The following is a 135,911-nucleotide window of genomic DNA, read 5'->3' as shown; positions in this document are numbered from 1 at the left end:
ACTGCATTCCGAACTCGGTATGGGTCCTTCGAATACTTGGTAATGCCCTTTGGGCTCACGAATGCTCCTTCCGCGTTTCAATTCTTCATGAACGAGATCTTTCACGACATGGTGGACGTTTGCGTGGTAATTTACTTGGACGACATCCTGATCTACTCAGACGATGAAGTATCCCATGTCGAACACGTCAGGAAGGTCCTTGAACGACTACGGGCGAACCACCTCCATGCAAAGCCGGAAAAATGCGCGTTCCATGTCGACACTGTCGAGTACTTGGGAGTGATCATATCACCATTGGGAGTATCCATGGATCCAGAGAAAGTAAAGGCGGTAATGGACTGGCCAAAACCAAGGACAGTCAAGGAGCTCCAGGCGTTCCTCGGATTCGCAAACTTCTATAGGAGGTTCATAGACAACTACTCGGGAATCACCAAGGTGTTCACGAAGCTCCTACGAAAAGATTCAGTGTGGAACTGGACCCCACAGTGTAATAGTGCCTTCGAACTTCTGAAGTCAGCATTCTCCGAAGCCCCGGTTCTAGGACATTACAATCCGGACCTACCGGTAGTCCTCGAATGCGATGCCTCCGACTTGGCTATAGCAGGGATCCTATCACAGCTGGATCCTGAAACGGGGGAGATACATCCTATCGCCTTCCATGCACGATCAATGATCTCCGCGGAACTAAACTACGACATATACGATAAGGAGCTCCTAGCTATCGTGGACTGCTTCAAACAATGGAGGGCGTACTGCGAAGGATCCCGACACCAGATCCAAGTATACTCAGACCATAACAATCTCCAGTACTTCACCACTACGAAGCAGTTAACAGCACGACAAGCCCGGTGGGCAGAGCTCCTTTCAGGATACGATTTTGTCATCAACTATCGCCCAGGGAGGTTGGGAGCCAAGCCGGACGCACTCACTCGCAGATCAGACGTGTACCCAAAGAAGGGAGCCTCAAGGGACCAGGCCTTAGCAGGGAGGGAAAGGATACTCATACCTCCAGAACGACTGAACGCTATCATCCTTATGAACGAGGACCTTCTAGTGAATCGAGTAAGGGAAGCTCCAAAAGACACGACTATAATTGAAGCACTGAGGAGGATTGCACGCAACGAGGAGGAATCTCTCGTTTGGGAGGATGGGCTGATAAAGAGGGGAGGTCGTATATACGTCCCAGACGTTGGGACTCTAAGAAAGGAGGTCCTACAGTCGTACCACGACCATAAACTGAGGGGACACCCGGGGGAGAAACGCACCAAGAAGCTCGTAAATCAACTGTTTTTCTGGAAAGGGCTGTCTAAAGACGTGAATTACTACGTACGGAGCTGCCACCCGTGTCTGAGAGCCAAAGCCAGTCGCTCCAAACCCTACGGGAACCTCCGTCCACTACCAATTGGTCAACGACCTTGGTCCTCAATCTCCTTGGACCATATCACCCAGCTCCCAGCCACAGCAGGCCCAGAGAAATACGATGCCATTCTCGTAGTAGTCTGCCGACTCACCAAACAGGCCATATATGTTCCTTGTCATACGACAAATAACGCGGAGGACTTTGCTAACCTATTCATAACGCACGTCTTCTCAAAGCATGGGATGCCCTCCGATATAACCTCGGACCGAGGCTCCCTATTCGTGTCTCAGTTCTGGAGGGAGCTTTGCAGAGTGTTAGGGATCGAGTCTCGCCTATCCACAGCATATCACCCCCAAACAGATGGGCAAACGGAACGTGTAAACCAGTCGGTAGAGGCATACCTCCGAATTTACTGCGCCTACGACCAAGATGATTGGGACCTCCTGCTCCCCATAGCTGAGTTCGTGTACAATAACACCCCCAACACCACGACAGGTGTCTCACCCTTCTTTGCCAACAAAGGATATCACCCGAAGTTGTCAATTACGTTGGAACGGGTACAGGGAGCGGAGGTCAACGAGTACGCCTCAAACCTCAAGGAACTACATACATACCTCCAGGAACGAATTCGAACAGCTAACGAGGGATATATGAAGTATGCGAACCAAAAACGTCAGGAGGCCCCGGACTGGAAGGAGGGCGATCAAGTTTGGCTGAATATGGAGAATGTCAAAACTAGGCGACCCATGAAAAAACTGGATCACAAATGGACGGGACCGTACTCGATACTCTCGCAAGTAGGGAGTCATGCCTACCGGTTGGACCTCCCGGGAGACCTCCACAAGATCCACAACGTGTTCCACGTGGATAGACTGAAGTCCCACTTCCACGACAAGTTCAAAAGACAGAACTCCCCACCCCCTCCAATCTTCGTAAAAGGCGAATCGGAACACTTCGTGGAGAGCATCCTAGACTCTAGACCCGTTAAAGGGAAGTCGGAGGAGGTGGAATACCTGGTTAAATGGGAGGGTTACGATGATGACTTCAACTCGTGGGTGGGATGGAGAGGAATGGTAGGCTCACTGGAACTTGTAAAGCAGTGGCACGGCACGCACAACCGAAAGCGGAAACCAAGGAGGGACCAATGGGAATTACTGGAGAAGCAAGCAAAGGATGACAGAGGGGAAGGAACGGCATCACCAGGGAGCACAGGAAGTGAGAGCGGAGAGGAGGAGGGAGAGAGACGGAGGAGCACGAACTAACGATTAACGGACAACACAACACGACGAACAAATTATGATCTCCTCATTTCCTTTTCCAAACTTCATTTCATATTATCCTTCATTACTCACTTAGCGCGCTACCCACAAACCACATCGAATGCCTATCAGTCTATATTCAAGAAACGGACGATACATTCAAGAAATGGACTACGCGACGCTAAGCAAAACATACGAAAACCAACAGCCAAAAAATTAATAAAAAAATCGTACAGCAGACTACAATACGGGACTAGACCCCTCGCTTTTAACCGACACATCGCCCCGCACCCTAGCTTCATACTCCTCATGGGACTCATAAAGATCCTCGCCATCATCATCCATCATTGTGAGGTCGATGACGTTGGGAACGACAGGGACGGAAAGAAGGGGAACGGGGGATGAAGGAGAACGAGAATCAGGAAGGAAAAGGGGAGCCCCTGAACCTTCCTCAGGACGATCCCTGCCACCCTCCTCCGCGGGTGTGGAGGCGTTCCGACGAACAGCAGGGCCCACTGTCCCTTCCACCTCCACACTTCCCTTGGGAACACTCTCGTTGTTTCCTCCCGCTGGAACCGAATCTGTCGAAAGGGAAGGACCGCTCCCAACGTCAGGAAGCTCCGTCGGAGAAGGAAACGAGTACCGGGGACCTGGGGTGTCAATCATATCGCGAATATAATTGGCGATGAGATGCTCCCAGAAGACCATAATGGAATCCATAGCAGGGATGGCGGGGAGGTGATCGGAGGTAGGGGAAGGCGAAATCGGGATGGGATGACCAAAGGAGAAGAATCTCCTATGAAGAGGAGGTTCCAAGGAACCAGGACGAGCATCTACATATCCGGCGTGTTGGGCGGCGGTAAGAAAGGCGTCGTGAGAAGGGAAACGCGAATGAGTCAACATCTCCTGGTATAAACCTTCAACCCGGTCCGCCGCGTTGGAATAGTAATACAGAAGACTGCTCGTCGAACGAAGATGTAATTCGCCGTGGACGAAGCGAGCCTGGGACAAGTAATCCAAAACGAAGTTGATAACGGAGGCAAGACGGTCGGGAGTGTGATGAAGACCGCGGTACAGGAGGAGGGTGATGGCCTCCAGGAGACCCCCTACGTACCGGTTATGGTAATGGAGCAAGTTGGCAGGATCAGATCGGTAGAGTCGATGGGCGAAAGTGGCCAACCGACGAACTAACGCCTCCGAGGCATCAAGCTTCCGTTGCAACTCTGAAAGGGAGGGCAGTTCAACCTCGTACAGACCCTCATCTTCGGGGTACTGTCTAATCAAACCTTCCGCAACATGAGCCCTATTCCGATACTGGCAAACCAACTCCTCTAACTCCTCCAGACGATCTCGTTGACGCAGGGCACGAGCATTAGCAGCGTCAAGATCCGAGTAAGCTTCGAAGGAGCGATTGCTGGCATCATCGACTTGCTTACGGAGCTCCCCGAGTTCCTCCTTTTGACGCTTCGCCACCTCCCTGTAGGCATCCGACCCAGCATAAGCAATACGAAAACGAGTTAAAAGGTCCTGAAAAGGGACGACGAGTCAGATCAGTGAGAAGGAAACAAACGAGAACGAAACATGCCTCAGAAGAGGGCTCAGGCAATTCTGCTTCGAGAGCCTGAAATTGAGACAGAACTCGTTGGTACTCAGCACGGTCTGCCGCCACCTCCTCCAACGACCGACGACTAGATTCAAGCTCCTGGCTCCGAAGATCCAACGAGGAAGAGGTGTCGCGGAGGAGGGCGGTCAAGGTCGAAACCTGACCCCGGGACTGTGTAAGGAGCGCTCGGAGCTCCTCTACCTCCATCTTCAAACGATCATTCTCCACCCTTAGAGCGGAAGAAGCTTGGGAACGAGGATAGGGGCGCAAAGGCTCCCGGGTACGCTGAAGAGGCATAAGGTTCAATCAGAAGAAAAAAGGGAAGGAAAAGTAAACTGACCTGCTGAACAGGGGGGGTTTTTATTCTGCTCCTGGAAAAATCCTCCACCTCACTTGGAGGCACGAACTGCTCAAACGAACCAACCTGCGGAACGCGATGAAGGATCTCGGCGGAGCCCTGCGATCGAGATTGGGGTACAGCCGACCCATGGGAATCTTCAGGGACGAGGTGCCCTACTCCCGGCAAATTGGGATTCTCCGAATCGGGAACGTGAGGAGGACGGAGGACGAGGACCACACGACGGTAATCCGAACCTCCCTCGACTCGAGGAACCGGAGGTGCGGTGGGGGACAGCCTATCCACAGCCTGTTCCGGACGTCGACGCTTGGGGGTAGAACCAAGATCCACCCTGATAGGTCGTTTGCGCTTTTTCGTAACTGGAGCACGAGGCAGGAGAGAGGAACCGTCAGCTAACGGGGAGGTACGAGGAACCGACGTCGATGGTCCAGGAATCAACGGTTGGCGCTGACGAAACTCCCGAAGCTCCTGACGATCAAGCTCACGCTGATCCTGATCATCCAAGGGATTCAATTCAAGGAGTGCACTGGTCGAGTTAGTGCTTTGTTCAACGCGATCGTAAAGGACCCGCCACTGCTCAGTCGGGAGGGAGTAGCGGGTGCGCTGACCCGGGTCTCCATGGACCTCCAGAAAACGACGAGCGAAAGCCAAGTCGCGAGAGCACTTACGAGAAAAGTATCGAAAGCGCGCTAATCGTCCAAGGACACACGGCTTTTTATCATCGCAGTTGCTACACCGAGCAAGATGGGGAACAAGCGAGCAACTGCCTTCCTTTTTACCTCGAACGCAAGTGGGACACGGCAGACCCGCAGCAGCCAAGGTAGACCACAGCGGATCGTCGACGATATAACGTGCAAGTGAGACCCCCACACCGAAGACAGACTTGAAAAGAGATAGCTGGCCAAGGGAGGGTTCCTCCACACTACTTACGATTTCGTCCACATCAGAGTTGCGTTGATTTGGGGAGGAGGGAGGTACGCCAAGAGCATCGGAAACCGCGGCAGAGGTAGAAGCGTGAGGCGCAGTCATGGCAGTCGAGTTTTACTCGGGTGATGACAGGCAGGAGGATAAAGAAGGCGGACGGGGAGGGGAAAACGAACTTATAAACGAAAAAAGTTCGATCACGTGAAAGCCACATGATATTTCGAAGTGAAACCTCCTCGGAGGCTCGGAGGAGTAAAAGGGGGGGTAATGTCATGCCCTGCCCCAAAAGCTCCCCTAGTCACTCTCCTAGACATCCCAGAACAGCGTATCAGCTCCCTTACACCTCCCAAATAACCTCCCACAAACCTCCATGAACCACGGAACCCTAACTAACCTCCCCACCAACGCTAACCTCCATCTGAAGCGGCAGCTCCGCGATTCGCGTACGCCGCCGGACAATCCCCTATCAATTTAGCCTCATGGGTTCCGCACTTCACGCCAACCCCATTAGATGCTCGTTTATTACAATGTCCCGTTACTATTCAGCCCACCTATATAAGTATCCTCTGTAACATAAACGTCCCTAGCTTGGTATATTTTGAACACACACCCTTTTGCATAGGTCCAGTCCCTGTCCCTTTGTACCTGCTAACCATACGGATTTCTCTTTACTCTCTGTTTCTCTACCTCTGTTTCTCTCTACTTCTGTCTATTGTCTCTCTGATCGTCTGTACGATCGAATATACGCTTTTACTTCAAGTCTAAGCCTTCCGAGTGAGTCCCCGAGCTCCCTCGAACATTACTAAAGCTCCCCAACGCCTACCCGCTTGGTGAGCTACTCTTCCCCAAACCTCCCAGAGCTCCCTAGCTACTTCGTAAGCTTCGGGACCTCGATCTAGGTAACGTCGAACTACGTATTGCTTCTCCGTTACCACCTCCCACACTCGAGGACGACCATCCTCCAACCTAGTCCCCAGGGACCTACCCTCCCTGGCATATCCCTTCTCGGGAGCTTACACCCTCGAGACCCCGTTGCATAAACTACCTACTCGACTCTATATTGACGTTCTAGCGAGTACAACTCCTACTACGCAATATCTTACGGTCCCGCACTCGTCCCGAACCTCCCTACGCATTAGGGACCTCCCTGGACCTCCTAGGAACCCCTCAAGGGTCACCATCTCGTCGTTCCAACCACTACTAGGTCCTTCCCGTCCTCGGTCGCGGTTCTCGTAGCTCCCTTCGAGCTCCAGCCTGCTCCTAGCACGCTACAACATAAACCCCCACATACCAAAACCTACCCTAAGACCTATTTTGACCCAGGTCTTACAGTACTTCAAGGCGATGAGCCTAAAGACTAGAGAGAGACAAGAGATCAGAGATGGTCTAAGTCAATCTAAGATGATAATTAAACTGAGGAACTACCTATGGATTGGCGCATCAGAGCAGAGCGCCAGACTAACTACTAGGAGTTATACGTGTAGTACCTGCAGGGTAGAGAATAAAACAATAAGGAGAGACTCGGATGAATGGGTATGTGTAGCGAGAAAGAACAATAAGAACAAGATTACAATAACTGGTGGATCTCGAAGTACCAAGCGGCGGAGCAGGGCACTGAGGCATAGACTTGACTAATTTCTCACTCATTCTTTTAAGGTCTTGATTCTTGATTCTCAATTTGACAAGTCTGTTAAGATCATGTACACCGTGTAACCGTGCCAAAGCCACAAGGTGTCTAAGTGCGGAAGACGAGTGGGACAGTAGTGAAGTTATTAACAACACCGCCGTTACGCCGTTAGTCCCCGGAGATCGAGAGTAGAGAAGGGAGGAACTGAGAAGCAGCCAAGTCGGAGCGGCGGTATCGCCAGTAACGAGGAGCGAGCCAGAGGACGTCTAGTCCTAAGGTAGCGTAGAGAGTACTTCAAGGCATTGAGCCTGAAGACTTAGAGAGCACAGAGTGGAAGAGGGAATCTAAGTCGATCTAAGTTGATAATTAAACTGAGGAACTACAGTAGCGTACAGGCAGTATTTATATCTACGGAACGGCGCATCGGTGCGGAGCGCTAGACTAACTACTAGGAGCTATACGAGTAGTACCTGCAGGGTAGAGTAAAAGACAATAAGGAGAGACTAGAACGAAAGAGTAAAAGACAATAATGAGAGACTAGAACGAAAGGATATGTGTAGCGAGAAAGAACAATAGGAGAGAGATTACAATAAAGAGCAGATCTTCGGAGTACCGAGCGGCGGAATGGAGGCCCGCAGCATGGACTTGACAGTATCCCCCTCTTAGGCTTGAGCCCTCGAAAGCCATTAATACCGGGAGTTGGTTAGTCACCAAAGAAAATTTTTAAAGGCCGTCAGCATCGGGAATTTGACCCATCAGTCAGCAGGAAAATTTTGAAAGCCGTTAGTACCGGGAATTGGCGCAGTTCACCGTACACCCAGTACAATTCGAAGAAAAATTTTCGCTGGTCCGTGCGCAGTTTTGCCGTATAAAAGGTCCAGAGTTTCGCCGATAAGACCCAAGTTCCCAAAAAACTTCTAAGTCAACCATGTCCACTAGTCGCACCACCACCATTACTACCAACCCTTCGACCGCCGGTCCTTCGAGGTCGCGCCCTGTCCCGCCCCCGCCCATTGACCTTACCGCCCACGAGGAGGAGGATCTGGAGGATGAGGATGAGGATGAGATTATCCGGAGGGCGCAGGCACGCGTGGAGAGAGTGAGGGCGCGGAAAGCGGCGAAGAAGGCCGCGGAAGAAAAGGCCGCAAGAGCAGCAGCGGCTCAAGAGAAAGCTGCGAAGGAGGCGCGGGAGCGAGCCCGACGGGCGCAACAACAGGAGGAGGAGGTTACTGAGAGGAGGAGGCTGTTGGCCGCGGCGGCGACAGCTCGAAGTCAGAGGGGGACCTCCCCAAGTGAGGTATCGGTTTCGCCGCGGAGGCCCGTGGTGGAAATTTCGAAGAAGAGCAAGGGAAAAGGCAAGGCCAAGGCCCAGGTGCGTACTTCTTTTTCTACAACCAGGTAATTGTCTGACCTGCTCCTGCTAGCCCGTGGACGAAGACCCGGACGACGGCGACGACGACGACGACGAGAAGGAACCCTGCGAACGGTGCAGGACCAAGAAGATCTCTTGCCAGATGCAGGCTGGCAAGAGAAGTTCCATCATTTGTAAACCCTGCCACGATGCGAAAGTACGGTGTTCGTACTCCGGACGGTGATATGACCCATTTTTATTTGAGTCTATAATGCAGTAATTATGCATTTTCAACTGTAAAGTACTATCAGTGATGCTGAGACTGAACAGTACATTGTATTCAGAGAAAACACACAGAACTACACAGTGATTGCATCTGAATGACACTTAAGTGGGTCTTCGTAGCATAATACAGTTGTATTTCCAAATAATAAAGCTCTAATACTAAAACCCACACTTGTGTTTGACTTGGACTGTGACAATATCTGCAGGATTAAAGTGTTCCGAGCTTCATCTTTGTATGACATTGCAATAGAGCTGAATGATTAGATTAAAAGATAACAATACTCCGGACCTCTGGAGTTAATTCCGAGAATATCAGAAATGATTTAGCATATGTCCCTCATCCGGAAAGCCTTCCGAGGTACAGCATGATTTCCATCAAAGGTAGCACATGGTACAACAGGTCCACATGCTACTCCGAGATGCAGCATGATTTCCATCAAAATCAGCACATGCTACAAGAATTCCACATGCTACAATGATTGATATCAGTTGTCAAGGGTTGTTTTGAGGATATATAAGGAGGGTGCTGGCCTCTAAATAAGAAGAAGCACTTTCCCCCCCCACTTCTGAGAGGATTTGGTTGGTTGGTTAGTAGCTTCTGGCTGTAGTGACAAGTGCACTTTAAACAAAGATGATACAGTGTTAACTTTCACTTTAAACAAGTTAGAGTTTAAGAAAGATAGAAAGAAAGAAAGTTCAAAGTCACAGATTACCATTATGCTTCAGAGTTAATAGCAGTCAGAGTGCTGTGAGTAGTGCACACTCTTTCTGTGGATTGTACTTGTAGTGTATAATACAAATCAGAGGTTTTGTTCAGTTCAGATAAAGTCAAAGAAAGATTTAGCATGCCCGAGTTTGATAGAATCTCGAGAAGAAAAACTATTCAACCTCAACATTATACCCACATGATGTAGATATTTGTGGAGTTGCAGTGTGATCTTGCTTTTTCAATGATAAATCCCCTTGAACTTAGTGTTTGATGATGGTTTGTGTTGGTGTTGGTGTGAGTGTTAAAGCTTGCATTAGCATTTTATGCATAGCCCAGAGTCAGCATATCATATGGAGCCCACCGCGAGGGGGTTTCAAAGCAGAAAATACTTGCACTTTGCATTATCTTCATCCAAAAAGCAATGACAAGTTCACTCCGGACTTGTTTAAATATTGCACATCACATTGGTCCATGTAGATTGGCACTTTGAGCAATGCTTCAGATATTGCATTTGAGCTGAACTATACATCTGGTTCAACCTGTGCATTGGCTGTTGTTAATGAATTACTCAAGCTCCAATCAACTTGTACATGTCCACCATATCCAAAATAACTACTTTGGAAAATAAAACACTAGGCATAGTTAAATGCTTCGAACTCCTTGCCCTTCAAAACCCCCTGCTGGGGCCCCTCTATTGCACAGAATGGTCAACTGCATACTACTGTTGCAGTCATGTCTTGAAATTATTCCATACTACACTCAGTATTGAAAAGTCTTCAACCAAAGACACCAAAAACATTGGAAAAGTCCTTGATTTGAAAAGAACAAAAACATAAAGAAAATCCATCAAAGCACAAAAACACTCAGAAAAAGCAACAAAGCTCAAAGATATTGATTTCACTTGTACTTTTCTCTTTGATTCTTGACTGCTTCAACAGCATCAAGTGTTGTAACATTATGAAACATTGTTATAGCTTCAACAGCTTTTGTATACCAAAGAATAGGATTCTGTACTTTGATCATGCAGAGGTTGAAGTATGCATTATTTATTTGAGAAAACTAGATTCAGAGAAGAACCTCAATGTTTAAAGCTTAGCAAGTAGAGAATGAAATTGGAGAAGCTATGGGATTTGTCCCTTGCTTTTACAGTACATTATGCAGGAAATGAATGCTTCTATATCCCAAAGGATTTAATTCTGCACATTGACCAAGCACAAGTTAAATTATGCTATATTTATTTGCATGCAAGATATAGAGTTGATTCTTGAAGTTTAATGCTTGGAAAGTCCAGAATGAAATCAGGTGAACTTCCGAGTTCAGAAGTAGTTGAAGAGATTATGGGATCTGACCCTTAGTTTCACAACATGCATTCCAGAAAACAAATCTCGGAAATCATGTCAAGGAAATGACAAGCTAGTTTTAATGCAACTTGACAAAAAGAAGAAAGAAGAAATGAATGTTGGACTCTGTTTTGTATGGTTCATTATTCAAGAAAAGAAGTTAATCTGGAGACACAGAAAAGCTTATGGTTCAAAAGAGGCCTTGATTAGAAAACTACAAATGAAGTCAGTGGTTGTTATCTTGAAAATCAGTTTGAGTACATAACTTGAATAGACAAGAAACTTGAACCTCGGGAATTCAAAATCTCTTTGAATTGAATATTCAACAAGTCTCATGATTGTTGATGCTTTCTTTGATAAAGCAACACCACTTCTAGTTCAAGGAATGATTAGATATTGAATAGAGTTTATGAATAATGAGATTGATATGGGAATTGAATTTGAAGTAAGTTGGTCTTGAATTCATGAACTTCATAAGATGTATTGAAGAAATGTATACTGAATACATGTGTACAAGAGTGAAAATGAAAAGAATGACTTGTTGCAAGTCCTGAAATGAAGATTTGAGAATTGAGACACAAGAGGAGAACTTCTCATCAATTATTGGTTGAAGTTCAAAGTTATAGACACAATCCTACTTGGCAATGAAAAACAACAGTACAGTGTTAAGTTGGGAACTGTTCACAGCAAAGGCTTGAGAAGGTGCATGAATCATAGTCTTGTTTATAAATTTGTTACATTCTATCTGATATCAAAGTCAGCATAGTTTGTATCTATACAACTTTGAAAGTGAATGAACATGGAAATCATGCTGTAGATATTTAACAAATATCCGAATTTGATGGTCCTGTATAATAGAAAAGAATTCAGTCAAGACATTGAAGCATTGTCCCATTTTCTGAAACAATTTGAATGGAACCTCTGGCAAGACATTATTGCATTTGCTGCAAATGAAATGTTGGAAACCCACAAAACATTGGTTCTATTGCTTGTCATATTTTTGTTTCCATAATATTTGGTCTATAGAAAAGCATCAATACTTGTGATTTTGGACAAGTATACATGGAACATCGAGCTTATGATTGTAGTAGGAAACTCTGAAAAGTGTCCATTCAGATTTCTTGAAGAGAATATCATGAATATAAATTCACTATGTTGTGGATGTTTGACAGAACAGTCATTGTATTTGAAGCCTTAGGACTCTGCATAATAAAGAAGAGTCCGGACCTAACGAGACAATAAAACATTGAGAAAGAATAGTTTCATGTCTTTGAAACAAAAAGCTTGAATGGAAACAACTTTGTGTGTATTGTAGCTCACAGAGACTTGGTTTTGTTGTCTGTTATATTCTTGATTGTTCTGCCAGTGGAGAAAAGATTTGAAGGTTTGATTTCAATTCTTGGTCAAAGTTTGAAGTTATAACCAAGTACTGAATGATTTCTCAAGAATGAAAATCGACAATATACTGTTAAGTTGTAAATTGTTACAGCAATACCTTGAAAAGGCTTGTAGGAGATGATGATCCTGTTGACAAGTGTGTTACATTCTATTTGATATCAGAGTCAGCATAGTTTGTACTTATGCAACTTTTGAGTGGAATTAAACATTGGAACCCAAATTGTAAATGTTCAACAGAATAATTGTTGTATCCAAACTTTAATGGTTCAGCATGATAAAGAAGATCTTGGTCTTAATCAGACAATAATCTTGTGAAGTGAACAAATTGTCTCTGAGAAGATTTGAATGGAAACAACAGAATGTTCATTGGAAATGAAGTGGAAGAAAAATCACAAGAACAGTAGTATATATATGTTGTTTGTCATATTCTTGTGTGCAGAATGATCTGTGTATAGAAAGCATTGATTGAATGACTTTGATGTTGGACAAGTACACATGGAACATCATTGAACTTACGATTGTTGAACCTGTTCAGATTGATTCAGATAAATATCATGAACATGAATCAGGTTTACCTTACCAAAGCATAAGAAAGTAGAACTCCTCTGAGAAGAACCCCTTCAAAACCAAAGGTTATTGTAGCTTGAAAATGGAATGAACACAGAATTAAAGAACTAGAACTTGGCAATGAAGAGCACAGCCATATGTAATTCAAACTTGGCTGTTCCAAAAATGTAAGATAGTAGTGTTTGAAACACTCAGCTCAAGAACAAGAAGAAAAAGCAGGAGCAAAGTTTAGCAACTTGGTTTCAGAAATCATGTTCAATTGTACTGACTCAGATACACAATCAACAGTATAATCATGTTAATGTCCAGACAAGTGAAGAACTTATTGCATTGTAGTTCTGTTGCTGTCAAACTTTCAGAGATTTACAGTCTCCATTGATAGTTTGATCACAGTAAACAAATCCAGAAAACTGAATTCTGAGAGTGAAGTGTTGTACAGTGCAGAAGCAGCTTAAGTGCTCAATGTCATTACTCTGAATTGAAGCTGCAAGTGCATAAGCAATCAACTGTCACATACATTCAAATTCAAAGTTAAGAAGGACTTGAAGAAAGTCAATTATTTGCTGATGTCTTGTATTCATGAACTTGAGCTAAACCATTGAAAAGAATGTCTTGTAATAAAGAATGAATAGTCCATTGTTTAACTAGTGTCAAACAATGAGCTGGAAAGACAGTATTTTGAGCACAAGATTGAATATAAAATCCAGGTCAAAAGTTGAAAAGTAAAAACTTCGAGATGAGAATAATCTTAAGTGGAAGTTATACTCTAAAAGAAACATGAACAGAAATATGTAGCTTGAAATTGAAAAATATAATATGGAGCAATCCTTGAAAGCATAGTAGGACTTTGAAAGCACAATTCAGATTGTCACAATAAGTACCAGTAGCTTGAGCTATTGAACAATTTGGATAGATGTCATTTGCAAAGAAAGTCTGTTAATGTTAAAAGTAGCAGTTTGCCTGAATAAGAAGATAAGCACTGAAGCTTGTCAGAACTGAATAAAGTACTTATGAGTTGAAGCTGGTGCAATAACTGATAGTTATGCATGATTTGAAAGCTTCTGATATATAGAAAAAGATTGACAGTTGAAAGCTAGATAATAAGCAATGAGTAAACAGTATGTTGTGCTAAAATGTCTTGAAGCTTGCAGTAAAATGCAGAGGCTGAACTTGCAGGATTTAACAACAGCAGAGAAAATGAGTTCAACTTGACACTTGTTATTCCATGTATTGTACAAGCTCAGTATTGAAATAGTTGAAAGTCAAAGCCCCAGAACCTGTATAGCTCAGTGAACTGAGGACAGTTCATATTAAGAAAAGGGGGGATGATATGACCCATTTTTATTTGAGTCTATAATGCAGTAATTATGCATTTTCAACTGTAAAGTACTATCAGTGATGCTGAGACTGAACAGTACATTGTATTCAGAGAAAACACACAGAACTACACAGTGATTGCATCTGAATGACACTTAAGTGGGTCTTCGTAGCATAATACAGTTGTATTTCCAAATAATAAAGCTCTAATACTAAAACCCACACTTGTGTTTGACTTGGACTGTGACAATATCTGCAGGATTAAAGTGTTCCGAGCTTCATCTTTGTATGACATTGCAATAGAGCTGAATGATTAGATTAAAAGATAACAATACTCCGGACCTCTGGAGTTAATTCCGAGAATATCAGAAATGATTTAGCATATGTCCCTCATCCGGAAAGCCTTCCGAGGTACAGCATGATTTCCATCAAAGGTAGCACATGGTACAACAGGTCCACATGCTACTCCGAGATGCAGCATGATTTCCATCAAAATCAGCACATGCTACAAGAATTCCACATGCTACAATGATTGATATCAGTTGTCAAGGGTTGTTTTGAGGATATATAAGGAGGGTGCTGGCCTCTAAATAAGAAGAAGCACTTTCCCCCCCCACTTCTGAGAGGATTTGGTTGGTTGGTTAGTAGCTTCTGGCTGTAGTGACAAGTGCACTTTAAACAAAGATGATACAGTGTTAACTTTCACTTTAAACAAGTTAGAGTTTAAGAAAGATAGAAAGAAAGAAAGTTCAAAGTCACAGATTACCATTATGCTTCAGAGTTAATAGCAGTCAGAGTGCTGTGAGTAGTGCACACTCTTTCTGTGGATTGTACTTGTAGTGTATAATACAAATCAGAGGTTTTGTTCAGTTCAGATAAAGTCAAAGAAAGATTTAGCATGCCCGAGTTTGATAGAATCTCGAGAAGAAAAACTATTCAACCTCAACATTATACCCACATGATGTAGATATTTGTGGAGTTGCAGTGTGATCTTGCTTTTTCAATGATAAACCCCCTTGAACTTAGTGTTTGATGATGGTTTGTGTTGGTGTTGGTGTGAGTGTTAAAGCTTGCATTAGCATTTTATGCATAGCCCAGAGTCAGCATATCAACGGCCGTCGACTGTGAAGCGAGAGGGTGGTTCCAACCCGACCGGCGAGCGCCTGGCTGTCTTGGAGAGCCAGGTGGCTCAACTACTAGCGGACAACCGACAACTTCGGGATGGGCAGGTGAAGGCCAACACCTACCATCGACACATGAACCGGAAGCTGGATTGGCTAGTAACAGATGCCGCGAGGAGGAGGAGAACACCCCCGGAAATGCCGCAGGCCGGACCGTCGGAATTGCCGAAGAAGCGGAGAAGGGTAATGGACAGCGATGAAGAAGAAGATCGCGAGAGAGAGAAAGAGGTGGAGGAAATGGGAATGGAGGAAGATGGGGAAGGAGATGAAGAAGAGATGGTGGAGGAGGAACCGGCGCCGGCTAAGGCGCAGTCGGAGAAGGGGAAGGAAAGGGCGGAGTAGAGTATCTACGGACATCGGACATCGGCCCTTCGGCCCTCTTCTTGTAATCTTCTTGTAACCCTGCCCTCGTTGTATCGTTTTGTTTCTTGGACTTGTATATAAAAAAATATCGACGCAATTTTTTGAGATTGAGAAGCGAACGGGCCGCGAAGCGGCGTAAGAAGTAAATTAGTTTAGTATAAGTAGTGTAAGTGTAAATGGAAGCTAAATGAAAACTGTGATTAAAGGAACTATAATAAGCAAATAAGAGAGAGAGGTAAACACTCAATTTACTATCATCGTGTTTACCCTCTAAACACACGAAGTAAACTTCGGCGGAGCACGGCGGAAGCGGGGAAAGGAATAAAATGATTTTGTGTGATCAAGGTCCAGGTTTCAAAGGGTATCGAGCATGGAATGCGGGTACCAGTTCATCAGCATGTAATTCATCAGCAGCTACCCAGGAGAATTCATCGTCGGTACCTTCATAACCGGCCCACCGAATGTAATAACGTAGAGGACAACATTTGTACCTTCTGTCCAGCTTGGAGTCGAGGATTTCGGCAACGTTGTACTCCTCTTCACCATCAACTTCAATTGGAGGTGGAGGAGATTGAGTACGATTTGGGAATGGATTCGGCGTAACCGGCTCCAGCTGTGAGACGTGGAAAACCGGATGAATTCGGCGAAGGTAGTCTGGGAGCTTGAGCTCGTAAGACAAAGTACCAGGTCGACTGATGACCTTGAAAGGACCAAGATATTTTTCTGAGAATTTTTCAGTAGGACGAGTAGAACGAATGTGCTTAGCAAGAACAAAAACTTCGGAGCCGATCGGGAACTCCGGGTGCGAGATTCTTTTCCTGTCAGCTTGTTCCTTGTAACGAGATTGAGCTAGAAGGATTTCCTCTCGAAGGAAGACGTGGAGTTCATCGAGATTGACGACGAAGTCTCTGGCTAGATCAGACTTCATGTCGACCTCGGGCCGAACGGTGATGTTTGGGTGGTATCCTTTGTTAGCACAGAATGGAGTAATACCAGTGGAAGCATTGGGAGCGTTGTTATAGGCGAACTCGGCGATCGGAAGTAAAGGCGACCAGTCATCTTGTTGGTAGGAACAATAGATCCTGATGTACTGTTCGAGAGTCTGATTGACACGCTCAGTTTGCCCATCGGCTTCCGGATGGTATCCAGAGGTATAGTGAAGTTCCATGGAGAGCGCTTTACCGAGAGCCTGGAAGAACGCCGAAACAAATTCGGAACCACAATCGGAAGTAACATGATTAGGAACACCATGCTTAGAGAAGACGTGAATAACAAAAAGCTCAGCTAGTTGTTCGGAAGTAATGGTGTCGTGAGTTGGAATAAATATAGCTTGTTTGGAAGATCAATCCACAACGACTAGGATAGCTGTATAGCCATTCGACATTGGCAGTTGCTCAATGAAGTCCATGGAGATGGAATCCCATGGTCGAACCGGAACCGGCAGAGGTTTCAACAAGCCGTAAGGCCGATGACGGCGGGGCTTATTGCGACCACAGATAGTGCAAGAGGTAACGTAGTCACGAACAAAGTCTCTGACCTTGGGCCAGGTGTATTGACGACGTACAGCTTCTAGAGTGCGGTTCTGGCCGAAATGGCCGGAGAGTGGATGATCATGGAAATAACGAAGGACTTGAAGGCGAAGGTCGCCGTGATTCGGAACATAAATACGGTCGTCAAGGCGTAGTAGCTTGTCACTACCTAAGCTCCAACGTTCATTGGAAGGATCTTTTGCAAGTTCCAAACCAACAACGGAGCTCGGGTCGGCGGGAAGGGCGAGGATGATGGCTTGGTGTAGGGCTTCGATATCCATGATAATCGAGGCTCGTAAAACCGGGCCTTCCAAGAAGGTAGCTCAAAGAGACGCAGTGAGTTGTTCGTTAGTAAAGATAGGACGGAAGTTGTGAGGGTTCACTTGGGCGTAGCCGATATCCCCCTCTTTAGGGTAGACGTCCCAGCGTCTAGTTATCGAATCAGGTTTCTCGCCGAGTTTCCCCGGCCGGAAGCGAATGACCATATTAAATTGATGCAAAAATTCTGACCATCGGACCTGTCGGCGTGTAAGAACCTTGGTAGTAGAGAAATACTCAAGATTCTTGTGATCAGTGACGACGTCCACCGGATCACCCGAACCTTCCAGATAATGACGCCAAGCTTTAAAGGCCTCGAAGATGGCCAGTAGCTCTTTGTCGTGTGTATCGTAGTTGAGTTCCGCCGCATGAAGCGTTCTGGAAAGGAAGGCTAGAGGATGAATTTCACCGTCAGCATATTGGATGGAAAGAATAGCCGCAATGGCGTAATCAGAAGCGTCGGTCTCCACGATAAGTGGGCGATTCGGCTCCCAATGGGCCAGTATCGGCGCAGAAGTAAAAGCGATTTTGAGGTTTTCGAAGGCCTCTTGACAGCTGCTGTCCCAGATCCAGGGAGCGCCTTTTCGGGTAAGCCGAGTCATCGGCACAACGATATCGCTATAATTATAAATAAAACGACGATAGAAATTTGCGAAACCCAAGAAGGACTGAATGTCCTTAACCTTCCTCGGGACCGGCCACTCTAGAACTGTCTGAACTTTCTCCTTGGACATAGTTAATCCGTCAGGAGAAAGAATATAACCCAAATACTCAACAGTATCCATATTGAATTCACACTTCTCAGGGTTGGCATAAAGCCGATGTTTCCGTAATCGCCGAAGAACCTCCTTGACGTGTTCTCGGTGTTCTTTTGGCATATCAGAGTAGATCAGAATATCGTCAAGATAGATGATGACACAAAGATTGAGCATGTCAGAGAAGATGTCATTAACAAACCGCTGGAAAGCCGCAGGGGCGTTCGTAAGGCCGAACGGCATAACCTTCCATTCGTAGGAGCCGTAGCGGGTCCGAAAGGTGGTCTTCCATTCATCACCTTCAGTGATTCTGACCAGATGATAAGCGTGAGCGAGATCCAATTTGGTGTATATTTTAGCTCTTTTCGGAGCGTCGAGAAGATCTGATATGAGTGGGAGAGGGTAATGATCCTTTTTGGTGGTACGATTGAGTCCACGGAAATCGACGCAAAGGTGAAGTTTGCCGTCTTTCTTCGGAACAAAAAGGACCGGAGCGCCGTGAGGAGAGGATGATGGGGTGATGGCACCAGTAGCCAGCTGTTTGTCAATAAAGTCTTTAAGGGCAACTAACTCCTTTTCAGACAAAGGATAAATGTGGCCGAGAGGCGGCAAAGCGCCTTCTTCCAAGTCAATCTTCAGGTCGTAGGGTCTGTGTTCAGGTAATGAATCTGCAGCAATCTCGTTGAAGACGTCTGCAAACTCAGCATACTCTTCTGGGATAGAATGATGGAGTGGAGGGACAGTAGGAGTGGTGGAGGAGCGGCCGGCGGCGCGGGCCGCGACCTCTGAGTGGATAGCACGAAGAAGGATGGGTTCCATACCAGCATCCTTGCAAGCCCTATTAAAGACTGCAGCACTGACAAGTGCAATGTCGACCTCAGGAGTTTCCAGTTGAGCAGCGAATTGAGAGACCGTAGGATAGGAATAGATGGGTTCAAAGCGGAATTTAGACGAGAGGAGCTTAGCCCGTAACGTCCGAGAGCGGGAACGAGAGCGAGAGCGAGGTGAGTCCCCAGGAGGGGTCTCCAGAATTGTCGGTGAAACCGACGGCGAAGGTTCCGGTAGCGGAACAGCAACCTTTGCAACAACGGGGTTGATGGCAGAAGGCACAGACGTCTGTGGAGAATCAAAGTGTGAAGTGTTACGGAACGTAATGTTTCGAGATGCCCAGTCAATCAACGGATTGTAGCGGGATAAGAAACTGTAACCTAATACTGCTTTACAAGATGAATCTAAGTGAGTAACATAAAAGGGTAATAGGAGCAGCTTGCCAGTGTCATAAAGTACGCAGCCCCTATCATTTTCCCTTTCTCACCGTCTCGACGCCTTTACTTGTACAATACATCATCCCATCGCTGTCAATCTCCATCGATTACTGATCTATCTATTACTGATCCACCTGACCCACCTTCTCTTTCTATCGGCTTCCGCCTCCTTCCTTGCCCCTGAACTGTACAGTATTACATCGTTGTTTCTCGCAGACTAGATTATGTATATATAGCCAACCCTCCACAGCCTGGTCCCTTATCTTGACCTCTCTGTCATTATCTGGGACCAGGTATGTGCTTACTTATTATTACCTATGACTACGATACTCAATATATCTCTGTCATTATCTGGGACCAGTTCGCCTCCGCTCCGCTTAGTCGCTCCGCCTCACTCACCTGCTTAGTCGCTCCGCCTCTCTGCCTGGCTTAATCACCCCGCTTCCTGCTCCGCTAGTCACTCCGCCTCTGCCGCTTCGTGACATTAGGTCAAGATCCATTACTGCACTGACAGCCTACCGATAAGGTTGTCCTTGCAGGATCCGTAGACACCACGTCTTCCCCAGTCCCGCCCGATTCTGAAACACCTGCTGCCAGTATAGACTGCTCCGCACTCCCGCACGCACTTGACCCCAGAGACCAAGCTCACGCCCACAACAACAACGATACTTGGCGCGATTGCCAGTCTCAACCTTGCCCCAACGCCCTTTCGAACTCGATCCGAGAGCCACTCACTGTGAGCAATATAACCTTCCTGCCAATTCCCCAACCCCGATTGCCTACTCCCATCATGTCAACTCCTGTCCCGCCTGCCCCAAATACCTCTGCTGAGGATCTCATGGCTCAGCTCATCAGACAAGTAGCCAGCCTTGCTACAGCGATGGAGGAACGCTCATCATCCAAGTCAAGCATGAACAAACCTGAGGTCTTCAAGGGTAAAGATGGTGCTGAAGCTCGTCGCTTCATGGCTCAGTTCCAAAATTGGGCGTCAGAACAACCGGATCTCGCCAAGAGCCAAGTTAAACTTATCAAGTCCGCCCTGGGCTTCTTCACAGAAAGTGCTGGAGATTGGGCAACTCCCCATCTGTTACACTTCAGTGCAGAGAATCCCCCTTTCGGAGGAAACTGGGATACGTTCTTGAAGGAATTTAGCCAGCGGTTTGAACCAATGGACCCAGGTATGGAAGCCCGTAGCGAGATCAAGAACCTCAGACAAAGTAAAGGGCAGACAGTTGCAGAATTTGCCCAGAAGTTCAAGGATATCGGAGATCGGACTGAAATGTCTGATATTGATTTACGGGAACGCTTCTTCACCGCCTTACTTCCGGAGATCCGACAACACCTTATTATCGTAAACATCGCCCAAGGAATCGCTCCGACTTTGAAAGAGGCAATCAAACGAGCCATATCGGTGGATGTCTACCTGCATGATCCCACCATGACCGGCCGAAACACCGGACACGCTCCCGCACACACCGCTCACATTACCCCTGCCGACCCTCACGCCATGGACATTGATGCTACTCATACCAACACTGGGAATAGCAGGGAGGCCTTCCTTGCCCGTATGCGCGGACGATGTTTTGGTTGTGGAGCTCAAGGCCATGTTAAGCAGAATTGCCCACACAAGGAGACTACCTGCCGATACTGTGGACGCCGGGGACACCTAGAATCCGTCTGTCAGGACAAGTTCATGGGACTTAGTCGCGACCGTGGCCGACGCCAACAGCCTCGCCGTCAGCAGATCTCAGCCACGGCGGCACCATTTACCTTATTCCCAAACGAATCAGTTCAGATTGCCGCCTCAATCCCAACACCTGTCGCTGGACCTGCTACACCGAGCCCCGCTAATCAGGACTTCTCCACCCAAATTGGACAAATAAGGGAATTGTTGGACCGTGCTAATGCCATGTCTCCTCCGTCCTCTGGTTTTCAGCAGGGTTTTTAAAGAGGGTACCCGCTCCGGCTGCACCGAGAGTACCCCATAATCAGTTTACTATGTTCGCTACCTCTTCGTATGACTCGCTCCCATCATGTACAATATCATCTATTTGGGAATTAAATTCCAGCTCCCCACATTTCCGAATTCATGCGAAACTGAGAGGAAGGAACCATAGTATAACAACCGCAGCCATGGTAGACTGTGGAGCTACCGCCCTGTTTTTAAACCAAGACTTTGCCACCAGAAATCACGTAACCTGCGCACCCCTCCATAAACCAATCGATGTATTCAATATTGATGGTACACCTAACCGAGCCGGGCGAATCACCCACTTTGCACGCTTAGCACTCACAGTGGATAACCAGGAGCGATGGATGGATTTCCTGATCACAAACTTAGGAGGAGAGGATATTATTCTCGGACTCCCCTGGTTACGGAAGGTAAATCCAGAGATTGACTGGGAGAAGGGACGACTTTCAGTAAAGCCACCCCGGGTACATATAGAGGAAGTAGAAGATGAGCAGACTTCACACCCTCACCTAGTGGCGTCTACAACCGATAGTCCAATCCAGGAACTCCTGAACAAAGGATCCCAACGTGAACCCAATCACACTGGGGCAGACCTAGAGGAGAATGAAGTCATAACAGCAACGGAGGAATCCCCAATACACCGAATACGAGCCAATCACAAAACGCGTCGGGCATGGGTGAAAGCGGGGATATTGGAAGAACAAACAGAGGAAGTATGGTGCTCAGCAGGGTTCACTTATTCTCAACAACTAGCAGAGGAGGCTAACCGCGATAAACCCATTAAAACCTTTGAGGAGATGGTTCCTGAGCAGTACCGAGACTTCAAGAAGGTTTTCTCCGAATCTGCTTCTGAGCGGTTACCTGCCCATCAGCCCTGGGATCACGCTATCGATCTTGTACCCGGAGCACCAGCAACCATGCGGACAAAGATCTACCCAATGTCCTTGAACGAGCAGGAGGAACTCGACCGCTTTCTAGAAGAAAACCTACGGAAAGGCTACATCGTTCCCTCAAAGTCACCCATCTCATCTCCAGTCTTCTTCGTCAAGAAGAAGGATGGGAAACTCCGTTTCGTACAGGACTACCGGAAACTGAATGAGTATACTGTGAAGAACCGATACCCTCTCCCATTAGTTGCTGATATCATTAGCCGGCTTCAGGGAGCGCGATATTTCACCAAGTTTGACGTTCGCTGGGGCTACAATAATGTGCGGATTAAGAAGGGGCATGAATGGAAAGGCGCATTTGCAACAACTCGGGGCTTGTTCGAGCCTAAGGTTATGTTCTTCGGTCTCACGAATTCCCCTGCCACATTCCAAGCACTTATGAATGCGATATTTGCTGATCTCATTGCAGCTGGCAAGGTGGCAGTCTACCTAGACGACATCCTCATATTCAGTAACGACCTCAAGGAACACCGACAAGTGGTACGGGAAGTATTAATGCGACTAGAAAAGCACGACCTCTATTTGCGCCCAGAGAAGTGTGAATTTGAACAGCAACAGATCGAATACCTGGGACTTATCATTTCAGAAGGGGAGGTGAGAATGGATCCGGTCAAAGTAGCGGCTGTTCGTGACTGGCCAGTCCCTACCAACCTCCGGGAACTGCGAGGATTTTTGGGGTTTGCAAACTTCTACCGGCGCTTTATCCGAAATTTTGCAAGAATAGCTCGACCTTTGAATGACCTAACCAAGAAGGATACCAGCTTTAACTGGACTGGTACACAACAGGAGGCATTTGACACCCTTCGAGAGGCCTTCATCTCCGCACCAATCCTTGCTCTATGGGCGCCAGATCGGCCCACTCGAATTGAGGTAGACGCATCAGGCTTTGCTACGGGAGGCGCCCTCATGCAGAAGCAAGACGATGGTCAGTGGCACCCGGTAGCCTTCAGATCGGCATCCATGCAGCCAGCAGAACGGAACTATGAAATATATGATCGGGAGATGCTTGCCATCATTGAAGCATTGAAGGACTGGAGGAATTTCCTGGAAGGACTTCCACAACCATTCGACATTATCACCGATCACTCCAACCTTGAATTCTGGCGCACAGCACAAGACCTTACCCGTCGACAAGCCCGATGGGCCCTATACCTATCACGGTTTGATTTTCATATGATCCACCGTCCTGGCCGAGTAAACACCCAAGCTGATGCTCTTTCTCGTATGGCAGTACATCATGTATCAGATAGCGATGACAATCAGCAACAGACCGTCCTTAAACCTGGCCACTTCACCAAAATCGCCGCTTCAATCCTACGGAACCCCCTAGAGGATCGTATTCGGAAAGCCTCAGAACGGGAAGCACAAGTACTGGAAGGTCTGGAAACAGTCAAGAAGCACGGGTTACAACGCTTGGCCAATGGGATAGCTGAATGGGAGGAGGACAACGGGTTGGTCTATTACCGGGGCCGGGTATATGTACCAGCAGACAACAATCTACGCACCGAGGTACTCCGTCAATGCCATGATCATCCAACTGCTGGACATCCCGGATTACATGGGACACTTGACCTGGTCAGCACCCACTTCTGGTGGCCGACACTGCGTTCTTTTGTGGAGAAATACGTTGAGGGATGCGAGATTTGCGCCCGCAAGAAGATCCAACGGCACCCACGAGCTGTGACTCAACCACTGGATGTACCATCCGGCCTATGGGAAGAGGTAGGGGTCGACCTGATAACACAATTGCCTAACTCCCAGGGATATGACGCAGTCTTGGTCTGTACAGACCTGTATGGAAAACAAATCCATGCTATTCCTTGCACCAGCTCCATTACAGCCGAAGGTGTCGCCGATATCTATTACCGAGAAATCTTCCGTCTCCATGGTCTTCCCCTCCACTTCAAATCCGACCGCGGACCTCAGTTCGCAGCTAAACTCATGCGATCCCTCCTCGCTAGACTGGGAATTAAATCAGATCTAACCTCCGGATATCGTCCTCAGTCCAATGGCCAAACTGAACGCGCAAATCAGGAAGTGGAAAAATACATCCGCCTCTATGTGGGACGACGACAAGATGACTGGGCAGAACACCTCCCCATGGCGGAGTTTGTGATTAACTCGCGGACTCACTCGGCCCTAGGCATGTCCCCATTCGAGTTAACCTACGGATACCTTCCCCTGTTCAATATCCCGGTTGGTCAACGCAGCGGCATTCCAGCGGTGGATGACCGCATACGGATTCTCCGAGAAGCGCGACAGGATGCTGGAGCTGCCTTACATCTAGGAAAGAAGCAACAAAAGGAGGGATACGAACGTGGGAAGCGAAAAGTGCATCAATTCAAAGTTGGGGACCTAGTTTGGCTAAGTGCGGAGGACATTAACCTGCAGCTATCCAGTGAAAAACTAGGAGACCGACAGCTAGGACCTTACCGTATTCTGGAGAAAGTCGGACCTCTGGATTACCGCCTTGGCCTTCCCTTGTCATTAGACCGCCTTCATCCTGTCTTTCATGTCGACAAACTATATCCATGGAAAGGTAACCCCATCAATGGCGAAATACCAACACCACCAGAGCCGGTGTACTTAGAAGATGAAGATGAACCGGAATATGAAGTGGAGGAGATCTTGGACAGTCGGGTACGATGGAAGAAGTTGGAATATCTAGTAAAATGGAAAGGTTACGATGCAGGACACAACTCTTGGGAACCCGCACCCAACCTCAGCCGGGCACCAAAAATTGTTCGGGCCTTTCACAAAAAACATCCGACAGCGGCAAAACCTTGACCATCGAGGGCAATGGTCATAAGGAGGGGGGTAATGTCATAAAGTACGCAGCCCCTATCATTTTCCCTTTCTCACCGTCTCGACGCCTTTACTTGTACAATACATCATCCCATCGCTGTCAATCTCCATCGATTACTGATCTATCTATTACTGATCCACCTGACCCACCTTCTCTTTCTATCGGCTTCCGCCTCCTTCCTTGCCCCTGAACTGTACAGTATTACATCGTTGTTTCTCGCAGACTAGATTATGTATATATAGCCAACCCTCCACAGCCTGGTCCCTTATCTTGACCTCTCTGTCATTATCTGGGACCAGGTATGTGCTTACTTATTATTACCTATGACTACGATACTCAATATATCTCTGTCATTATCTGGGACCAGTTCGCCTCCGCTCCGCTTAGTCGCTCCGCCTCACTCACCTGCTTAGTCGCTCCGCCTCTCTGCCTGGCTTAATCACCCCGCTTCCTGCTCCGCTAGTCACTCCGCCTCTGCCGCTTCGTGACAGCCAGAAGGGAACCGAATGGCGATATTCGCCATATCGGTAATGGGTTTAGAAGATAATGAACCATCAAAGAGACGAAGATTAACAGGAGAAATTTTGGTCGTAGGAATAGAATTTTGAGAAACATAACGAGTATCAATGAAAGAGTCAGTAGAACCAGAATCAACAAGAGTAGGAAATTTAAGAAGAGCAGAGATAGGTTCGGCCGGCGCGGCCGAATCGGATAAAGGAAATTCAGTAGTCAATGATATTACAAGAGATCGTTCAATAGAAGAAAGAGCGGACGCGTTGAGATATAACTCCCCAGGTGAGGTACGAACCTGATCAACGCAGCTCCCGTTTCGTACCGGGGAACAAGAGCTGCGGACTAGTTTTCCGATTCCTCTTCAACAACCTCAATGGTTGCTTCGGGGGTTTCTTCAACCTCAGCAGCGCGGCCCTTCGACTCTCGGGCCTTTTGCTTATTGCAGTCAGCAATCTGATGCTTACCACCGCAGAAGAGACAAAGATTGTTCTTCATCCTTCTTTCCCGTTCAGAGGGAAGTACCTTACCATCTGCTCCTAGATGGTAAAACGCGGGGCGCTGACCGCCGGATTGGCCGGAATTCGAAGAGTTCTGGGGCTTACCATTGTTATTAGGCTTACCACCAGAGAAAGTTTTAGGCTTCGGCGTAAACGGCGCCGAAGAGCCAAATGGCTGAGAGTTGTTTTGCTGGTTAGGAGAACCAGTAAGTCCGAGGAACCCTTCTTCGGGTTCCGAGCAATGAAAGGCTTACCTGCCTCACGCTTCCTAGTTTCCTCGCGTTTCCAATAACGGTTGTCAATACGAAGAACTTCCTGACAATAATCGGCGAGCGTCGCCGGCTCGGGCAAATGCGCCATTTCGTCCTTGATGCGCTCAGCTAAGCCTCGTCCATAAGCCCATTTCAGGGCAGCAGAATCCCAGTTGGTACTAGCAGCCAGGGTGTTGAACCGGATGTTGTATTTCCGGATGTTCTTGGTTTCTGTAAGACCTGGGTCAAAATGGGTCTTAGGGTAGGTTTGGTATATGAAGTTTTATGTTGTAGCGTGCTAGGAGCAGGCTGGAGCTCGAAGGGAGCTACGAGAACCGCGACCGAGGATGGGAATGACCTAGTAGTGCCTGGAACGACGAGATGATGACCCTTGAGGGGGTTCCTAGGAGGTCCAGGGAGGTCCCTAAGGCGTAGGGAGGTTAAGGAAGAGTGCGGGACCGTACGGTATTGCGTAGTAGGAGTTGTACTCGCTAGAACGTCAATATAGGATCGAGTAGGTCGTGTATGCAACTGGGTCTCGAGAGTGTAAGCTCCCGAGAAGGGATATGTCAGGGAGGGTAGGTCCCTGGGGGCTGAGCTTGAGGATGGACGTCCTCGAGTGTGGGAGGTGGTAACGGAGAAGCAATACGTAGTCCGACGTGAGGGGTAGCTTCGACGTTACCTAGATCGAGGTCCCGAAGCTTACGAAGTAGCTAGGGAGCTCTGGGAGGTTTGGGGAAGGGTAGCTCACCAAGACGGGTAGGCGTTGGGGAGCTTTAGTAATGTTCGAGGGAGCTCGGGGACTCACTCGGAAGGCTTAGACTTGAAGTGAAAGCGTATATTCGATCGTATAGATGATCAGAGAGACAATAGCCAGAAGTAGAGAGAAACAGAGGTAGAGAAACAGAGAGTAAAGAGAAATCCGTATGGTTAGCAGGTACAAAGGGACAGGGACTGGACCTATGCAAAAGGGTGTGTGTTCAAAATATACCAAGCTGGGGCTTCGGGACGTATCAGAGCTACTTAAATAGGTACAGGAAGTGATCAAGGGAACATCAGGGGCCATGAGGCGTGTAATCGAGATTAGTATCTTAATGGGGTAGGTGTAGGAGGGTTTCGACGCGTGTCGGGGGAGGTTTAGGAGCTGTCTTGGATAGGTACAGGCGTGGATCTGGGGAGGTACGGGCGTGGATCGGTACTGAGGGGTGAGAGTGTTTGGCTGATACTGGGGCTGTCCTGGTCGTCACCATTAAGAGGGCTGTGGATAATGGTCGAGGCATGACAGTTTCCTTCATCTTAAGATTATCGAGAGAATCTTCGGCCTCGCCTTGCGCATCGTAAACGCTGAAATTGTCCTGTAGCTCCTTTACAAGGGCCTTGAAGGACGACGTCCAGGCCGGCAGCGAGTCGAGATCCGGGTCGAGGATATCAGGGACAAACCATTCTTTGGCTGACCCACTGAGATAGGAAAGAGTATAATTCACCTTCCATTGGTTGGTGAAGTACTTTGGATGGTCATTGAAGACCAGGGCGAGATTGACGAAGAACGTCTTGAGTTTTCGGGGGTCCGAACCGTCGAATACCTCTGGCTCCTTGACCTTGCTCTTGGATTCAGAGCTGTCAGAGGGACAACCGAGTGCGGCGAGAACGGTACCGAGGGTTTCAATGAGGGTTTCAATGGAACCCTTGAATCCCGAGAGAAGTTGCAACATAGCACGTTGCTCGTTGGGGATGTCAGGAGAGATTGGGGAATGAGGTCCACCAGGTCCACCAGGTCCACCAGGACCACCAGGACCGCCGGAACCGCCAGGTCCACTGGGGTCACCAGGTTCACCACGCGGTAAACCGCCGGAGTCGTCATCCAGATCGTCATGATTGTTGTCCGCACCCGGATCGTTGGGGTCGACAGGAGGGTCTTGATCGTCGTGATCACCAGTATCCAAATCGAAATGAGGAGGTGGGTCACGAGGAGATTCAGAAGCAGCACGACATTGGGGTTGTTTCCCAGTACGACGGGCTATGGCTTGGAGGATGGGAGACTCAATTCAAGTAGTAGACCGGCCCCGAGCCGGAGCAACCACAGGGGGTTGTCCACGGCAAGGGGTCAAGACTTGGACAGGTTGTCCGTCACCGGTGTACAAAGTGCTGTACTCAAATTGTTGTTCTTCTTCCATGGCTTCAGGAAGAGTCGACATAGTAGGGACAGTAGCTGGACCGAAACCGCGATTACGGCGACATGGTTGACCAATGGCAGAGATAGAGTCGGAGAAAGGGGCAAATGATTGGGCTGTAGTGAAGAAAGTATTTTCTTCGGAGTTAGCTCTAGATTGAGCTTGGGTTTTCGGAGGCATAAAAAATGATATGTCAGTACGACATTAACAGATTGAGTTTAATTATACTGTTAAGATCATGTACACTGTGTAACCGTACCAAGGCCACAAGGTCTCTAAGTGCGGAAGATGAGTGGGACAGTAGTGAAGTTATTAACAACACCGCCGTTACGCCGTTAGTCCCCGGAGATCGAGAGTATAGAGAGAGGAGCTAAGTAGCAGCCAAGTCGGAGCGGCAGTATCGCCAATGACGAGGAGCGGACCAGAGGACGTTCAAGTCCTAAGGTCGAGTAGAATGTACTTCAAGGTGTTGAGCCTGAAGACTTAGAGAAGAGCTAAGTTGAGAAGGGAGATCTAAGTTGATCTAAGTTGATAATTAAACTGAGGAACTACAGTAGCGTACAGGCAGTATTTATATGTACGGAACGGTGCAGCAGTGCGGAGCGCCAGACTAACCACTAGGAGCTATACGAGTAGTACCTGCAGGGTAGAATAAAAGACAATAAGGAGAGACTAGAATGAAAGGGTATGTGTAGCGAGAAAGAACAATAAGAAGAGATTACAATAAAGGTGGATCTTCGGAATACCAAGCGGCGGAAGGGAGGCCCGAGGCATGGACTTGACACTTGATGTGAATTGTTCCTCCATCTGAAGTGTTGAAAACACAAATAGTTTTAATAACTCTTACTCATCTATCTGAATCTCTTGTAACACCATACCAATGTGACACATTTCATCAGCTTCAGGGCCAAGGTTTCAAATCTATGAAACATGGATATTTAGCTTATAATCCAACAGCAGTTGAAAGTGTTTCCCAGTAAGTATTTGCAAAACCTGTATGTTTACCAGAGTAAGGATATTACATAGAAAGTGCAGTCCAGTGCCCAAAGCACTCAGAGCAGAATTTTCAACTTACTCCAAGTGCTTTGGCTGCTGGGAAGCACTCTCAGTTCCTTTCAGAGCTTGTCAAGCCCATGCCTCGGTGCCCTGCTCCACCACTTGGTATTCTAAGATCTGCCATTTATTGTAATCTCATCCTTATTGTTCTTTCTTGCTACACATTCCCATTCATCCTAGTCTCTTCTTATTGTCTTATTCTCTACCCTGCAGGTACTATATGTATAGCCCTAGTAGCTAGTCTGGCGCTCCGCCCCAATACACCAATTAGTAGGTATAAATACTGCCTGTACTATACTGTAGTTCCTCAGATCATCTTAGATCACCCTAAATCTTCTTCTCTTGTCCTCTAAGTCTTTAGGCTTGTTGCCTTGAAGTTCTCCTCACTCTATCCTCAGGACTGATAAGTTCTTTGGTTCACTCCTCATTGTCAGCATTACTGCCACTCCGATTTGACTGCTTCTGGCTCTCTCCTTCTTTACTCTCGATTTCCAGAGACTAGCGGTGTAACGGCAGTGTTGTTAATATCTTCACTACTGTCCTATTTGACCTTCCACTCCTAGACACCTTGTGGCCTCTGGCATGGCTTCCTGGTGTACATGATCTTAACAAAGCTGAAAAACCAGGTTTTGCAGATGATAAAAGCACCCAGAACAAACTGCTGGGATCTATTGTCAGACATCAGTTAAATATTCTACCTTTGAAGATTTCTTCCTCAATGTGTTAAAGATATTGTGTGGCATATTATTGATGATTGAGGCTGGTTGTCATGCCCTGTCCCTAAAACTCCCTTTCTCAAACCTCCCAGACATCCCAGAACTGCTTTGCAGGCACATCAGTTCCTCCGCTCCTCCTAAATAACCCCCCATGAACCTTCCATGAATGATGGAACCCTAGCCAACCTCCTGACCAAAACTAACCTCCAACTGAAGCAACAGCATCGAGACTCGCATATGCTATCAGACGATTCCCTATCAATTTAGCCTCATGGACTCCACACTTCACACCATCCCCATTAGATGCTTGTTTATTAGTCTCCTTACCTATTCATCCCACCTATATAAGTACCCTCGTAGTGTAAACATCCCCAGCTTGGTATATTTTGAATACACACCCTTTACATAGGTCCAGTCCCTGTCCCTTTGTACCTGCTACCTATACGGAATTCTCTTTACCCTCTGTTTCTCTATCTCAGTTTCTCTACTTCTATTTCTCGTATCAACAATCATCTAAATGATCCAATATATGCTTTTACTTCATGTCTAAGCAACCCAAGTGAGTCTTCAACCTCTCCCTCAACCAATACTAAAGCTTCCCAAATGTTTATTGTTTCAGTGAGCCAACCTCCCCCAAACCTCCTCAAGCTCCCTAATTGCTTCACGATCCCTGGGACCTTGATCTAGGTAACATTGAAGCTTCCTCTTATGCCCAACTATGTGCCGCTTCTCTGTTACTGCCTCCACTGCTTGAGGACACCAACCGCTACTCTCCACTTCCTGGGACCTCCTTCCTGGGCTCACACTCTATTGGGAGCTCTCACGTCTGAAGCTCACACTATATACTAGCTATAATGATCCTACATTGATGTTCCTAGCTACTACAATTTATACTACTCAATACTTCTATGTCTCCTAACTTCTGGTTATTGTCCTAGGGACCTCCCTGGACCTTCTAGGAACCCCCTCAAGGGTCATGTCTCGCACTTACAACTATTACTAGGTCATTCCTGTCCTTGGTCGCACTTCCCGTAGCTCCCTTTAAGCTCCAGCTTTCTCCTAGCATGCTACAACATAAACCTCTCATGACTGTGTCTGTCACAACTGTACATAGAAGTATAGTATATGCAATTTGAGTCAAGTGCAAGCCATCAATAGTATGAAAATGAAAGCAGTCAACAAACAGAATTTTATTATAGGCCTTATAAGGCCTTATACTATGGTGTTCAATGTGCACAAAAAATAAAAACCCCTCTTAGAGGTCAAGTATCCTATACGATGAGCGAAACAGAAAGAAAGCCTCAGTGTCGAACCAAAATGGCAGTAACAGCTGATATTTGTACCTATACGATGAGCGAAACAGAAAGAAAGCTACCTAGCTAGTAAGTATCAATATGTGTAGGTACAAATAAGAGAAACTCACCCTCAGTGTCATGAAGTATGTAGCCCCTATCATTTTCCTTTTCTCACCGTCTCGACGCCCTTACTTGTACGATTACATCACTGTCAAATCCCATCGATTACTGACCCACCTGATCCCCATCATCGATTACTGATCCACCTGTTACCCTTCTCCTTCTACTGGCTTCCGCCACCTTCCTTGTTCCTAAACTGTACAGTATTACATCGTCATTTCTCGCAGATCGGATTATGTATATAAAGCCAACCCCTCACAGCCTGGTCCCTCATCTTGACATCTCTGTCATTATCTGGGACCAGGTATGTGCTTACTTATTGTTACCTATGACTACGATACTCAATATATCTCTGTCATTATCTGGGACCAGTTTGCCTCCGCTCTGCTTAGTCGCTCCGCCTCACCGCCTTGCTTAGTCGCTCCGCCTCACCGCCTTGCTTAGTCGCTCCGCCTCACCGCCTTGCTTAGTCGCTCCGCCTCACCGCCTTGCTTAGTCGCTCCGCCTCATCGCCTTGCTTAGTCACTCCGCCTCTGCCGCTTCGTGACATTAGGTCAAGATCCATTACTGCACTGACAGCCTACCGATAAGGTTGTCCTTGCAGGGTCTATAGACACCACGTCTTCCCCAGTTCCGCCCGACTCTGAAACACCTGTTGCCAGTATAGACTGCTCCGCACTCCCGCACGCACTTGACCCCAGAGACCAAGCTCACGCCCATAACAACAACGATACTTGGCGCGATTGCCAGTCTCAACCTTGCCCCAACGCCCTTCCGAACTCAATCCGAGAGCCACTCACTGTGAGCAATATCACCTTCTTGCCAATTCCCCAACCCCGATTGCCTACTCCTATCATGTCGACTCCTATTCCGCCTGCCACACCAGCCCCACCCGCCTCTGCAGAAGATCTCATGACTCAGCTGATTAAACAAGTAGCCAATCTTGCTACAGCCATGGAGGAACACTCATCCTCCAAGTCCAGCATGAACAAACCCGAGGTATTCAAGGGAAAAGATAGCGCTGAAGCGCGTCGCTTCATGGCTCAGTTCCAGAACTGGGCATCGGAACAACCTGATCTCACCAAGAGTCAGGCAAAGCTTATCAAGTCAGCCCTAGGGTTCTTCACTGAAAGTGCAGGTGACTGGGCAACCCCGCATTTGCTACATTTCAATGCGGAACATCCCCCCTTTGGAGGAAATTGGGAGGAGTTCCTGAAAGAGTTTGGTCAACGCTTTGAGTCAGTAGACCCGGGTATGGAAGCTCGCAGCGAGATCAAAAATCTCAAACAAAGTAAAGGTCAGACAGTCGCGGAATTTGCTCAGAAGTTCAAGGATATTGGGGATCGGACTGGAATGTCTGACATTGATTTACGAGAACGCTTCTTCACTGCCCTACTTCCGGAGATCCAACAAAATCTCATCATTGTAAACATCGCCCAAGGACTTGCTCCGACTTTGAAGGAGGCAATCAAACGAGCCATATCAGTGGACGTCTACATGCATGATCCCACCATGACTGGCCGGAACTCTGGACACACTCCCACACATGCTGCTCACACTACCCCTGCTGACCCCCACGCTATGGACATTGATGCAACCCACACTAGTAATGGGAATACTAGGGAGGCATTCCTAGCTCGCATGCGAGGACGATGCTTCGGCTGTGGAGCCCAAGGTCATGTCAAGCAAAACTGCCCACACCGAGAAACTACCTGCCGTTACTGTGGACGCCGAGGACATCTGGAAGCAGTCTGCCAAGACAAGTTCATGGGACTCGGACGAGACCGAGGCCGACGCCAGCAGATATCCGCTACGGGACCCATACCATTCTCCCTATTCCCAAATGAATCCGTCCAGATTGCTTCCTCGACCCCAACATCTGCCCCTGCAACGGTACCTGCTACTCCGAGCCCCCCTAACCAGGACTTTTCTAACCAGATTGGTCAAATAAGGGAATTACTCGATCGTGCTAACGCTATGTCTTCCTCGTCCTCTGGCTTTCAACAGGGTTTTTAAAGAGGGTACCCGCCTCGGCTGCACCGAGAGTACCCCGTAATCAGTTTGTTATGTTCGCTACTTCTTCGTATGACTCGCACCCATCATGTACAATATCGTCGATCCGGGAATTAAACTCCACTTCCCCACATTTCCGAATTCATGCGAGACTAAGAGGAAGGAATCATAGTATAACAACTGCAGCCATGGTAGACTGTGGAGCTACTGCCCTGTTTTTGAACCAAGACTTTGCCACCCGGAACCATGTAAGATGTGCACCCCTTCATAAACCAATCGACATCTTTAATATCGATGGAACACCTAACCGAGCGGGACGGATAACCCATTTTGCACGCCTAGCACTCACAGTGGATAATCAAGAGCAGTGGATGGACTTTCTGATCACCAACCTAGGGGGCGAAGACGTCATCCTTGGACTCCCCTGGCTACGGAAGGTAAATCCGGAGATCGATTGGGAGAAAGGACGACTTTCAGTAAAACCCCCTCGAGTAGCTATAGAAGAAGTCCCAGACGAGGAGATCTCATACTCTCATCGAGCCGCCGCTAACACAGAAAGCCCAATCCCTGAACTCCCGAACCCGGAACCTCCCACCGAACCCACTCAGATTGAGGTACCACTGGAAGCGACCCTTGAAGAGAGCAAATCAGCAGTGGTGGAAGAACCGCCAATACACCGAATCCGAGCCAATCATAAAACTCGCCGGGCATGGGTAAAAGCAGGAATCCTAGAGGAACAGACTGAGGAAGTCTGGTGCGCTGCAGGATTCACTTACTCCCAGCAGCTAGCAGAGGAAGCCAACCGAGACAAACCCGTTAAAACCTTTGAAGAAATGGTCCCTGAGCAGTACCGTGATTTTAAAAAGGTTTTCTCAGAATCTGCCTCCGAACGATTACCTGCCCACCAACCTTGGGACCATGCAATTGATCTCATACCTGGAGCACCGGCGACCATGCGCACCAAGATTTACCCCATGTCCCTAAATGAGCAGGAGGAGTTGGATCGCTTCTTGGAAGAGAATCTGCGGAAAGGCTACATTGTTCCCTCCAAATCACCCATCTCGTCCCCAGTCTTCTTTGTGAAGAAGAAGGATGGGAAACTCCGTTTTGTACAGGATTACCGGAAACTGAATGAGTACACAGTGAAGAACCGCTACCCCCTCCCATTGGTGGCTGACATAATTAGTCGGCTTCAAGGGGCTCGATATTTCACCAAGTTTGATGTACGCTGGGGCTATAACAATGTCAGAATCAAGAAAGGCCATGAATGGAAAGGGGCCTTTGCAACCACACGAGGGCTGTTCGAGCCTAAGGTTATGTTCTTTGGTCTCACCAACTCCCCTGCAACGTTTCAAGCACTTATGAATGCCATATTTGCAGACCTCATTGCAGCTGGAAAGGTAGCAGTTTACCTAGACGATATCCTCATCTTTAGCAGTGATCTTCAGGAGCATCGACGAGTGGTACGGGAAGTACTAATCCGGTTGGAGAAGCATGATCTATACCTACGACCGGAGAAGTGTGAATTCAAACAACAACAGATTGAATATCTAGGCCTCATTATATCAGAAGGGGAGGTGAGGATGGACCCGGTAAAGGTAGCTGCAGTTCGCGACTGGCCAGCCCCCACTAACCTTCGAGAGCTACGAGGGTTCCTTGGATTTGCTAACTTCTACCGACGCTTTATCCGGAACTTTGCAAGGATAGCCAGGCCCCTGAACGACCTCACTCGGAAAAATATATCCTTTACCTGGATGGACACCCAGCAACAAGCATTTGATACTCTCCGAGAGGCCTTCATCTCTGCACCCATCCTAGCCCTATGGACACCGGACAGACCAACCCGAATCGAGGTAGACGCTTCAGGCTTCGCTACCGGCGGTGCCCTCATGCAGAAGCAAGATGATGGCCAATGGCACCCCGTCGCCTTCAGATCAGCCTCTATGCAACCAGCAGAACGAAACTATGAGATCTACGACCGGGAAATGCTAGCCATCATAGAAGCGTTGAAGGACTGGAGGAACTTCTTGGAGGGACTACCCCAGCCATTTGACATCATCACCGATCACTCTAACCTCGAATTTTGGCGCACAGCTCAAGACCTCACCCGCCGCCAAGCTCGCTGGGCTCTATACCTTTCACGGTTTGACTTCCACATGATCCACCGCCCTGGTAGAATAAACACTCAGGCTGATGCTCTTTCCCGTATGGCAGCGCACCAGGTACTAGACAATGAGGATAATCGACAGCAGACAGTCCTTAAGCCCAACCATTTCACCAAAATTGCAGCTTCTATCCTACGGAACCCCTTAGAGGATCGCATCCGGAAGGCCTCACAGCGGGAAGCACAGGTATTGGAAGGTCTCAAAACGGTCAAAGAGCACGGACTACAGCGCTTGGCCAATGGAATCGCCGAATGGGAGGAGGACAACGGTCTGGTCTACTACCGAGGACGAGTGTACGTGCGAGCAGACAATGATCTGCGCACCGAAGTACTACGTCAATGTCATGACCATCCCACTGCTGGACACCCTGGGCTCCACGGAACACTCGATCTAGTTAGCACCCATTTCTGGTGGCCAACACTGCGCTCCTTTGTGGAGAAGTACGTAGAGGGATGCAAGACGTGCGCACGCAAAAAAATCCAAAGACACCCACGAGCTGTAACTCAACCATTAGACGTACCCTTGGGTCTATGGGAAGAGGTAGGGGTGGACCTGATAACGCAACTACCTAACTCCCAAGGATACGACGCAGTCCTAGTCTGCACAGACCTCTATGGGAAACAAATTCATGCCCTCCCATGTACCAGCTCCATCACTGCAGAAGGGGTTGCTGACATCTACTACAAAGAAATCTTCCGTCTTCATGGGCTCCCTCTTCACTTCAAGTCTGACCGTGGACCCCAGTTTGCAGCCAAACTCATGTGATCCCTACTTGCCAGACTGGGAATAAAATCAGATCTTACTTCCGGGTATCGCCCGCAGTCTAATGGTCAAACTGAACGCGCCAACCAAGAAGTAGAAAAATACATTCAACTCTATGTAGGTCGCTGGCAGGATGACTGGGCAGAGCACCTTCCAATGGCTGAATTCGTAATCAACTCACGAACCCATTCTGCATTAGGCATGTCCCCATTTGAGCTAACCTACGGATATCTCCCCTTGTTCAACATCCCAGTTGGACAACGCAGTGGGATTCCAGCTGTAGATGACCGCATACGGATACTCCGAGAAGCCCGACAGGACGCAGGGGCCGCCTTGCACTTAGGAAAAAAGCAGCAGAAAGAGGGATACGAACGAGGAAAACGGAAAGCCCACCAGTTCAAAGTCGGAGATTTTGTCTGGCTCAGTGCGGAAGACATCAACCTCCAACTGTCCAGGGAGAAGCTAGGAGATCGACAGCTCGGACCCTACCGAATCTTGGAGAAGATTGGACCCCTGGACTACCGCCTTGACCTCCCTATCTCCCTTGACCGCATTCATCCTGTGTTCCATGTTGACAAACTCTACCCCTGGAAAGGTAACACTATCAATGGAGAAATACCACCACCACCAGAGCCGGTCTACCTAGAGGATGAAGACGAGCCGGAGTATGAAGTAGAGGAAATCCTGGATAGTCGGGTCCGGTGGAAGAGGTTGGAATACCTGGTAAAGTGGAAGGGATACGACGCAGGGCATAACTCCTGGGAACCAGCGCCCAACCTGAGCCGGGCTCCAAAAATTGTTCGTGCCTTCCACAAGAAGCACCCCACAGCAGCAAAAGCTTGACCATTGAGGGCAATGGTCATAAGAAGGGGGGTAATGTCATGAAGTATGTAGCCCCTATCATTTTCCTTTTCTCACCGTCTCGACGCCCTTACTTGTACGATTACATCACTGTCAAATCCCATCGATTACTGACCCACCTGATCCCCATCATCGATTACTGATCCACCTGTTACCCTTCTCCTTCTACTGGCTTCCGCCACCTTCCTTGTTCCTAAACTGTACAGTATTACATCGTCATTTCTCGCAGATCGGATTATGTATATAAAGCCAACCCCTCACAGCCTGGTCCCTCATCTTGACCTCTCTGTCATTATCTGGGACCAGGTATGTGCTTACTTATTGTTACCTATGACTACGATACTCAATATATCTCTGTCATTATCTGGGACCAGTTTGCCTCCGCTCTGCTTAGTCGCTCCGCCTCACCGCCTTGCTTAGTCGCTCCGCCTCATCGCCTTGCTTAGTCACTCCGCTTCCCTGCTCCGCTAGTCACTCCGCCTCTGCCGCTTCGTGACACTCAGTGTCAAACCAAAATGGCAGTAACAGCTGAGGGTGGCGAACGTGTGAAAAATACTGTAAATAAGGAGTGTCACGTGAATCCGGAGTGAATCGGCAACCATAGGGAAGGTACCTCCCAACACACCCCCACCGATGAAAGAAGGAAGGAGTAATATCAAAGTTCGTCAGGAAGAGGAATTAGTCCAAGAGAACGCGAGTGTTTGTAATGTAAATCAGTCGGTAAAGACTTGGTGAAAATGTCGGCAATCATGTCAAGCGATGAACACCAAATCGTTGTGATAGAATCGTCTTCTATATGAGAGCGGATGAAGTGATAACGAATGTCAATATGTTTGGAGCGGTTGGAAACAGAACGAGAATTTGCAATGTCTATTGAAGAGCGATTATGAGATATAAGTGGAAAAGGATGAGTAATTGGAAGTTTAATGAGAGATGTGAATACTCGAATCCAGAGGAGTTCTTTAAGAACGTGTGTCATTCCCATATATTCAGCTTCGGTTGACAAAAGTGCAATACTCTTTTGTTTTGAGGCCGACCATGCAACTAAGCCCCCAAATAAAAAGATTCCGAAACCCAAAATTGATTTTCGGTCAATTGAATTGCTTCCCCAGTCAGCGTCAGAGAGAGCCATCATATCGGAATTAATTCCAAGGGTCTTGATGAGATCGTGGCAGTGTACACCCCCATACTGACGTGCCCATGATCGCGTCTTCGCGAGGTATCGGAGTGTTCCCTTGGCTGCAATGAGATGTCGTGGTGAAGGTTTGGAATTAAACTGTGCAAGGAACATGACGGAGTATGCAATATCTGGTCGTGTGCAAAGAGCTAGGAATAATAAACATCTAACGAGAGCTTGATAAATCTTTGTTAACGATTCAGAATCGACGTCATCGTATATTGAGGGATTTAAGTCAGATCCATCGAATTTGTATCGGAGTGGTAATTCATGTGAGACGCATTCCGTCAGTCCATATTGTTCCAGTAATTCTGCAACATAAGTCTCCTGGGATAGCCATAATAGGTGCTGTTCTCGGTTTCGATAGATTCGAATTCCTAGAAATGTGGAGGTTGGACCTAAATCAACAACTTTAAACCGTAAATTGATCTTGTTAATAAACCATGAGTATAGGTCTGAGGAATTTGTGGAAACTAAACCATTGTCGACATGTACTGGAATGAACATAACTAGTAGGTCACCATTTTTCGGCATCTGAATGGATTCATCAGGAGGGGTTGTCCATCTTCCAATGAATACAGCATTATCACATTCGCAACGTGAAAAACCAAGATTTTCTAGTGCGTTACACAATGTCGAATACCATGCAGCCAACGCTTGGTGAAGTCCATATAGCGCGCGCCGTAAGCGATAAACCGCAGATGGTTGATTTTGTATAGGTCGTCCTGGAATCTGTTTAACGTAGATTTCTTCCATTAAGGGCACGTTTAGGAATGCCTGTTTAACGTCAAAGGAAAAAAGTTCTAGGTCCATGTGCGCTGTCCACGCCATAACGATTCGATACAAAACCATTCGGGTAATGGGGGCGTGAACATTACCGTAATCCTCAGGTCGCTGTGTAAAACCTTGTGCAACTAGTCGTGCCTTTTTTGTCCCATTGAGCTTGAGATCATAAACCATCTTTAGGCCAATGGGAAATTCTAGAAGCCAATCTTGAGCGTCGGGTTGTAGTAGCATTTCCCGCCGTGTCAAAGGTGGTTTTTTCAGATCGAAGGTTCTTGGTTTCGAAGTTGTGCTGGGTTTGGTTGGAATAGGATTCAAAGGTCTGGGAATATTAGCTAGCGCCGCGAAGAATATGTCAGTGTCGTCTTCCAGACAGGTCAAATTGTCTTCGGTTATTTGACATGCTAACGAGCATCCTGTAATGTCGTTGTTGATTTGGATTGTGTGGTTCGGTAGTAATCCATCGTTAACACGTCGTTCCGCAATTAATTCGTCACGTTTTCTAATTCTATCCCTCCATTCTTTTCCTCGTTCGGTGAGTTTGACAGTACAGCAAGGACGTGGTCCGTGTGGAGGATCTGGGTGTGGCGTCAATGGTGTAGTTGACAGGGAATCCAGATGTGGAGTAGTTGATAGAGGAGTCTTTTCGGGAGGTTTTGAGGATTTCGGTCCATTTAGAGGTCCGAATTGTGATTCATTGAAGACGACTTGATCTGAGAAATGATCTTTGCCTTTAGTATCTCGTACTCTCCAACCTATACGATTATCCTCATATCCTATAAAGATCCCTTCTATCATTTTGTCCCCAAACTTCAAACGAATGTCCTCCGAGACTTGGATCCAACATTGACACCCCCATACCTGAAGATGTGAGAGATTCGGAGTCTTGTGGTGAACCATTTCGTATGGAGTTTTATTGTTTGGAAGTGTCTTCGTTGGAAGGCAGAAACGGATATACAGAGCAGTGCGAACTGCGTCTTCCCAAAATTGTAAGGGTAGTCCAGCATGTACCAACATCATCATAGCATCATTTTCGATGATTTGTACCCATCGTTCGGCTTTTCCGTTTTGTTGGTGAGAATACGCAGCAGTTTTCTGAACCGAAATGCCTTTCTCTTCGAAATATGAAGTCGCTTCTGAACCGTGGAATTCTTTTGCGCTATCAAGCCGAATGTTTTTGACTTTGTGAGGCGACATTAGGTTCTCCCATGTCGATATCATCGTCTTTATAATCCGTAATGCCTGATTCTTCTTTGCAAAGCAGCCGCCGGATAATGCACTCGTGTAGTCATCAACAATAATGTTGAAGTGAGAACTATGGTGATTCAACATTGTACCTATTGGTCCACATGTATCGGTATGAATGAGTTCCAGTGGTGCTGACACTCGGTTTCCGTGATATGGATAAGCAAATCGAGGATGCTTTCCTTTTAAGCATGAATCACAGATACCATGCATCTTGGTGCCATTCCATTCATCAAGTCCCGTTGCACTTTTACCCGTAAGAAGTTCATTTGTTAAGTCCACTCCTGGATGGCCGAAACGTTCATGAAACAACGCGCCATTTGATATTCGAGGAATAAACACCGGCATTGCGAATTTCATAGGGTCTGAAAGGTCTTTATCGGGTAATATGAATCTACCTCGTAGAACGCAAAGTCGGTTTGTGACATCGGCGATAAAGTACTGGTCTGTATTCGAATGAATTTGGACGACATGGGGTAGAATGGTGAAGGTGAAGCCATGTTCAAGCATTGCGCCTACGGAGATTAGCGACACTGGAGCATCTGGAGCAAATAAGCAATCGTGCATTTCCAGTATTAATTTAGCATCCGTTCCCTCGACTTGGGTTTCGAAGTAACAGGTACCAGAAGCCTGGGTCGAAAGGATTCCAGAATTAGCAGTCTGTACGGCTGTGGCTCCGTCGACATCATATGTATGGAAAAATCGTCGATCGTTGACAATATGATTGGTACATGCTGAATCTAGAAGTGTTTGTCTTTTCTGAACTAGTGAAGAGCATGCGAGGGGTTGGTCTTGTATCGAGGATTCAGTTGGCAAAGGAGAATCCGGGAATGTAGATAAGAGTGCAGCAAAAGGTTTAAGGCGACGCGCAGGGTAAGTGGAACGAACAGTTGTATTATTGGTGGGTAAAACAGTAGCTACATCAGGTACAGTATCCATATTCTCAATCTTCGAAGTCGTCATCGTAGCATTCGAATTTGTAGTCGTGACATAAGCGGTTGGTTTCGTATTTGTTTTGGATAAGTTCTGTGTGTCCCAAGGTTTCTGAGGATCCGTCGGTTTATCGTTCATGCCAGGTCCAGTCTTCTGAAATCGACGATTGTATGATCCACCCCCAGACTCTGAAAGATCCAAGAGTTCACAGTTGCGGGTGTTCTCCAACCGAATCACGAATTTGTCAAAGAGTTCCCTGTTTGGAATTACTCCTGGTGTATCGAATTCCTCCTCGAGAATTTGTTTGAGGTAAACATAGCGAGGACCAGATGGTAATTTCGAAATGTATTTGGATATCAGAGTGTCCCAAGGTATGTCGTAGCCATAGTTTCTCAGGGTGGTAAGAGTTGAACTCCATTTAAGGTTAAACTTCTTGATGTCCATGCTGTGAATTTGTGAAGTCAGAAGTTCATCCTGGATTCGAAGACATGCTTTGCGATCCGGTGCCACTTGGTATGCTGCTTTCAGGTGATTGTACGGGTCGTATTCGGTCTACTTTGAGAGATTCCATAAGGTTCATGGTGGAAATCCGTCATCACGGCTGGGGCGCTATGAAGATTGTGGTGAAAGTTCAAGGATGGAGCAGAAATTTGATCCAAATCCACGAGCTGATGAGGCTGAGGTTGATGCACGATCCGCGACGGAGCACGTTTGACGACAAGAGGAGAGCCAATGCGAGATGCGATTTGGACAGGAGTGGCCGATGCTGGTGGGACCGAGACAGGTGATCGTAAGTAGTTGAAGAAAGGAAAAGGAGGAGAAATATTGGGAGTATAAGTTTCCATCAGGTTATTAAGTGAATTGGTTGGTGCAGGAGGAAGGGGACGAGGAACATTAACATGGTTGTGATTATGTAAGTTATTCTGAAAAGTAGGTACTCGAGTATGCCAAGTCTCTGAAACGGATTGCAGAAATGTCTGAAGCGAAGGAAAAGAGGGAAGTGAAGGAATTATTGAGCTATGATGGCTTTGAGAAAGAATGGGAGATGAAGGAAAGGTGATCAGATGTCCCGGTCCTGGACCAGTGGAAGACCGAGTTGGATTTGGAACGTGCATATATGCAGGTGAATGTTGGATTGGACGAGAAGGTGCGGAGACCGGCGTTTGGTAAGATGTCGATGGAGCGCAATCACGATGGATAGGCAGATCCATTGGAGATCCCGTCGTGTCGGTATACATCCACGGAGGCAAGTATTCACGAGGCAGTCGCGGTAAGTGAGAGTCAATGCGTCACTCCAGAAATTGTGAGCTATAAATTGGTTCTATATGCTTGACGTATAGAGTAAAGACCTAACAGGAAAAACCCATAACCTCTTAGAGGTCGAGTATCCTATACGATGAGCGAAACAAAAAGAAAGCCTCAGTGTCGAACCAAAATGGCAGTAACAGCTGATATTTGTACCTATACGATGAGCGAAACAGAAAGAAAGCTACCTAGCTAGTAAGTATCGATATGTGTAGGTACAAATAAGAGAAACTCACCCTCAGTGTTGAACCAAAATGGCAGTAACAGCTGAGGGTGGCAAACATGCGAAAAAGACTGTAAATAAGGAGTGTCACGTGAATCCGGAGTGAATCGGCAACCATAGGGAAGGTACCTCCCAACAACCCCCCCAGTCACAAAATTTCTGTCCCGTACTCAGTAATGAGCTATTACATTGTTCAACCAGAACGCCTGACATTTATGCTTGGTAGAAGCTGAATTTGTTTTCTTGTGATAGCTCCAGAGGCTGTGCTAGCTGGCCACCTCTCTCTTCTTTATGACCACTTCACTCACATCTGTGAGCACAACTCTCAAAACACACAGAAATTCATTTCTTCTTTTTGCCCACCATCCCACCCAAACAAAAGTTGTTCACCTAAAATTACAAGTCTCCGGCCTCCACACCCCCAGGGTGTGTGGAATAATTATTCTTGTGCCTCTTAGCTTGGAATAAACATTCCATCCATTCTCCTTGTCCCAACTAACATTGTCAGTTGACAGCATTCATAGTGATCACATTGCACAGCGCTCAATATGTTAAGATCATGTACACCGTGTAACTGTGCCAGAGGCCACAAGGTGTCTAAGGGCGGAGGGTAGAATGGGACAGTAGTGAAGTTATTAACAACACCGCCATTACGCCACTAGTCCCTGGAGATTGAGAGTAGAGAAGACGAGAGCCAGAAGCAGCCAAGTTGGAGCGGCTGTAATGCCGACGATGAGGAGCAAACCAAAGAACTTATAAGTCCTGAGGATAGGGTAAAGAGTACTTCAAGGTGACGAGCCTGAAGACTAAGTTGGAGAGGAGAATTTAGGATAATCTAAGTTGATAATTAAACTGAGGAACTACAGTATTGTACAGGCAGTATTTATATCTACAAATCAGCGCATTGGGGCGGAGTGCCAGACTAACTACTAGGAGCTATACAAGTAGTACCTGCAGGGTAGAAAAAAAGACAATAAAGAGAGACTAGAATGAATGGGTATGTGTAACAAGAAAGAACAATAAGAACAAGATTACAATAAATGGTAGATCTTGGAGTACCGAGCAGCGGAGTGGGGCACTGAGGCATGGACTTGACACAATGCCTGATACAAAAGTAGAAGTTTCCTTGCAGTTCTGAATGTTCATTTTATTAAATCAATTGTACTGTGCAATTCTATATCCTGTATGTATAAATAGTGATCAGATGTATCTGGAATACAAGTGATTTTGGGACAATGTTGCAGTGTTAATCCATAAAAAGGAAAGAAACACTCCTGCCAGACTGAAACCTCCTTACTAGCAGCCATTTGGGCTCGGCACTTGTGAGTATAGAAATGTCATGTTCTGCTCCTTGTGACTGCAAGAAGTTATATCCAGCTGTTGGGTATTCTTCAAACTTAGGATCAGTTGTTGGTCTTAAGGGCAAATCACACTGTGTGGTTGTGCCAGCACATAGTTTTAGTCCTCCATAGGGGTCTATGTGTTTTGGTTTTAATTTACTTTGATTCAAATCCCAATTCTTGATATACCCATATCAATACAACTAAAGCACAAATCATGCTGAATCTACCTTGATCAAAGGAATATTGACAAGACCGTGCCTACAGGTCAATAACTATAGAGGTTTTGAGGTCGGATATGGGCCGGAAATGGCCCGGGATAACTCTGAGGTCTGAAGCTGAGTACTGGCCTATAGTACACAATGGGAGTGGGACATCGGTGAAGCTATTAGCAACATCCTTCACACACTGTTGGTGTCCCTGGGAATATAATGGCAAAAGTGCAAGATTGGTATGAGCAGCCTAAATGGGGTTCCTGATGATCTGGGAGTCCGGAAGCAAAGGGTAAAGAAGATATTAAAGACTGAGATAGGATGGTACACTTGATTTCAAGCTTGACTACAACATACAAAGTATTCTAGCTTATATACATCCCAAATACAGTCACAAGGTCTCGATGAAAGCTCGGAATAATAAATAAATGGAATGTAGGTCACAAGGTTATTAATCCGAAGTCCGGCCGCTCTGGGCCGGGCTGGGAAGCATATGGGGTGAATCTACCTTAATCAAAGGAATATACCGAATCCTTAGAATGATTCAAATTGGTTGATTGAAGCTTCTTCCCTAGCTCTCAAAGCTTTGCAGAACCTTTGACAATGCTACCCTTTGCTATTAAATAAATTTGATAGCAGTGAACTCGCATATTGTGTATTAGATTGGTTGGTTGAAGTGCCCATTAGATTCCTTCCTTTCTTTTTCACACAAAAACAAGGCAAGCTCGTTATTGGAGTACTGAGCAGCGGAATGGGGCACCAAGGCATGGACTTGACAGTCCGCTTGGTACTCCAAGATCTACTGTTTATTGTAAGCTCTTCTTTATTGTTCTTTCTCACTACACATTCCCTTTTGACTTAGTTTATTGTTTTATTTTCTACCCTAAAGACACTATATGTATAGCTCCTAGTAGCTAGTCTGGCGCTCCACCCCAATACGCCAATTCATGGATATAAATACTCCTGTACTATACTGTAGTTCTTCAGTTCAATAATCATCTTAGATCATCACTCTCTCTTTCTCTGAAGTCTTAAGGATCCTTCCCTTGAGTACTCTCTACTCTGACCTCAGGACTTATAAGTTCTTTGGTTCACTCCTCATTGTCAGCATTATTGCTGTTACTGACTTGGCTGCTTCTCGTACCTCTCTTCCACTCTCAATCTCCAGGGACTAGCAGTGTTGGTAATAGCTTTACTACTGTCCCATTTGACCCTCCTCCCTTAAACGCTGAATGGCCCTTGGCACGGCTTTCCAGTTTACATGATCTTAACAGTCTTGGCTCTCAACTTTAGTCTCCAGACCAAAAATTCAACCTGAGCCTGCTTGGCGACTGTCAAGTCTATGCCTCGATTCACTGTTTATTGTAATCTTGTTTTTATTGTTCTTTCTCACTAGTCTCTTCCTTATTGTTTTATTCTCTACCCTGCAGGTACTACACATATAGCTCCTAGTAGTTAGTCTGGCACTCCGCTCCGATGTGCCAATCCATAGGTATAAATACTCCTGTACTATACTGTAGTTCCTTAGTTTAATTATCATCTTAGATCGACTTAGACCATCTCTGATCTCTTGTCTCTCTCTAGTCTTTAGGCTCATCGCCTTGAAGTACTCTCAGCTCTGACCTAAGGACTATAAGTTCTTTGGTTTGCTCCTTGTCGTTGGTGTTGCCACCGCTCCGACCTGGCTGCTCCTAATTACCTTCTTCTCTACTCTCAATCTCCGGGGACTAGCAGTGTAACAGCGGTGTTGTTAATAACTTCACTACTGTCCCATTCGACCCTCTGCCCTTAGACACCCTGTGGCCTCTGGCACAGCTTCACGGTAACGAGCTTGCCTCGTTTTTGTGTGAAAGAGAAAGGAAAGAATCAAATGGGCACTCCAACCAACCAATCTAATACACAATATGCGAGTTCACTGCTATCAAATTTATTTAATAGCAAGGGGTAGCATTGTCAAAGGTTCTGCAAAGCTTTGAGAGCTAGGGAAGAAGCTTCAATCAACCAATTTGAATCATTCTAAGGATTCGGTATATTCCTTTGATTAAGGTAGATTCAGCACGATTTGTGCTTTAGTTGTATTGATATGGGTATATCAAGAATTGGGGGTTTGAATCAAAGTAAATCAAAACCGAAACACACAGACCCCTACGGAGGGCTAGAACTATGTGCTGGCACAACCACACATGATTTGCCCTTAAGACCAATGACTGATCCTAAGTTTGAAGAATACCCAACAGCTGGATATAACTTCTTGCAGTCACAAGGAGCAGAACACAATATTCCTATACTTACAAGTGCCGAGCCCAAATGGCTGCTAGTGAAGAGGTTTCAGTCTGGCAGGAGTCTTTCCTTTTTATGGATTAACACTGCAACATTGTCCCAAAATCACTTGTATTCTAAATACATTGAATCACTATTTATACCTACAGGATATAGAGTCGCACAGTACAATTAATTTAATAAAATACATATTCAGAACTGCAAGGAAACTTCTACAATAGGCCAGATATCATTTAATTTGAATCTACACATCCTTATTTGGCCCATAATGGCTCCAAGATTCTAGTATACCTCCAAACATAGGTAGGTACCCTCACTATTCATTTAATTTAATTGCTTTGGAGAATGACTCAAATGGTGTTCAGCTGTCATTGCTGTTCAACACTTCCTTTGATTGTTTGTCACCTTCTCCAGAGGCAAATCAGCTCTCCTTGTTTCTAATCTTATCAATCTGATTCATCTGGATTGAACCAATTGCTTCTCTCTTTCAATAGACACCCATTGTGCCTAAACTCTATCAAGGGAGTTATGCATAGTATTCATTTAATTGTATTCTTCAATATTTTCTACATCAGGACTCTTTGACATTCATTTGGTATGTCTTTGGAGCCTTGCAGTATTTCGATTGTTCTTCTAGTTATTTTCCTCAACTATGCAACCTGATTGGTCTATTAGACTAAATCACAGTCTTTTAGATTAATGCATGATCTTGTTCTAGAAAGAGTATTTGACAATTCCTGAGTTCTAGAAAGTCATTTTTGAGTCAATCCTCGGCTCATGGTCACTTGAGTAAGTTCTTCCAAACTCCTGCCAGTGTAAGATCCAATAAGAATACCCTTGGTATGTCATATGTGAATGGTCATCCTTCAGATGTAGTCCGAGTCTGGTATAATCCTGCTTGACAAACAGGTCGACTTTTATCCAAAGGTAGTATCAGGGATGGGTAAACTAACCAACTTGTGGTCATATGGGTATATGGTCCCTTCAACTATTAGACTGATTCAGTATTGACTTTGACTGTCAATCTGGGTCTCAATTACAGTCCTCTTGATACAAATCTACACGTGAAAGTGTCACAATTCACTGCATAGATATCTAGCCAAAATTTAGGCATGTCAACGGTGTACATGATCTTAACAGCAACTGTAATTGGGGATACTTATGTTGCCATGCAAAGGCCCTGACTAAGCCTAAGCCGAGCTGCATGGCATCTGTCATAAAGTACGCAGCCCCTATCATTTTCCTTTTCTCACCGTCTCGACGCCTTTACTTGTACGATACATCATCCCATCACTGTCAAACCCCCATCGATTACTGATCCATCGATTACTGATCCACCTGACCCATCTTCTCCTTCTATTGGCTTCCGCCACCTTCCTTGTTCCTAAACTGTACAGTATTACATCGTTGTTTCTCGCAGACCGGATTATGTATATATAGCCAACCCTCCACAGCCTGGTCCCTTATCTTGACCTCTCTGTCATTATCTGGGACCAGGTATGTGCTTACTTATTATTACCTAGGACTACGATACTCAATATATCTCTGTCATTATCTGGGACCAGCCTGCCGCCGTTCTGCTTAGTCGCTCCGCCTTGTTGCCTTGTCCAGTTGCTCCGCCTCACCGTTCTGCTTAGTCGCTCCGCTTTCCCGCTCCGTTAGTCACTCCGCCTCTGCCGCTTTGTGACAGCATCTTATGATGTCTCAAGAGGCCATAAAACTTGGTTGAATTCTTCGAATAACTGTGTTTGCCTTCATGTATTGATAATATCCAGGTACTTAGGTACAATCTGTAAGCTACATTCAAGCTTGAAGGGCATTTGAGACTGTTCTACAACTCCAGCCAATAGACCCTACCTAGACTCTCTATTTATTGGAGGGGGGTTGTGAGAATTGTGTCATCGATCTGAATCTCCCTCACCTCTTGTGTTACTATCATGCCAGTGGAGTTTGAAAATCCTTCAAAAAATCACTTCGGAAATGCCTTTATAATAGTCATATTGTTCTTGGCTTTGGTACACTTATAGCATGACATATGATGCCTTCCATCTACTTTTTACTACTAAGACTCATTTTTATTGAGAGTAATAGAGATCCCGTCTCGCGCCTGGGGTGTTTGAAAAAATCAGTCACATCAAATGTCACCAAATTTGCCGCTAAAATTGATGCAGGAGTTGTGTCATGCCCTGGTTACAACCAGACCAGTACCAGTACTCGCCAAACGTTGTCACACATCCTACCCACCTCCTGTTTGCCCTTTTACACCTCCCCAGGTACCACCATGCACTTCCCCAAGTGTCCTGACATACCTACCCAAACGCCATCCGCCCCGACACGCATACAAGATCCTCCTAACCGCCAACCCCTTTAAGTAGTAATCTCAATTACCTCCCTCCCTCGATTGAACCGCCTCATGTCTCCAGATGTTCTCTTGTTCACTTCCCGTACCTATTTAAGTAGCGCCGCAACGTCCCGAAACTCTAGCTTGGTATATTTTGAACACACACCCTTTACATAGGTCCAGTCCCTGTCCCTTTGTACCTGCTACCTATACGGAATTCTCTTTACTCTCTGTTTCACTACCTCTGTTTCTCTCTACTCTCATCTATCGTCTCTCTGATTGTCTATACGATCGAATATACGCTCTTACTTCAAGTCTAAGCCTTCCGAGTGAGTCCCCTAGCTCCCTCGAACATTACTAAAGCTCCCCAATGCCTACACGCTTTGGTGAGCTACCCTTCCCCAAACCTCCCAGAGCTCCCTAGCTACTTCGTAAGCTTCGGGACCTCGATCTAGGTAACATCGAAGCTACCCCTCACGTCGAACTATGTACTGCTTCTCCGTTACCACCTCCCACACTTGAGGAAGTCCATCCTCAAGCCCAGCCCCTGTCAAGCCCATGCCTCGGGCCTCCATTCCGCCGCTCGGTACTCCGAAGATCGATCTTTATTGTAATCTTTACCTTATTGTTCTTTCTCGCTACACATACCCTTTCATTCTAGTCCCTCCTTATTGTCTTTTACTTTACCCTGCAGGACTACACGTATAACTCCTAGTAGTTAGTCTGGCGCTCCGCACCGATGCGCCGCTCCGTAGATATAAATACTGCTTGTACGCTACCGTAGTTCCTCAGTTTAATTATCAACTTAGATCTCCCTTCTCAACTTAACTCTTCTCTAAGTCTTCAAGCTCAACGCCTCGAAGCTCAACCTTAGGACTTGAACGTTCTCTGGTTCGCTCCTCGTCATCGGCGATACCGCCGCTCTGACCTGGCTGCTACTTAGCCTCTCTCTCTCTACTCTCGCTCTCCGGGGACTAACGGCGTAACGGCGGTGTTGTTAATAACTTCACTACTGTCCCACTCGTCTTCCGCACTTAGACACCTTGTGGCTTTGGCACGGTTACACGGGTTGCATGATCTTAACAGTATAATTAAACTCAATCCGTTAACGTCGTACTGACATATCATTTTTTATGCCTCCGAAAACTCGAGCTCAATCTAGAGCTAACTCCGAAGAAAATACTTTCTTCACTACAGCCCAATCATTTGCCCCATTCTCCGACTCTATCTCTGCCATTGGTCAACCATGTCGCCGTAATCGCGGTTTCGGTCCAGTTACAGTCCCTACTACGTCGACTCTTCCTGAAGCCATGGAAGAAGAACAACAATTTGAGTACAGCACCTTGTACACTGGTGACGGACAACCTGTCCAAGTCCTGACCCCTCGCCGTGGACAACCCCCCGTGGTCGCTCCGGCTTGGGGCCGTTCAACTACTCGAATTGATTCTCCAATCCTCCAAGCCATAGCCCGCCGTACGGGGAAACAACCCCAACGTCGCGCTGCTTCTGAATCTCCTCGTGACCCACCTCCTCACTTCGATTTGGACACTGGTGATCACAATGATCAAGACCCTCCTGTCGACCCTGATGATCCGGGCGTCGATAATAACAACGACGGTCTGGATGACGATTCCGGCGGTTTACCGCGTGGTGAACCTGGTGACCCCAGTGGACCTGGTGGACCTGGTGGTCCCGGCGATCCTGGTGGACCTGGTGGACCTCGTTCTCCCATATCTCCTGACATCCCCAACGAGCAACGTGCTATGTTGGAACTCCTCTCGGGGTTCAAGGGTTCCATTGAGACCCTTGGTACCGTCCTCGCCGCTCTCGGCCGTCCCTCTGACAGCTCTGAATCCAAGAGCAAGGTCAAGGAGCCAGAGGTATTCGACGGTTTGGATCCCCGAAAACTCAAGATGTTCTTCGTCAATCTCGCCCTGGTCTTCAATGACCGTCCCAAGTATTTCACCGACCAACGGAAGGTGAACTACACCCTTTCCTACCTCAGTGGGTCAGCCAAAGAATGGTTTGTCCCTGATATCCTCGACCCGGATCTCGACTCGCTGCCGGCCTGGACATCCTCCTTCAAAGCCCTTGTAAAGGAGCTTCAGGACAATTTCGGCGTTTACGACGCCCAAGGCGAGGCCGAAGATTCTCTCAGTAATCTGAAGATGAAGGAAACCAAGAACATCCGGAAATACAATATCCGGTTCAACACCCTGGCTGCTAGCACCAACTGGGATTCTGCCGCCCTGAAATGGGCTTATGGACAAGGCCTGGCTGAGCGCATCAAGGACGAAATGGCGCGGTTGCCCGAGCCGGCGACGCTCGCCGCTTATCGTCTGGAAGTTCTTCGCATTGACAACCGTTATTGGAAGCGCGAAGAAACCAAGAAGCGTGAGGCTGGTAAGCCTTTTATTGCTCGGAACCCGAAGAAGGGTTCCTCGGACTTCAAGACTGGTTCTACTAACCAGCACAACAATTCTCAGCCTTCGAGTTCTTCGGCGCCGTTCACGCCGAAACCTAAACCCTTCTCTGGTGGTAAGCCTAACAATAATGGTAAGCCCCAGAACTCTTCGAATTCCGGCCAATCCGGCGGTCAGCGCCCCGCGTTTAACCATCTAGGAGCAGATGGTAAGGTACTTCCCTCCGAACGGGAAAGAAGGATGAAGAACAATCTTTGTCTCTTCTGCGGTGGTAAGCATCAGATTGCTGACTGCAACAAGCGAAAGGCCCGAGAATCGAAGGGCCGCGCTGCCGAGGTTGAAGAAACCCCCGAAGCAACCATTGAGGTTGTTGAAGAGGATTTGGAAAACTAATCCGCAGCTCTTGTTCCCCGGTACGAAACGGGAGCTGCGTTGATCAGGTTCGTACCTCACCTGGGGAGTTATATCTCAACGCGTCCGCTCTTTCTTCTATTGAACGATCTCTTGTAATATCATTGACTACTGAATTTCCTTTATCCGATTCGGCCGCGCCGGCCGAACCTATCTCTGCTCTTCTCAAATTTCCTACTCTTGTTGACTCTGGTTCTACTGACTCTTTCATTGATACTCGTTATGTTTCTCAAAATTCCATTCCTACGACCAAAATCTCTCCTGTTAATCTTCGTCTTTTTGATGGTTCATTATCTTCTAAACCCATTACCGATATGGCGAATATCGCCGTTCGGTTCCCTTCTGGCGAGCTGCTTCTATTACCCTTTTATGTTACTCATTTAGATTCATCTTGTAAAGCAGTATTAGGTTACAGTTTCTTATCCCGCTACAATCCGTTGATTGACTGGGCATCTCGAAACATTACGTTCCGTAACACTTCACATCTTGATTCTCCACAGACGTCTGTGCCTTCTGCTATCAACCCTGTTGTTGCAAAGGTCGCTGTTCCGTTACCGGAACTTTCGCCGTCGGTCCTACCGACAATTCTGGAGACCCCTCCTGGGGACTCACCTCGCTCTCGCTCTCGCTCCCGCTCTCGGGCCAAGCCCCTTTCGTCCAAATTCCCCTTTGAACCCATCTATTCTTACCCTACGGTCTCTCAATTCGCTGCTCAACTGGAAACTCCCGAGGTCGACATTGCACTCGTCAGTGCTGCAGTCTTTAATAGGGCTTGCAAGGATGCTGGTATGGAACCCATTCTACTTCGTGCTATCCACTCAGAGGTCGCGGCCCGCGCCGCCGGCTACTCTTCCACCACTCCTACTGTCCCTCCACTCCATCCTTCTATCCCAGAAGAGTACGCAGAGTTTGCAGACGTCTTTGACGAGATTGCTGCAGATTCACTTCCTGAACATAGACCCTACGACTTGAAGATTGACTTGGAAGAGGGCGCTTCGCCGCCTCTCGGCCGTATTTACCCTTTGTCTGAAAAGGAGCTAGTCGCCCTTAAAGACTTTATTGACAAACAGCTGGCTACTGGTGCCATCACCCCATCATCCTCTCCTCACGGCGCTCCGGTCCTTTTTGTCCCGAAGAAAGACGGCAAACTTCGCCTTTGCGTCGATTTCCGTGGACTCAATTGTATCACCAAAAAGGATCGTTACCCACTCCCACTCATATCAGATCTCCTCGACGCTCCGAAAAGAGCTAAAATATACACCAAATTGGATCTCGCTCACGCTTATCATCTAGTCAGAATCGCTGAAGGTGATGAATGGAAAACCACCTTTCGGACCCACTACGGCTCTTACGGATGGAAGGTCATGCCGTTCAGCCTTACGAACGCCCCTGCGGCTTTCCAGCGGTTTGTTAATGACATCTTCTCTGACATGCTCGATGTTTGTGTCATCGTCTATCTTGACGATATTCTAATCTATTCTGATACGCCAGAAGAACACCAAGAACACGTCAAGGAGGTTCTTCGGCGGCGTCGCCATCATCGGCTTTACGCCAATCCCGAGAAGTGCGAATTCAATATGGATACTATTGAGTATTTGGGTTATATCCTTTCTCCTGACGGATTAACTATGTCCAAGGAGAAAGTTCAGACAGTTCTAGAGTGGCCGGTCCCAAGGAAGGTTAAGGACATTCAGTCCTTCTTGGGTTTTGCAAATTTCTATCGTCGTTTTATCTATAATTATAGCAATATCGTTGTGCCGATGACTCGGCTTACCCGAAAAGGCGCTCCCTGGATCTGGGACAGCAGCTGTCAAGAGGCCTTCGAAAACCTCAAAATCGCTTTTACTTCTGCGCCGATACTGGCCCATTGGGAGCCGAATCGCCCACTTATCGTGGAGACCGACGCTTCCGACTACGCCATTGCGGCGATTCTTTCCATCCAATATGCTGACAGTGAAATTCATCCTCTAGCCTTCCTTTCCAGAACGCTTCATGCGGCTGAACTCAATTACGATACCCACGACAAAGAGCTACTGGCCATCTTCGAGGCCTTTAAAGCTTGGCGTCATTATCTGGAAGGTTCGGGTGATCCGGTGGACGTCATCACCGTTCACAAAAATCTTGAGTATTTTTCTACTACCAAGGTTCTCACACGCCGACAGGTCCGATGGTCAGAATTTTTACACCAATTTAATATGGTCATTCGCTTCCAGCCGGGTAAACTCGGCAAGAAACCCGATTCGATAACTAGACGCTGGGACGTCTACCCTAAAGAGGGGGATATCGGCTACGCCCAAGTGAACCCTCATAACTTCCGTCCTATCTTTACTAACGAACAACTCACTGCGTCTCTTCGAGCTACCTTCCTGGAAGGCCCGGTTTTACGAGCCTCAATTATCATGGATATCGAAGCCCTACACCAAGCAATCATCCTCGCCCTTCCCGCCGACCCGAGCTCCGTTGTTGGTTTGGAACTTGCCAAAGATCCTTCCAATGAACGTTGGAGCTTAGGTAGTGACAAGCTACTACGCCTTGACGACCGTATTTATGTCCCTAATCACGGCGACCTTCGCCTTCAAGTTCTCCGCTACTTTCATGATCATCCACTCTCCGGCCATTTCGGCCAGAACCGAACTCTAGAAGCTGTACGTCGTCAATACACCTGGCCCAAGGTCAGAGACTTCGTCCGTGACTATGTCACCTCTTGCACTATCTGTGGGCGCAACAAACCTCGCCGTCATCGGCCTTACGGGTTGTTGAAGCCTTTGCCGGTTCCGGTCCGACCATGGGATTCCATCTCCATGGACTTCATTGAGCAACTGCCAATGTCGAATGGCTACACCGCTATTCTCGTCGTTGTGGATCGATCCTCCAAGCAAGCTATCTTTATTCCAACTTACGACACCATTACTTCCGAACAACTAGCTGAGCTCTTTGTTATTCATGTCTTCTCTAAACATGGTGTCCCTAATCATGTCACTTCTGATCGTGGTTCCGAATTTGTTTCGGCGTTTTTCCGGGCTCTCGGTAAAGCGCTCTCCATGGAACTTCATTATACCTCTGGATATCATCCGGAAGCCGACGGGCAGACCGAGCGTGTCAATCAGACTCTCGAACAGTACATCAGGATCTATTGTTCCTACCAACAAGATGACTGGTCGCCGCTACTTCCGATCACCGAGTTCGCCTATAACAATGCTCCCAACGCTTCCACAGGTATTACTCCATTTTTCGCTAACAAAGGATACCACCCAAATATCACCGTTCGGCCCGAGGTCGACATGAAGTCTGATCTAGCTAGAGACTTCATCGTCAACCTTGATGAACTCCACGCTTTCCTTCGAGAGGAAATCCTTTTAGCTCAGTCTCATTACAAGGAACAAGCTGACAGGAAAAGAATCTCGCACCCAGAGTTCCCGATCGGCTCCAAAGTATTTGTTCTTGCTAAGCATATTCGCTCCACTCGTCCTACTGAAAAATTCTCTGAAAAATATCTTGGTCCTTTCAAGGTCATCAGTCGACCTGGTACTTTGTCTTATGAACTCAAGCTCCCGGGCTACCTTCGCCGAATTCACCCGGTTTTCCATGTCTCACAGCTGGAGCCGGTTACGCCGAACCCTTTCCTCAATCGAACTCAATCTCCTCCACCTCCAATTGAAGTTGATGGTGAAGAGGAGTACAACGTTGCCGAAATCCTTGACTCCAAGCTGGACAGAAGGTACAAACATTGTCCTCTACGTTATTACATTCGGTGGGCCGGTTACGAAGGTACCGACGATGAGTTTTCTTGGGTTGCTGCTGATGAATTACACACTGACGAACTTGTACCGGCATTCCACGCCCAATACCCTCACAAGCCTGGACCTTGATCACAAAAAACATCCTATCCCTTTTCCCTGTTTTCGCCATGCTCCGCCGAGGTTTACTTTGTGTGTTTAGAGGGTAAACACGATGATAGTAAATTGAGTGTTTATCTCTCTCTCTTATTTGCTTATTATGTTTTCTTTAATTACAGTTTTCATTTAGCTTCCATCTACACCTATACTACTTATACTAAACTAATTACTTCTTACGCCGCTCCGCGGCCCATTCATTTCCGATTTCAAATTGCGTTAGCATTTTTATATATATACAAAGTCCAAAAAAAAAACCAAGATTATACTACAGAGGCAGAGTTACAAGAATAGTACAAGAAGGTGACCGAAGGGCCGAAGTCCGATATCCGCTACTCTACTACTACCTCCTTCTCTTTCCCCTTCTCAGAGGCCGCCGTCTTCGCCCTCTTCGGCGCCGGCGCCTCCCCTTCTCTCTCTTCCTCCTCCATCTCCTCTTCCCCTTCTCCATCCTTCTCTTTCTCCACTATCTTCTCTTCCTCCTTCTCTCCTTCTTCTTCTTCCTCGCTGTTCTTCATGATCCTCCTCCTCTTCAAGATTCTCGGCCGTTCGGAGACCGACCTCGGCGGCCCTGGTATCGCCGAGTCCCTCATGGCGTCTCTCGTGTCAATGGCGATCAGTCGGGCATGGTCTTCATCCTGTCGCCGCAGGAGTTGCCGCAGGTACTGGTGAGACCTCGTAGTGACCTCCCGCAAGGACCGGTTGTCAGCAAGGAGCTGGGCCATCTGACTCTCCATGACCGCCATTCGCTCCCCACTCGGTCCCCCTTCTCTTCTCGCCTGTGCCGGCCGGCCCGAGTACGAGCACTTTACCTTCGCATCGTGACATGGTTTACATATCACGGTGCTCCTTTTCCCTACCTGCTCCAGGCAAGGGATCTTCTTGCTGTAGCACCGCTCGCAAGGTGCTCGCTCCTCGTCGTCTTCATCGTCGTTTTCGCCATCATCGCCGTCATCCGGATCTCCCCCGCTGGCCTAGTAACAAAAGAAAAAATCAGTAAATAGTTTCATTCTACAAGTATTACTCACCTCGTTCCTCTGTGGAGCTTTCCCCTTTTTTACCACCCGAGGAATCTCGACCTCCACCCTACGAGTAGAGGTAGTGGCCTCCCCAGGTGAGGGACCCCGGCGATTCCGCGCCGCCGCTGCTGCTGCCGTCCTTCTCCTCTTTTCGGCTGCCTCCTCCTCCAACCTCCTGGCAGTGGCAGCCCGCTCAGCGGCCTCCTGCCTCTGCTTCTCCTCCTCTGCCTTCTGCCGGGCCTCTTCCTCGGCCTTCCTTTTCTCCTCTCTTCTCCTCCGGTTCTTCTCCCTGGTGCGCTCTAGCTGCAGCTCCAGCTCGCGCTCCTCGTCAGAAGGGCTGGGCGTCGAAGGGCGGGAAGGGGCCGCAGGAGGAGTTGCTTGCTGGCCGGTGACCGGAATGGAGCCGACAGTGTTAGTGGTTCGGGAGGTGGTCGTTTGGCTGGTTGACATTTTGGGTGACTTAGGAGTTTTTGGAAAGTTGGTTCCTCATCGGCAAAATCTGGCCCTCTTTATAGGGTCAAAACTGCGCACGGACCAGCAAGAAATTTTCTTCGAGTTGTACTCGGTTTACGGTGTACCGAAAATTTTCACTGATGACTAACGCCATTTACCGGTACCAACGGCTGTTGCAAATTTTCCTGCTGACTGATAGGCCAAATTCCCGAGGCTGACGGCCTTTAAAATTTTTTCCTTGGTGACCAATCAACTCCCGGTATTAATGGCTTTCGAGGGCTCAAGCCTAAGAGGGGGATACTGTCAAGCCCATGCCTCGGGCCTCCATTCCGCCGCTCGGTACTCCGAAGATCGATCTTTATTGTAATCTTTACCTTATTGTTCTTTCTCGCTACACATACCCTTTCATTCTAGTCCCTCCTTATTGTCTTTTACTTTACCCTGCAGGACTACACGTATAACTCCTAGTAGTTAGTCTGGCGCTCCGCACCGATGCGCCGCTCCGTAGATATAAATACTGCTTGTACGCTACCGTAGTTCCTCAGTTTAATTATCAACTTAGATCTCCCTTCTCAACTTGACTCTTCTCTAAGTCTTCAGGCTCAACGCCTCGAAGCTCGACCTTAGGACTTGAACGTCCTCTGGTTCGCTCCTCGTCATCGGCGATACCGCCGCTCCGACCTGGCTGCTACTTAGCCTCTCTCTCTCTACTCTCGCTCTCCGGGGACTAACGGCGTAACGGCGGTGTTGTTAATAACTTCACTACTGTCCCACTCGTCTTCCGCACTTAGACACCTTGTGGCTTTGGCACGGTTACACGGGTTGCATGATCTTAACAGCCCCCAGGGACCTACCCTCCCTAGCATATCCCTTCTCGGGAGCTTACACCCTCGAGACCCAATTACATATACGACCTACTCGATCCTATATTGATGTTCTAGCGAGTACAACTCCTACTACGCAATATCGTACGGTCCCGCACTCTTCCTTAACCTCCCTACACCTTAGGGACCTCCCTGGACCTCCTAGGAACCCCCTCAAGGGTCATCATCTCATCGTTCCAGCCACTACTAGGTCATTCCCGTCCTCGGTCGCGGTTCCCGTAGCTCCCTTCGAGCTCCAGCCTGCTCCTAACACACTACAACATAAACCTTCATATACCAAACCCCACCTTAAGACCTATTTTGACCCAGGTCTTACATTATACCAAGCTCTCCCGTCACCGAACGGACTCGTCGCGACAAAATGTCGGCGACGTCAACGGAATGACCTTCTAGTTCCAAGATCGAATCAAAGAAACAAAAGAGCGCCTTATCTCGTGGAAACACGACACAAGCTCAAAAGTCAAACCAGGCTGCTAGCTCCACTGTTATCACGGTGGCAGCTGGTCAACACCTGATGTCCATCCCAGAACAGTCGTTTGGGGATGAAACCGCCAGCAACATCCGGACCCCAGAAGGACGTCAACCGGAGGTTCAGGGGCCCCCTCCAGTGGAACCTGGGATGGGCCCACCACAACGGAGGTATACCTCCATGGGCTACGCCCAACCTGCCAGTAGTCCCATGGGAGGTTTCGCATACTCCCCTACCTGGGGAACGAGAGGACCCCCCCCTGGACTGGTACCGCAGCTAGACATGGAGTCAGCTTCGAACGCAGGTGGAAGAGTCAGCGGCCAAGTAGCCGCTATCGAAAGGATACAAGGAGAGAGTACTGACCCTCTCACAGTACGACAACAGGAGAAACTCCCAGAGAGGAGGGTATCCCCTGCCGTATCCGAACAGTCTCGGACGTCATCCCGGAGGTTACCAATGCCTCCAGTACAGTCCCTTAACCTTCCTCCCCCGAGACGAGGAAGTTCGCTCTCCAGTCTCCTAAAGAGCCCAGCTATGAATACGCCCAACTGGGAGCGTACACACGCAATACACCATAGCAGGACCAACTTCCCAGTACAACCCTTGTCCGAAATGACATTGTGTCTAGAAGACGTCATTCGAATTCAGGAGTGTATCCCGGAGGATGTAGCTATGGTCCTAAGGGAGGTATTGGAGTCAATGGGGATCAAAATATTGGGAGACGGTCTCGAATTCTCAGACCTACGAGTACAGTTCCTAACAGTGGGAACTCAACTGGAGATAGACCTCCCAGAGAAGGCCCAGCGGTGGCTGATGATCCCAGCAAATCGATCAGACTTTCTCTGGCTGTATAACGTCCTACTGGACCCCGAGAGGATGCTAGAATTGCTAGAGGCAGAGGCTCGTTACGGACGATCGTTCCGAAACGCAAGGGGAATACTTTCCCTCCTCCCTCATACCCATGGGAACGAGAGGGATTTCTGTGGCAAAGTGGGTCTGCGCATATTCTACCGAGCATCTAACTACAGATCAGGAGCTGTACGGTTCGAACCTCCCCCTTCAAGGGTTAACGTCCCAAACTACCAGGCGATCCAAATACTACGGAACGCAAACCTAGCGGCAGCAGCAGCTAAAATCGATGAGGAAAGTAACGAGGATGCTAATGCAATCGCTGCAAAAAATCGTAGGCGCAGGAGATACACCATGGCTCACCTCCTGGCCCCAGTGGAGTCAATGCCTGATCAGGATAGTCCCGTCCGGGTCCGTAGCGGACAGACGGTATACACGTACACGCCCATGAGGCATATGCACCAGCTTCTGGTGAGGAGTGAGGAGTCTGAAGCGATGTTGTGTTCGCAGGAAACCCGACACCGGACGCTACTAGCGGAATCAGACACTCTGATGCTTTTGGAGGAACTTTCTGGATCGAATCTAGAAAGAGCTTTGGAATTCCGTCACAGACTGGTCGCGGATAATCGGGGAACCTCGTATATGGTTCAATGCAAACCAGAGAGTGTAGGGGAGTTCCCTCCGGAGCAATTTGACCAGAAAAGGCAGCTCCATGGATCTGATGGTCGTTTCCTGGCACAGAAACATTCATCGCCCAGGAATATCGAGGTTCCTGAACTCCTTAACCCCGGTAACACGGCCACGAGGAGCCCCCAGTTACGCTCTGGGACCTCCCCCACTGTACATGCCTTGGCTCAAAATTCGACTCCTCCCCCCAGAGTTAACCTGCAAACGAAACCGGTAACCCCAGTCTCAATGCAGCGATATCAGTTTGGTGAGGTGAGGATGGATGGCACACAACATTCATCCCAGATCTCCAGACAAGATCTGACAGCTCGGTTGGTTCCCAACCCTGTACACATTCCTCCAAGACTGAGCAATCCATCAGTCATACCGTATCAAGGGTCAGTATCGATGCAATCTCAGGCAGTGGGAGCGGAAAGTCAAAGGGGTCCGAACCAGCGAAGAATGTTGGCAGTTCACAAAGAGGCGGTACCCCTGCAGGGAGCTCCTTTTGGAACTCCCTTTGTAACTGGAGCTCAGACAAACCGACCTGGCATGGCTTTCGACTCGGCACGTTCTCAGGAGTCGGCTGTAATGATCCAACAGCAGGCTCAAGTCATTGAGACGCTTCAGGAACAACTCCGTGAAGTAAGGAAGGGATTCGCAGCAGGGGGAATACCGACTGGTGGACCGATTCCCAAAACGAGAAACATGGCGGGAGTATTCGGGCAAGCGCCCATGGTAATGATAGAGGGAACGAGGGGGGGTCCCTCTCCTGTAGTTCCCCAGCCCAGAAGCTGGCAGGCTACGGAGCCAATATCTTTTACCAGACGAACTCCTATAGGAGTTAAGGAAGGGAACCCTCAGGAGGGACAAACAGCCCCGCTACCTGCCACCCCGAGTGTGGATAGGAGGCGGATTCAGGAATGGGGAGCTCGGGGAGTATGTGAGACTGGAAGGAGGAAGGTACGCGGTAGAAGACGGTGGAGTAGCTGCAAGTGGGGGAGGTAGGGGAGGGTTTAGACCCCCTGATAGGGAACCTCCTCCACACCTTTCAAGCCAAACAAGGGATCGAGAAAGACCTCTGAGCCAGGGGGGATGGGATCAAAGAAGGCGGGAGGAAAGAAGCGGCGGAGGAGCTCCCCCTCCACCGCCTCCTCCTCCACCACCCTCAGGGGGACCAGGTGATAATGATTCCGAAGGGTCCAACAAAGGGGAACGCACCCAGTCAAGTAGGAACGGGGGTAGGAACGGTGACGACGGAGTGGAGCTTCCCATGGGAGCTCCTGAAGTACCTCCAACTCGCTACGACCCAGACCAACCCTGGTATTACGATCCCAAGCAAGGTTGGCATCGTAAAGCAGCTCCTAGACACCCCAATGAAGGACGGAACACTTGGGAGAGCAATGAGGAGAAAAACCGAATTACCATCGAGTCAAAACTTGACGTTGGTAAGATCGAAAGCTTCGCAGGTGACGACCGGTCTGCATGGAAGACGTGGGTCCTCAGTTTGGAAAGGATGTTTGGAGTACGTCCTACCATCTATGCTCGTGAAAAGGACAAGTGCGCTTCCGCAGCTAGTCATCTCACTGGTGCAGCACTCTCCCACTTCGACATGTTGAATCGGCAACGACTGAGGGGGGAGTACACCTGTCTCGAAGACTGGACAGAATTCAAACAAGAATTCGGTTCCAAATTCGGACCCATCGACGAGGCGGACAAGGCAAGGAGGAGGTTGGCCTGGATGAAGCAGATGCCGGAGGAAAGCTTCGCCAACTTCTTCATTCGCTTCAACGAATACGCTCCTCTGACCAGGTTTAACGACAAGGCTCTGGTAACATACCTCAAGAAAGGGGTAGCTCCTTGGTTACCTCTACAGGTTGTTACCGGAAGAGAAGAACCTCGATCCTACGACGAGTGGACCCGAGTGTTCACGAAGTTGGACGGAGCTGTACGTGCGCAAGCGGAGAGTTTGAGGAACCTCCACGGTGAAAAAGCGCTGCAAGGATGGCTGAGTCGCTTCCCCAGGTTGGAGTTAGCACCTGAAGCTCCTTACAAGTCCCCCTTGCGTCGGGAACGAGATCCAGCTGATGTCTGGACCTCCAATCCGAAACCAGCAGTGACAGGGAGGTTCCCAAACAGGTCCAACTGGAAAGAGGGACGACAAAGGGCGTCTGCAGCTTGGGGGGAAGGAGAAAGTTATGATAGCGAAAACCGAGAGGAGGACAAAGACTGCTGTCACTGCAGGGATGGAGGAGAATGGACTGAAGCGGTCCTCCGAGCAGGAGTTACCGATACTGGGAGGAAATGGACTCCTGAGGAAAGAGCGGAGAAGTGGAAAAGACGAAGGCAGGAGCTCTGCATGCATTGTGGACAAAAGGAGCACTGGGCAAAATACTGCCCTAACCCAGAATCGTTAGAACGCCCAGCGGAGGATCAAGGGAGCTCAGAGAGAGCTTCCAAGGCCGATTCAACTCGAGGAAGAGGGACGGCCAACCAAGGGGGAGGTCGTAAGGACAATTCAACTCGTCCTTTAGAACGGATTCACGCTGGGATTGTGGTGGAAGAACGGGAAGGAATGGACGATCTCTGGAACGTTCACATCTTAGACTCACCAAAGGGAGGTGAACAAGAACTGTTGGACGAAGTGGGAAATGGGCAGGGGGCTTCGAGGTAGATCAGGGCGAACTGCGAAGCCCCGCAACACCTTCGCCTACCACAATAAGAGCTGCACTCGCGGGGAGTCAGCCAGCTCGTCTCACATCCCAATCCTACAACTCCTTCATCATCCTTACACGCTTTCCGTTCTCCGACCTCGATGAAGACAAAGAATACGCCACACTAGTGGATAGTGGAGCAACTAGATGCTTCATAGACAAAACCGTCACTATGCGACATCCCGAAAATTTGATTGACCTAACAAACAGCATCCCTTTGGAGCTGTTCGACGGACAACCTACCTCCGCAGGATTGATAACTCAGACCTACACTGACCAGATCAGTTTTGCGGATGGAACAATTCACAAGGTGGAGTTCCTAGTAACTCGATTACACCCCACGGCTCCAATTGTGCTAGGACTGCCGTGGCTATGCATGCACAACCCAGTAATTGACTGGAAGGAACTTTGCCTGACGTTCCAGGACCGAAACGTCCGAATCTCAGCAGCCCTTGCGTCGGAAATTGTCCAACCAGGTGCCGAGGGAGGTACTGAGGAACTAGGAAGGGGGGGTAAACGGCGAGGAAATACACAAAGGAACTCTCCAACCACCTCATGAAGCTCCTCAACAACCTCCTGAAGCTCCGCAACCACCTCCAGAAGTTCCTCAACCACCTCCGGAAGCCCCCCTTAAAGCTCCAAGGACAGGGGTGAAACTAGAGGAAGTAAAGGACAAGGAGTACGAGGCGAGTCAACCAGGTCCACACGAGTTATTCCCCTCGGACAAAAATCTAGGGCCAGATGACCCAATCCTTATGGGGATTAACGAATGGCTAGCATTTGCGAGCGAAAGCACGGAAGAAGAGGTGGAGGAAATCCTCGAGGCTGGACGATCCGCCATGGAGAAAGTAACCCCGCAACCAGCGAAGGATTCAGAGGAGGCCTATCAAAAGTGGAAGAGTAGGGACACGGAACGATTCTCCTCCTGGCCTGGAGCTAAGCAAAAGGTCCGGTAGAGGAAGAAAAGGAGGGAACATGGACCTTATCCAGACCTCCCCACCTTAGACCTCGAAAGCCTGAACATACCCAAGATTCCTTCAAGGTCTGGTCTGACTCCCAAGGGTTCAATAAGACGTAACAACTTCCGAAGAAAGCAGCTCATAGCGGGTACCCATGTGGTGGAACAAAAATCGGATCCCACCATACAAGGGAAACCTATTAGCCTAATAGGAGCAGCCGGAATGGATCGTCTATTGAGGGAGGGAACCCCAGTATACTTCCTTCATATATTGCCCACGATGGAGGAGCCCCCTACCGAGGAAATGCTCCGGGCGAGTGGTAGCAATGACCCAGAAAGAGTGCAGCAATCAAAGGATCCTGAGAGTGGGAACCCTAGTCCAGAACAAGAGGGGGTCGTCAGGGAGCTCAGCGAAGAAGCATTGAAGCGTCAGGAGACGGAGGAGTTAAAGAAATCCATTCCCGTCCAATACCAGGACTACTTGGACGTGTTCTCACCCGGTGAAGCAAGGACGCTACCTCCACATCGACCCTACGATATCAAAATCAAAATGGAAGGTGATGCGATACCTCCCATAGGGAAGCTCTACAACATGTCTGAGAAGGAACTGAAATCTCTCAAGGAGTACATCGACGAGATGTTGGGAAAGGGGTTCATACGATCCTCCAGTTCCCCCGCGGGAGCTCCTGTCTTGTTTGCCAAGAAAAAAGATGGTACCCTGCGACTCTGCGTCGACTATTGAGCTCTGAACAAGATTACGAAGAAGAATAGGTACCCTCTACCACTGATAGGCACCTTGGTGGATCAACTACGGAAGGTGAAGATCTTCACAAAGATCGACCTCCGCGCGGGATACAACAACGTCAGGGTAGCCCAGGGACATGAGTGGAAGACTGCATTCCGAACTCGGTATGGGTCATTCGAGTATCTGGTAATGCCCTTTGGGCTCACGAATGCTCCCTCCGTGTTCCAATTCTTCATGAATGAGATCTTTCACGATATGGTGGACGTCTGTGTGGTGATTTATCTGGACGACATACTGATTTACTCAGACAATGAGGAGTCCCATGTGGAACACGTCAGGAAGGTCCTGGAACGATTACGAGCCAATCACCTCCATGCAAAGCCGGAAAAATGCACGTTCCACGTCGACACCGTTGAGTACTTGGGAGTGATTATATCACCATTGGGAGTATCCATGGACCCAGAGAAAGTGAAGGCGGTAATGGACTGGCCAAAACCAAGGACGGTTAAGGAGCTCCAGGCGTTCCTCGGATTCGCAAACTTCTATAGGAGGTTCATAGACAACTACTCGGGAATCACCAAGGTGTTCACGAAGCTCCTCCGAAAAGATTCAGTGTGGAACTGGACACCACAGTGTAGTAGTGCCTTCGAACTTCTGAAGTCAGCATTCTCCGAAGCCCCGGTTCTGGGACATTACAATCCAGACCTACCGGTAATCCTCGAATGTGATGCCTCCGACTTGGCTATAGCAGGGATTCTATCACAGCTGGATCCTGAAACAGGGGAGATACACCCCATTGCCTTCCATGCGCGATCAATGATCTCCGCAGAACTGAACTACGACATTTACAATAAGGAGCTCCTAGCTATTGTGGATTGTTTCAAACAATGGAGGGCGTACTGCGAAGGATCCTGACACCAGATCCAAGTATATTCAGATCATAACAACCTCCAGTACTTCTCCACGACGAAGCAACTGACAGCGCGACAGGCCCGTTGGGCGGAACTCCTCTCGGGATAAGATTTCGTCATCAACTATCGACCAGGGAGGTTGGGAGCCAAGCCAGACGCACTCACCCGAAGATCAGACGTATACCCAGAAGGGAGCTCCAAGGGATCAAGTGTTGGCGGGAAGGGAAAGGGTTCTTATACCTCCAGAAAGTCTGAACGCTACCATCCTCATGAACGAGGACCTACTAGTAAACCGAGTAAGGGAAGCTCCAAAGGATACGGCTATGATTGAAGCACTGAAGAGGATCGCGCACAACGAAGAGGAATCTCTCATTTGGGAGGAGGGACTGATAAAGAGGGGAGGTCGTATATATGTCCCAGACGTTGGAACTTTACGAAGGGAGGTCCTACAGCCGTACCACGACCATAAGTTGAGGGGACACCCGGGAGAGAAACGCACCAAGAAGCTCATAAACCAGCTGTTCTTCTGGAAAGGGCTGTCCAAAGACGTAAACTACTACGTACGGAGCTGCCACCCATGTCTGAGAGCCAAAGCCAGTCGCTCCAAACCCTACAGGAACCTCCGTCCACTACCAATTGGTCAACGGCCTTGGTCTTCAATCTCCCTAGACCACATCACCCAGCTTCCAGTCACAGCAGGCCCAGAGGAGTACGACGCCATTCTCGTAGTAGTCTGCCGACTCACCAAACAGGCCATATACATTCCTTGTCATACGACGGATAATGTGAAGGACTTTGCCAACTTATTCATAACACACGTCTTCTCAAAACATGGGATGCCCTCCGACATAACTTCAGACCGGGGCTCCCTATTCGTGTCTCAATTCTGGAGAGAGCTTTGTAGGGTATTAGGAATTGAATCCCACCTATCTACAGCGTACCACCCCCAGACAGATGGACAGACAGAACGGGTAAACCAATCTGTGGTGGCATACCTTCGAATCTACTGCTCCTACGACCAGGACAACTGGGACCTCCTACTCCCTTTAGCCAAGTTTGTATACAACAACACCCCAAACACAATGACGAGTGTCTCGCCGTTCTTCGCCAACAAAGGATACTACCTGAGATTGTCTATCACACTGGAACAGGTGCAAGGAGCGGAGGTCAACGAATACGCCTCGAATCTAAAAGAACTACATTCCTACCTCCAGGAGCGCATTCGAGCAGCAAACGAAGTCTATGCCAAGTACGTGAACCAAAAACGCCAGGATGCCCCGGACTGGAAGGAGGGTGACCACGTCTGGTTGAACATGGAAAACGTCAGGACTAGACGACCTATGAAGAAGCTGGATCACAAGTGGGCGGGCCCCTACTCGATCTTATCAAGGGTAGGAAGTCATGCCTACCGACTGGACCTCCCTGGGGACCTCCACAAGATTCACAATGTGTTCCATGTCGACAGACTAAAACTCCACTTCCACGATAAATTCAAACGACAGACCTCCCCACCTCCCCCGATATTCGTAAAAGGGGAGACAGAACACTTTGTAGAAGACATCCTTGACTCCAAACCCAAAAAGGGACGGCAGGAGGAAGTGGAATACCTCGTAAAATGGGAAGGGTATAATGACGAGTTCAACTCCTGGGTAGGATGGGAAGGTATGGTGGGTGTCAAGTCCATGCCGCGGGCCTCCATTCCGCCGCTCGGGATTCCGAAGATCCATTCCTTATTGTAATCTCTTCCTATTGTTCCTTCTCGCTACACATATCCTTTCGTTCTAGTCTCTCATTATTGTCTTTTACTCTTTCGTTCTAGTCTCTCCTTATTGTCTTTTACTCTACCCTGCAGGTACTACTCGTATAGCTCCTAGTAGTTAGTCTGGCGCTCTGCACCGATGCGCCGTTCCGTAGATATAAATACTGCCTGTACGCTACTGTAGTTCCTCAGTTTAATTATCAACTTAGATCTCCCTTCTCAAGTTAACTCTTCTCTAAGACTTCAGGCTCAACGCCTTGAAGTACGTTCCCCTCGACCTTAGGACTTGAACGTTCTCTGGTCCGCTCCTCGTCATCGGCAATACCGCCGCTCCGACTTGGCTGCTACTTAGCTCCTTCCTCTTTACTCTCGATCTCCGGGGACTAACGGCGTAGCGGCGGTGTTGTTAATAACTTCACTACTGTCCCATTCGTCTTCCGCACTTAGGCACCTTGTGGCTTTGGCACGGTTACACGGTGTACATGATCTTAACAGTGGGCTCAATTGAGCTCCTACGTAACTGGCACAAAAAGCACCCAAGAAAACGGCAGCCATCGCGCCCGCAATGGGCTTTGCTAGAGCGGGAAGCATGGGAGGAGGAAGAGGAGGACAAGGAAGGCAGAAGGGAGTACAGGGGTTGAATGAGGACCACAAAAACACGACGGGGGCAACAACCTCATGACATTCACAACTAACTAATGATAGATTGCATCGGAGGGCTTACGCGACCTGGTGCACCACGGTTTCACTTTTACTAAATTTCACTCAGTACGAAGGACGCTGGCAATAGTAATACCAAAAGACAACAAAATAGATATTTTATTCGTGGAAGGAATACGGAAGCAGGGAGTATAGAACATGAGGTACCAAGGGACTACAAGAAGCTACAAAGGTTCATTTTTCAACATCTGACCAGCATCGACGTCTCCCGCATCATACAACTCATCGTCATTGCCAGTCAGATCAATGGATAAGGGCGCGACAGATCCGAACAAGGGGGGCAAGCTGGGCGAAGGGGGAGGAGGAGAAGGGGAGGTAGGAGACTCCTGCTCAGGCAGGAACAACGGGGTGCGAATAGGGGAACTAACCGACCGGGGTTCAACCATCGGTGCCACCCCCGCGTCGAAGGACTGTTCAGCACCTACTCTAACTCCCCCCGACGACTCGCCACCTGGGCCCACCGACGATATAGAAGTTGCAACATCTGGAGCAGGTAGCGGGGTATTGGTGATGTGGTGCATGTACTGCAACATTAATCGCTCCCAGTCCAGCGTCAATTGGTTGTCACTGGGGATCGCAGGAACTAGATCGTCCCACCGTCCAGCACCCTCTCGGTGAGGGAGAGCCGTTGACAAAGCTAACATACGGCGATGAAGGGGAGGTTCCAACGAGTCGGGAGGGGGGCTAGTGAATCTGGTGTGTTGAGCAGCAGTCAAAAAAGGATGATCACTGTCAAAACGGGAGTTCTCCAACATCAGGGTGTAAAGACCCTCGTCTTGGTCGACAGCGTTGTTAAAGAACCACTGGATGCTGCTAAGGGACCGTATGTGGAGGTCCCCATGAATACCACGCGCCGATTGCATATAATCCAAGGCCAGCCGGAAGTTGTGCGCCATAACGTCGGGATCCTCGGTTTCCAGAGCACGACGAAGGAAGGCAACGACCGCTTCAATGATCGCACCAATGTAATGGTTGTGATGGTGAAGTACGGTGGCAGGATCAGAGCGATAGAGGTGGTGGGTGAGAGTAGCAACACGACAAAGGTCCGCCCGAACCTTGACGAGGTCCCCTTCGAGTTGTGAGAGAGGAGGGAGGACCACCTCATAGTAGCCCTCGTCGGGATACTCTTTAATCATACGTTCGACGAAAGCAGCACGACCACGAGTGCGATGGACCTCCTCCTGAAGCTCCTCCAAACGAGCACGTTGACGAGTTGACAGGGCATTGCCCTCATCCGTAATACCGTGTTGATACAGCAGAGCAGTCGTCAACTCGGAAATCCTACGGAAGGAAGTGGAAAGCTTCCCCATTGCGTCATCCCAATCCTTCTTGGTGATACGAAGTTCTTCCTCCACTTGTTGGAAACGCTCTAGAAGACTCTGTAATAGGAAGGTTAGACAAACAATATCGTGAGGACTGTAGTCCTACGACTTACTTGGTCAGATGGTCCCGAAAGAGCCCTATCCAGGGTATTAAACTGGTCGACGATGCGACGATACTCCTCCTGGTGCTGGAGGAACTCTTGACTGGAGGACCTCAATTGCTCCACCTCCCGTTGTCGAGATTCGAGAGCATGCGAGGTATCCCGAAGAGCAGAGGTCAGGGAGGAATTCTCCCGCTGTGAATCAGCAAGCTGAGACTCCAGCAAACGAACCCGAGCAGCAAGACGCTGATTCTCAGCACGGTAAGGGTGAGAAGCGGGATTGCGGGGTACCAGGGCAGGACGGAGAATGGGAGGCATGGTTGAGGAGAGAAGATCCTGCCCTGCACCTTTTATGGGTGTTCAAGCAGGGGAGGAAGAACCGGCTTGCTGAACCAAACCAGGATGGACTTCCGCCGCAGCCGCCAATCGAACCAAATCACTGGGACCCTGCATCGGCAGGCCCCTGTGAAGTACCTCCATTAAGGAAGGGGATGAGTGAGGGCGAATGGGAGGAGAAGAGGAGGCTACGACGGGACGACTGGGAGGAACTACCAACCGGATGCGAAGAGGAGAACCTGGAATGGTCGCTGCCACAGGAGTCCTATGACGAGAACGCTTCTTGGGAGCATCCGAGAGGAGCCAGCCACAGGCAAAGGGGAGCGGTCGCGCTTACGCTTGGCTGTGACGACTGCCTCACCCTGTTGCAAGGCAAGGAACTCCCGTAGCTCCTGCTGGTCGGCCTCGACAGTGTCCTTTTCATCCAGCATGTTCAGCTCGAGGAGGGTCGAAGTGGAGGAGGTTCGCGCGTGGAGAGTGGCGTCGTATTCACGCCAGGCACTCAGAGGAATACCCCACGTTGACTGATGCGCGGAAGTTCCGTGAAGCTCCAAAAACCTGCGGCTGTATGCAAGGTCTTGGTTGCAGCGGTGAGCAAAATACCGATATTGAAGTATCTTTCCAAGACTACAAGTCTTCTTGGAGGTACAGTTGGTGCAACAAGGGGAATTCGGCAGAACCTTGCATCTACCCGGGGTCTTCACACAATTAGTACACGGAGAGGCTACCTCCGCCAGAAGAAGCCACAAGGGATCGTCTTGACAATAACCTGAGAGCGGCTTGCCAGTATTAAAGACCGTCTCGAACAGCTGAAGCTGAGGACGAGATGGCGACTCCAAGGTGAATGCCAACTGATCTTGTTCGACCTCCCCATCGGATTTGGAATCTGGGGAAGGTACCTCACCCAAGGCGTTGAGAGGAGGTAGCAAAGGGGAGGGCGTACGAGAGGGAGAACGATCAGAGTTGGAAGACATGGCAGTTAGAGGAGTTAGACTCGTAGAACTGAGTTGGTGGAAGGGGGGAAGAAGCAAGCATCTGACGGACTTCAACAAGAAAATTTCGGGCAACACGTGAATGTCAGGTGACTTCCCGGGAAATGCACCTAACCATCGCGAGGGCGCGAAGGGGTTACAAGGGGGGGTAATGTCATGCCCTGGCTACAACCAGACCAGTACCAGTACTCGCCAGACGTTGTCACACATCCTACCCACCTCCTGTTTGCCCTTTTACACCTCCCCAAGTGTCCTGACATACCTACCCAAACGCCATCTGCCCCAACACGCATACAAGATCCTCCTAACCGCCAACCCCTTTAAGTAGTAATCTCAATTACCTCCCTCCCTCGATTGAACTGTCTCATGTCTCCAGATGTTCTCTTGTTCACTTCCCATACCTATTTAAGTAGTGCTGCAACGTCCCGAAACCCTAGCTTGGTATATTTTGAACACACACCCTTTACATAGGTCCAGTCCCTGTCCCTTTGTACCTGCTACCTATACGGAATTCTCTTTACTCTCTGTTTCACTACCTCTGTTTCTCTCTACTCTCATCTATTGTCTCCCTGATTGTCTATACGATCGAATATACGCTCTTACTTCAAGTCTAAGCCTTCCGAGTGAGTCCCCTAGCTCCCTCGAACATTACTAAAGCTCCCCAATGCCTACACGCTTTGGTGAGCTACCCTTCCCCAAACCTCCCAGAGCTCCCTAGCTACTTCGTAAGCTTTGGGACCTCGATCTAGGTAACGTCGAAGCTACCCCTCACGTCGAACTACATACTGCTTCTCCGTTACCACCTCCCACACTTGAGGAAGTCCATCCTCAAGCCCAGCCCCCAGGGACCTACCCTCCCTGGCATATCCCTTCTCGGGAGCTTACACCCTCGAGACCCAATTACATATACGACCTACTCGATCCTATATTAACGTACTAGCGAGTACAACTCCTACTACGCAATATTGTACGGTCCCGCACTCTTCCTTAACCTCCCTGGACCTCCTAGGAACCCCCTCAAGGGTCATCATCTCGTCGTTCCAGCCACTACTAGGTCATTCCCGTCCTCGGTCGCGGTTCCTGTAGCTCCCTTCGAGCTCCAGCCTGCTCCTAGCACGCTACAACATAAACCTGTTAAGATCATGTACACCGTGGAACCGTGCCAAGGCCACAAGGTGTCTAAGTGCGGAAGACGAGTGGGACAGTAGTGAAGTTATTAACAACACCGCCGTTACGCCGTTAGTCCCCGGAGAGCGAGAGTAGAGAGGGAGGAGCTAAGTAGCAGCCAGGTCGGAGCGGCGGTATCGCCGATGACGAGGAGCGAACCAGCGGACGTCTAAGTCCTAGGGTTATAGTAGAGAGTACTCCAAGGCGTTGAGCCTGAAGACTTAGAGAAGAGTTGAGTTGAGAAGGGAGATCTAAGTTGATCTAAGTCGATAATTAAACTAAGGAACTACAGTAGCGTACAGGCAGTATTTATATCTACGGAGCGGCGCATCGGTGCGGAGCGCCAGACTAACTACTAGGAGCTATACGAGTAGTACCTGCAGGGTAGAGTAAAAGACAATAAGGAGAGACTAGAACGAAAGAGTAAAAGACAATAATGAGAGACTAGGACGAAAGGATATGTGTAGCGAGAAAGAACAATAGGAAGAGATTACAATAAAAGCAGATCTTCGGAATACCGAGCGGCGGCATGGACTTGACAAAACCTTCATATACCAAACCCCACCTTAAGACCTATTTTGACCCAGGTCTTACAAGTTGCAGGAGAATGTCACAAAAAGTCACACATCTCCATCTTCAACCTCTTTAACCTTGAAGACCGCTCCGGATAACTTCGGAAATGTGTTCTACTGAACTACGGAAGGCATATTCACACATGCATACACATTCCTAAGTAGTTTAAGCTATGTTGCTTATAAAATAAAGTGATATTCGACAATTTTGCAAACCTGACAGCCAAAAGGGCTTATGCAAGGAGATCTCAACTGTTTTTCTCACAGAAAAAGCACAAACTAGGTATTTCAGGTGTTCATAATGCGATCCCGAAGCATACATACAGTAATAAGAAAGGAGAAACACCTACAGGATATGTTTTCAAACTCCCCTGCCTTTTCAAAGCCGGCAGGCACGATAGTACCAGCGAAGGGGTGTTAACTCGGCACCGCTGCCGAACTTGATCAGAATGCTGACCAGTCTTATAAGGTAAGCGCCCATAATTTTTCCGCTGCCATGGAAAACTCCTGTGCTAAATTTTTCACCGCTTGGATTAGCATACACCCTCATACACCCAATCGATACATCATATTGATACTTGATATCGATGCTGTATCGATGCATATTCTGGGTGTGATAGGTCCAGAACACAACCCTTGACTGTTGGTAGTGGTAGAGTGCTGAATGCAAGATTGGACTCATTCAATCCTTCAAATTATATATATATATACCCAGCCCACAAAGCTTCTACAGTTTTCTCGCGCTTCTCCCTTCCATTTACGCTCATAACACACGATAGAGCTTAGGTGTTCAAATATCAATCCTTGCCGCGTCGGATTTGGCAATGCGCTCTTTTGCACTTCTTTTGGCTGCAGCAGCAGTGGCAGGCTCCACCTCTGCATCTGAATTGTCCCGAAGGCAGTTTAATCTGCCCAGTACGCTGTGTCCCCTCAAGAGTCAGGTTGTCTGTCTCGTTTACCTGCTTTTTCTATAGCTTGTGCCCTTCCGTGTCTAACCGCCACCAGCTCTACTTCCTTCGGTAACTGTTCCTCCACCGACGAGGCTTGCCTTTGTTCCAACCCACAATTCATTTCCAACGCCACGACGTGTATTGAGGGCGCTTGCACTGGCAACGATTTGCAAACGGCAATATCCGCCGCGGAGGCTTTATGTGCGCAAGCAGTGAGTATATTTTGTGCTTTTGATCTTGTAGCAATCTTCTGACCATCCTGCTTCTATTATCTCCGTACTTTCCCAATATCTCTATATTTAGGGCGTAACACTTGATACAAGTTCCATTATCGCCTCCGTTTCTGCCACTGCGACCACACCCCTTGTGTCGGCTAGCTCGGGATCTGCCAGTGCAAATCCGACTGCAACTACTAGCGGTACAAGTTCTAGGTGAGATGTTACTACCTTAAACTTGTCTCCCTGCTCTCCAAGACGAACTCCCCCTTTACCTACTTTACCCACTTTACACCCCCTCCCCCCATCCTTACCACGAACAACAAGTATCTTCAAGTACTCATCGTCAAACAATAGTACTAATGGCGCCCTTTACAACGGCATATCTCCGGAAATTCTCCTCAGTCTAGTGACAGGCGTGGCCGCATGGATTGCATTCTGATATTTATTCTTCGTAACACTCGCTTTGGCCCACCTTCTTCTGTGCTGTTCGCGTTTGCATGTTTTTCTTTCCTGTTGAGACTCTCTTTTTGTTTCATCCCCGGACTTGGATTTGTACCCACCCAATTTCAGCCTCGCTCTTCAAGTTGGTACATAGTACACACCCTTTACTTACTGTGTTCGTTGTTCGAAAAAACTTTGACTCTGGTTAAACACATCGAATCTCTGGGTTCAAGCCTAGTGTATGAGACGGCTCAGGCTTATATTTATACGGCAACATGTTCAGCGCTCAGGATCCAGTCGACAATTGTGATCAAAGATCTACTACAGACTGAATAAATCTTGTCTCAAAAGCGTCGATAGAGTGAATAGTGGATATTCTCAGCCTTGAGCCTGATTTTCAGCATACTGTCTGTCCATTGCTGTTGCTACATCAGTCCTGTAAGTACGTCGCCTTCTCGGTGCTGTCCAGACGACGCGCTGTATCCGTCGACATAGACATGGTGTTCCGATTCCACATCTGATAATGAAAACACGAAACTGTTGTCATCAGGGTTCGAGGCAGGTTCGAGGTATCTGAAAACCCACGCAATTTTCGACTGTAGTTATGTCAGATGCCTTTCTCTCTGGAGTTCATCACTTATCACCGCACAAAAAAAGCTGAGGCAGGCTAAGCTCAAGCATAACTGAGTATTGAAATTTGACAGGATATGAAAAGCATTGAGCAATCGGATCGCATGAGTTTACTGGCAGGGCCAATTGAGTGGATTCACGTATACGAGGCTGTGAGTCGAGAATGCGACGATCAAGCTGTGGCAAGCATACACTTGTGAAGATGCAGGCCACAGCCCTATTGCGGGATGAGCGCTGAGCGCTCGGTGTGTGTTTGCACTTGATACAATCACCTTCAGCGATGATCATGTAACTAGAAGCCAAATTTCTTGCAGTCAAAACAAGATGGAACTTGAAGGGGGACCAAGACACAAAAACGTTTGTATCGAAAGAACCGAGAAAGACACTTAGAAGGGTACCGAGATTTACCGAAATCTTTCGGTTTACTGAGACCATTAGTTTTGCCAATGAAGAAGAAAAACATCCTAGCCCGATCCTCCAGGATGAAACGTCTGCCTAGGATGGAAGTTGAAAACCAGAATCACAGAGAACGATTACATAAGACGGACTCTCTGGGGAACGTGGCGACCGCCGACAGCAATTCGGTACAGGTTTACGTACACTCTAATTCTCTTAATGCACCCAACTCAGTCTCAACTCGATTCAACTTACCCTCCTTCGTACTTCCACCACCACTTTCCTGATACATGGTAAACATTTCTTCCTTCATCCCATTGAACAACGTCTAAACAAAAGCTTATTGTATTATAACTCTAGAACCCGGTCTCCTAGGACATAACATCGAAAATGGCCTCGATCAATATGCTCCCTGAAGAACTCACTGAACAAATTCTCTGTCTCTGTGTTACTGCGCCTTTTGACCCTCCTCCTCCTCGCCCAAAGTGGTTGGCTTCTACTACCCCTACTTCCCCGCCGGTGGTAAAAAGGCGCAGCTCTTCAGTAATCCGGAATCGTCTTGCCCCTCTTCTCGTCTCAAAAAAATTCCACCGCATCGCTCTTCCTCATTATTACTCTATTGTCCATATAGCGTCCCCGGATCAGGCAACAGCTCTTCTCCATACTCTGCGGACTCAGGAACACTTAGTAGCTCCATACGTCCAAAGGTTCGTTTCCGCGGGCATTTTTCCCCAACTTGGTGCCATCCTTCAGTGCTGCAAAAATATTCGGGATATCGATATCTGCCTAGATTCAGGCCATACTTCTTCTGGTGGGGTGGATCTCGCTACGAAAGAGTTTTGTGATGCGTTAAATGGCTTGCGAGGCATTGGTTATCTTTCCTTGCGTAAAGCACCAAATGCTTATTTGACGCTTCCACGGATCCGATATGTCTTGACAAGGCTAGCTGCTGCAGTCGAAAGTTGGGGTCGCCTGGTTCGTCGTTCGACTTGACTTCCTGGAACATGAGTTGATCCATCATTCATCTTAGGAGTCAGCCAATGTTGCGTTCCGCATGTCGGATGATAATCCACAGGCACTACTAGCGATGGCTTATTCTACGGTTTCACAAGGCCTTCCTTCTCTCTCGGTACTTACATCAACGTCGTTATCTGCCTCTACTCCTGTGTCAGATACTTCGCCACCCACGTCACCCTTGATCAATAGCCCTTCTTCTCCTGCAGGCGGTGGACCCATAGATTTATTGACCAATGCATTGGCCAAATCTCCGTCTCTACACACATTCGCCACGCAAGTTCCAAGCGTCTGGAATGAAGCCATTCTTCGCGTGTCACAGAACCCCTCTCTACAAAAAATTGTCTTGGGTGACCCCAAAACGGGCGTATTGATCACAGGATTGTTTATGGCTGAGTCTAAGAAGCACCCGAGACTGGTAGAGCTGATCAAGGCTGGAACGTATGTTACTTCCCTTTTGCTTGCTTCCATTCATTCCGACACGCCCGCTGACCCTGTTTTTCTTTTTACGCAGCTTAATGGTCAGAACGCGTGCTTATACTTTGGGCAATTTTGGAAACAGTACGGCAATTTGTCTGTGTGCAACTGGTTACATTACTGACGTTGCTAGCAGTTGCCCCATCTGTATCAACACCGTCTACACCCCAGTCTAAATTCAATATCAATGCTACAGCTCAATCCGATCGCGCCCTGGCTATTCGAGGCTTAATTGCATGAACTGCATGGCTGCCTCCTCCCCCTTCCGATTCTTTTGAGTAGGACTACAATTCATTTCCGAGCTATTATCGGTGCTAAATTAGGCTCACAGGCGGTAACTGCATAGCTTTACCTCTGTGCTTTGTACTGTTAATGTAGAAATTCATTTTGCCTATCTTACTCGCACAATTCATGACCTATATCTGTGTAATCTTATACTCGGACATTCCTTTCCGTAATTCCTTGTACATATGTATTACGATCCGGGATTATGCCATTTTCAACGTTCATAAATGCAAAAAAAAATCTTAATAAAGCAACAAAGCAAACGCTTATAAATGACTAATGTTACTCGCTTTTTAGGTAGATTTATGCTCTGAACCAGTGCTTCATTCACTTGGTGCATCGAATTTCTTCGCCCCAGCTTTTCGATGATCTGGGACTACAGCGTCTTTGGGCTTGGTCTTATCAGCGGCTTCTCCTAAATAAGTAGGGAATCTAGGACGAAAAACGACGAAGGGGAGATGTATGAATTCCTTTTACTCCCGAATCCGGAAACAATAGACCGTACCTCGGAACACCGTCCTTGGTGAGTTCTTGAAACCTATACACAATAATCGAGCCGATTTTGGGGGGACTTTTACGTTGCTTGTCATTCAGACCGCTTCCGACGTCGAATGTCTGCCAAGGAACCAGAGTGAGCTCAAAGTTCAGGTCGATTGGATCAATATGAATTTACCTTTCCGGAAGCCATCTTACACTTCAGCGCTCCAGTGACACCGGCATTTCGTCCTTTGCCAGGTTTGTAGCCAGTTACTACTGCCTCGGCGTCGTAAAATGACTATAAAACGAGAAAACAAGTTTCACAAAGCGCAACGAAGAAAAGATCTGGTGATTTTACTAACCTTGATCTTCAGCAACGTACTGGATCTCTTCCCTTCATATAACGATCCCGGTTTTCTCAACATCAAACCCTCCCCACCTAGAGACTCAATCTCTTTGAGTTTATCTAGGACATGTTTTCGGCTTTTGGCTTTTTCTTGTTCGACAATGATGACCTTGTCAGACGCATATGATCCGGTGCCAGGTGCGAAAAGCTTTTTGAGATGTTCTAAGCGCGCTTCAAATGGTTGAGTGGAAAGGGATGGTATGTCAAATATCTGATGACAGCTGCGTCAGAGACGAAGGAGACATATGGAGTATTCAAAAAGTGGATTGATCGAACATACATGAAAAGTTATCCCCTTCCAATGAGGTGAATTCATTGTTTTAACAATGGACACGGTATTCTGGAACTCTCCTCGCCCACCGAAGAGTTCTCCATCGAGAGTCACGTCTTTGGGAAGTTCTGCAATAACAGGTAAGTGTGTGACGTGAGTACGAAAAGAAGAAAAAAACTGACTATCCAAGAACCATTGAGGAGGAGTGAATGGATTTCCGAGACGACTGTACATGCGTTTTCCATCGTAAAATGTTCTGTGAAGGGATAATTGGATATGAACAAAAGATCGTCATATTAATTAAATACTCACCGAACTCCATCCAACTTCTCGGAAACCCACCACCCAGTCGGATCCGGACCCTTGTCAACGTCCCATGAATTTGCTAGGAGAACAGCAACGTCCGTTTTGCTTGAACCTCCATTGTCATCGTCATCCCCTGTGTTTTTTCCTTTCTTTGAAGACTTTTTTCTTGACTTCGGAGCCCGTAAAGCGGCTCCATCTGGATTCTTTAGTTTGATACGCGCAGCTTCGTATTTCTCGCCGAGAAGAGATATCAAATGTTTACAGCTACGCGCGTTGACAGGGACAGAAGGCTAGAAAGGCTCGAATCAGGATGACTATCGAATGATTACACAAGCAAACTTACTTGGTTCCTCCAAGCCTTCCGGAAAAGAGAACTGAGTCCAGGAAGCAAGTCAAATGACTGATTACACTTACAGGACAGGTACTGCAGATGATAATCAGCGACCAAAAGACAGAACATGTCCATCACAAAGAAAAGCTTACCAGTAATAATGATCCCAGGTTCGTTTTACCTTGTACGTCGACGAACTAACACAATCGCATGAATTGTTTACCAGATATAGTAGGGGAAGAAGAAACAAACAAACGAACCTCGTTTGAGATTGTACTTCCATCTCTTCACCATCCTCCATCAAAACATTAGGTTTGATTCCTTTGATTGAAGCCAGCTCGTCGCCACCGTCATCATCATCTCCTTCTTCTTCTTCATCGTCGTCCCTCTCGTCATTATCCTCTGGCTCGTCTCCTTCTTCTTCTTCCTCAACTTTCTGTCGTTTGGAGGCAGGTTTGCCTTTGGGAGCGAGTTTCTTCGAGGTCGAGGGTGTCTTTCTGTCCGCTTGATTGTCAGAATCGTTGGCATCATCGTCATCGGTTTCGGATTCATCTTTTCTGGTGCGCTTCCTGGATGATGGCTTGGAGATTGCCTTTGCGGGCGCCTGGCATGAATAGCAAGAGAAGGCGGAGGGCAAAAATGAGAGACAGGATCAGTGACTTATCAAGCGAGACCGTACGTGGTGATTCGAACGAACCTTTGCTTTTGGCGGTGCTGGCTTCTGATTGGATATCTTTTTCCCCTTCCCCTTAACCAAGGTACTCTTCTTATTATTATCCTCTTGATTGGAATCACTATCATCTTCAGTCTCAGAGATGGCTTCGTTGCCCTTGTTGGGTTTCTTTTCAGGGGATTTTCCTTTATGTGATGCCGAGGGTTTTTTCGGGCGTTTGTTTGGGTTATTCTCTGCCTCTTCCTCTTCGCCCTCAATTTCCGAGTCTTCCTTTGCTCGCTTCTTAGGCCTTTTGGAAGGAACAACAGACTGCTTGGTGGGCTTTACATCCTCGTCCTCATCATCGTTTTCATCTTCATCCATGTCGACGTCGTCATCCAGGTCGCCAATATCGTCCATATTGTTTTCGTCATCATCTACTTCCATACTATCATCATCATCGTTCTTCTTCTTCTTACCCCTTTTCTCCCTCTTCTTGGCCTGTACCTTGCCTTTTATCACCTTCAAGAGGCTTGAGCTAGATGGTTTCGCGTTTTGGGGGGCAGCTGATGTCGAAAAAGGTTTAGAGCTCGGTACAGAAGTCGGTTTGGTTGATTTTGAAGTTAACGTCGCTCCAAGTACTTTTTTCTGAGATCCAGAAGAGTCCGGCGACGGGTTGGAAGGTAATTTCTGGTTGGAGTGATTCTTAGAGTTTTGTGCTCGTGGCTTGCGCACGGGCAGTCCTTTCAGTGGGGGACCACCAGGATTCATATATTCAAGCCGAGCCTCTTCGTATTGTTCACCGAGTAGTGATATAAGATGTTTGCATGTGCGTGCGTTTACTGGAGTGCCAATCTACGTCACAGTAATAAGTATACGAAGGGGTCACACGTGTAGCAAAGCGCACCTGGTTTCTCCATGCCTATTTGATAGGAGAATGCACAATAGTACGCGACACATTATGGATAGTCGCGTGATTAATGATTCGAAGAGACGTACCGGGCAGGTGCTATGTGTTAACACTATATCAATATCAATTTACTCTATAAAATCGGTAAATGTTCATACCAATAAAAATGCTCAGAGTTTCGCTTTACCGTAAACTTCAAAGTTCTAGAGCAGAGATAGATCAGGATCCACGAACCACGCAACTCGAAGCGGGACGATAAGATAGGGAACCTAGTGCTCACACGAATTTCGGCTGAATTACCTTCTCCTCTCCTTCTTCAAGAGTGAAGTTTGGCTTGATACCGTTAAATTCTGCAAGTTTGTCATTCACCATAATGATAGTGGAGGGGACTGTGGAACCAGTGTGGAACTAATGGCACTGAGTTTGACACCATGACAGTGGGCGCTATTGGTGACTCATAGAGATCATGTGACTTGAAGTTCGCGTTCAGAATCAGATCTCATGCCAAGGGACGTCGGAGTCGTATGTCAATGCATTATGCATGCAAATCTCAGTCTGCCTCAGTCTGCCTACATGCATAAGCGACGAGCGTCAAGCATACCTTCGATTGAATCATGATTGTCCAATTATTATTATTGCAATCCGAAAAAGCAGAGTACATAAACTGTGAATCTTAAGTACATTCAGTACAGGTTGAACAGATTTTTGTGTTGGTTAAATTGTCATAATTATACGAATGAAAAATACAGCGGACGCAGAGATCGGACCCCTTCTTCATTTGCTGAGCATCATCTATGGAAAACGAGATCAGAACGTGTTATACGATCGATGGAAAGGGCGTACGTTGACGAACTCTGCAAAGTGCAGAAAAAAGAGATTTAAGGATTGTTTCAGCCGACTGAGACGTTACGAGAATCACAGAGATAAAGGCTTACCCTGATAGTTGATGCATCCATCGCCATCTAGGTCCGCTTCTTGGATCATAGCATCCACCTCTTTATCGCTCAATTTCTCACCTAGATCAACGAACACATCACGATCAGAAATCGCGATTATCCATTTTAGCAGGCCGAGCAACGCACCTAAACTCTCCATAACGGCCTTCAATTCCTTCGCGCTGATCGTCCCGTTCCCGTCCTTATCGAATACCTGGAACGCCTGTCTGATTTCCTCTTCGCTATCTGTATCCTTGAACTTTTTCGCCATCATGGACAAAAATTCCTTGAAATCGATCGTCCCGTTACCGTCTACGTCGACCTCGTTGATCATATCCTGCAGCTCTGCATCGGTAGGGTTTTGTCCTAGGGAACGCATGACGGTGCCGAGTTCGAGGGTGGTGATGGTACCGTCGCCATCTGAAGATGTGTAGAAGGTCAAAAAATGGAAGTGGGAAGATTGGTGTTAGATGTTCGGATATGGATGTGAGTTGAGGACTGGGCTTGCCTTTATCAAACAAGGAAAAGGCCTCCTTGAATTCTAAGAGCGATTAATCCAGTCGGCCTTCCAAGTAAACATGCAATTGAAATCCATTCATACCGTTAATTTGCTCTGGACATCGTAATCCATAAAGTCAATCCAGGCAACTCATCATAAGTCAGATCCCGAAAACTTGCCTTCGCTCTATACGAGGAAGTAAATAACCCGTCAAGTGACATGCAAAACGTAGACACATACCAACTGATCGGAGGCCATTGTTTTATAATTCTTCCCTTGAAAGTGGAGGTTGGATATAAGGCTATAGTTGATTTGCCTGGAGATGGTTTAGACTCAAAAATTATAAAAGTCGGCAGGATAACTGGTCCGATGGCTCACCTGGTCACCAGTCACCAAGTTAGATGTATGAGTGTGGAGCAATTGCGGGTTCAACAATGTCGATAAACGATGGACGTTAACCTTCAATGGAGACTGGGAAAAGCCTGGTGGTGGCTTATAAGAAGAAATGGTCGTATGGATAGCACCGCCTACATACAATCAGGATTGATGGAGTCACTGCTTTCCACCGCTTCTTTTACCTGCTCTCACTGCTCAAGCGCTCAGCGCTCAGGTGTTCAACTCGTTATTTCGAACTGAAAGATGACAATTGGCCAGGTGTTTCAAAGAAAATATGTGTTTGAATAATTCACGTCGATTCGTTGGTTGGCTTCTCATTATCTAGCACTACAATCAAATGCTTCAGTTTTGACTAGGAATACTTGCTTTCGCTGTGAAGTACTATAGGAATCACTAAGTGCAATCCCTTCTCTATTGCACAAGTCAAAGTATGACGAACGTAATCTCTTAACCTGCACTCAAGTCCAAACAGCCGATTGTGGAACGTTGAACATATGTAATTCGAAGAACGAAGGCAAAACGGGACACTGGCACTCAATACTAGCTCACTGCCCTTGCATTGCACATTGCAGTACTTCCACTTGAATTTCACTCAGCCCCAATCTTATTTATCAGTGGTTTTCGTGAAGTGCCATTGCCATCACTTGCGTTAATATACGCAGTTTCCACGTCAAAGCTTTCAGAAGGCGATCGAGGTCGGGATTTGTAGCTTCGAACACAACCATCTGGGACGAATTTATTCCTAATCGCTCCTGATCGGCACAATGGGATAAAGTTTGCTAGTCAAGGCTTTCAATGTAATTCTCTGGCTACCTCATGCCTTCCCTGCAGACCCAAACAGCGTAATGAATCTATCACACACTGTCGCAAACATCTCTGTCGCTTCCTCGATTGCGTCAGGAAGCGGTCTTCCTGCCTGCAAAGCGGAGGTAAATGTTTTCAGATAAGGATCTCTCGCCCATGAATTGATGTTGAACTGCAAGGAGAGAAGAGAACCAGTTAGTACGAGTGAGTGTCATCAGGCAGTATCATATGGCTCGTATAAAGGGTACCTTGCTCATGCCACTAGCGATACACTCGCGGAACAGCTCGTCTGGTAGTTCATCTGTGCCATGAAGACATAATGGGATCCCCCGTCCTTTGAACGTGGTACGCAGGTTTTGAATGCTGTTTAGATCAGGGCACAGAACGAAGGAGCATGAGGGCGAATTGTTTCGTCAGTAGTCAGACTAGAATACGTACATGTCCTGCCTGAAGTTTGGTGGTTTGAGATATGAGCCGTGCAGATTTCCAATACTTGGTGCTAAGATCACAGCACCAGTTCTGAAATGAAGAGTACAATGTATGTATGTCAGCGCCAGTTTTTTCATAGATACACGGAAGAGCATGCTATACGCACCCTTTCATGAACATATCCGCATTCTTTTGATTTGTCAATTTCGCATCTGAAATCATCCTCAACCCGGCTTCACCTCCTTCGAGTCGACCCAACTCAACTTCGACCGCGATCCCATACTTCCTTGCACGGTCGATGTAAGGCCGAGCAAGAGCGATATTCTCCTCGTCAGTCTGAATGGAGGTTGATAGTGAGTAATCATGCTCCACGAATAGCAAGCTTCCGTCATGTATGAACGGAAATGATTGTCAAAGCAGGATATTTCAGAGGAACAAAAACACACCTCCGCATGACTAGCATCGACCATGATACTATCAAAAGCAATTCCTTTTTCAGCTAAACTCAATGCGAGTTCGAGATGCTCTGGGTCGGTTGCATGGTCCAAGTGGACCGCGATCGGCACAGCCGCTTGATGTGCTCTAGGAATGCGTAACAAACTTCTTGAACAACGTCAAATCGCAAGGATCAGAGGTTGATATTTACATGGATAGGCAAAACTGAAGGAAAGGACCTTTTCCGTATGCCAGCGTAACAGGGAACAGCATAATCATTGCTGGGCTGGCCATTCGTTCTGCGGAACGGACAAGGGCGATGACCGATTGAGCGTCATAGCTGGAATAGATTAGGATTAGATAGATTTTTCTTGATGGAAGGGAAATCTATGTACCAGACTTGTGCTAGGACACCATAGCCTCCTTGCTCGGCTTTGTAGAGAATATCGAGTGTTCTGTTTCCCTGTAGGCTTTCAAGGGACATGGCGAGATGGGAAGAAAGGATGCAGAACGTGAGATAAATGTCTCTTCAGGTGAACCCAAATGTAGAAGCGGGTCAGTTGACATCGAATGGTTGCCCCGTGCAAGTTCTTATTTACACCAAAGTCGATGGAAAGTCGGATGCATAAATAGCGTTGCCATGTTGCTAATAGTCACAAGTGTGATTGGCCCAGGACCACATATTAAGAAGATGGCACTTTACCCCACGAGCTGTAGTGAGCTTGAAACCAAATGAGCTTATAGAACGATGAAACCATGGTTGGCACACCAGTGACCACGGTTGAGTTGGTGACTACTTGCAAGAGCTTTTAGAGCATGATGATATTACCTACGTAATACAGAATCGAATTATTTGAGACGGATTGACTGACAGTCGTGCATATTGTAGCTTTACAACTTCGAAGCCCAGCGGACGCGAAGGTTTACTTTGATAACATGATCTGGGGAGATGGTAGTTAGAATGATTATCTATATCAGCGTACTGAAGAAAGTATTCACGTTTACGAATTCTAAAATAAGAAAACTCAGGTTAGACCCAGCCACAGTAAACTGGAGTTGTATCGCACCATTGTAGTCAATGGTTCCATTTCCATCCTGATCTGCCTCTCTCATCATTTCATCCACTTCTTCTTCAGTTAACTTTTCACCTGTGAAAGTAACGCATTTAAACATTGCAGAAGAAAGCGAGCGCGACATACCAAGGTTCGTCATTACGTGTCTTAACTCAGCGGCGCTAATGAAGCCATTACCATCCTTATCGAAAACCCTGAACGCTTCCTTGATTTCCTCTTCGCTATCGATGTCCTTCATCTTACGCGCCATCATCGACAGAAACTCTGGAAAATCGATGGTACCGTCTCCGTCCACATCGACTTCATTGACCATTTCTTGAAGTTCAGCTTCAGTAGGATTTTGCCCTAATGACCGCATAACAGTTCCGAGCTCTTTCGTGGTTATCGTGCCATCTCCGTCTGTAGATACAAATGCCAAGCCGATATGATGAGCTCCAAATGTGCACGTCCAACACCAAGAGCAAACCTTTGTCGAACAAGGAGAATGCTTCCTTGAACTCTGGGCATGAAAGTCAGGGAGTCAACGTAGGACGATTGAATGGACTACGCACCAGATATTTGCTCTGAGATTCGAGAAGAGAGGGATTCAATTTTAGTTCCTATCTAATTGAACATGACGCAAAGGTTTACCTTCAGACTGGATATTCCGGTCAGTGAATATTAGAATTACCAGACGAAGACAGACTCACTAGTTGTTCTGCCATGGTTACAATCGAAGGTAGGCTAAGCGCCAATGAACAGCGGGATACCGGCAAGTGCCGAGTTTTAGAGCAGACTCCGCATTTTTCAACTACATAAATATGTCTCCATTATATTCTAGCCAAAGGCTTTCATAACGTTCGTTTGGATTCTGGTACGTCGCACGGCATGTTTCTTAAATTATGTCGCGGCACCGTGGTATGCTACGTATATGACGATGGTGAAATTTCTGACACCGAAAATTCAAGATGACGAACTTGAACTCATTCATGAACTCTTCCTCGATGTTTGATTATCGAGACCGGCTACCTTATTAGGACTACACCCCCGGGCGGGGCCAGGCTATGAATCTACCTATTACTACATACACATAATTGCCAACTACTTATACACCAAAAGATTGCATACATTAATGTACAGAGAACTCACGGATTATTCACGATGAGGTGCTGGGAGCGGACGAGGAAACATAGGCTACCTTGGACCGTAAACACCCTCGTCTCGCATCAATTCCACCCATTGTGCATCCACCGACATCATGAGAGGAGTTACTGCGAAAGGGGTTTGGCTTGGTGGTGATTGACTGAAAGGACCTTGTTTCATATGCCCCCTGCTTTGACTCGTTCCGGATTCAAAATAGGGATCTGATCCTTGTGCTTGGGTTGACACCCAGGAAGGCTTTGCATCATAGCCACCTCTATGATGTACGGGTAATGGTGTAAGTTGATCCTGGTTGTCATTCCAGTACTCACGTTGGGTAGTGGACCGTGTAGGCGGATGATACTGACCAGCAGCAGGTGGTACGTCTCGCGATGTGCCCGGACCATATCTGAATGATGAGATCCCAGATGTGTACGATTGAGAGCTGTACGAGGAAGCCCCGCTAGACGATGATTTAGAAGTATTGCTAATAAATCCAGGTCGGTCGACCGGTAGGTCAGTGGGAGATTGCCAAAGTGGAATAGGGTCGTTAGATTGGCCGGCAGCAGAAGATGGGGATGGATATGACGAAGAGGATGACGAAGGAGACGAGAAAGGGAAAGAATAGCGGGATTCGAGAGTGGATTGTGTTACATGTTCTGAAGAAGGGAACATTTCAGAGTCAGATGTATCCGATTGATACTGCCCAGACGCTTCCGGAAATTCATTTCTCTGAGTGTCTGGAGTTCTTCTTGAAGACCTCATCTTCTTCATTAAAAGTTTTGTGTAACCTGCAAATGTTTCCAACGTATGCAGGGCGTCCGCATCTTCTCGAACCACGTTCAATCTTCCCATCGCAGTATTTCCCGGAGAGGTTGTTGATACGTATGCCTTGGTTGCCTTTTCATACATTCGAAGCAACACGTTCTATTGAGCAGCCCCGAGTCGAACAAAATAAGTTTCGTTTCAAACTTCTGAGCAGATTGTACGTACTAGACTACGTCTGGCTTTGTCAGATTTGGGAGCACCCATTTTGAAGAGGTCCACCGCGAGCTCCAGCTCTTCATAAGCGTCGGCCGCGATGGGATTTGAAGGTGATCTTGCAACAATCAGTCCGAGAATTATCTGCTATTTGATAAGAATATGAAAACTGATGTGAAACTAAGAAAACTGACACCAGCACTGAGGACTATAAAGCGCATTAGTATGGGAGGTGGTGTTAAAGGTACACTGACAGTACTTACGGCCGGTCCAAATCTCCCAATACCTGGAAAGCACGTTGGGATACTTGTAAAAATTCTTGACATTCAGGTGGACCATTGTCGAGGCAATCTGATAAGCGGCGAGAAACGACGGTGCGTAAACAGTCCCCAATGGGTCAGACGGGGACTGCAGGAGAGCCTGCGCAAAGAAAGCCCGATGTACATGCATAACCACTGGGAAGTCGCACATTTAAATAGACGACATGTAAGGCAATGCTAGGGCTTACCTACTGCTCTGAACTGGTTAAGATGGTGACCCTTCAAGGTCATCAACCATACTTCGTATCCACCGCCTTCTTCGCCACTAGTAAAACCCTTCTCAACCGCATTGGACAGAGAACGTAATGGGTCATATTTCTGGGGGAGGGGATGCTCCCGCACAAGCCGGTCGAGGTCAAGGATGGTTTGGTAATCAGGCATACCGGGTGAAAGAGTGACGTTGGAAATGGCAGTCATGACATCCCTGCTGAAAGTCATTCGCCAACGGTGGACTGAGTTGGATTTGTATCAAGAATTGAGATAATGAACGAGATGAAACGCACTCACATCCCGGCTCCGGGTTCCCTTGATCATCGACGCCATCATCGTCATCGAATGGTAACGGCGTATCACTATGGGCTGTAAAGAGAGACGGCGGTCTGCCTAAGTCTAGGCTCTACGTGGAAACTGTAAGCATGACCTTCAAGCATCACGACGATACATACAATGAGTCCATCGAACGTGTACAACTCCCAAAATATCGCCCGTCGTCGTTGAATCGTTTTATCATCCAAACCCCATCTTGGGCTTTCACGATCTGCAAGACAAGATCAGTCAGCACGATTTAGAGGCTTTCTTGAGCGAAGATGGAAACGAACGTAGTCCGAGCTAGTGCATGTCAGTAGCTGCAAGACCTTATTCAATCGACTGACTCACACTATGAGTTAGCTTAGCCGCGAATGTCAAACATACCCAAGTAGCTTCTATGCTATAGTTCGGGCCCCCGGTACCATAGTAAGACCCAATCAATGTGAGAGCTTGTATGGAGGCTAGGTCTGGCGAGACGAGGACCGGATGGAGTGCCAGGGTTGCACGGCTAAGGTTGAAGAAAAGGGCTGATTCAGTACTGTACATTGGCGTGCTGAGGTCTGCCAGGGATCCAAGAGCAAGACAAATGAATAAAACGGCGAGACGCGTGGGAGGTAAAGGAACAGTGTTCTCTAAGTCTGTAAAGCCCGCGTCGTCCAGGAAGGATGAAAATTGATAGATAGGAGTCAGCAGCTCGTCAAAGAGCTCTTCCCTTGAAACCGTGCGAATATACCAGAAGTTGTGGGTTAGGAATTGTTCAGCAAGAGCCCAAGCACGCTCTCTTTCCGGAAGATAAGAGAGTATCAACTTCATGGAGCTTTCAACATCCCAGATACTGTCAGGTGCAAACGGGAACGAATTCACGAGCTGTGCAATTTCATGAGTAGGAATGAAATCGTCTTCGTCCGTTACGCCCTGTATTTCAGGGCTACCTTCTAGTAGACTCTGTTTGAGAACGGGTCAACTTATATGCATTATCCCATTGGTGCAAAAATCACCAACTTCTGACACGGCCGAACGCCCAAGGTATCTTGCATCGCCGACCTCTTTACCGAGGGACAACGTTCCGAGTGCGTCGACAATTTCTACTGTTTTCCAATCGTCAGAGAAGCTATTTGTCCGTTGCTCTATCTTTGGAAGACGCGGGGCTCCGGCAAGGAGAGGGTGTGGTTCAGATGAAACAGTCGCTTGCAGGGTTGAAAGTGCATCTTCTAGCTTTCCGATATGCTGATTCATGGCCCGAATCTTCTTATGCAAGGCAGTTGTATCGGATGTTATGATTCTGAGTAATGGATGCATAAGAAAAGACAGTCGTCGTGAGTAAACCTGCGTAGAGCATACCGTTTCGTTGGCGCAGTAGCTAAGGCTTTAGTTGGACAGAGCGAAACACATCCCCTTCTGACGCACGAGCTGCAGGGTATCTGTTTCGATGTTTCAATTTTAGACTTGTGAATAATGACGCGTTCAAAGATCGTTACCTTCTTGTCGCATCTGAGTTTTAATCTGTTAGGTAGAATCGTTCAATGACCGGTTATATGCCAGCAAAAACTTGGAGATTAACGAACCTACGACACTCAGCGCAAGATATCTGCAGTGAGGAATCATCAGAACGATTGGTCCGTTTTGAATGGAGAATTTTGGATTTTCAAACCTGGCCTTGTACACGCCTGATATCCGTCTTTTCTTGGTGCGACATTTGAGGAAATGAGTGAAAACTGGTAGACGCTTCGTTTTGGGAGGACATCGCTCAAGACAACTCATAGAGAGAAAGCAAACAGAGGGAGATAACTTTAAGGCATCCAGGAATGGAAATATTGAAATTCGGAAATACAGCCGTGATCGATATCGGTGCCTATGCTAGCTATATATGGGAATAATGATTTGCATGGTCGGCGATCTCGCCGATTCTACTGGGCCACTCAAAAGGTTAGAGGTCCTCAGCGCTCAGCGCTTCAGCACTCAGATATTGGGATTGAAGCTTTGAAGGTTCCGTCGTTGACGATTGCAAGAATGTCTAAAGTAATACCTAACTTCATTACATTAATCAATGGGGCTATAGTACGATATAGGTAATGTCAATAGCTTACTACTAAGTCATGAAGGTCAATTGTTGAAGGAAATGATTAATGATTACCTGGCATGGTCCAGGATACCGGGGAAAAGTACTCACTCCGCTCTAGATCCTGCGCGCACCACATGTACATAGTAAGGACAAGGAGAGCCAAGGAGTAAGTCAAAGGAGTGGTAAGGAAAGGTTTACTAGGAAGTGTTCGAAAGAGGCTCGAGCTCATGGGCAGGGAAACTTATTCATTCTCTCAATTTCAGTGTTCGCACTCTCCTATAAAGGAGCAATCATCATATACCCCACATACGAATTACTGTTGACAACGCTGGGGCGATATTATCACAGATCAGAACCCATTCGGCACTGCTGTTATGCAACTGATGTACCATGTTGCCTTTTCGCATTTGGAAATGGAAATTAGGACAGGAACGTTAGGAAGGTAAGATCGAGTCCAGGAGGACTTGGAGATACGCATGTGGGTCAACAATAAGAGAAGATAACAGAGATTGACAAACGTCGTTATCCAAAGCGCAGTCCTCATTCTGGAGAATGAGCGTTAGCGCTCGTCGATTGAGGTTAAAGTCAAATAAAGCCTATGTAGGAGTTGACCTCAGCCATTTTTCTCATTCACGGGAACACAGTTAAATCGCCGGGAGGTGATAGCGATAGCTGTACACGACCTCGCGACGATTTCGCGCGATAAGAATCCAGAAACGTTTTAGTTTTGCGACAGAGGAGCAGAGACTCTGCCAGAGAGGTTGTTTGCACTCGGTTTGCTCCGAAGTAGATAATAAAACATGAAGATCTGTAAGCATTTGAATTGGTGTCGATGGATGATCTTTTTCTATCTTGCACGAACCTGCAAGTGAACGAAGGCCGCCGACGAGTGAAATTTTCTTGTCGTTACCCTTCGCCACCGCGGCCGCAGCGATTCTGAAGCCCGATGTCTCGGAGCCAAGATCTACGTGAAAAAGGTTGTTCCAGTGTCGTTCCCCTAATTACAGCTAACTAATTCCAACTAACGGAACGACAGTTGTGCTTCTATTTGACTGTTGGCGGAATAAAATTCAGTTTTGGAGGGTATACTGGTATCAATCCACCGACATGTATGTAGAAGGCAAGAAAGTGGAAGGCATGATTCAGAACCGTTTGAACACGACAAAGAAATCCGAGAATTCGACGATCATTGAGACGCGACTGACACGTAACATGGACCAGAAAAGCGCCGTAATGGCGAAGTGTAAGAGTATCGAAAAGTGAAGGCTGCGCGTAGAAGAGTACTACTACAAGAATCAAACCTACGGAATAGAACTGATAAAGATACGAATCATAACGATACCCATTATACGCATGTGTTAACAAAATAGAGCGACAAATAAATTCAAAAGAGCGTGCAGTAGGTTATGTTGAAGAGGGTATCCAGTTTGATGGACGAAGGAATGATATTATGATTTGCAAAACAATAGCAGAACGAATAAAAAGGTTCGTAAACGCGAAAACAAGATTCATTAAGGTCATTACATGAATAGTGTTAACCAGCGATGAAGAGAGTGGGTGAAAGGGCAGGGAAATGCTGGTCAACGCCGCGGAAATCATACAGTGCGGGTAGATATCCAAGAACTTGTACTATAGTCGATGTCCAGGTACAGCCCAAAATATCAACGTGAGGGCAGTAACGAAAGCGGCGACCAAGACTGACACCCATATCGCACGACCTAGTAACAGTTTATTCACGTAAGGCTCCTTGATTCGCAGCGTACGGAAGGGTGTCGTTTCGGATTGACCAAGGAACACAAGTATAGGATCGAGCTCATATTGATGAGACACGAGGAATAGAACAGCAAATGTGAACGGTATGAATAGCTATAATAAGTAACGTGAGCATAGCGTGCAAAGAACTAAACTTAAAATGAACGCACGAAGAAACGTTTTGACTTCGGCTGAACGTCAAGGAACACCAGAGAAAATGCTGTCGCAAGCCCTATCCATAAAATTACAAGGCCTAAAATGAGCCTTACGAGAGCTGATATTGGGGTGAGGTTTCCGAAAGCCTTCGCTCGCAAGAAACGAGGAAACGCATCCTGTTCCATTGCACGGAAACAGTATTCCTTCTGTGCATGAAACATATCAGGAATTTGAGCCATGATAGCCATTTCGGATTGAGATTTCGGTTCGGCTGATGAACTTAGTGGGAAGGAATGGATTCGGAGAGAGGGAGGAAGGTATATTTCGTGATTCTCCTGCGAGTTCACTGTGTTTCCTGCTGGTGACAGATATCGGAAATATATTCGTTCAGCAGAAGCGATAAGGTCTTGGCGTGTGATCGCTGAGGATCGTGGGATGACTGTAGGTGCGCGAGAAGCGCGTTTCAAGTTGAACAGAGTGGGTGTGCGACCAGACAAGGAAAACGGCGTTGTTGGTCGGTCATTATTGGGAGATGTGGAGGCGATATGTGTATGTTCTGAAATGCCGGGTGTAAGGCGAGGCGAGGTGGAACGACCGGCTGCTTTTTCGTCTGTCGCTGCCAGATTTCGCTTGTCCTGTTCACTCAGTAGTTCTCCCGTACTGGCAGTACTACGTTTCGTATGCATCCCATCTGGATTAAGCCCAACGACGGTGCCATATATGGACCCTCTCCGTCGTGCGTAGTCCCAATATTGCGGCCAATCTTCCTTGATGGTGCGACCAGACTTACGAACATCTTTGAAATATGCACGACACAGGTTTTCATGTTGTTGAACGTCCAGCCAAAAGTCAAGGATATCCTCTGCTCCTTCTCGCTGTAAGAAGAGACTAGAGACCTGTAAGTTGCTAATCAACAGAAAAAGAACGCTCAAAACGGACTAAAACATAAAAAGATCCACTGGCGGTCGGGTTCTTCGAGAAAGAACCTCTGTGAAGGATGGGAGACGGTTACTACGATCGCTTGCCCAGTCCTCTTGTTGTCGCTGGTCGTCCATGATCAAGTGAAGAAATCCCCGTGTTGGTCGTTGCAAGTTGAGATCAACAATGATTATGTAAGCCCAGTTTCCCCGCCTTCCTTTAGTTTTCCTGCCACCATGTCGTTCACCAAGGCGTTTCCCCCTGCCTTGCGTGAAATTCGTATTCTTTGCTCTCAAACAGGCTCAGCATCAGCTGGTACACGGTATGATTTCCCCTTTGTTCACGTTTGACCTGTACCAAATCATGAATCAGACAGTTCATCCTCAACCGGTACCCTACAATTAAAGACCTCAATCCTGATCTTCCGGTCTTAATTAGAGAAGCCAAAGGTACTCCCGCCAGAATTTTCGCAAGATTTGGTGCGTCTTCTCTCTTGGCACCACTCTTTGCCTGACTTTTGCTCGACCAGAGAGAGGTGTAGAGAAGCATGTCGAGCTGGATAATCTATCGGCTAGCGACGTAGAAACGAAAGTTGCTCAATTATTGTCGTAATTGCTTTCACGGAGCCAAATATATTGAGAAATATTTTTGCACTTCACAAATTTCATGACAACATGGGGTTCGAACACGGTCTAATTGCGTTGGCCATATTACTACGAAAGGAATAAGGTGAAGTATTGCCAGTGGCTCGTCCATTCAACTCGATCTCGCTGAACGGTTTTCCCTTACTTGCATATGTGTTAGCTCATGCCTCTCTCCATTTTCATTTGTCTCACCGACCAATTTCTAAATTTTGGCGCTACAGCGCTTCTCTTCCGGAACGCGGATTTCCTGGAACTTTCCAATACAAGAGAGAAAGGACTGGGTTATGTGGAGGTTCAAGTATCCTTTAAACCCTACCAGCAATTAGAGCATCCCAAGTTCCACAACCCTGTCTCATATTCTAGCAGATTCTAGTTCGAAAAAATAAAAGCTATCTCGACCTGCACTGCCGTGGAGGGAATAAACAGAAATTGTTTAACTTATCTCGCGCGTGGTGATATTCGTCGTATGCAGCTCAACAGAGTAACAAACAGCAACAAATCTCGTAGAGGCTCTGGCCATGGTTGTCCAACTGGTGAATCCGTATTATCTGTACCAATCATGTACTTAGTTCTCAGCAGCGGACGGGATGTACTCACCATGTTTCTGGATTTCGCGCGGAGATTCGATGGGTGATTATCCCCATCCCTTAGCTTGCGCATCCGCTCATTCATCAACGAAACATTACAGCACAGTATATCTTTTGAGGGGCGGGCTGGAACCTGCTGGAACAGCTTCAAATCGAGCGAGATTCAGGCGGGATTCCACATCGGCACTCATACTAGTTATAGGCCTCAATTGTGATTTTGACAGGACGACGAATAAGGTCACACGACATCTAGCGATAACGTCAAAATCAATATCGCGCTCTTCTACGTGCTCATGATGCCTTCAATTTGGCCGTTATCAAGCGTCCGACCTCAACTGCTGACACCTCCCTCAGTACACAGACCTTAGTCTACTTATGCTGTTGTCAAATCAGCGCCCTCTTCGCCCTGGCTCTTTCCTCGTCGGAATGTTAGCAGATATTTGTGCAAAGCAGCAGTCACCTGGCTGGGATAAAGAAAAGAAGCACGGATTAGTATGACCGAGTTCAATACAATGATATTGTGCCTTTGGCATTATTTAGGTACGTTTGATAACAACTTTCATTCTTTCCCGGAGCTTCTAATAATATGCTTCGTTGTGGAGCATGTGCATCAGTGCGGCTTATCTTCCCGCACCAGTATATCATTTTGGAAAATTTCTCTTTTCGCCTGCTTGTCCCCTTCTTTTTAGATCTTGAGCTGCTGCGCTTATAGAATGGCCGGACTGCAGCCTGATGCGCTCGATGAACTGGTGGCAACTCATATTGTCACTCACAACGAGTATGAGATGAAGAAGGAACACCCCGAGTTGGATGTCGCCAGTGCAGAGTCGTTCGAGCCGGATGGTATCCATGATGGATTGGAGTTCCCCACAGAAGCAGAACGGCTCACCCTTAGGCGGGTATCCGATACCCTTCCATGGGCTTCATATCGTGCGTGAACCAATTTACACTACCTATGTTCTGCGACTGAGAATGAATATCGTGTACAGTGATTGCCTTTGTGGAACTTGCTGAACGATTTTCGGTGAGCAGTCTATATCTGTATGAACGTACGACTTACTCGTCACTCCTAGTATTATGGCGCTTCTGTCGTATTTGTATGACACTTCCGATCTAGTGACGATTCCGTACAGAGCGTACTGAAACAATCATTACGTAGACAAATTTTATACAGCAGCCTCTACCTGACGGTTCACACACTGGTGCTGGGGGTGGCGGAAATGGTCAATCAGGTGCATTGGGGAAAGGACAACAGGCGTCGAGTGGCCTTGTTACATTCTACGGGTAAGTTTCGAATGGTTTATATAAATCTCGCCACGATTAACTCCTGTTTTTCCAGTTTTTGGGCCTACGTTGTTCCGCTGTTGTACGTACACTCTGTGCCCCCCCATTTCGTCTATTCATATTCCTTGTTATATCAGAGGCGCTTACATCGCCGATGCCCATTGGGGTAGATACAAGACTATCTTTTGGGCGATTATGATTGCCCTCGTCGGACATATTATCCTGATTGTGTCCGCTGTTCCCGGTGTTATTGAGAAGACTGAGGGAGCTACTGCTTGTTTTGTCATAGGCATGATTGTAACCGGATTTGGTGAGTTGTCCTTTAAAGGGAGGGTAGTATGTTACCAAATGCGGCGCTGGTCAAATTAGGTACAGGACTTTTCAAACCTAATATTTCACCTCTGGTTGCGGAACAATATCGCAAACAAAAATTGTTTATTCGTACTCTTGAATCCGGCGAACGGGTCATTGTGGATCCTGTGTATACAGTTTCCCGAGTTTACATGGTAAATCTCCTTTTTTTCCTTAGTTTTTCCTATCAATACTTATCCCCCTCAGTACTTCTACTTGTTCACAAACATCGGTGCATTGGTCGGTCAAATTTCCATGACCTATGCTGAGAAGGCGAGAATTATCATTAAGTCGCGGTAATTCCTTTTGCTGACATGCCTCTCTTGAAGTATATCGGATTCTGGCTAGCCTACACCCTACCCACAGCAGTTTTCATGCTCTGTCCAATCGTTATGTTCTTAGGTCGCAACAAGTATCAAAGATCACCCCCAGAAGGATCTGTACTTGCGACTGCATTGCATCTTTTTGCGTTTGCTGCACGAGGTAGATGGAGTTGGAATCCCGTCAAGCTATGGAACAATTTCAACACCGATGATTTCTGGGAAGGAGCGAAACCCAGTCGCGTGGCAAACAAGCCTAAATGGATGACCTTTGATGACCAATGGGTGGAGGAGGTTCAGCGTGGCTTGAAAGCTTGCGCCGTTTTTACTTGGTATCCTATATATTGTGCGTCCAGGACCTTCAAAGCGAGACCAATAATCTTGATAGTCTTGCGTAGGGCTGTCGTACAACCAATTAACGAACAATCTGATCTCACAAGCTGCTACAATGGACGTTCATGGAGTACCGAATGATGTCCTGGGTAACTTGGATCCTTTAGCTCTCATCATCTTCATCCCCATCTGCGATCTCCTTGTAAGCCTGATTATTTTCTTGAATTTCTCAATTCTAATTCTTTGCCCCCATACAGTTCTTCCCTCTCCTGAAACGTGTCGGTATCAATTTCACTGCTCTCAAGAAGATCACCGCCGGATTTTTCACTGGAGCTCTTGCGATGATATGGGCCACCGTCGTTCAGTATTATATCTATAAGGCAAGTAGTATGCAATGCGTGCGCAAGGGACCTTGTTCTTACTTGGTCATTAAATATTGAATTCCCAGACCGACCCCTGTGGTAATATGGCAGACTCGCTTTCTTGTGAATCAGTGTCGCCACTCAATGTCTGGATACAAACTGGATCGTACGTCTTTAAGGCTGGTATAAATTATTTACCACTAACATTCCACTTTTTCCGTTGTTCAGATATGTACTAGTTGCCTTCTCTGAGATTTTTGCATCCATTACGGGTCTGGAGTATGCTTTCACGAAAGCCCCGAAGAACATGCGATCTCTTGTAATGAGTGTGTTCTTCTTTCAAAGCGCCCTTGGCTCAGCCCTCTCGGAGGCATGGTTGCGTACGTGTTTCTCGATAAATACTTGCATCATCTAATCGCACCTGCTATCAGCTCTGCTTGTTGACCCCTTGCTCACCTGGAACTATGGTTCTATTGCAATTATATCAACAGTTGGTGGGGTCCTTTTCTGGCTTTCCGTCAGAAAACTGGATATCCAGGAAGACAAACTCAACAATCTGGCTACGGGCCACATACATGCACAAGATCACCCAACTAACGAGAAATCTGTTTGAACGATGTCTATATACGCCCATTTATTTTACAAAATAAATATATCGGAATGCAAAAAGGGAAGAGATGAGGGGGTGACAATGTCTCTAAGAAATGTCCTTTGCTAGGAGAAGGTGAATCCATAAATGCAAATATGTTTTTACAGCACTTAGGTGGCCCCGGCGCAGTGGCCCTACGTTACGGAATTAACACAGGGTAAAAGTTGGTTCAATTACATGCACAAGAGTATCGATGCAAGCTAGCTAGTCAGATATTCTACAATGGACACAGAGAAATTTTACAAAAGGGAAGAACACGACAAAGAAACTACAAGAAAAAAACAGGAGAACATGAGGGAAAACCACTCAGAAAACGAGTCCAAGGTACCAGAACCGGGGATGATTCGGAATCTCAAAGCAGAATACGTGAAGTAAATTATAAATCTCAATCGCGTTCAGCGTTTACCGAGATGTCCAGGGTAGATGAGTTGTCCCACTCCTAGACCTTTAGCCAGTCCCGTTGTAGCACTGTTCAATCCAGGCCCAAGGTCGACATCAGCCTCAGCCAGAGGCGAGAGGTCTACAACAATGTCATTACCAGATGAGTTTCCGCTGCCAGTCGAAGGGACGGGGCCAGAGTCATCAGGGCAAGGTTCGTCGCCAGAAGAAGACGGAGGAGGAGGAGGAGGGGAACTAGACGACCCAGACAAACCGTTTCCGTCACAGTCTTCGCGTTTCCCATTGACATAGTGGCCAGGATATATAACCTCTCCTAATCCAAGACCTTGAGCCGTTCCCGTCGTCGCACTGTTTAATCCAGGCCCTAGGTTGACATCGGCCTTGGCCAAAGGCGAAAGGTCCGCAACAATGTCGCTGCCAGAGGAGCTTCCGGGCGACTGAGCACTAACAGATTTTGGGCCGGAGGGGCAAGTGGATGTCGATTCGGATCCGGCTCCAGTTGAAGGGGTAGAAGGACTGGGAGGAGGAGGATGGTACGAGGAAGAAGATCCACTACCATCTTCACAGTCACAGTCTTGATCGCGCTTCGCGCTAACGAGGTGACCTAAATGAATGATAGGCCCCAGTCCGACGCCGCCAGCAAGACCAGCAACTGCTTCATCTAGACCGGTTCCAAGGTTGACGTCAGCTTCTGTCAACGGCAGAAGGTCAACGACGAGATCATCTCCGGTGGAACTTCCACTTCCAGATGGTTTCGGGACAGCACTAGAGTCAGAGTCATCAGGGCAGGGTTCATCGCCTTCGGAAGAAGACGACGAATGTGTAGGAGACGGCCAGATTGTAGAAGAAGAAGATTGAGGGGTCGGCGAAGGAGAAGAAGACATAGAGTGTGAGCCAAATCCAGATCCATTTCCATCACAATCTTCGTCGCGTTTGCCATTAACAAGATGTCCCGAGTGGATGATACCACCCAACCCGAGACCTTCAGTAGCTCCTGTGACTGCACTATCCAATCCAGGCCCTAGGTTGACATCGACGCTAGCCAGAGGCGAAAGATCAGCAACAATATCGCTGCCAGAGGAACTTCCGGGATGAGGATTGGATCCGGAACCAGAAGGACAAGAGCTACCTGATGAGGTAGATCCTGACCCCGCACTAGGAGATGTAGTAGCGGAAGGTGGAGTCCAGGTAGTGAAAGATCCTGTGCCATGAAAATATCAGCAAACAAATTTTCTGTGACGAAGCCATCATAGCGTACCAGTACTAGTACTAGTAGAGCCGTGTCCATCTTCGCAATCACAATCTTCTTCACGTTTCTCATTAACGAGGTGACCTAGATGAACGATAGGCCCCAATCCCAGACCACCGGCAAGGCCAGCAATAGCACCATCAAGACCAGGTCCAAGGTTGACATCAGCTTTTGCTAATGGCGAAAGGTCAACAACAAGATCATCTCCTGCGGTGCCAGATGGGTTTGGGACAGCGCTAGGGTCATCAGGGCAAGGTTCATCACCTGCTGAGGAAGATGGTAAAGAAGTGGGAGACGGCCAAGACGTGCGAGAAAGTGAAGAAGATGAAGGCGTTACTGGAATGGTGGTGTAATGTGAGCTAGATCCTGATCCATTTCCATCACAGTCTTCTTCGCGTTTGCCATTGACGAGGTGTCCAGAATGGATGATGCCACCCAATCCGAGACCTTCAGCGGTCCCCGTGACTGCACTGTTCAATCCGAGCCCTAGGTCGGCATCAGCACTAGCCAGAGGAGAAAGATCGGCAACAATATCGCTGCTAGTGGAACTTCCGGACGAAAAAGCAGGACTAGACCCAGGCGAACAAGTGCTGACCGACCCTGACGGAGAGCTGGAACCTGCACTAGACGAGGGTGAACCAGATGCCGTACCAGCTGAAGGAGTAGAGGAAGGGCCAGTCCAGGTAGAAGATACTGTTCCCGATGGAAAGACTAGTCAATAAATTTTCAATAAAGAAGACATATGTAAGTACGCACCGGTACTAGTAGAATTGTGCCCATCTTCACAATTACAATCCTCATCGCGTTTACTATCAATGAGGTGTCCAGGATGAATAAGCTTTCCAAGTCCTAGACCCGCAGCGGTTCCGGTTGTTGCACCATCCAAGCCAGGTCCGAGGTTAACATCGGCGTCAGCTAAGGGTGTGAGATCAGCAACAATATCGCTCCCAGCCGAGCTTCCTGATGAAGGAGCTGGGGAGCCAGCATCATTGGAGGAAGACGAAGAAGACGAGGGGGTAGCAGAATGGGGTGGGGGAGGTGTGGAACTTTCACAGTGATCCTGAGATCGCTTACGAAGTCCAAGGCTACCCAAAAGACCGTTGATCAGGTCACCGTAAGTACCAGATGCACTCGAAGATCCGGAAGTGGGGCATGAGGTTGATGGCGGGGGTGGAGGTGGAGGTGGGTGATCTTGGCTACTGCCGCTACCGTCGTTATTACAGCCACAGTCTTCGTCTCTGTTGGAAAGAACAGTGGAGACCGTAGAGGATGCTCCTACCGAAGGAAGAACGTGAACAAAAATGTACAAAATAGCTTATCCATATATATATATAAACTCACCACTAAGATCGCTAAGAGAACCAAGGTCGGTGAGTTCTTTGAGAGAATCGGATGGGCTTGTAAGACTACTGAGAGTACCAGAATTTGAAAGATTGTCAAGACTGCCTATTGTACTCGACAATGAAAGGTCAGTGGTAGAGCTAGCGAGCGGTGCATCCGGAGTAACATGTGTTGCGGTGTCAGAATCAATCCTCGTGGCCGAGCTGGGTAGGACCACTGGAACAGGAGCTCCAAGAGCTACTCGGGGAATAATACGGCTTGAAGGTACACAGCCACCCGTGCCAGCGATATACCCTTTGGCGCATTCGTTTGCAACGCACTGGCCATCTTCGCAGCGGTGACTAAGTGCATGAGGAGACGAGACTGTAGAGCAGTCTTGGCCTCCAACAGTCACACTGTTCTGTGACCAAGGGTGTGCATATAAGCAAGCGCCACCTAATCAGAAGACGGAAGTTAGGAAATGTATCTTGATATGATCAGATACTTACAGCTGTCGTCAGAAGTTTTGATGTCAATGCATTCGAAAGCACGGTCAGAGTCACCAGGAACACCACAAACTCGTTTGTCACCGCAGTATGCTTGAGCGTCGGCAAACGTGAGTTCCTGAGCTGCGCGTTTTTTGAGTGAGCGAGGAAGAGATGATGGACGGCCACCGCAGCCCTTTAAAAAGGAAGACGCGTTAGAAGAAGGCTATATGCTTCTGAAGAGCGACTCACATGAGGGAAATGACCGCAGACGCCATTACAAACTGAGTTGGGAGGAGGGCAGACGCATTCACCACCAGACTTAATATAACCAGAGTCGCATGTGCATGAGCATGGATCCTCGGTAGTGCAAGCACGGTGAGCGTGGGCCGGGAGGGGATCGCAGGCCGGTTGGGATTTAAACTGCACAAGCCTTGGTAAAAGAGAAATATACCAAAAAATGTGAGCAGGACTTACGAAGGTTTTGAGTTCAGCTTCAACCAGGGCCCGAAGACCGAGAATATCGAGGCCAACGTAAGTATCCAGAAAGATATCGAGATCCTGTATAAGGCGGGTTAGTAAACAAACGATGAAACACGCCGTATGCCTTTCCTTTAGACAGAGACAGAGGTGAAGTCCAACAAAAAGTTCCTCGAGCAGCGGGTTGCCATCGACGACTGCGTCGAGGTTGATGCAGATATCAATCAAGTCGCGCGACGAGATGCGCTGAGGACGATACTGGCGTTGAGAAACAACTTCTCGTTCGTGCAGAGCGAGATGACGCCCAGCCTCTCTATGACGACGACGAGCATCAACAGAAGAGCAGAAAAGAGGAAGAGAAAAAAGGAATGTGGGAATGAGGTTTTTCAACCTCATCTTCGCAGAAAAATTTTTGGGATCTGTTAATGAAAGTCGAGCGAAAGGATGGTGGTGGCAGTTGAACGAAAGAGTTCTGGGGACCCTCTGTTTGAGAACGAAGTCTTTATATATCGCAAATGGTTTAAAAATACGCTCAAATAATCGCTTGGACTAAAAAGTCAATAAGCTTGCCTTATTTGTACTGACGTGCTTCCTTTTTGACTTTACAGGTCGCAACGAAATGACCGCCGTCAAACATATGCGGAGATATTCTAGATCCTGGATAGTGGTGAGTGAATCGGAGTTTATTTCTCCCGCATATACTCGAGGATGTGCAGTGAATCAGGCGAGTTCCGCTTCTTCACAACGAGGAAGCAATTCCAACGATGATAGAGGTGCAACGAGAGAGCCGAATGACGCGAAAAAGTTGACAGAACACCCGCTGGCACTCTTCTTTTAAAATTCCATTGTGGCATATGCATCGTATTCGTAGCCGAACGGTGTCAATGAAGTTCATTTTAGTGACTAGTAGAAACCTGCTTTAATAATGTTTGATCATTAAATTTGAGTTGTAGTAGAAGAGCACAGTTGCGAGAGCCTACACCTACACCTAACTACGTCAATCTTTCTTTTCAATTTCAGGATCCCGTCCCACTTCTGCCTCGAACTTTACTAGGGGACACGACATTGGTCACAGCAATGGCCATCTCAGCTGGGAGCAGTAGGACGCTATTTCAAATTTTCAGGTCGACCTCTAGAAAAGAATTCAAATTGACATACAGTTTTCTTACGGGTGACGCGCATTCGACGAGCCCTCGGAATCATGTCAACAATGAATGCTCCGGATAATCGTACGCCAAACCATGACCGATGATGACCGGTGACCGTTAAACGAAACGTTGAACATTGAAAATGATCTTCAGTTTGTATGTCGCAAGCTCCTAATAAAGAAAATCGCAGCACGCCAGGTTAGAAGAAATCACGTGCTTAATACTCATCTTTCATGATCACCCGGTCCCTCTACTCGTAACTCCTACCAAGTAGAACCACAAAGTACACTAATATCGACTCTTTATGTCCAACCTCACGCCAGACGCAATATATAATTCCTTGTTGAACCTCGGCTTACCCCAAGGCTCAGTGACCCTCGATGACTTTTCGCGTATCTATCGACATGGTGGACCTCTTCAAGACGCGATTTTATTCATCAGTGAACATTTCAGAGGGAGGGGAGGTGTACATGAGGCGCGCAGTGGCTTGCTCTGGTGAGTCCTGGCTGCGTATCGAGGCGTGGCTCGGCGTATACCGTGTGCAGTCCATCTAACATGCGCCAATTCAGCGCTTCAGAATCTCGCGATGAATCACAAATAAATCCGGCTCGTCTACCCGGAAACATCGCATCTTTGCGGCTAACCAAGTCTAAGAAGGATGCGGAGATGTATTCAAATGTGCTTCACAATAAAATAAAAGCGGCGGAGGAAACGCGTATGTTATCGCTCTGAATGATCTTGAATACACCCTGACTCAACACATCGACATTCCACCTATTATATCATTCAAAACCTTTGAACCTACTCGTACTCTGAACCGTGCCCAGAAAAACAGATCAATATCCTCAAATCACAGCTCACAGCGCAAAGACAGGTAGATCTGTTGTTGGGAATCCTGGAGAAAAAGGAAAAAGAAAGGATTAGACAATTTAAGGACATATTTCGTTTGCTGATCGAACTGAAGAGGCCCGTTATCCTTATTCCTACTTCTCCCAATCTCCTGACATGACCTGCGATCTATTCTCAAGGAAAGTCCTTCATGACCAAAGTATATCCAAACTCGAAGAAGTCATACAGTTGATACAACTTTTTGAATGTGAACCCTCCCCCTCTGGCCCAAATTCAAATTTGAACTTGAAAAAACCACGCCAAACTCAGGATGCGCTTCTGGTATGACCTTAGCGGCACCATAAACCCCATTTCTCACTCTCGTGAACATATATTATGACAGGTATTGAACGCATATCACGTCTGCCTTGCGAGATTGGCGGCACAATCTACTCAAATTCTAGAAACCTCTCAAACCACACGAGATACGCGGGCTCGCCCCAACTCCCCTGTTCCGTCTGACACAGTTTCAACGCGAAACGCAGCTAGGAAACCCTCCGTCCCCGTTGCCAGTAACAATGCCAACGTGGTTGTTACTCCAAGTGCAAGTGCTGAAGTCCAGCTTCGAGCTTTGGTCGCTCGAAAGCTAGGTGTGGAAGGTGGCAACGAGGACCCGGAAGTGGAACGGGTTTTGTAAGTGAAATTTCCGTCTCAGTTTCTTACTTACATACCCAGAACTATATCTGCACTCGTACCGCACTCGTCTAACCTGCTTCCAACGATATTCAAATGTGCTTTTATCCTGAATTTATGCTAACGACCGAACATCATAGCCAAGGATTCATTAAAGTCGCGAAAGCTCGAGCGAGAAACCAAGTTCGATACACCGGCAACATGGGTATTGGAGAACCAGTTTCAGAGGAAATTTTGGATACGTTAGCGGCTGAGGTGGTGAGTAGATGCTTTCAATTCAGGAACAACTGTTATGGACCCCGTCACTCTATATTACATTATTCTTTCCATTTTACTTGATTCCTTCCACATAACATATACAGAATAGAAAAACCCAGATACTGCAACATGCTTCTGACCTTTCACTTGAACTGGCTTGTGGTACTGAACATGCCCTCGTAACAGTAAGGCATCTCTGCCGTCGTCTGAAAGAGAAGTTGACCGTCTCTGCAGATATCGAAATTTCAAAAAACGACAATATCGTCCTTTGAAGAAATCCTGAACTCTCAATTGAGTTCCATACGCAGTTACATCGACCACCTTCGTATCTATGTCGTAGCGGATTCTCAGAGAGACGCTCAACAGGGTACCCAGAACTCGGAGTCGCTTGTCCCAAACAAATCCCCGACGCGTGTAGAGCCCGATTTCGGTCACGAAGTGAGAAAGATCTTGGGACTGAGCGAGGCAGAGGTACGATTTAGATCAAAAATTCAATGCATCAGAGTCGCCTGAACTATGCGTTTGATGTATGTTCGCACTACAAAGACCTCCAAGAAAGTGCTTGCAGAGATCGGACGATTAGTCAACACTAGTACGTCCTTTTCACTGATCCAACCCCTTTACAATCTGCGAATTCTTGCTGTGCATACAGTACAGCACAAATCTCAATACCTCGAAGCGATGCAAATTCGCCCTCGTGATCTTTCCTCCCAACGCGCAAGAGAAACAGAAACAATAGGTGACCTCTTCTCGACTTTGGATTTAATCCCCCCTTCATTCACCATCTTTTTTTCACTGTTCCACTGACAGCATCCTACGAATCGCAAAAGCAACAGATAGAAGACACCATCGAAAAACTCTTGATCCGTAAGATTGATAAAGCGGACTCGCTGGGGCATAGCTTGGTGCGGGATATTGAGGCGCTGTTGATAGGTATCGATGATATTGTAGGGCATGGTAACTCCGGGAGGGACGACTGCAATTCTAAAAACATGACCGTAGTACGAAGTCATTCCAATCATACTTAAAAGTCACAAATAATCAATATGTACATGCTCAAGAGTGGCCTGTTCATGCTTCACAGCTCAATTTGTTTGAATATTCAATAGCATGGACCGGCTGCATCTCAGGTATACATAGGGCTTGGCTTGGGAGATACTACTAAGAGTGAGTTTAATTGACGCAGACATAAAGTAAAGGGACCGGGGGAATGTCATAGTTTAAAAAACGAAATAAAAACCAATGCATACAGAAGAGCATGGTGCCTTGATGCTTCATTCATCACATGCAGTCAAAGTTCTACTGTCTACGTTGAGGGGTGAGTCTTGAAAAAGTCCTCCCTTATCACACGAGCGCGATGGTTGTATTTCTAGACGATGGTGTTAACGACTAAACTTTTCAGATAAAGAGGAAGTGAACATTCACCTCCTTTTCTTCCACGGGCAAAGCTCGCCAAGCTGCTCCTGCGTTCTTAGATAGTTGTGGCAAACTCACGTCGTCCGAAGGAGTGGTTTGACGGTATTCGCTGTAGAAGCTGGATTGAAGCAAGATTAGACACTACATTGCAACGGGTACAGTCGCTGAAATATACTTACTAGATAAAACCATTGTGGGGGGGCGTTTTCATACTTTTTGGTCTTCGTATCAGGTGTTTGCCCCTCTCCTTCCTCTGAATGTTGATCTGACGAACATATCCAGGGGGAAGTGAGCGGAACCACTGATCGTATCGTTTCTCGAAGGCCTCCTTGTTTGCTTGGATGGGTACGGAGTAGGGCTAGTAAAGGAGCCAATTAGTTTGGTTGGCGACACATGTGAGATAGAGTAACAGACCTGCTTCTGAGCATCGGACAAAGCATTCCATTCCTTCGAAGCAGTCTTAATGAGGTCCCTCACGGGGATCTTGTTTTGCAGGCCATTGGCCATGTACTCTTTCGTGAACACAGCGTATGCCGTCGTACCGTGTCTCTTGGGTACAACCATCAATTTTCGGTCGACTATGAGAGTTCGGATACAGGATGAGTTATGCTCTGAAGAGGCGGAGGAATAAAATTATACATACACTTCGGTTTTACATTAACTTTCTTGACGCGCTCTGTTGGGGTAATCTTTTTCTTCACCGCAGGGACCTTCTTCGCGCTTGTGCCTTTAGCCTTCGGCTTGTCTACATCTTTGGCCTTGACCTTAGGCTTGGCTTTAGTCGTTGGCAGATGAACAGAGGCAGTAGTCAAAAAAGTACGCAAGGATATCGCCGTCGTACGCGAGAATACTGGACCTGCTAAGGGACGCGTAAGGCGAGTTCCAGCAAGACGAAGTGCAAATTTTGCACTAAGAAGAGACATCATCGAATAAGAGTGGATGAAGGCGAATCTTTGGACAAAAAGGAGAGGATCAAGTCAATACTAGTAGGAAGGAAAACGAAAGTTAAATCGAGACCGTGGTTTGTCTGATCATGTGACTGATTACATGCTAATGTCAGGGGGTCTCAGCAATGAGCGATCCTCCACTTAACTTTCACAATGTCTGCGCCAGTCGTGGCTTCAGAGCTTCCTACGTTTAACCCGTCGTCACTTCCTGTAGCACAGCTAGAGTCATTGCGCTTCAAAGCCAATCAGATCATTGAATCTATCAAAGCGTTACAAATGAATATTGATTTCCATCCCACTGCGATATCATCTTGGCCTGATATATTATCCAAATACAACCTCCTGCTATCTCAAACACACAACTTCTCCTCCTCTCTTTCTACCCCACTTCCCTCCAGTGTATCTGCGAATGGTGCAACATTTGTTAATGGCACCGGCACAGGCTCCAGTACCAAGTCTAGTCCATTCGAAAAGATTGCACTACATCCCCGTGTAGCTGTAACAGATATTCAACTTGACACAGAGATCATTCCTCTCCTGCGTAATCAGCAGACTACTGACGTTTTGAACGTGGAAAACGACATCGTACGCAGATTGTCAGAACATATGGTAACTCGTGGTTCGGTCGGCGTACTGAGCGGAGTGCCCATTCCACCACCACCATCCCATTTGCACTCTTCCGGGACCAGTACATTCGGCTCAACTTTCTCTGCTGCTCATCTTGCTCATCGCAAACCAGAGTACGAAGACGTTCTGCAGGAATGCGAGCTGATCCGCGCTGATCATGACCGTCGTGCTGATCGCGCAGTGAGGGCCGTTTTGCTTTTGCGAGAAAAATTTGAGTGGAAAACTAGGGTTGCAGTGGAAGTGGAAGAACCGGAAGAGCTGAGCTGGGATCCCGCAGGAAGGCGAGGGTCAACTAAGATGTCTATACAGGCTGAGGAGGAGGGCGCAGAGTCGGAGGGGGATGAAGGGAGCAGCGAGGAGGATGAAGTGGAAGGTCATCTTGTGCGGGATGATACAGAGCCTGCGGTGTCCACGCAAACAAGCGGCGACACAGACATGGGTTGAACACAAATCTCGGCTCCATCCACGTTACATTTAGCAAAATTAACAGAGGGGGCGGAAGGCAGTTGAGACCAACGTTTGCGGGAGATATTGCAAGCTGATCTACTTCTACTGACTCAATCAGAAGGACGAACCAACGACGTTTCTTGAGGATTTTTGCAATTCATCAGATATATGGAACCTCAAGATTTGCCAGTGTGGAGGCAGGATATTTCATCAACCGAAGCATAATGAGCTGGTATATCCACTACGTATAGCCGCGTTGTAATTGTTTGCCATTCTTTGATAGCGAAACTTGAAAGTCTCGGCCGAAGCAAACGCATTGACATTGGCACATTGGCATTGTGCGATACCCTTATAATTGCTTGAGTACTGAATGAGTATCACATACTGAGTAGCAAACCTCGCTACCGGAGTTCCAGATAGTCTACATATAGGTCGTTCCGTCCCCCTTGTCAGTAGTCTGAAAACTGGTGATAATTCCGATCCTTCAATATGAAATGTCGGGATAACTTTACTGAGGGATGTTGGAAAACCCGTGGAATCTGATTGGCTGGCCCGGCAATAAAAGGCAAAACTCGGAACAAGCTATCTCTGACGTCTACTACCATCTTCATTTTTTACTTGCTCGTCGTCTTGGACGATGTTCAACCTCTCCCATCGTACCGCAAATGCCGTGCGGCGGCTGGCTGCTGGTATGGCCACCGCTGCACCCAGAATTGGTGATACCAAAGTTCCGATGTCGCTACTTGAGAAAGGCGCGTACATCAACTACCAAAGGATTGAAGACAATCTAGCTATCGTTCGTGACCGGTGAATATCGACACCTTCGATATATATCCTACCTCTGATCTGTTTTTCTTCCTTTTTCAGTCTCAGCCGTCCTTTATCGTTGGCAGAGAAGATCGTGTATGGCCACCTTGATGACCCTCATGGTCAGGACATTCAGCGAGGAGTCAGCTACTTGAAGCTCAGACCTGATGTACGCGTGCTTTCTACTCATTACTACTCTAATATTTACAAAATTCGGTGTCCCTAGCGTGTTGCGTGTCAGGATGCTACTGCCCAGGTATGAGCGCATCTTTCGCTATTGGTCTATTTACGGTACTTAACTTGATGCTAGATGGCCCTTTTGCAATTCATGTCTGCTGGAATGGACACTGCTGCGGTCCCTACTACCGTACACTGTGACCACTTAATTGAAGCTCAAATTGGCGGTGTGAAGGATTTAGCTCGGGCTATTGACATCAACAAAGAGGTTTACGATTTCTTGGCTACCGCTACTGCTAAGGTGTGGACATCGTTAATATCATTCATAATTGTCTGTTGATACGTTTCCGCGTAGTACGGTCTTGGTTTCTGGAAACCCGGTTCAGGTATTATTCACCAGATCATCCTCGAAAACTATGCATTCCCCGGAGGCATGATGATTGGTACAGACTCTCACACTCCTAATGCCGGGGGGCTTGGTATGGTTGCTTGCGGTGTCGGTGGTGCCGACGCGGTTGATGTCATGGCTGGTCTTCCTTGGGAGTTGAAGTGTCCAAAAGTAATCGGTGTCAACCTGACTGGAAAAATTAGCGGCTGGACTACACCCAAGGGTACATAATAGACCACGCGTTTAATCGGTTTCTGACCGCTTTTCATAGATGTTATTCTCAAGGTCGCTGGCATTCTTACTGTCAAAGGTGGAACGGGAGCTATCGTTGAATACAAAGGTCCTGGTGTCGAGTCGTTGTCCTGTACTGGTATGGCCACGATCTGTAACATGGGTGCAGAAATTGGTGCCACAACTTCGATGTTCCCCTTCAATTCTCGGATGAGCGACTATCTCAATGCGACCAAGCGCGGCGACATTGCCAAATATGCTCAACAATTTGCTCACAATCTGAAAGCTGATGAAGGTGCTGAGTATGATCAACACATTGAAATAGTATGTTGCTTCTCCATTTTGCAAGCTAGTTGATACTTATCGCCCTCCGCAGAACCTTTCGGAGCTGGAGCCCCACATCAATGGTCCTTTCACTCCTGATCTCGCTACTCCACTATCCAAATTCGCTGAGGAAGTGAAGAAAAATAACTGGCCTGAGGAACTCAAAGTTGCTCTCATCGGTTCTTGCACAAACTCTTCTTATGAGGATATGTCTCGTTCTGTTTCCATTGTCAAGGAAGCCTCTGCGCATGGCTTGGACGTCAAGAGCAAATTTACCATCACCCCAGGTTCTGAACAAGTCCGTGCTACTATTGAACGTGATGGTCACATTGCTGCTTTTGAGAACGTCGGTGGTCTTGTACTGGCTAACGCTTGCGGACCTTGTATCGGTCAGTGGGACAGGCAAGATGTTAAAAAGGGCGAAGCTAATTCAAGTACGTTTATCCCGGAAATGCGAGCGTGATCAACTATCTGATATCGTCACATAGTCATCACTTCTTACAATCGTAATTTCACTGGGCGTAACGACGCGAATCCCGCTACTCATGCTTTTGTCGCTTCTCCTGACGTCGTCACTGCCATGGCATTCGGTGGATCCCTTACTTTTAACCCAATGACTGACTCTCTGATTGGTTCTGACGGCAAGCCTTTCACATTTTCCGAGCCTCGCGGCGATGAACTTCCCCCTCGTGGCTACGACCCAGGTCAAGACACTTTCCAGCCTCCTCCCACTGATCGTGCCAGCGTATCAGTTGCTGTTGACCCCAAGAGTGACCGTCTTCAATTGCTACACCCGTTCGCACCCTGGGATGGAAAGACCCCTACCGATTTGCCAATTCTGATTAAGGTCTCGGGGAAATGCAGTCAGTCTTTTCGATCTCAGCCTTTACTCCTGATTTTAAAGAACTGCATGTAGCAACTGATCATATCTCTGCTGGTGGACCTTGGCTTAAATATCGTGGTCACCTTGAAAACATCTCTCGTTAGTAGACTCGTCCTCTATTGTCTACGCCCATGTTTCTCAACTTTGCTAACAGAGAACTGTTTGATTGGTGCAATCAATGCCGAAAACAACACGGCGAACAAGGTCAAGAATCAAATGACCGGCGAGTATGGTGGTGTTCCTCAGACTGCAGCGTACTACCGTGACCACGGCATCAAGTGGGTTGTCGTCGGCGACCACAACTACGGCGAAGGATCCTCCCGTGAACACGCTGCTCTAGAACCTAGATTCCTTGGCGGATTGGCCATCATCGTTAGGTCTTTCGCTCGTATTCACGAAACCAACCTGAAGAAGCAGGGGATGCTCGCTTTGACATTTGCTAACCCAGAGGACTACGAAAAGGTCAAGCCTAGCGACCGTGTCGATATCCTTGGTCTTGATTCGTTTGCTCCGGGCAAGAACTTGACTTTGGTGTTGAGGCATGAGGACGGATCGAAGGAGGAAGTTCCCCTCGCTCATTCCTTCAATGAGGGTCAAATTGAATGGTTCAAGGCCGGCTCTGCTCTTAATCTGGTAATTATGTTTTTTTTACTCATCTTGTTCAATACTTACATGGATCACAGATGGCGGCTCAATCCAAGAACTAATAAACTATCCTGTAAGCTATGTGCATTGTCAATGCAGAACTACTTGCAATTCGACAGCAGGATGGATGGATTCATAGATGCCCCTACTATTCAAGGGAGGCTTCATTCAACACAGTGGAAGGTGTATTAAAATTATGTCCGTTTCGGCTCTATCTTTCTTCATCCCAATTGCTTCAGCAATACGTATCTTCGTTGTCTCTTGAACCTTGTACGCTACTGCTAGAGTTGTGTAGGCATAATGACCATGAATAAACGAAGATTAATTAACCTCTAAAAGCGCTTATTAGGCGCCTGTAGGACTAGATATTTTTTTCCATTTGCAACTTTCATGTTGACCCAGGGTTGACCAATGGACACAGTCTTGTCTTCAGCGACTCCCTCAGCAACCGATGTTAATTCCTTTCTTTCCGCCGCAGAGAAGGAAGCACTCAAGGCGGCTACATTTCAAAGACTACATCCTCAAATATACTTAGAACGTTTTCTTGAAGAGAAGATCAGACCAGATGGAAGATCTATTGCTGATGATGAGAATGAGGACACACATGCATGGAGGAATGTCGAAGTCAACGTCGGTGGGGAACCAATTTTTCTACTGCTTTTCCAGGACTCTAAAGTCAGTATTTTCGATTGTCGTTTCACCAGGGTCGATAACAACCACCTCTGGGTCTGCACTCGTTCGTCTAGGAAACACGACCGTTGTATGTGGAGTCAAAGCCGAAATATGTGAACCAGAGCTGGATAATTCAGATGAAGGATTTCTCGGTGAATTTATGTTCCTTGTTTCTTATCGCACCCTTGGTCTGATATTTCACGTCCAGTTCCTAACGTCGATTTGCCTGCACTGTGTTCACCTAAATTCAAAACCGGCCCGCCCACAGAAGAAGCTCAGGTGCTTTCTGAAAGGTTGAATGAAGTCCTTGGGAATGGCATGATCCCGCTGTCGTCGCTATGTATATATCCAGGAAAATCGGCCTGGGTTCTATATGTTGATGCAACGGTCATCAACTATGACGGGAACGTTTTCGATGCAGCTTTATTGGCTATGGTGTGTGCTTTGAAGAACGGCAAGTGAAGTTCTGGTTGATAATTTTACCCATTTTTCAACGTATCGACAGTCTCTTTACCTCATGCCGAATTCAACCCAGAGCTCAATCGCACGATTTGCACACGTCCAAAATCTGATTCATCGAAGCCCGCTCGCAAATTGATCATAGAGGAGGATCTGGTCCCATTGTCTTTTTCCTTTGGTGTTTTCGCTGGGTTAGTCCTAATATCGCCTTCCTTTTTCATTCCCGCTGTTTGTCTTTGTTCAATCGCTCTATTTATTCAACATCAACGTTATGCATATCTCTTTCAGATCCTACCTCTTACCCGATCCAACCGCCTCCGAAGAATCACTTCTTGACACAACTATCTCAATAATCCTTAACACGCGCGCTCGAATCCTTGCTCTTTCTCAGCTTGGAACCGGTGTGGATAAATCTGAGGCTCCAGGCCAGGGCGTGGCCGATATACCTCATACGCGGGAAGCAGATACATTGGCCAGATGTATATCCCTTGCGAAGAAGCGCCAGGCTGTTATAATGAAAAAGGTGTATGATACCTAGGATCGATATCTCATTTGCGGAGACAGCCAAGTCTTCTTACGGCCGACAAACAGCGAACGCAGTGAATATACCCAGGCAATATAATCGTAAGTACACTAGAAGGTGGTACCTTCGTGTATGTGGTGGGCGGAACGAAAACTTTCATACGAACCTTCAAACGAGATTCACGAGCTTAACAAACTTTTGGGGCCAAGAAAGTTGGAAAAATGCACATCCGCGACGGAAGTAATAGTCCTTACGACTGTTCCGCCGATACAGTTCAATATTATATACTAAATCTCACTTGTGCAATAACTTGGAGACTGTAACGATCGAGGTAATATGTCAACATCGAATATTGATCATCGATAGAAATGTTTACTATAAACTACAACTTCAGTTAAAGCACACTTTGTCAAACTCCAGCGGGACCACCAAGAGGAATACTCTTGGCTGCAATTTTGGCCAGATACATCTTAGTTTCGGCCAAAATGACCAATCGACCATCCCCCGCGAAAATCATTTCAGCGGTACTCATACCCAAAAAGAATTTTCCAAGCAGAGTTCCATCAGGAGCCCATACCTGCGATATGACATTCAGCATCTGTTCATCTTCAACCAGTATAGTCGTTACCAAGTCGTTACTGACCTGAGTTCCATCAGCGCACCCGCTGTAGATATTACCATCGCTGTCCAGTTGAATCCCATCAGGGACTCCCGCGTCCGCGTAAGCTAAAACTCGTCGATTTTTGAATGCATGAGTAACTGGATCCACGTCGAAGGCATAGCTTGAGAAATGATTTTTTTAGAAGCCAGAAAATGCAATAGTATATCAAACGCACATAGAGGCCGGTAAAGTCAGATTGTTTCCGAGAAAACCGCCGGACGCCCCAGTATCAGAGCTGGGAAAACGTACAACGTCATGTTGCTTGTACTCGCACACAATGATAAACTCACACATAGACAGTATTTCCGTCAGGAGTGAACGCTATCCCGTTGGGTTTATTGAACCCATCTGCAACAACTCGCACTGCGCTGGTGACTGGGTCAAATCGGTAGACTTGAAATGGCATGAGGGGAGCCGGGCGGAAAAGGTTGAGAAATCCATAACTAAATTAGCAATGGCATGAGGTCGTCCCGCTTGAGTGAAAGAGGCACGCACTCTACATCTGTAAAGAATAATTTTCCGTTTGTTGGATGAACCTTGATGTCATTCAAGGAGACAAATTGTCGACCAAAGTAATTGTCCAACAGCACGGTAACATTATAAGGGGGCAATGGGTTCACAAGCACGATAGAAGGTGGTAAAGATCCACGTCCAGATGTGACTAGGAGCAAAGATGAGTTGTATGGCCCTGTTCCTCCGTTTGTCATCTGATACCAGTTGTATTTCAGTGAAGATGCAGATCTGAGCCTGAGGTAAAGCAAGTGTCAAACCTGTATGCTGTCTGAGAGATTCAGCTATACGAATATAGACGAATATACATCAACATATATACAACGTTGACACCTCTGGGAACTTACTTGAGTTATAGGAACATTGACTGGCCCCGTTGCATTCGCGGATAAAGCCGCCTCAACTTCCCTCATACTAATTTTGCTAATTACATTGTTGTGGTTGAGGTCGCTCATTCCAAGAGGACCTAGACTCCGCATTTAGAAAGCTTGAGCATAGTTTGTGAGTGACGCTTACCTCCATCATTTGAAGAAAAGAAGACCTCATCGGTGGGTTCATTGTAGACAGGTGCCTCATGTGCAAAAGCAAATGTCGCGTTGGACGCGATCTCACGGAATGATGGAGCATCTCCAAGGATGGCCAAAAATCTTTGGTCGAAAATCTGGAAAAATGGTGGTGTAGTCGAGGTTGGATTGAACAGCACGGTGAAGGAATCGTTGCGGAAGTCTGCATTTGGACCCATCACGGCGAACGAGCGGGGATCAACAAACTATAAAGCAAAGATTCAGGATCTGGTACGAAAAGAAATGACATACAAGCCCACGACAGCTTGAGAAGGCAACTGCGACTCGTTAACACTGGCGAAAATGCCTGTGAAAGCGGTAACAACAGCGATACTGGTGACAATCCTAAACAGGCCCATCGTCATGGCTAAGAGTAAGGAGGAGGAAGAATCCTTAGAGAGGATCCCAGGCTTTGTAGGATCCAACGATAGGCTGTACCGCGTGACAAGAGGAAGGTAATATGACCCCAGAATGCTGGAGACGAGGAGGAGGAGGGACCTCCCTGTATTGACCCAGAGTCCCGGAGTCAGGTTTGATGATGTCGCTGGAGCTCGCTCCCCAGTTTACGCATAGTATATCCAATGGAAACAGACACATATGATGATACATACTATGCATATGCAAGGATTCGCCAGCTTCAGGTAAAGAAAAAATCCCATACACTATTCGAGTTAATCTTGAGTAATAACCATTCCGACTTGATATCACATTTGAGAGGTGTAGAACTTAGTCAATTCAACGAAATCCTGCTGATGCTGAACACGAAGATCCCGGAGCGGCGAAAGTCGTCGGTGTCGCGTGAAGCCACATGGCTCGAGATAATTGCATATCGGAAGAACGCATGTTCTTCTTCCTCTTCCTTCTCACAGTGCCACTCGCAATGCATTATTTGATCATACGTGTTCTTCAACGTATTTTCCGGCCTTTACCGTAACATAATGCCCTGCTGTTTCTGTCGGGAAATATCGTTATGCGTTCTGACCAGTGGACTTTTCTTTGAATGGCTTTTCCAGGACTTTCCCATTATGACCAATCCTCGTTGAATTCAGGATTCAGGGTACTATAGGAATGATGATGCTACACGGACTTCCAAATGAGGTGTTGAGCGTGTCAAGCTCTTGCTGGTGTCTGGTTCAAAGTGTATGCCGCAGGTGTGCCGTTATCTCTTTCATAGTTCGTGTCTTGTTCTGATGGATTTTACAAAGTGCAAAAATTAATATTTTTGAACTTCCGATTGGGTGGACAATTGCCTCAGCCCGCCTCCCTTCAAAAATTTTGCCCAAAGATATGATAATCTTGACGGCCCAAAGTCGGTATTAAACTTATCCTAATCCGGGTGTTTTAATGGTGATAGAAGATGCCCCTTCTTTTCCAGGACTGCTTAAAAACTGGAATGCTATGAATGCAGCGATCTCGGTCGGAATCAACACCTGGACCGCGTCCATGCTTTTTGTTGACTAAATATCATACTGCTATTCGGTGCAACCTGGTGCAGTCTATTTCTACTTCTACGGGAATATTCCTTCTCTGTTTCGACGAACAAGCTTTATTTACCGAGCCACCATCTCCAATATTGCAACGCTGCCCCTTGTGTTGTCTGATATGTCGACGTTTACGAAGGATTTCCCAACCATCACTGGCTTACGGTGGTTCAATATCGCTGTCCTTAGTATAACGCCGTCAATTGCACTCGCTGGCTCGTTATTGGTTCCTTTCCGATCCCAAACAGTGTGGTTCTCGGTCCTTCATTATGTATTTACCATGCTGGGTGAGAACCTCCTTTTTGCCCCTTGTTCGTTCTGACTTCCTTGCCAATAGGCATTACCGCCGGTAGGCTTCGACGTTTGGTCTTCTGAAGCATATGATACTCACGCACGCAACCTCGGAAGGCTATCATCGCCTGTGGTCTCACAGAGCCTATACTGCTTCCCTTCCTCTCCAATGGTTCTTGATTATCGGTGGAACCAGCGGTGTTCAGGGGTCTTGTTACTGGTGGGCTCGAGCTCATCGATCCCATCATCGACATACCGATACTGACTTGGATCCATACGACTCCAAGCGCGGTCTTTTTTGGACTCATATAGGTTGGATGATTTTTGAAACAAATCTACATACCGGAACAGCAGATATCTCGGACCTCAAGAGGGATTCACTCATCCAATTCCAACATCGTCAGTATTTTTCGCTTGCGTTATTGTTCGGAATTGTGGTCCCGTGGGTCATTCCGGGGGTTTTCTGGGGCGATTGGTGGGGAGGATTCTGCTTTGCCGCTGCTTTACGGCTCACTGTGGCACATCATGTACGTCGATGGTCACGTCTCAAATCCATAGATCATTCACCGAACGAGTTCCTCAACAGAGTACATTTTGCATCAATTCGATCGCCCATTACCTTGGATCAACACCGTATGATGACAGACTAAGCCCCCGTGATCATCTACTATCAGCTTTATTGACAATGGGTGAAGGATATCACAATTTTCATCACCAATTTCCTATGGATTACCGCAACGCGTATATGTGGTATCAGTACGATCCTACGAAGGTCGGTCTTGGCTGATCTTTACATTCAGTTTTTCTGACGTCCCAAAGTGGTTCATCGCATTTTGTAGAACAATTGGCCTTGCAAGAAATCTACAGAGATTTCCGAGTAATGAAATTCAGAAGGGTGCTCTTACTATGCAATTGAAGGCTCTGAAGAAAACTCAAGATTCGGTCAAATGGCCGGCTCCAATTGAAGAAATACCAGTTGTCAGTTGGGAAACATGTGAGTATCATACCATATCGAAAGGCATACTCAAATAAATTTATCCAGTCCAAGAAGAGTCGAAATCGCGCACACTCATCCTCGTTTGCGGCTTCATTCACGATGTTTCGTCATTTATTGAACAACATCCTGGAGGCCCTCGCTTGCTTACACAAAATTCAGGTCACGATATGACTGCTTCGTTTTTCGGAGGGTTTTATGCCCATTCGAACGCTGCTCATAACGTACGATTCTTTCTATTGTTTCGCATTGCGCCGCTACTTATTAAAGGCCCACAGTTACTAGCAATGATGCGAGTGGGGATACTCGCTGGGGGTGTAGAAATGCCCGCGGAGCGTGCGATCCCCCCCTCACAACAGTTGTATATCGCGGAAAGACTTCGACAATAGACATAGATATCTCCTTATGATACCCTCGCATAGCTGTACGTAGTCGTATATGCAATGTAATGCATATATATCTCGAAACAGTTGGACTGTTGAGGCCAATCTTTTGGGGTAGGACATCGGCCCTCGCTATTCGGATTTCCACTTCAGTCTTTAGCTTCACAGTTTGTTCTTCCTGTCAAATATCTTGACGCGCTGTGCTCACTACCTTACTTCTTCAGGATAATGCTCGGAGGTCACGGGTTATTATAGCTAAACCAAGTCTCATGTCGCGTCTTTTGGGTAAATCTGTCTGTCATGTCTGTGTGTCTACCACCTCCATTTAGCGTCCCGATGTCGTTATTCAACAGTAAGGGGACGAACATTTGTTATACATTCATGGGTAGGTGCGATTTAGCTTCAAATTGCTCATGCCTAGTTTAGTGCGTCTAGGTTCCGCGGAGATCCCTTACATGAAGTCAGTATCGACACATTCAGGAGACTCATGCTCGACTTTTCTATGAAGCTTATCATTTTGATGGTTAGCGCCGTCCTAACCTTTCTCATCATCCGAAGCAGTGGCCCGGGATATATGAATAAAATAACGGATATACTTGGAGGGTGGACAACTACTTTCCCCGTTTTCAACCATGACTCGCAATCCGGCTATTATGCCTTCCATCCAGGATGTCCCCTCCAATCTATCAGTGCCTCGCTTTCTGTTGGATGGGTATTGCCACGCTACGCGTCCAGAAAGACCCAAGGAAATACCGTGCCTCATAGATGATACTACTGGCGAGAAGGTGTTTATAGAGGAGGTGTGTATCCACGTTGCTTATGCTTTGTATTATCCGACTTTATCATTGTAGCTGCGAGCGCGAACACAATACCTTGCTTCCGCTATTAACGTGAACTGGAATCTCAGTACGTTCTCTGTATCTCTTTGGGATTATACTTAGCGGCTGTTATAGAGGAGGGAGAAATCGGTGAGACCCTACATGAGCCGTTACAACCGGAAATATCAACTCCTCCTTCCTGCTAGTTGCAATCATGAGCTTCAATCACATCAGTACGTTTTCCCTAAGTATCATGACGCTGTTACTGGAGCCTCGTCGTCGCTGTCAGATTTCCCTCCGTGCGTGTGGGCTACCCACAGGTTAGGTGGTATAGTGGCGTCAGTAGTCTTGTATTCCTGGGGTAGTATGTCAATTGACCGTCCTCTCAGGACTTTGAGCCCAAGCCTTTCCGTTGGCGAATTAGGTATTCGCTCGTTTTCGATACTTACTTCTGTTACTGACTTCTGACAGTGCACCATTTAAATATTGCCCGGCCTACTTTGCTCTTCGTGCATTCGGATTGTTTTACTACCGCCTATCAAGCAGCGTCCGCGATCCTTCTTCCTCTCAGCAAGATCGTTGTCCTGGACGGATCGACATCCGTTTTTGTGCCGTCTCAATTGCATTCATACCGGTCTTTCGATAGCCTGATTAAACAAGGATCTCTACTACCTCCTGTAATTGAGAAGCCATTCAAAGACGGCGAAGCGAAGACGCGGATTGCGTTTCTTGCCCCTTCATCGGGTACCACAGGTGTCCAAAAGGTGTTCCGTATCATAGACTTAACTGAAGTTAGCCTTACTGACAGCATGTTCAGGCAGTCGCAATTTCCCATTTCAATGTTATCAGCATTGTTATGCAGGTCGCTATATTTAACCGCATTGGCGAAACCTATACGCAATGGGAAGATCAACGTTTCCGACCTGGAGATATCTGCTGTGGATGTAAGCGAACTTCTGCACCTTGTTGTTCCCGACTAATGTACTCACCCTCTAGTTTTGCCGCTGTATCGTAAGTCTTTTTACCGTATCGTGAAAATACCATTTGCTAACACCAAGTAGATATCTATGGTCTAGTTTATAACGTGAGTTCCCGGACATTCTGAGTCTCAATCCGAGGAACTAATAAAGTGATATTTCAGCTTCACTTCATGTTGTATGCAGGGGTAAATTGGCTTATTTTGATGTCAAAATAAGTTTTCACTAACAAAAAGCTCGGAAGATGTCATTAGTCCTCGCTCCGAAGTTCCATTTTGAAAGTTTTTTGAAGAGTATTGAGCGATATCGCATGACACATTTAACGTTTGTAGTCCGATACCGCACTTCTCCCACTGCTAATGTATTAATCATCGAATTTTACAGAATCGTTCCGCCCCAAGCGGTCTTACTTTGCAAGGTTTGTCGCCGAACCGCCTTGTTCGAAATCAACTCATGGCGAGAATTGTAGCACCCGGCAGCGAAGAATTATACCCTTTCTAGTGTGAGATATTGCATCGTGGCGGCAGCTCCTCTTAGCGCATCTCTTACCAGAGGGCTTTTGAGAGCTTTACCCAATGTCGTGCATCTGGGTCAAGGATACGGTAATTCGGTTGCTGTAGACTAGGGCCTCGGTGTTCTAAATCGCGAGATTTCTAGGAATGACTGAAACCTGTGGGACCGTCAGCATGGTGAGTAATTTCTTTTGTGGACTCAGCTTCTGAATTCAGTCTGAGCTGATTGCTCAGTTCCCTTTATCTCAAAATGTCGGCACACTCGGTAGTGGTGGTCAGCTTCTTCCGGGCACTCTGGCGAAAGTGGTTAGAGAGGACGGAACGATCGCTCAAGTCGGGGATGTCGGGGAGCTCTACGTTCAAGGCGGTCAAGTTGCTCTCGGATATTACGGAGACGAGAGAGCGTGAGTATCCTTGTGTTCGAATGAAGTTGGACCGTTGCTGACGACCTTGAAATTTTAGTACTAAGGAAACATTCGTTGATGGGTTTGTCTTAGAATACCGAAGACATTCATTCATATAGCTCATTCAAACTTTGCAGGTGGCTTAGAACGGGAGATCAGGTCTTCTTCAAGGAGAATGGAGATATATTCATCGTAGAGCGAATTAAAGTAGGAGAAGCTCTTCTATATCTGGTCTTCATCACCATTACTCCGAGCTAAGCTTATTTTCTTGACAGGAACTCATCAAGGTGATCCTGCTTGGCTTCGTATTCCTCTAGATTGGCTGGGCTGATCAGTGATGATTGGTTCAGGTCAAAGGACTCCAAGTGGCCCCGGCAGAGCTTGAGGGACACCTTCTAATGCACCCTAGCATCGCAGATGTGGCGGTAATAGGTATTCCGGATGAATATGCTGGAGAAGTACCCATGGCTTTCGTGGTTCTTCAGCCAGGAGCTGCAACCTTGGTGGAGCACGATTCGAATTATGCAACCGAGCTTCAATCAAGTATTTTCCAGGTGCGGGTTCTCGAATTTTGAACATCTTTCTACCTACGTTAATTCTTTCATCAGCACGTTGTCGACGCGAAATCCAAACACAACTGGCTTAAAGGAGGTATTCGTTTCACCGATGTCATTCCTCGCAATGCCAGTGGCAAGATTTTGCGTCGTATTTTGAGAGAAAAAACCAGGAATCATGTTAGTGGGTTCAAGTTCTCACCGGCCTCACCATCGAGTATCTCTCAGGATCTATCCGTTGATATTTCTCCAGTTGCTGCCAAATTATAGCTTTGTTTTGGTTATCCGATTCTTGTATATATGTACTATGTACTACTAACCTAAGTAGTAGTGTGATATTGAAGGTACCATAGTTATTAAACAGTTACATATCATATTTCCGCGGAGTGTTGCTAATCTTACTTCAAACCATAAGTAGAAGTTGTAATTGTGCCATAAGTATGCAGTTAATTTCTCAAACCTGATGGCTGCAGTGCAGAGAACCGGGATCTTGAGAGGGGAGTTGACTTTCTACTTATGTAAATGACGAACTGCTTATCTTCACGATGTCAGATAAAAAATGTCATGATCGTCCGCGTCTACCTTTCCAAAGGTACGGATGATTCGGAGCTCGAACTAAGTTGACCATCGTCCGGCCTCGTTCGGTGCCGCCGCAGGAATCATTCGACGCTGTCAAGCTATGAATAATTCCAGCAAGAGCATCCGCGCGTTGCGGACCCTCTTGATCATTCGAAGTCAAGTTGGATGAATCAAGCAGACAACCAACAGGGTATAATTACACACAACATTATCATCACTAAGTATAAGTCGAAATAAATAATGAAGCATTCCAATTCCCAGAAGAACCTAACACATCAAATCGGAGGCCCAGCCAGTGGACACGACCCGTCGTTGGTGTCTATATACGGCATATGTGCTGTATGAGACGAAAAAACTCCAGAAATCTGGGCACATACCTACCACCATGAGTCTAGAGCTTCGGCTCAGAGAACTGCAAAAATTCACTATTGCGAATATATTCCGTAGTGCCGTCATTCCTCAGGTGAGGTGAGTAGCGAGAAAGAGGCATGCGAAGAATGTGATTGTTGCCGCGATTCTTCTGCGAGATGGTGTACCGAAGGGTGATGTACGCTGTCAAGGAGACTAATGAAGGTTCAGTCATCGACGTGATCAGGCGGGGGTCGGATATGTAGCGTACAGATCAACCACTCTATCCAGACGAATGCTTTCAAGGCCTGAACATCCTGACACCAAGTTTTGACGTCGTCAGATCCTGGGGCAATGTTAGAGGAAGGTACGGAGTGTTGAAATCGGTAGCAAACCGGTAGGGCAGGCCATAGGGACATGGCGCCAACGAGATGTAGAAAAAGCGTTGAATGCTGACAACACCGGATGAGCGAACTATATCGGTTCACAAAGAGCACCCTACACAGCCAAAATATAGAAAGAACAGCGAAGACGCCAATTTCGAACTGGGGCCGACCGGTGTACGAGTTTTTGCAGATAAAGTCGAGAGCCAACCTGCGTCCAGGATTTCAATCATCAGGGCGCGCGAGTGCAACAAGAAAATCATACATTACACTGAGGATAACCATGGTAGTAATGGATAATCCAAGTGGGAATAGATCCGCAGCAACTGTTGGGTTTAATCAGACTACAATATTTCGTTCAAACGGTATAGTCGCTCACAAAAGAATTCTTGGAACAAGTTCACGCGCGCGGAAAGGGCGAGTACAACGATGTTTACCCAGTAAAGCGCGACTGCAAGCATCTGGTTACCCACAAATGATTCGACACCAAGAGTTCTGGCACGTACCATGCGCTCCGACCTTTTTTTTCCCCACAGAAGAGAAGCCGAACATCATGGAGACAGAAATATTTGAAGGAAAGTTGATTTGAAAGAAAGAGATTGAAGCTGGAAGCAAAATAGTAGAGAAGAGCAATCCACAGCGCACAGCGAAGGCGGCTTGATCAAATCTGGATGGAAAGATGCAGAAAGATGTAGCCTTGACAACCTGAAGCAGCCGGAGGCCCGGCGGTATTTACAGCTTTGACCGCATCAACCAAAAATCGTTGAACACAAATATATTCTGAACAACAACTATGCTTCACTGAGGCATCCCTTATAGTTTCAAGTCATTATACCTACAATTGCATACATGGCATTACGCCGTGGCGATTCTCTTCATACTACCGTCAATTGACCGGAGGTTATCGATTATCCACTATAATCCATCTTAATTATAAGCAGATCCGCATCCACTGCTAGGTGAACAGTACCTCAAAGCTCGAGTACACCAGCTGACGCCAGCACCGAGGCTGTTGAACGTTGATAATGCAATCACGTATATCGACCCGTCGACTATGTGTCTCAGTCTCCTCCAGTCTCCTACAATGTTCCTAATTTGTCACTTCGTTGTGCTTTCCTTTGCTAGACATGCAACTTCGGCATTTGAACTATAAGTAGCCTTGGGATAGATTAAGCTTTCCGCTGAAATATTATCGTGAGCGTTAATAACATGGCGCGTCTTTTAACGCCCGGGTACATCGTTTCAACGCATCCAGCGCCCATGGCCGCTTGTTGAAGGGGGAATCGGTGATTTGGAGCCCTTCTCTCTCGACAAGAACAACGAGAGCCAAAAATATGGTATACCACAATCGTTTTGTCTTTTGCCTTGCGAAGACCAGCAAGGGATTTCCCCCGCCATCCGCATAGCCTTCCTTTACAACTTCTGACGGTGCGGGTGGGAGAAAGAAAGTTTCGAGGAGCGGATCTCCCCAAAGAGAATGAGCAAGAGTCGGAACTATGGCCGCTATTTGGATAGAAGGAGAGGTGTCCCTGGGACGCGTAATATAAATATCATCCTCTGAGCCAGTGAACCAAATCAGAGAGGGAACTTCTACGTCTTCAAAGAGAAAAGCCGCAATAGCCCGAGCTAGATATGTCTGGATATCCTTGTAGGGTGCTCCAAGATCAATGTCCGAGTCGTGTGCATACTCAAGAAGGGGCTCAAGGAGTGCAACAAAGGTGTCTTGCCAGCTGTAGGATGGTTCGACTGGCTGAGAGATGCTCGGAGGACCAAACCAATCGTTCTGTACTCCAGAATGAAGCTGTCCCAAGAACTGACCTAAAGTACGGTCTATGAAAGCTTCTTGAGGTGCTGTTAGAAGATTTTGAGATCGGGCAGCAGAGATAGTGATGATTGAGTTTGATCGGAGTGGTTGGGGAGGTGTAAGAAGATATGGATACGAAATGACGCTCAAAGTTGTGTCTAGGATGGGTTCGGGTATGGGGACGGATGTCCCTTTGTGAATCATCGTGATGAGCTGCGCGAAGATATGAAGTGAGTTAGAAGGGAAAGCAGAGGTAAGATTTTCTGCCGCAGTTAAAATAGTGATGAAGGAGGTATGTGTCGAGGTACCATCAGCGGATGACGCTAGATCGAGGATGTAGGTTGTGTGAATCCGGGTACGACTGCAGAGGTCGTGAGCAAGGAGTGCAGAGGACATTGGCTGCAGAGACTAGCCTGTATGAGTCTATATTCTCAACTTCCGATATGCCGACAACGTGCCAAAGCTGGGATTTAGAGAAGGTCTTCACGATTACTTTCTGCGCTTCCTCCACGGTGATCGTCATTTTGAAAGGGGTTTAGGATGAGCTTCAGTTCCCCCAAGCAACAGCGAGGCTGAGATATTAGGGATCAGATTAGAATAGATGTTGGGAGAAGCTCACATCAATGGGTCGGAATCACAGACGGAATCAAGTACTTACAGTACATAAGCGCCGATACACTTGGCGCCTAAATCAAAATAGCACACGGCGCGCACGGACCAATTCATACTACAATAGCTACTAGCATCGACATTTGCTCTTATAAATAACTTATTACTCGCTCCCAGCTAGTCTCAGCACTCCTGACTACCAACATTTTGAAATCGGACCGTTTCAACAAACTTCGGAGGTCCAGATCGCAGTATATCTTGGTAATCCTACTCTAGTCGGCCCTCTTTGAACATCTGCTGACCGTTACCATGTGCAGATACTGACAGCAAAGCCATAACAGTTGACGGCACACCTCATCTTCCAATCCTTGGATGTATCTTCGGATTCACCCAAGATCAGCAGTTAGCCGAAGCAAACCGTCAAACCGTGTAGAGAAGCATGGGGCAGGTTATAATGACGAAACTACAAGCTTTGAGGGATGCATTTACCCTTTGGCTTCTTCCTGACAGCACCTCCTCATTATCGTCCTCCTTCTACCAATTCAGCATGAAACTCAAGACCTTGGGCACTAGTGCTGTGATTCCAGCCGTCGTTCTTACCTCTGCAGCACCCCCGGGTTTCCCTGCGACTGGAAATGGACTCTGGTATAACACCCCTGCAGATTTCTGGTCGAAGTCATATCTACCAGTTGGCAATGGTTACTTGGCAGGTGCATACAAGCACAGATGAATAATTGATAACTCCACTAAGTAAACTCTACTAGCTATGTCTCCTGGGGGAATGTCTGTCGAAACAACTCAGCTGAACATTGAGTCATTATGGAGTGGAGGTCCGTTCCAAGATCCGGTGAGCATCATCATCCAAACCCCCGAAGATCACAGTTGAGGATTGAATGGTGAAGACTTATAACGGCGGAAATATGCAACCATCCGGAGCCTCAGCTGCTCATGTAGCCATGGAGTCAATCCGCGCCAGCATCTTTGCCAATTCGACGGGAGAGATAGACAGTGAGTAAATGCATATATATACTGGTGGTTGAGATACTCGAATCGGCATATAGATATCGAGGTTTTGACTACGGACGCTGGTGCTTATGGTATGATTCATTCTTCCCCTCAAGTCTCATTCTAATCTATCACCTTATAGGTTCCTACGTTGGAGCTGGTTATATCATATCTTCAATCAATGTATCTGGCCCTGTGACTGACTTTGCGCGCTGGCTGGACTTGGACGAAGGCGTCGCACGATCTACATGGACACAGTCCAATCAAACTTTCATCAGGTAGGTGCATGCCCCTCGAATTCACTGCCCGCTTGTCACTGAATGAAACCATTAGAGAAACATTCTGCTCTCACCCTTCTGAAGCCTGCATCCACCACATCAATTCCACCTCCAATGCCACTTTACCGAATATCACTTATGCATGGGCTCTGTTGGATTCCGGGCTGCCGACACCGAACATAACCTGTCTTGACTCCAGCACTTTACAAATACGCGGTCTTGCTGGCGAGCCTGGTATGCTTTATGAGATACTCGGACAAGTTCATTCAACCTCCGGATCTGTCTCTTGTATCTCGCTAAGTCCCACGAATTCCACCGTCACCGTTGGGGGTGCCGTCGAAACATGGATATCTTGGGTAGGGGGGACTGAATACTCCATGGACGCTGGTAACGCCGAGAACAACTTTTCTTTCAAAGGTGTCGATCCGCACGCGGCTTTGACTTCTCTCCTTAGTTCGGCTACGACAAGTTCATATTCGGATACTCTTACCACCCATATCGCTGACATCAATAGCACTCTCTATGGTCAATTTTCGCTGTCACTAGGCCAAACACCGCAACTCGATCTTCCGACTGACCAGATTCGTGCGGCGTATCAGGTCGATGAAGGGAATTCCTATTTAGAATGGGTCGCATTCAATTTGGGACGTTACATGCTTGCGAGCAGTGCTAGGGGCACCTTACCCGCGAACTTGCAGGGTAAATGGGCTAAGGATGTTAATAGTCCTTGGGGAGCTGGCAAGTGATCAATAATAGCCTTGCGAATTGCACGGAATACGCATTGTACTGACTGACTGCTTGTCATTCCTGACGCATAGATTATCGTGAGTTATCGTCCGATATCCGAGTTTGAGTCGCAAGCAGGGTGCTCACGAAACAAACACGAAACAAAAATTGATGTAGATTCAAACATTAACATTCAAATGAACTATTGGAGCGCTGAAATGAGCAACCTCAACGTCGCGGGATCGTTGTTCGATTACATAGAGGTCAGTGTTAGCCTATAGGAGTTTGTGTATGGATGCTTTGATTCAATGTTCTTTTACTTTTGCAGAAAACCTGGGCTCCCAGAGGCGCTACTACAGCGCAGATATTATACAATATTTCTCGGGGCTGGGTTACGCATGACGAAGTGAGTGGTAGTAGTAATACATGCGTTTGGTCTCGACGGTTCGACTGGACATTGTTGTCTGATATAAATATGTAGATGAACGTAAGTCGTTCTCAAAACTCTTCGTATACATGACTGACATACATATCTTTTAGATCTTCGGGCATACAGGCATGAAAGGAGGCGGGAATACAGCTCAATGGGCGGATTATCCTGGTTAGTAGTCGATGTGACTCTTTTCTTAACTTCTTGTGTGTTTGAATTGGATTAATACCGAATAGAATCTGCGGTTTGGATGGTACGTTTAATCAACGACAACACCTCCTAAATACAGAAGGCTTGATTGAACGTCGTTCTAGATGCTCCACGTTTGGGATCGATTCGACTACTCAAACGATGTCGACTGGTGGATTGCTCAAGGATGGCCGCTTCTCAAGGTTACTATACACCCCACCTCTCCGTGCAACTAGGAAGCCACTGATTAGGTGATCTCGAGCAGAGTGTAGCGTCTTTCCATCTGGATAAACTCATCCCGGATGAGCATTTCAACGACGGAACGCTCGTGGTGGCGCCGTGTAATTCTCCTGAGCAGGTTCCTATCACTTTGGGTGTGTTAATATGTCAAAAACTAATGTATATATACGGGCATTGACTTACCTTTGTCTTGTCTCACTCACTCACTCACTCCCTTCTCTCTTTATGTCTCTCTCTCTCTCTCTCTCTGTGGTTCTTTCATAGCCTGTGCTCATGCCCAGCAACTAATATGGCAATTGTTCAACGCCGTGGAGAAGGGTTTCAACGCTTCTGGAGATACTGACACTGCGTTCCTTGAAGGTGAGAGTCAATTCCGAATGATTGCCATTTTTTTCTTTGTGTTGAACCTTATGACAGAGGTTCAGACTAAACGTGCTCAAATGGATAAAGGTATCCGTATCGGCTGGTGGGGTCAACTCCAAGGTCGGGTTCAAATATTGTTACTATGTATTACCTTGTCCATGTCGTTCTGACCCCCCTACCACCTACCACTAGAATGGAAAGTCGACCTTGACTCGCCAACGGACACACATCGTCATCGTATGTTTTTCTCCCCCACTCATACTTTACCAATCGCCGCTCATCGTTTTCCAACCTACTATCCCCCTCATCCCCGCAGTATCTCATTTAATCGGACTATACCCAGGGTACGCCATCACCTCGTACAGCTCTGACCTACAAGGTGGAGTTTTAGTCAATGGCACAAATATCACGTATACCAAGGACCAGGTGATAGCTGCTGCGACGACGAGTTTGATCCATCGCGGAAACGGGACGGGGCCAGACGCAGATGCTGGGTGGGAAAAAGCGTGGAGAGCGGCGTGTTGGGCACAGTTGGGAAACGCGGAAGAGTTTTATCATGAGTTGACTGTAAGTCAAGTAACCCATTCTCGTTGTTCAGAGTTATTTTCAGAGTTCAGAGAAATCCCGTGTGGCTGATGAAACAAAAAAACAGTATACGATTTATGAAGACTTTGGACCGAACCTGTTTAGCTTGTATGATCCAGGAGATATCGACCCGATTTTCCAGATCGATTCAAACCTTGGGTTTCCTGGTGCTCTTCTCGTACGTCACTTTTAACCATCAATTCAACACTTTTTTCTTTTCTTTCTTGGAATTATCCCCTCACTCCGGTTTCTTTTTCTGTGGGCTAGAACGCGCTTCTACAAGCCCCCGACGTCGCATCGCTCGACACCCCACTAACCATCACTCTCCTTCCCGCCCTTCCCCCTTCGTGGCCTTCAGGACATCTCAGGGGCGCGCGTACAAGGGGAGGAATAACAGTGGATACATTAGAATGGGACGATCAAGGCGAACCGACGGTGGTGGTGTTTTCCGTGGATCCTAATCCGATATCACCAAAGAGAAATGTGGAGGTGGTGTACAATGGGGAGAGAGTTGGGTCGTTTGTGATGGATGGGGGTGCGAGGATACAGATTGAACAGTTTTAAATGACACCATCCCCGGGTCTCCATCGTTATGATATGTATGATATGTATGTAAGGTATAGGTTTTCAAATAAATCATGGAACTGACAGTGGACAGTGACGAAGTCTCAAATGCACTTAAATTACATGGGGGCCGGCAGCCAAGTTTTGTAAAGTTGTAAAACACGGTACTCAAGTTACCTGAACGAATATGGACAGTTCGAGCTATGGCACAGGGTCTTTAATTTCCACCTCCTCATACGAGTCTTCTTTCACTGGTTGCATTATCTTGATTGGGTGCGACGACCCGTTCTCTAGACTGCTCTAACCAATTTCTCAACGATTTGTCACGTTCCCAGCTGTGTACATTACTTGAACTATCCACTCAGTTGGGCGAAAGTGTACTATCGGCGGAGAGGTGCGTTGCTATAATGTTATCACCAATGTTCTGTTGAATGCTCCGACAAAAAATTACTCTATGTATACACAGAATTCCACAGACGAACCTTGCTGCGTCGTTCTAATCATTTCGGTGGTCATTACCATCTATTGAAGACTAACTCGTATCATTGAACCCTCTGACAATTGACAATCACAACTTGCCCAGCCCTGGATAACAGGTTCTCTTGCCATGTTTGAGTTATTCAACATTCCAAGTCTCTTCCCCAGACCTTAACGCGTAATGATTGATCCCTCTCATTCCAAAGTTCCTGTTGTTCAATATAGAGGCTGCAAAGAAGTGCAATTGAGAACAAAGTGAGATTGAAAAATGAAAATTTCTGAAGAGATTTGAAAACCACCCTTGAAACTATGTAAAATCATCTTTTTTCATTACTATCTTTTTTATTGTGCCTAAATACTCTGACGTGACTATTTTCTCTATCAAATCGATCTGAATCCTAAAACGAAAAGCAGAGGTGCTCCCAGATCATGTAAGTACAAGTGATAAGCAAGAGATTTTGGGTACCATCCTTTAACATACACCTCCAATCCAATCCTCCTCATTCTCTTCATCTTCTCGCAAATCTTCCCAACTTTCTTCCTCTCCCTTCTCGTTTAAGTCATCTGAGTCAGTTGCATCATCTTCCACACCTACACCTCTATAATGAAGCAAATTCGGGAACGGTCCATGAAGGTGCTGTTTGTAACCCAGAAAAAATAGGTAAATAGCAAAAAAAACAACAACAAAGCAACGAGACAAAAAAAAAAAAGAAAATAAAAGAAAATAAATAAATAAATCAGTAAAAAAACCACAACAATATAAAACGAGCGTAGGACTCACGAATCGATACATGCCCTGCATCCTCATCCTCATGAAGCATTTACCTTCCACCGTCTCTCTTCTCTCCTTATCACTCCCCATCCAAGCCTCCCACAACCCACGTCCCCTCCCTTCCCTCTCCTCTCTCCCAACAACTTCCCCAAAACACACTCTCACCACCTCCCACCCGGTGCCATCGTAGTGTAACTCCAAGACACGGATAAGCTGCTGCAAGTGATTATGAATCAGGGTATGGTAGAGCCGGGTGTATACCTCCTCAAGGGAGGGGGCGAGGATGCTGTGTCCTGCTAATGCGATTTCGGACTCGAATTGGGTTAGCTTGCCATTTGGATCCTCGGACGCGGAATCAGAGGAGCTTGAGGTTGAGAGAGAAGATATGAGGGTAGCCTCGTGGACTCGGATTCCCCCGAAGTCCCGTATGACGAACCCGAGCAACTCCCCTGTCGCCACATCGAACCGCGCGAGACAGTTCTGGGGGTGGGCTTCGAAGGCAACGCCGTGGTGGATTGCGGGAGGGAGAAAGGCGCGGAAGAGGAGGGTGGTGTAGGACGTGAGGAATGTGAGTTTGGTTTGTTTGGTGGGGAGGGGGAGGATTCGGAGTAGGGCTGGGTCAGAGGAAGAGGGGGAGTGCCCGGTTTCTACTAAAGCCGTGCATACGATCAACCTCTCACCAACGTTGGCTTCATAGTCCACATCGTGTGCCTCACGCACGATTGCGGCGCAGAATTTAGCGATATCGGGGTCGGGGTGGGTAGATACGACGGAGGCGAGTTCTTTGGCGACGGTGAGGATAGAGGGGTCGATGGCTTTGATGGGGCTACCCTGTTTGTTACCTGTACCCTCACCCGTTGCATTACCGTTGCCCAGACCATTGCCTGTAACGGTACCCTTGGTATTACCAGCTGTTATACGTGGAATAACATGCTTGGAGAACCTTGGTCCTAGGAAGGCCGAAGCAGGGGAGATGGTGCGGATTGCAGAGGTGAGCTTGATGCCGACGCTGAGTTTAAGGGCGAGGGGAACTGAGGGACCGGAGGAACCGGAGGGGGAAGAGAACGAGAGATGGGAAGGGGAAGAGGAAGAGGAAGAAGAGGAGAAGGAAGGAAGAATGACGGAACGAATACTCTGTTGAGCTTGAAGCGGGAGTTTGAATTGTTCAGGGTAGATGAGTGCATCAGGGAACTTTTCCTCGATATGAGGGATTTGGAGTTCGTGGATTGGGATAACGAGGTGGGAGGGGGGGATAGACATTTCACCTGTGGGTGTGAGGAATTTTTGGACTTGGTCAGACGCAGCAGCGGCGGCGGCGGCAGCTTCAGCAGCACTCCGTCTCAGCGGGTCAGTGAGTTCCTCAAAGTCATATGTTATATGTAAACTCGATTTTGGGAGGGCAATGAACCGGAGTTGAGGGTTATACAAATCATACGTGTCGTCGTCGGTGATATCCCGCATCGGAGGGAGGAACATACGGGTTTTGTGCATTGGATGGGTTGGGTGGCCTTCGACAATGGATTGTTCCCATTCGATGCTTGGAGAGGAAGGGAATGTTGGTGCTTTGGGTGGGTGGAGGTAGGAGTGTTCTGGATATACCATTAGTTCCAGTTAAAATAATATAGGATGGTTGTTTAACGTACGTTGCCATTTAACGGAACTTTGAAACTCTTCAGCGATGTCAATGATGGTGGACTCCTCGACTCCGGCAAAGCCCGATGCGAAATCGCGCCAGAGGACAAGAGGATCTGGGGATGACACGAGGGTTATTTGTTCAGTGGGGAATTGCCATCCGGAAGAGGAGGAGAGTGTGGATAGAATTGACTTGGATAGACTATCAGCCACTCCTCCTTCTGCTTCCCCAGAATCAGCCCGAACCTTCAGCGGAGCGGCACGAATCATATCCATTGGATCCAGCAGGCCAATCTCCTGTCCCCGCAGATCCGTACCATCGTGTTTGAATACCGGAACGTGGGCGAGCAAAACTATTGCTAGGACATCGGAAGATAATATATATGGTTCATTGAGGGATCGTGGTGGTTGAGAGGATAAGGTGCCGGATAGGAGGACACAGAATCCTGTTATACCACCAGGACTTGGTGGAGTCGGGAGAGGAAACTTGTAGTACAGGGCTCTGGAGAGAGATTCGGTGACGAGACAGGATACTAAACGCGACGACGTGGCAAATTGAGCTTTGGTAAATGGATCCATCGATGAGAAGAGATAGATGACTGGGGAGGTATTCAACCTGAATGATTATATATCGGAATTTCGGTGCCGGCAGCGGTAAGCACTGGGTCGGTGTTCCTGAGCTCCTGCAATGCGTGAATCAGCGTGCTGTCATTGGGCGATTTCTTGTCACGTTGTCAGTTGTGCGATATTGTCCCTCGTTATGCGAACGCGATTGAGGATTTCTGAGGATTTGGGGGAATTGTAAGGAACTTTGTGGAACGGCGGTTTACACAGATTCATACACTCTGAACGACCGTGATACCAAGGCTTCAGATACAAGGAGCCAGGGTTCCTTGTGATAGATGAGAAGAGATGAGAGCGGCCCAGGGGGTTATGGAGAGAGAGGCATATTTTACCTATGGACTGAAGACTTCCAGTGTACCAAAATACATCAATGCATACTATCACAACGTCCGGACGACTTGTTTCTCCTGGCGCGTTCCAGATCCTGAGAGGTATAATCAAACAATGAATATTGAATGACTGGGTTGTTATTGGGCAAAAATTGACACGTTGTGCGATTGCGAACAGTAGCAGGAATTTCTGGAACTTTAAGGAACGGTTTACACAGCTATGTGTATTTTCAAGGCTTCAGATACAGGTCTATGTATCCACGTCCGAGTGCGCGTTCCCTGTGAGCGATGGATGAGAGTGTGAGCTGCAAACTTGGAATCAAAAGGTGCGTATTACTGCGTAAAATATCATATTCCCCCGTTATATGCTGTTATATGCTGCTAACCAATTACAGGGATATATCCCACGGACGAACGAGGCTGACATCCCAGTTTATTCGAATCAACGACCATTTTCTGGTAGTATACGACTTGGTCAATGCTAATTACAGCATATATTCCACGCTCGAACTTGGCTGCTACGGCGATGGAATCTTCAGTGTCGCCTCACGTTCAACGTTCACCTATTGACTGGAAGACTTTCGGTAACCTTGTTACAATCATAAGGCCCGGATGACCTCTTTCTCGATGCGTTCAACAACATTCCAGGCTATCCCCAAGCTCTCTCTCTCTTCCGTCGTCGTCGTCGTCCTCCTCACTCTTCCACCAGCTACACCATCTACACCCTGCGTGGATGTATCGATACTATTCAAAGCTGTAATGCTGTGTGGACGAGTTGGCCACTGCTACTGTACTCAGCTACAAAAAGCTAGAGAGCAGTAATTAGACATTAGACCGTGCGTTACAATATCGTTTACATTGCGTTTCGAATCTCTGAGCTACTTCACAAGATATCCTGAATGAAGTTGCTGCGTATGTCGGTGTACTTATTTCGATAAATCAATTCACGAGGCCCTGACACCAACCGTTGTTTCTTGGCGCATTCTGTTCTTTCATCAAACATGAACATTCCCAACTTTCCACTGGCTATTCGTGTCTTGCGTAAGTGGATCGGCCGTGTGCTATTACTTAGACCATCCACTTAGTGAAGTCAGCGCGTTCTGTTCGTTCGTCTCCTACGAGTCCTCCTCCACTGGTTGTAGCATCTTGATTGGGTGCGACGATTTTGCTTTTCAATTGCTTGGAGGGGAATAATATCGAGGTTCAACGAAGTCTCGCGCGCAGTATCCCACCGCAAATGACTCTGAACTTGGTCTTTACTACGGTGGAGAATATACACAGAGTAGTCTCAGTATGTTTTCATGACACCCCATTCCCCATGATCGAGATGTACAAAATGCTTCGTTAACCCCTGACCATAATTCCACCACTGGAATGCAAACGCTGTTGTTGTAGGGTCGGCACCACTATCCCAGTTTAGTTTGGAAAACTGGATTTGAGCGGGAGTAACGGGCTTTTCGATAAATTGTTCTACTTTGCCATTGAGATGAGCAGCAATACGTGCTCTGACAGGTCAAAGCTTCTCACAGGGAACGGCGCAGCATGGATGACATGGATGACAGTGAGAAGCCCGATGACTAGGTACAATGAACGAAAATGCATTTCCGAACGGATTCAAAGTTTTTTTGGGGGGACGGACTGCGGATTAGGACTAGGACAACTCTGGGAGGACTGACCAGCAGTTCTCTTGGTTGGGGGGGAGGAATCAACTTCAACTCCTTGCCTTGAGTGTTTTTCCAATGTAGATCTTTATGCATAATACATATGCGTTTGATCGTTTCGCTTCCGTACCCTTCCGTCAGTCTGCACCAGTGATGGAATACCGACGGCGAGTTGGCGGCGTGGTTGTTGGTACGTGTGTTTGATGTCATTATCAATAATACATTGCGTTTATCAACGCGTAGATCTCCGCTGGTTGAACAAGACTGAAACCGTCCCGCAGCTTCCACAGGTGACGGCTTGCGGCAGGAGGGTATCACCAGGGCACGCCTTGTAAGTATCATGAGGTATCATGCAACGTATTGTGACATTTGAGCAGTTTACATCAAGCCTCCGTCGGCCTGGATAGATAGATATGGCTCCATACAGATGGGGTCCCACTAGGGAACAGCTGGGTCCAACCGCCTCTACTGAGTAGTATACATCCTCAAACAGCCTCAAACCTGCTCGCCGCTCGAGCCTGTCGCGTACACCTCGCTATGTATTCCTCTTATACCAGCCTACATGAACTCCGGGAGCCATCACCGTAAACCTTGATATCTTCATTGATGTTAATGTCTCGTGTGAAACGCCAAAGCACAAACTGCTCAGGACAGCTCAGGATAACGGATCCAATAGATACTCATTAAAGTACTCATTGATGGATTTCTCATGGATAATCTCTGATAATCTAGGTTATCGTTCACAGCATACATACATAAATGGGCCGATAAAACTAGGGCAAATCATAACGCTGGTTCGGTACGTCGATTATCTTTCTTTCCTCTAGACCTAGTACTTTGTCATTCTTCAAATATTCCCGCTACATTCTCTCTCCTCGCTTCAAACACAACGTCTACACCTACTAACTGAACACTTGTCAATATACATATCCCCGCACTTTGTCTTCGCTGTCCTGTCTCTTTGCTGATGCTGACCTCACACGAATTTTGCTTCCCAGTGAACATATTTCATTGTCTTTGGGTTAAATCTGCTGGTCAAATTTTTCCCTCGAGTTCTTCAGCACATTGGTGAGCAGTCTAGCTTGTGTCTTCAAGTTTGCTACCTGTCGAGGCTGACAATGAATGATTGAATTGGCAGCGACTTGCCTTATACCAAACCTCTCGGAACACAATCCAATGCGCTTCAACCCTGTCTACCTTG

At 47.3% G+C, this 135,911-nt stretch overlaps 26 protein-coding genes across 26 annotated transcripts; 12 read left to right on the top strand and 14 right to left on the bottom strand.

The window, feature by feature from the left end:
• Positions 1–73,206: 73,206 nt before the first annotated feature.
• Positions 73,207–74,683, top strand: C8R40DRAFT_1134463 (uncharacterized protein). The gene is made up of 4 exons (XM_046229306.1): positions 73,207–73,772; positions 73,832–74,019; positions 74,111–74,238; positions 74,380–74,683. Exons 1-4 carry the CDS (start codon positions 73,682–73,684, stop codon positions 74,462–74,464), a joined length of 492 nt encoding a protein of 163 aa, XP_046079673.1. The 5' UTR covers positions 73,207–73,681; the 3' UTR covers positions 74,465–74,683.
• On the top strand, positions 74,185–74,951 carry C8R40DRAFT_820520 (uncharacterized protein). Its single transcript, XM_046236335.1, has 2 exons — positions 74,185–74,238; positions 74,380–74,951. The coding sequence occupies exon 2, from the start codon at positions 74,449–74,451 to the stop codon at positions 74,800–74,802; it is 354 nt and encodes a 117-aa protein (XP_046079672.1). The 5' UTR covers positions 74,185–74,238; positions 74,380–74,448; the 3' UTR covers positions 74,803–74,951.
• A 735-nt stretch (positions 74,952–75,686) lies between these two features.
• Positions 75,687–77,508, top strand: C8R40DRAFT_1134457 (uncharacterized protein). Its single transcript, XM_046229305.1, has 4 exons — positions 75,687–75,785; positions 75,853–76,467; positions 76,523–76,947; positions 77,021–77,508. The coding sequence occupies exons 2-4, from the start codon at positions 75,883–75,885 to the stop codon at positions 77,157–77,159; spliced, it is 1,149 nt and encodes a 382-aa protein (XP_046079671.1). The 5' UTR covers positions 75,687–75,785; positions 75,853–75,882; the 3' UTR covers positions 77,160–77,508.
• An 83-nt stretch (positions 77,509–77,591) lies between these two features.
• On the bottom strand, positions 77,592–79,360 carry C8R40DRAFT_1061627 (uncharacterized protein; the record flags this gene model as incomplete). Its single annotated transcript, XM_046225435.1, has 11 exons — positions 77,592–77,700; positions 77,774–77,883; positions 77,942–78,043; positions 78,108–78,362; positions 78,432–78,550; positions 78,605–78,678; positions 78,735–79,018; positions 79,072–79,086; positions 79,143–79,152; positions 79,212–79,256; positions 79,320–79,360. 11 exons carry the CDS (start codon positions 79,358–79,360, stop codon positions 77,592–77,594), a joined length of 1,164 nt encoding a protein of 387 aa, XP_046079670.1.
• On the bottom strand, positions 79,212–81,058 carry C8R40DRAFT_820419 (uncharacterized protein). Its single transcript, XM_046236334.1, has 5 exons — positions 80,902–81,058; positions 80,780–80,824; positions 80,711–80,720; positions 80,619–80,633; positions 79,212–80,566 (listed from the first exon to the last, which is right to left on the bottom strand). The coding sequence occupies exons 1-5, from the start codon at positions 80,991–80,993 to the stop codon at positions 79,712–79,714; spliced, it is 1,017 nt and encodes a 338-aa protein (XP_046079669.1). The 5' UTR covers positions 80,994–81,058; the 3' UTR covers positions 79,212–79,711.
• A 72-nt stretch (positions 81,059–81,130) lies between these two features.
• Positions 81,131–82,087, bottom strand: C8R40DRAFT_1134429 (uncharacterized protein). The gene has a single exon (XM_046229304.1). It carries the CDS (start codon positions 81,933–81,935, stop codon positions 81,537–81,539), a length of 399 nt encoding a protein of 132 aa, XP_046079668.1. The 5' UTR covers positions 81,936–82,087; the 3' UTR covers positions 81,131–81,536.
• Positions 82,088–83,265: 1,178 nt separating this feature from the next.
• Positions 83,266–84,815, bottom strand: C8R40DRAFT_1221457 (ketose-bisphosphate aldolase; the record flags this gene model as incomplete). Its single annotated transcript, XM_046233264.1, has 7 exons — positions 84,515–84,815; positions 84,331–84,459; positions 84,131–84,266; positions 83,851–84,020; positions 83,694–83,774; positions 83,504–83,618; positions 83,266–83,427 (listed from the first exon to the last, which is right to left on the bottom strand). The coding sequence occupies exons 1-7, from the start codon at positions 84,601–84,603 to the stop codon at positions 83,266–83,268; spliced, it is 882 nt and encodes a 293-aa protein (XP_046079667.1). The 5' UTR covers positions 84,604–84,815.
• A 7-nt stretch (positions 84,816–84,822) lies between these two features.
• C8R40DRAFT_1134420 (calmodulin) lies at positions 84,823–85,962 on the bottom strand. Its single transcript, XM_046229303.1, has 8 exons — positions 85,882–85,962; positions 85,823–85,829; positions 85,744–85,755; positions 85,659–85,691; positions 85,319–85,591; positions 85,187–85,267; positions 85,119–85,129; positions 84,823–85,060 (listed from the first exon to the last, which is right to left on the bottom strand). The coding sequence occupies exons 1-8, from the start codon at positions 85,894–85,896 to the stop codon at positions 85,043–85,045; spliced, it is 450 nt and encodes a 149-aa protein (XP_046079666.1). The 5' UTR covers positions 85,897–85,962; the 3' UTR covers positions 84,823–85,042.
• Positions 85,963–85,976: 14 nt separating this feature from the next.
• Positions 85,977–89,918, bottom strand: C8R40DRAFT_1134417 (fungal-specific transcription factor domain-containing protein). Its single transcript, XM_046229302.1, has 15 exons — positions 89,792–89,918; positions 89,706–89,728; positions 89,619–89,643; positions 89,482–89,561; positions 89,143–89,422; positions 88,489–89,085; positions 88,431–88,440; positions 88,278–88,369; positions 88,120–88,228; positions 87,801–88,064; positions 87,556–87,747; positions 87,487–87,500; positions 87,305–87,436; positions 86,145–87,238; positions 85,977–86,094 (listed from the first exon to the last, which is right to left on the bottom strand). The coding sequence occupies exons 1-14, from the start codon at positions 89,882–89,884 to the stop codon at positions 86,366–86,368; spliced, it is 2,784 nt and encodes a 927-aa protein (XP_046079665.1). The 5' UTR covers positions 89,885–89,918; the 3' UTR covers positions 85,977–86,094; positions 86,145–86,365.
• A 1,913-nt stretch (positions 89,919–91,831) lies between these two features.
• On the bottom strand, positions 91,832–93,165 carry C8R40DRAFT_1061608 (RGS domain-containing protein; the record flags this gene model as incomplete). Its single annotated transcript, XM_046225433.1, has 3 exons — positions 91,832–92,068; positions 92,125–92,998; positions 93,050–93,165. The coding sequence occupies 3 exons, from the start codon at positions 93,163–93,165 to the stop codon at positions 91,832–91,834; spliced, it is 1,227 nt and encodes a 408-aa protein (XP_046079664.1).
• A 99-nt stretch (positions 93,166–93,264) lies between these two features.
• C8R40DRAFT_1163926 (thioredoxin-like protein) lies at positions 93,265–93,640 on the top strand (the record flags this gene model as incomplete). Its single annotated transcript, XM_046230426.1, has 3 exons — positions 93,265–93,350; positions 93,401–93,507; positions 93,558–93,640. The coding sequence occupies 3 exons, from the start codon at positions 93,265–93,267 to the stop codon at positions 93,638–93,640; spliced, it is 276 nt and encodes a 91-aa protein (XP_046079663.1).
• Positions 93,641–95,044: 1,404 nt separating this feature from the next.
• On the top strand, positions 95,045–97,522 carry C8R40DRAFT_1163925 (PTR2-domain-containing protein; the record flags this gene model as incomplete). Its single annotated transcript, XM_046230425.1, has 14 exons — positions 95,045–95,189; positions 95,249–95,283; positions 95,333–95,356; positions 95,419–95,543; positions 95,599–95,625; positions 95,681–95,853; positions 95,913–96,049; positions 96,102–96,167; positions 96,224–96,560; positions 96,613–96,749; positions 96,805–96,927; positions 96,996–97,075; positions 97,138–97,289; positions 97,341–97,522. The coding sequence occupies 14 exons, from the start codon at positions 95,045–95,047 to the stop codon at positions 97,520–97,522; spliced, it is 1,743 nt and encodes a 580-aa protein (XP_046079662.1).
• A 116-nt stretch (positions 97,523–97,638) lies between these two features.
• C8R40DRAFT_819896 (uncharacterized protein) lies at positions 97,639–99,212 on the bottom strand. The gene is made up of 2 exons (XM_046236333.1): positions 99,193–99,212; positions 97,639–98,868 (listed from the first exon to the last, which is right to left on the bottom strand). Exon 2 carries the CDS (start codon positions 98,839–98,841, stop codon positions 97,954–97,956), a length of 888 nt encoding a protein of 295 aa, XP_046079661.1. The 5' UTR covers positions 98,842–98,868; positions 99,193–99,212; the 3' UTR covers positions 97,639–97,953.
• Positions 99,213–100,280: 1,068 nt separating this feature from the next.
• C8R40DRAFT_819811 (uncharacterized protein) lies at positions 100,281–102,065 on the bottom strand. Its single transcript, XM_046236332.1, has 5 exons — positions 102,062–102,065; positions 101,489–101,991; positions 101,264–101,434; positions 101,036–101,207; positions 100,281–100,982 (listed from the first exon to the last, which is right to left on the bottom strand). Exons 2-5 carry the CDS (start codon positions 101,885–101,887, stop codon positions 100,522–100,524), a joined length of 1,203 nt encoding a protein of 400 aa, XP_046079660.1. The 5' UTR covers positions 101,888–101,991; positions 102,062–102,065; the 3' UTR covers positions 100,281–100,521.
• Positions 102,066–103,019: 954 nt separating this feature from the next.
• On the top strand, positions 103,020–105,446 carry C8R40DRAFT_1074713 (uncharacterized protein; the record flags this gene model as incomplete). Its single annotated transcript, XM_046226754.1, has 10 exons — positions 103,020–103,134; positions 103,217–103,354; positions 103,467–103,513; positions 103,871–104,160; positions 104,301–104,418; positions 104,523–104,603; positions 104,653–104,889; positions 104,965–105,010; positions 105,071–105,157; positions 105,229–105,446. The coding sequence occupies 10 exons, from the start codon at positions 103,020–103,022 to the stop codon at positions 105,444–105,446; spliced, it is 1,377 nt and encodes a 458-aa protein (XP_046079659.1).
• Positions 105,447–105,724: 278 nt separating this feature from the next.
• Positions 105,725–106,757, bottom strand: C8R40DRAFT_1177629 (uncharacterized protein; the record flags this gene model as incomplete). The annotated part of the gene is made up of 5 exons (XM_046232712.1): positions 105,725–105,787; positions 105,844–105,952; positions 106,014–106,192; positions 106,249–106,412; positions 106,478–106,757. The coding sequence occupies 5 exons, from the start codon at positions 106,755–106,757 to the stop codon at positions 105,725–105,727; spliced, it is 795 nt and encodes a 264-aa protein (XP_046079658.1).
• Positions 106,758–106,934: 177 nt separating this feature from the next.
• Positions 106,935–107,852, top strand: C8R40DRAFT_1061571 (uncharacterized protein; the record flags this gene model as incomplete). Its single annotated transcript, XM_046225432.1, has 2 exons — positions 106,935–107,469; positions 107,521–107,852. 2 exons carry the CDS (start codon positions 106,935–106,937, stop codon positions 107,850–107,852), a joined length of 867 nt encoding a protein of 288 aa, XP_046079657.1.
• A 583-nt stretch (positions 107,853–108,435) lies between these two features.
• C8R40DRAFT_1134334 (aconitase) lies at positions 108,436–111,648 on the top strand. The gene is made up of 11 exons (XM_046229301.1): positions 108,436–108,662; positions 108,723–108,831; positions 108,889–108,918; positions 108,973–109,140; positions 109,195–109,450; positions 109,499–109,782; positions 109,835–110,216; positions 110,271–110,645; positions 110,699–110,764; positions 110,820–111,298; positions 111,349–111,648. The coding sequence occupies exons 1-11, from the start codon at positions 108,493–108,495 to the stop codon at positions 111,370–111,372; spliced, it is 2,343 nt and encodes a 780-aa protein (XP_046079656.1). The 5' UTR covers positions 108,436–108,492; the 3' UTR covers positions 111,373–111,648.
• A 29-nt stretch (positions 111,649–111,677) lies between these two features.
• Positions 111,678–113,366, top strand: C8R40DRAFT_1134332 (ribosomal protein S5 domain 2-type protein). Its single transcript, XM_046229300.1, has 5 exons — positions 111,678–111,944; positions 112,015–112,134; positions 112,191–112,436; positions 112,488–112,632; positions 112,730–113,366. Exons 1-5 carry the CDS (start codon positions 111,722–111,724, stop codon positions 112,977–112,979), a joined length of 984 nt encoding a protein of 327 aa, XP_046079655.1. The 5' UTR covers positions 111,678–111,721; the 3' UTR covers positions 112,980–113,366.
• A 7-nt stretch (positions 113,367–113,373) lies between these two features.
• C8R40DRAFT_1074708 (uncharacterized protein) lies at positions 113,374–115,063 on the bottom strand (the record flags this gene model as incomplete). Its single annotated transcript, XM_046226753.1, has 9 exons — positions 113,374–113,541; positions 113,608–113,746; positions 113,801–113,860; positions 113,916–114,068; positions 114,121–114,332; positions 114,396–114,419; positions 114,483–114,601; positions 114,652–114,904; positions 114,947–115,063. The coding sequence occupies 9 exons, from the start codon at positions 115,061–115,063 to the stop codon at positions 113,374–113,376; spliced, it is 1,245 nt and encodes a 414-aa protein (XP_046079654.1).
• A 1,237-nt stretch (positions 115,064–116,300) lies between these two features.
• On the top strand, positions 116,301–117,853 carry C8R40DRAFT_1061709 (delta 9-fatty acid desaturase protein; the record flags this gene model as incomplete). The annotated part of the gene is made up of 6 exons (XM_046225439.1): positions 116,301–116,490; positions 116,588–116,997; positions 117,057–117,242; positions 117,290–117,464; positions 117,513–117,688; positions 117,743–117,853. 6 exons carry the CDS (start codon positions 116,301–116,303, stop codon positions 117,851–117,853), a joined length of 1,248 nt encoding a protein of 415 aa, XP_046079653.1.
• Positions 117,854–118,369: 516 nt separating this feature from the next.
• On the top strand, positions 118,370–121,572 carry C8R40DRAFT_819471 (amp dependent CoA ligase). Its single transcript, XM_046236331.1, has 22 exons — positions 118,370–118,647; positions 118,699–118,753; positions 118,801–118,815; positions 118,872–118,898; positions 118,955–119,003; positions 119,055–119,089; positions 119,137–119,429; positions 119,483–119,609; positions 119,662–119,676; positions 119,727–119,749; positions 119,807–119,830; positions 119,887–119,966; positions 120,027–120,060; positions 120,112–120,244; positions 120,300–120,331; positions 120,389–120,558; positions 120,617–120,640; positions 120,696–120,765; positions 120,834–120,845; positions 120,909–121,112; positions 121,167–121,292; positions 121,366–121,572. The coding sequence occupies exons 1-22, from the start codon at positions 118,480–118,482 to the stop codon at positions 121,429–121,431; spliced, it is 1,782 nt and encodes a 593-aa protein (XP_046079652.1). The 5' UTR covers positions 118,370–118,479; the 3' UTR covers positions 121,432–121,572.
• Positions 121,573–122,082: 510 nt separating this feature from the next.
• C8R40DRAFT_1163920 (uncharacterized protein) lies at positions 122,083–122,974 on the bottom strand (the record flags this gene model as incomplete). Its single annotated transcript, XM_046230424.1, has 7 exons — positions 122,083–122,255; positions 122,311–122,385; positions 122,435–122,491; positions 122,542–122,633; positions 122,688–122,748; positions 122,802–122,873; positions 122,929–122,974. 7 exons carry the CDS (start codon positions 122,972–122,974, stop codon positions 122,083–122,085), a joined length of 576 nt encoding a protein of 191 aa, XP_046079651.1.
• A 205-nt stretch (positions 122,975–123,179) lies between these two features.
• On the bottom strand, positions 123,180–124,882 carry C8R40DRAFT_1134302 (uncharacterized protein). Its single transcript, XM_046229299.1, has 2 exons — positions 124,640–124,882; positions 123,180–124,587 (listed from the first exon to the last, which is right to left on the bottom strand). Exons 1-2 carry the CDS (start codon positions 124,747–124,749, stop codon positions 123,624–123,626), a joined length of 1,074 nt encoding a protein of 357 aa, XP_046079650.1. The 5' UTR covers positions 124,750–124,882; the 3' UTR covers positions 123,180–123,623.
• A 500-nt stretch (positions 124,883–125,382) lies between these two features.
• C8R40DRAFT_1061644 (glycoside hydrolase family 95 protein) lies at positions 125,383–129,215 on the top strand (the record flags this gene model as incomplete). Its single annotated transcript, XM_046225437.1, has 19 exons — positions 125,383–125,545; positions 125,600–125,682; positions 125,738–125,843; positions 125,897–125,932; positions 125,983–126,118; positions 126,174–126,860; positions 126,948–126,952; positions 127,022–127,107; positions 127,173–127,250; positions 127,385–127,445; positions 127,511–127,527; positions 127,589–127,666; positions 127,729–127,837; positions 127,968–128,063; positions 128,121–128,174; positions 128,259–128,303; positions 128,383–128,633; positions 128,719–128,829; positions 128,919–129,215. The coding sequence occupies 19 exons, from the start codon at positions 125,383–125,385 to the stop codon at positions 129,213–129,215; spliced, it is 2,499 nt and encodes an 832-aa protein (XP_046079649.1).
• Positions 129,216–130,164: 949 nt separating this feature from the next.
• On the bottom strand, positions 130,165–132,675 carry C8R40DRAFT_1074702 (IucC family-domain-containing protein; the record flags this gene model as incomplete). The annotated part of the gene is made up of 3 exons (XM_046226752.1): positions 130,165–130,329; positions 130,474–132,053; positions 132,108–132,675. The coding sequence occupies 3 exons, from the start codon at positions 132,673–132,675 to the stop codon at positions 130,165–130,167; spliced, it is 2,313 nt and encodes a 770-aa protein (XP_046079648.1).
• Positions 132,676–135,911: the final 3,236 nt, after the last annotated feature.

The sequence above is a fragment of the Lentinula edodes genome (genome assembly GCF_021015755.1).
Source record: "Lentinula edodes strain Le(Bin) 0899 ss11 chromosome Unknown C8R40scaffold_67, whole genome shotgun sequence".
NCBI classification, from domain to species: Eukaryota; Fungi; Basidiomycota; class Agaricomycetes; order Agaricales; family Omphalotaceae; genus Lentinula; species Lentinula edodes.
The sequence above is the reverse complement of the archived record's forward strand: the minus strand, read 5'-3'. Positions and strand labels throughout refer to the sequence as shown.

What these genes read in the sequence shown, in the direction of transcription:
- C8R40DRAFT_1134420 (XM_046229303.1), bottom strand. An exon ending in ATTCTCCTTGTTCGACAAAG is followed by an intron (nt 85,592 to 85,658) that starts GTTTGCTCTTGG and finishes TTGTATCTACAG; the next exon opens with ACGGAGATGGCACGATAACC. An exon ending in ACACGTAATGACGAACCTTG is followed by an intron (nt 85,268 to 85,318) that starts GTATGTCGCGCT and finishes TTACTTTCACAG; the next exon opens with GTGAAAAGTTAACTGAAGAA.
- C8R40DRAFT_1134334 (XM_046229301.1), top strand. Translation starts at nt 108,493, where the DNA reads ATGTTCAACCTCTCCCATCGTACCGCAAATGCCGTGCGGCGGCTGGCT. An exon ending in CGGCTGGACTACACCCAAGG is followed by an intron (nt 109,451 to 109,498) that starts GTACATAATAGA and finishes CGCTTTTCATAG; the next exon opens with ATGTTATTCTCAAGGTCGCT. An exon ending in CCGGCTCTGCTCTTAATCTG is followed by an intron (nt 111,299 to 111,348) that starts GTAATTATGTTT and finishes CATGGATCACAG; the next exon opens with ATGGCGGCTCAATCCAAGAA.
- C8R40DRAFT_1134457 (XM_046229305.1), top strand. Translation starts at nt 75,883, where the DNA reads ATGGCCTCGATCAATATGCTCCCTGAAGAACTCACTGAACAAATTCTC. An exon ending in TCGAAAGTTGGGGTCGCCTG is followed by an intron (nt 76,468 to 76,522) that starts GTTCGTCGTTCG and finishes CATTCATCTTAG; the next exon opens with GAGTCAGCCAATGTTGCGTT. An exon ending in GAGCTGATCAAGGCTGGAAC is followed by an intron (nt 76,948 to 77,020) that starts GTATGTTACTTC and finishes CTTTTTACGCAG; the next exon opens with CTTAATGGTCAGAACGCGTG.
- C8R40DRAFT_819896 (XM_046236333.1), bottom strand. Translation starts at nt 98,841, where the DNA reads ATGTCTTCTTCTCCTTCGCCGACCCCTCAATCTTCTTCTTCTACAATC.
- C8R40DRAFT_1134332 (XM_046229300.1), top strand. Translation starts at nt 111,722, where the DNA reads ATGGACACAGTCTTGTCTTCAGCGACTCCCTCAGCAACCGATGTTAAT. An exon ending in GAATGTCGAAGTCAACGTCG is followed by an intron (nt 111,945 to 112,014) that starts GTGGGGAACCAA and finishes TCGTTTCACCAG; the next exon opens with GGTCGATAACAACCACCTCT. An exon ending in TTCAGATGAAGGATTTCTCG is followed by an intron (nt 112,135 to 112,190) that starts GTGAATTTATGT and finishes TTTCACGTCCAG; the next exon opens with TTCCTAACGTCGATTTGCCT.
- C8R40DRAFT_1134302 (XM_046229299.1), bottom strand. Translation starts at nt 124,749, where the DNA reads ATGACGATCACCGTGGAGGAAGCGCAGAAAGTAATCGTGAAGACCTTC. An exon ending in GAGAATATAGACTCATACAG is followed by an intron (nt 124,588 to 124,639) that starts GCTAGTCTCTGC and finishes CGACCTCTGCAG; the next exon opens with TCGTACCCGGATTCACACAA.
- C8R40DRAFT_1134417 (XM_046229302.1), bottom strand. Translation starts at nt 89,884, where the DNA reads ATGTCCTCCCAAAACGAAGCGTCTACCAGTTTTCACTCATTTCCTCAA. An exon ending in GGCGTTCGGCCGTGTCAGAA is followed by an intron (nt 89,086 to 89,142) that starts GTTGGTGATTTT and finishes GTTCTCAAACAG; the next exon opens with AGTCTACTAGAAGGTAGCCC. An exon ending in ACAAAGCCAGACGTAGTCTA is followed by an intron (nt 87,239 to 87,304) that starts GTACGTACAATC and finishes GCTGCTCAATAG; the next exon opens with AACGTGTTGCTTCGAATGTA.
- C8R40DRAFT_819471 (XM_046236331.1), top strand. Translation starts at nt 118,480, where the DNA reads ATGACTCGCAATCCGGCTATTATGCCTTCCATCCAGGATGTCCCCTCC. An exon ending in CCTTTCCGTTGGCGAATTAG is followed by an intron (nt 119,090 to 119,136) that starts GTATTCGCTCGT and finishes GACTTCTGACAG; the next exon opens with TGCACCATTTAAATATTGCC. An exon ending in ACTTCATGTTGTATGCAGGG is followed by an intron (nt 119,831 to 119,886) that starts GTAAATTGGCTT and finishes AAAGCTCGGAAG; the next exon opens with ATGTCATTAGTCCTCGCTCC.
- C8R40DRAFT_1134429 (XM_046229304.1), bottom strand. Translation starts at nt 81,935, where the DNA reads ATGCGTTCCCTAGGACAAAACCCTACCGATGCAGAGCTGCAGGATATG.
- C8R40DRAFT_820419 (XM_046236334.1), bottom strand. Translation starts at nt 80,993, where the DNA reads ATGGTGAATGACAAACTTGCAGAATTTAACGGTATCAAGCCAAACTTC. An exon ending in GTAATTCAGCCGAAATTCGT is followed by an intron (nt 80,825 to 80,901) that starts GTGAGCACTAGG and finishes TCTCTGCTCTAG; the next exon opens with AACTTTGAAGTTTACGGTAA.
- C8R40DRAFT_1134463 (XM_046229306.1), top strand. Translation starts at nt 73,682, where the DNA reads ATGCGCTCTTTTGCACTTCTTTTGGCTGCAGCAGCAGTGGCAGGCTCC. An exon ending in AAGGCAGTTTAATCTGCCCA is followed by an intron (nt 73,773 to 73,831) that starts GTACGCTGTGTC and finishes CTTTTTCTATAG; the next exon opens with CTTGTGCCCTTCCGTGTCTA. An exon ending in AGGCTTTATGTGCGCAAGCA is followed by an intron (nt 74,020 to 74,110) that starts GTGAGTATATTT and finishes CTCTATATTTAG; the next exon opens with GGCGTAACACTTGATACAAG.
- C8R40DRAFT_820520 (XM_046236335.1), top strand. Translation starts at nt 74,449, where the DNA reads ATGGATTGCATTCTGATATTTATTCTTCGTAACACTCGCTTTGGCCCA.
- C8R40DRAFT_819811 (XM_046236332.1), bottom strand. Translation starts at nt 101,887, where the DNA reads ATGAGGTTGAAAAACCTCATTCCCACATTCCTTTTTTCTCTTCCTCTT. An exon ending in AAGCTGAACTCAAAACCTTC is followed by an intron (nt 101,435 to 101,488) that starts GTAAGTCCTGCT and finishes AGGCTTGTGCAG; the next exon opens with TTTAAATCCCAACCGGCCTG. An exon ending in TCTGCGGTCATTTCCCTCAT is followed by an intron (nt 101,208 to 101,263) that starts GTGAGTCGCTCT and finishes TCCTTTTTAAAG; the next exon opens with GGCTGCGGTGGCCGTCCATC.